Source organism: Rhinolophus sinicus, chromosome 4, assembly GCF_057876585.1.
Source record: "Rhinolophus sinicus isolate RSI-liver-muscle chromosome 4, RSI-T2T, whole genome shotgun sequence".
Classification (NCBI taxonomy): domain Eukaryota; kingdom Metazoa; phylum Chordata; class Mammalia; order Chiroptera; family Rhinolophidae; genus Rhinolophus; species Rhinolophus sinicus.
In genome coordinates, this window is record NC_142504.1 from 85,521,222 (window position 1) to 85,665,400 (window position 144,179).

The following is a 144,179-nucleotide window of genomic DNA, read 5'->3' on the forward strand; positions in this document are numbered from 1 at the left end:
GAACTTAGTGGAAATTTCAACAAAGAGACAGTAAACATATAAAAAAGACATAGAAACCATAAAACGAACAAAAAAACAAAAACCAGTCAGATGTGAAGAATACAATAACTTAAATATTATTTAAGAATGCACCAGAAGGAATCACCAGCAGACTGGATAAAGCAGAGGATTGAATCAATGATTTGGAAGACAAGGTAGCAGAAAACACCCAATTGGAACAGCAAAAAGAATCCAAAAAAATGAGGATAGTTTACGAGGCCTCTGCGACAATATGAAGTGTAATAACATTTGCATCATGGGGGTACCAGAAGAAGAGAGAAAGCAAGATATTGAGAACCTATTTAAAGAAATAATGACTGAAAACTTTCCTAACCTGGTGAAGGAAATAGACACACAAGTCCAGGAAGTGCAGAGTCCCAAACAGAATGAACCCAAATAGCCCCACACCTAGACACATTATAATTAAAATGGCAAAGGTTAAAGACAAAAAGAGAGTCCTAAAAGCAGAGAGAGAAAGGCAATTAGTAACTTATAAGGCCGCTCCGATAAGACTGTCAGCTGATTTCTCAGCAGAAACTTTGCAGGCCAGAAGGGATTAGCAGAAGATACTCAGTGTGATGAAAAGCAAGGACCTACAACCAAGATTACTCTATCCAGCAAGGCTATTATTTAAAATATAAGGACAGATAAAGACCTTTCCAGACAAGAAAAAGCTAAAGGATTTCATCAACACAAAACCAGTATTATAAGGAATGTTAGAAGGACTGTAAGATGGAAAAAAAAAATCAAAATTATGAATAATAAAACAGCAATAGCTACATTTCTATCAGTAATTACTTTCAATGTAAATAGATTAAATGCTCCAATCAAAGACATAGGAGGGCTGAATGGATAAGAAAATAAAACTCTTATATGCTGCCTAGAAGAGACTCACTTAAGCTTGAAAGACACAGACAGACAGAAAGTAAAGGGATGGAAAAAGATATTTTATTAAAATGTAAATGAAAAAAACACACACAAAAAAGCTGGGGTTTCAATACTTATACTACAGGGAATGGACTTTAAAACAAAGTCTATAAGAAGAGACAATGGATGACCCAGTAACCCCACTTTAGGATATTTATCTGAAGAAACCCAAATGCTACTTTGAGGGGACGTGTGCATATATATGTTCATTGTGGCATTGCTTACAATGGCCAAGATGTGGAGGCAGCCTGGGTGTCCATTGGTGGAAGAATGGATAAAGAAAAAGTGGTACACATATACGAGGAATAATGGAATAGTGGTTGGCCATGGAAGGAAATGGGTTCTTGCCATCTGTGGTGGCATGGATGGACTTGGAGGGTGTTTGTGCTGAGTAAAGTATGTCAGATGGAGAAAGACAGACGCAATGATTTTGCTTATATGTGGAATGTAAGAACAAAATTAACAAAAAAACAGAAAAAACTCATACAGAAAACAGTTTGATGGTTGCCAGATGGGAGGAGGGTTGGGGGTGTGAGTGAAAGAAGGGGAAGGGATTACAAAGTACATATTGGTTATTACAAATTAGTTATGGGTATGTAGGGTATAACATAAGGGATATAGTCCATAATATTGTAATAAGTATGTATGGTGCCAGATGGGTACTAGATTTGTTGGAGTGATAGGCGGCGGGGGTGGGGGTTAGAAGTAGGGTGAAGGGATTAAAAAGCACAAACTTGTAGTTACAAAATAGTCATTAGGATATAAAGTAAAGCACAGGGAATATAGTCAATAGTATGGTAATAACTATGTATAGTGTTGGGTGGGTACTAGATTAGTCAGGGGGATCACTTCTTAAACTATATAATTGTCTAACCATATGCTGTACACCTGAAATTAATATAAAATAATACTGAATGTCAACTGTAATTGATAAACTGAAAAACGGTAGGGAAAGGGGATGGGGAATAATAGGTCCAAATATCCAGGTATAAAATACATAAGTCACAGGGATGTAATGTACAGCGTGGTGAATATAGTCAATAATACTATGATAGTGTGGTACAGTGCCAGATGGCTGCTGGACTTATCATGGCAGTCACTTCATTAGGCTTATAAATGTTGAATAACTATGCTGCACCCCTGAAACTAATATAATATTGTATGTTATATTTTTAATAAAAATTAAAAAAAGGAGTAGAATAGAATAAGCCTCTTAAGCTTCAATTTGTAGGAGATTTTATCTCCTTATTCCTATACCACTGTGTTGTATTCTTGAAGCACATATTTCATATGCATCTCTCGAATTGCACCTTTTGTTATTGCACTAAGCCTGTAGAGTCAACAAGTGTAGGGTACCACCACGAAGGAACCCCATCCCATACTTGGTCTATACCTATTGCACTATCCAGAGCTGTGCTATTCAGCTACAGCTACACAAAGCAAACACACTATTTGGATATTTCCTTCTTATATTGGCCTTTCTGCTTCTCACTGCCATTTTGTTTTCTATCAAAGTTTCAATGTCCTCTAGGTCAGGCGCTTCTAGGAAGTCAGGCTTGATCAGTCATGATCTACCTTTTATCCTACGTATCTCTGGGAACTCAGTCTACCTATCACGATAACACCAATGTATATTAATTGGCTTTGGAATGTTTTACCAATCCTATTTTGGCCCATTTGCTCATTCATTTAAACAATATTTTGACGTAGAGAAACTAGTTTAATGAGAACTCTGGCATTTTTGGGATACCTTTTGGGATATGCTCAATAAATACTTGATACTTACGCTGTGGATAATGATGACAATTTGTTAAGTGATGTAAGGGTCAAGCAGCTGGGAAAATATAATTTTTGGCCTTAATAGGGGAGAACACATGCAAGTTTTAACTTTAAGTCTACAAATACAGTTTAATTAATTAAAAACTCTGGTCCCAATGTTCACTCTCCCAGCGTTAGACAGTCTAGTTATGGAGCTAAAATAGGTGGTTCCTTGAGATTAGGAAAAAGACAAGTATACGCACTAAACTGCTCATGGTATCAGGTCAGCACTAGAGATTTTGGGGATTCAGGGCATTTGGAAGAAGCCGTGCATCAAGCAGCCACTAGCTCTGGAGAAGGTGGTAATGGAAGCTGCCATAGAGAGGAGCCTTTTTCTAGTATGCTATGCTAGCATGGTGAGGTGAAGAGCCAATGGAAGACAGAAACCCCATTGCCTTTGCTTTCGTGGAATACTAGGGAGGATCAAACGAGCCTATAATTGTGAGTTTAATTGTCAACAATGGTAGATATGTCTGGGAAGCATTAAAGTAAATTCTTACTAGCTTGCAAGCTTCAGGAAGTAGCTTCTACCACCTCCTAGCTCTTTACTTGGAAGGTTGCCCAACTACTACCTCAGATACATGCCTCAGTTTCCCCTATTGTCTCCCACAGCCTCTTTACTTGCCCTGTACAACTTACTGTTCAGATTTTTAAAAAGAAAAAGAAATGAAATAGTATGTATTTAAAGAATTTATCTAATTAAATGTGTGGTCCACTTAGTCTTTAGAAAGTGTGCAAGTATTGCTTAATACATATGGGGCTTCTAATAATTTCTGTAAATATGGTATTATTAGATCTTGAATAGTTATGCGTTATTGTAACACTCTTAAGAGTGGAACAATCAAACTCAACTCATGATTTTTAACTCACAACATTTTCCCTGAAGCATTCCATAAATTTTAGCATTGTCCATACTGTATACATTTATAAATTGCCAGGAAACTAAGTAAACTTGTAAAGTACATCTGCAGAACAAATATATTTAAGCATTTACAAAGTATTACAAACCTTCAAACAATTCAATGTAGAGATTTATACATATGCTTTATAAGTAAGAATATGAAAGACAGATGAATTAGTACATAAAGTTTTTATTTAAAGTTTTCCCCTTCCAAGCAAGCTTCATTTACACATTCTAATACTGTACAAAATTTACATCATCTGTGACTTATTTATTCACTTTTCACTTTCTAATAGTTTGTGTCTTTCTGAAATACAGAAAGCTTTGCTTATAGTTCTCATAAATGTTTTTATTTATTTTGGTTAGAAATAAAAAATAAATGAAGAACAAGTCTAAGGAAAGCAAATATCCTTGTATAAACTGTGATGTTCGGATGAAATGGTGATAGTTGATGATAAAACGTTCTGAAGCAGACCTTGTTCTCTTTGTGATATCAGCTGGGATTTTCCCACAAAGCACTGTAGCTTTCTTTCTTTCTATATATTCATATGTTTTCAAGGAAAAAGAAATGAAAGTTGATTGCACTGGATATATATTTATATATATTTTTACAACGGATCCTTTGGATCTGAACATACAAATAAATACAAAAACAACAAAGATTGCACTGTACTGTAGAAACGGCATCGGATTCCATCTCGACATTCTCTGCAGTGAAAGCTTATCACGAGGCATTTTTAATCTGTGGCTTCCCCATGGTGTTGTTTTGAATGACACATTTGTTGAGGGAGTCAACATCTCTGGGTGATTGAAATAATATTTTAGGCTTTTATTTACTCCTAATGGATGTTTATCCAGCTCTGAAGAGCTTGAAAATCAAATTCGTGCCAGTTTTATTCTTTTGACTGGCCACACTGAGAGGATATCATACTCTGCTGACCTTCTGCTTCTGTTTCTTAGGCTCCTAAAGACAACATGGAATTGCTCATTTAACTGAACCCAGGCATCTCTGGTGATTACAAACACATATGATGAGTTCGGGGAATAGTCAGGGTAAGACATGTGTTTTTCTAGAGCCAAATCTAGAGCCAAGGTGAGGAAGAGAGGGAAATATTTGTTAGGAGCTATAATTTGCTCCTGTGGCTCTTTTAAGTTGTATGTTTTAGGGACATGGAGACAGCTGGGACTGTACTTAAACTATCCTTTCTTTTTGTCCCTAAATTCCTGAAAGCAATCTCTCAGTTTTCATTGTGTAAGTTTGGGTCAGAGGTGTTGTCCAATAGAATCTCTTCAATATTTTATGACTGTCTGTCAGTTCTAACATTTGAAACAAATAACAGGTGTGTTCTCTACTTATTTATATACTGCAAAAAATGAGAAAGCCTCCGTGAACTGAATAGTGACAAAGTGTATTTTGTTTTTAATCTTTCAGTAAAATTAAGGACACAGAAACGATAACTCTGCCTAACCTAGAGCCTACAGGGCAGAAAGCAATTGCTGCGAGAGCCAACACCTTTCTCTTCTCTGACCCCATAAGATGCTGTAAGGGGCAGAAGGTATATGAAATAAAGTTATATAGAAATAAAAATGTTTCTCTGTAATCTTACATGGTTTTCTCTAACTGTGTTGCCTATGGAGTCTGTGAAGTAGCCACAGGTTAGGAATATAGAATCAAGTGGCAATTTCTGTAATGCAGGTTAAGTATTTTAGTGGGTCCAATTTTGAATATTAATGAACACAATATCCCCAAAACTTCAACATAGCTCACATGCAGCTAGACGACAATGCACAATACTGATCTTCGGTCTCTCTGGGGGCACGCTTCTGTATTTTATCTTTCTCCTTTTGAAAGTTAAGATCCACGTGAGGAGTTTTTGTAAAGCTGGGACAAGTTAAAACCAGTTTGAAATGGGAGTCTGTCACCAAAGGAAGTTTGGCGTGATCCAAGTTACAGACATAGTATCTGTTCAAGAACAGGTCTTTTTTCTCTTGTAGTTACTTGGAAATCATCAGCAACCAAGGGTGAGTTTCGGCAGTTGTACCATTGGAATACATTGTTCCTAGAATAATAGTGATGTCACCTGTCCTTGTTTCCTAGAATGTGATACTGTTCATTCCAGGGCTTCCTGGTGTTATTTGTTGTAAGGTACACAGGCAGGCAGGATAACTGTTGCACAGGCTGGGCCTGCCAGTGGTTCTGCTACATCTCCTTCCAGTTCTGTCCAGGTGCCTTTTTCTGGACAATAGCATATTGTAGAGGACTTGTAGGCCCCCTGTAATGGCAAAGCAGGGTGCACTTAAGAAAGAACGTTTGGAGAAGTGCAACGACAACCTTATTTATCACATTTACAGTGGAAAGAAAATACCAGTTATCTGCTCTTGCTTAAAAACTCCAAATGAAAGCAGTGGATTTTAAACTGTTTTATTGCAAAGGAAAATTTGAGATCGACAAGATTTCAAAATCTGTTTGTGTGTGTGTGTGACATAGAAGTGAAGTACTTAGATCATCCTGGATGATCAACAAATTCCTTAAAATAATTGACCAAAAAATAGAAATTATCCACCTGGTTTAAGTTAAAAAAACACACAAAAAAACCTCACCTTAAATATTTGAATAATTGAAGTAAATTAGATTTTAGATTGTTGCCTCAACTTTTCCATTTTTATTTTATTACTGTAGAGAATTGGAGCTGGGGTGCAAAGCCAGTTTAAAATAAACTGGAAATGAAGGCTTGCCAACTTCTTCACACATTAATTTATTTATTTTTCCTCAAGAGGCCACATGAGAAATAAAAATGTCTTTAATCTTGTTTCTTTTGTCAACGTCTGGGGCTAGTGCTTGTATAACATTTCCATTCCCAAACAAAAGCAGCTTTGTTTTTATCATAGGCAAAAAACCAAAGAAAATTCCCAACCAATCTAACATTTTCTGAAAGTGTACTCCTATAGTCTGGTCCCAAACATATATACTCTTGTAGACAGCAATTTGCACCAATGAAAAAGCACATGTACAAATATCTAGTTACATATACCGCGGGTGCCAAAAAATGTATAGAAATTTTAAGAAAGGAAAAAACTGTATTAAAATTATGCTGATGGTAACCACTTTGAGCACCTCTTGTAATTGCAGAAGTGGTATTCATCTTTTGTTATCGGTGCATATTGAATATTACGGTTTAATGTAGTTTTCCTTTCCTTTCTTTTCTTACAATGTGTATACATTTTTTTTGGCACCCTCTCTCTATATTTGCCTCCACATAACTAAGAACTTTTTAAAGCTCCCCCCAAACTTTATATAACTACCTTGTTTGATGAAAAAGCAATAAAACTGATATTATTAAAACCCAAAATTAACCTTATAAACCAACAATATAAATAGTTAAAATATAATAAGTCGTCATTTAAAAGGTGAGTATGTAGACCACTAGACCCTAAGTGTCTCCTGATGTGATGCAGTTTGAAGTAGAGAGCCACCGCCTTAAGTGTTCTTGCCAAAAATAAATAGATAACAAAAGAAATTTTGAAAAAGAGAAGAGCTGAACTTAATTCTGGCCTTATCTCTAACTTCCAGTCTGTAGGAAATATGGAGACAGGACTATTTTAAGTGACAGCACAAGGAAGTAATTAGCTAATTTCAGAGTGTTGGATATTCTATATGGTAACTCACCTTACTTTTTCAACAAATCAAGGGTATGGAACAAGAAGTGGGGGAGGGGTAATTTTCCCACTTGCAGAAGATGTAAAAGAGATAACTAGTACAAGTCAGACTTGTTGGATCCTGTTTTGAACATGTCAATTTGAAAACGTTTTTTTTCAAGTGAATAGGAAAAATTTAAATATGGATATAAAAGAATTATCGTTAATTTTGTTGGTTCTGATGATGATAGTGTGTTTACCTACATGAATGATTTTTTTAAAGATAAATACTGACACATTTAGAGTGAAAAACTATGATGTCTAGAATTTGATTCAAATTACTTTAGTAAAAAAAATTTAAAGGAAGGATAACTGAAGTAAGTATGGCAAATGTTGATGGATGTTGAAGTTGGATGATGTATAAATGAGGGCCCACTGTACTCTCAATTTTGGTGTATGTTTGGAAATTTTAATGAAAAAGGGGTGGGCGGATGAAACACAATTGCAAATTACAATCCTAAATAAAATGGTGGGTATTTTACAATTAATTTCTATTTTTCATGTCTTACTGGTCAGAAACTTTTCAGACTTTCCTGTTTGATTTCTTTTTTTTCTTTTTCTTTTTTTAAAATTTTTTTATTGGGGAACAGTGTGTTTCTCCAGGGCCCATCAGCTCCAAGCTGTTGTCCTTCAATCTAGTTGTGGAGGGCGCAGCTCAGCTCCAAGTCCAGTCACTGTTTTTAATCTTTAGTTGCAGGGGGTGCAGCGCACCATCCCATGAGGGAATGGTTGAACCAGTAACCTTGTTGTTAAGAGCTTGTGCTCTAACCAACTGAGGCATCCGGCCTCTCCCTCTCCTTTTCGATTCCAACAGAACATTTGTAAAATCACTACAAGTCTGAGTTTTAGTTGGAAAGCCAGAATCACATAAGCATAGGGATGGAAAAGAAACAGAAACCTACCCCATTTTATGATACAGTTGCTCAGAGAGGAAATCAGTTCTACAGCAACCATACTGATTCTATTTTATTACTTAAAGTAATTTACTGCTTGCATATAAGCGTGGTGCCCTTAAAAGGTACATGTGTGGGTGATAACACATTTTGAGGGAAACAAAAAGCACAAACAGAAAGGAGCAGGAGAAGTTCAATGTGGGCACGTACCATACTCCAACTGTAGCCTCCCACAAGGTAAATGCTGTCATCAAGTACTGCACAGCCAGGACCACTTCGACCCTCCAAAATGGGAGTTTGGAGAATATTCCACTGGTCACCTTTTGGGTCATAGCACTCCACGAGCATTACATCAAGGTGGGAGAAACCTAAGTGACATATCAAAATGGAATCACAAAAGAATAAACTCTCAGGGTCCCAATTTAAGTCTAGAACTTCCTTTAAAAAAAGGTCTAGAGCCAAGAAGTAGATCACTATGTATTTGAAGACACATTTTCTGGTGAAATTAGGAAATACGTCAGGAAGACCTAAAACAAACAAAAAAATCCAACTCTAGTGTTTCAAATTAATTCTAAGCAAGAATACCTAACTAGATGTCATTGGTAAAGATATCATTGGTTGATTATACAGTGGTAGACCTTATTAAAAATGGTTTATTAATACCTTGTTTAAAAGGTTTAAAATAATCATAGTTAAAGCAAGCATTTTATGGAGTACTTTCAATAAGCTGTTTGTTTTCTACTAAATGCTTTATACAAATGAACTCATTTAATCCCCTCAATCATCCTATAAGATAGGTATACCATTTTATTCATTTTATAGATAAGGAAACTGAGGAACAGTGACAGTTAATGACTTGAGTAAGTCACATGGCCAGTAAGTAAATAAGCTGAGATTCGAATCCAAGTGAACAGGCTTCAAAGTTTACACTTTCACAGATTAAGCTATATTGCTTTTCTCAAACAAATATTTAACTCTCTCAAAGTGTTTTAACTAGTTAAAAATATGTTGTTCAGAATTTTTTACCTTTTTGACAGCCAACTATGTTTATAATCAGCTATGATTATATAAACAGTTTCCATATCTACTAAGGATCAGGTTTTGAGTAGGGGGTTAACGTTCACTGAAGGGCTTCTCCTCTAACTTCTGATAAAGTTATTCTTAGTGGCTGGAGCAGTCACTAGGTCACAGAGAACAGCTTAGGTTCCCAGACTCTATGGGATCCCTGCCTTTAATTTAGGGAATTCAAAATCCCTAGTGGGAGCTTCTTGGTCACTGAGTAAACCAAATTTGCTAGCTGACAATTAAAATGCATATACTAAATTAACCAACAGACTGGACTCTTCAAATTAATTGAAAAGGTAGACCAAAAAGTAGAATAATTTTCATTGTTAAAGAGGCAGACAGATTATTTCAGGCCACTAACTTTTTACATGAATCACATAGATTTGGGAACAATAGAGCAATGTATTTAATGCAACTCTGTGATATATTCCTTTCCTTAACATTAAGATAACTGATGAAATTTTTGAAGTATATATACTTGGAATGAAGATTTGGGCAAATTCTTGGTTCTAAGCTTCTAGTGGCATCATATGAGGATGTATGTGCATTCTCTGTATCAAGCACATATATTTGTTGACTGTAATCCTTACAACCACCTAGGAAAGAATCATTATTTTGATTTTATAGACATGAGGTTAAATGTCTTGAGTAAGACTACGCAACTGTAAGTAAATAACTGGGATTCAAACCGAAGCTTAGGTGCAAAGTCCATACCCTTCCCTCTATGCCACAATACCTCCCTGAACCAACCTAATTTTGATGTGTGTGTGCTATTTTTCATTTAAGTTGTCATTACCCATGTCTTTTCTGTCCAAGTGTAACCACAAATATAAAATTTTCTAAAATAATTAGGTACTCTTGTACAAAGAAATTAGTAGAAATCATATTTTAATGCAGAAAGCTACAAAGGTGATATAAAATATATTGATGTAAAGGAATGGTGTATGGATTGAAATGAAGGAGCACCAGTGAAAGAGAAAAAGAATAAAAAGAGAAGAATTGCAGCAGTAAATGTAATCCTCTTCCACTGGGGAGAACTCTAAGATGAGCATCTAGATGGGGAAAATGACATTCCTGACTGACTATGAACTTGGAAATATTTACATAAAAATTGCACTTGTCCAGTCTTTATTATATTTAAGGGTAAATATGTATTAGGAAAAATAGAAAAAGTGTCTATGTCTAACCGATTTCTTAAGAAGGATATCTAATTGAAAAATAAATGCACAGATGGGTCTTATCTACCATTCCCAGATGGTCTATTTCTCTTTTAGTTCAGTTTCAAAGTTCATGGAAGGTCAGAGCTTAAAGACATTTTAGAGACCAACTAGACCAGTTTCTTCATTTTCACATGAGGAAACTGAGGCCCAAAGCAACAACATTCTCAAAATCGTAGATCTCTCTGCTTTCCTGTCAAATTCAGTGTTACATACATGCACATACACTACAAAAAGTTGCAGTAACATACAAATATGGAGGAGAAAAGAAGCCAAAACATGGCTCTAAAAATACTATGCTTTAAAACAGTTTTTTATTTAAAAAAGCAAATAGAAAAACATTTTAGAATCATAGGTGGTTCTAAAAAGAGTTAATTCTAAATTTAGACATGAAATTCTCAGTGTTTTCTTTAAGAAAAATCATGTATTAGCTTCTTTGTGCAGCTATGACATTACTATAGAAAATAATTTTCTGGAAAAAATCCATTACTATAACTTTGGTGATAAGGAATAATTTATTTTACTGAATTCATTGTTACAACAAATTGTTTGTGCTTTTTCAGTTATTAATGCTTTCATTTTTAATTTTCTGTAGACATCATTATTCATATCCTTAATATGTGTGGTAACTTAAAATTAATACTATCGGCAGAGGAGCCAAAATAAATGCCTGCCCAAGGGTACTGGTAATTTACACAGAGTAGATTTTATTTGGTCAACATGTTTTTTACTTGGTTAACTATGATTATCTAATGAGAAACCCCCTTAGCAAGAAACACAAGATGCAAATGATATTGTGATTTTAAAAAAAAGACCTTTCAAATGATTTCCTCCAATCGCATACAAGCGATCATTCATTACAGCCAAAGTGTGGATGGCGCGTTTTGTGTTCATGTCTTGTTTTCGAGCCCAGACATCCATTACGGGGTCATAGCAATAGAGCCATGGGACATATTCTCCATTGTGTACACCCCCTGTGAATTAAACATATACATACAAGTCAAGAACGTGTCTTGGAACTGAACTTTGTAACAGAAAGTGGAGGAATGACTTGCCTGAAATGTATATTTTCCCATTGTGCACTGCTCCTGCATGAGCTGCCAGAGGCTGAGGCAAAGAGGACACGTATCGCCATTCGTTTGTTTCTAGGTTATAACACTCCACGCTGGACAAATAGCCGGTTTCATTCCTTCCACCAATAACGTATAAATGTTTGTCCAACCGACATGCATAGAAACTGGCTCTTCTACAATGAAAATAACCCACCGTAAGTCACAAAAGGAACCCAGTCAGTCAGGGGAAGGAGGTACATTCTGCTTCAGAAAGGGTTACAAACCTTTGGAAATTACACATATAGCTATCTTCTAAATGTGAGACCTTATATAGTAATAATATGCATTGCCCATTATGGTTAACATTTTTGATATTAAAGTAACAGTAGAGGAGAAATTCACCAACTCTGTTTCAGTTCTTTTTATCTTGCTTTTGATACACTGTTAAAGTGTTCACTAATGTTTGGGATATTTGGTACCCTGTAAAGATATCACAGCTCAGGAAGACAAAGTGAAAAATGAGGTAGATAATGTAACAATAATAAATTATCTTGACATTCACTTTCTTTATGGTCCTTCAAGGGTCATTGTTCCCAATTTATAAGAGAACTACATCATCAAAAATTTTCTTCAATTATCATTTTTTTTCCTCTCCTCCCCAGTACTACTGCAAATAGAGAAACTTTTGTGAACTGAATATAATGTTGAAATTTTGCTCTTATATAACCAATTATAGGAATTTTGTCTAGTAGCTTTTGGTGTTGATTCGTACAAAGCTATAGGATATATTTTAGTCTCTTTTCGAGAGAGGCTATTTATTAAATTATCCCACTATGCCATCAAAGGCAAAAGACACAAGGTGTGTCGAAAGGATTGGAGACATGGAGACCAATTCTGAGGTAGACCAAAATCTAGGAGTGGTTAATGAGGACCTAAAGTAGAGTTCTAGAGGAAGACATGGCAAGGGGTGGTGAAAACATATTTTAAAGGAAGATGTAAGACTTAATAACTAACAAGATATGAGACCTGAGGGAGAATAAACGTTTGAAGAAGACTCAAAAATTTGGAGTTAGGACGACTAGGTTGAAATCTTAAGCAAATCCTTGACCCTGTGCGTCTTTTTTTTCATTGATGCTACCAGAATTATATATTCATAAGTATAACATATGGTCAAATACTGAAAAAGTACAGCTGTTAAGTGCTAAGCCACTCAGAGAATATAATTTGTATTTGATGAATTAAGCGTCTTCATAAAAATTGATGACAATACTCTTGGTCAATGTCAATAGCAAGATGAGGAGTCCTATTAGTTCTTATCAGGTAAACCTATATGGTCTGCAGAGTTTCCAATTTGTGTTTACAAAGTGCTCAAACTTCTGGGAAGCAGCATAGAGCACCTTGATTAACAGTTTGGTCTCTGGAAACAGATTGCTTGGCTCTAAGATTTATTGGGTATGTGGCCCTTGACACATCATTGAACCCCTCTCACTCTTAGGTTACTCTTTGTAGCATGACAATGATGATGGTACCTTCCTCACAGGGTTATCTGCAACTACACAGGTAAAGTGCTTCTCATAGTGTCTAGCATTTTGTTCATGCTCGGGAACCATCAGTTAATATTACCTGTATAAGAAGTTTTTAAAAATCAGCCATCAAGATGTTTGCATATAAATTTTCCTAATAATAGTTAAGTGGTAACTAAATTCTTTAATTTGTATTTGGATGGTTTTTATTACCATCTAGGTATGGTATATGTTACAGATGGCGATGTATTCAGTTTTATTTTATTTTATTATTTACAGCTTTATTGAGGTACCATTGACAAATAAAATTGCAATATGTTTAAAGTGCACAATGTGATGATTTAATCTATGCATATATTGTGAAAGGATTCCCACCATGAAGTTAATTAACATGTCCATCGCCTGACATAATTCCCTCCACAGTTTTTTTTTTTTGAGAGAATGTTTAAGATCTATCTACTCTCAGCAAATTTCAAGCATACAATATAGTATTATTAACTATAGTCACTGTGCTGTACATCTTCAGAATTTATTCATCTTACTACTAAAATTTTGTACCCATTTGAACAACTATTCCCCATTTCCCCCACCTCTATCCCTTGGCAACTACTATTCTACTCTCTCTGTCTTTAAGTTCAATACTTTTTTTTTTTGATTCCATATATAAATGCTATCATACAGTGTCTGTCTTTCTCCATTTGGCTTACGTCACTTAGCATAATGATTTTTAGTGCCATCCATATTGTCACAAATGGCAGGATGTCCTTTAATTCTATGGCTGAATATTATTCTATTGTATATACACACTATGTTTTTTTTTTAATCCATTTATCTGTTGAGAGACACAAGTTGTTCTCACATCTTGGCTGTTGTAAATAATGTTACAATAAATATGGGAGCACAGACATCTCTCCAAGATACTGATTTTGGTTCCTTTGGACATATATACAGAAGTGGGATTGGTGGATTATATGGGTCAATTATTTTTTATAGTCCTGAAATTGTTAGCATTATTGATAATTTTAGAATAGTGTTTTGGCTATGTTTGCTTTTTCTATATTTTCTTGATGCTTTTGAAAAAAAAATACGTGCTGTGGAAAGTTCAGAAGGATGATGAAGAACAACAATGAGGAAAAAAGGAGGAAGAAAAAAAGTAGGAGGGAGAATAAAGAGCAGGAAAGACAGATTTCATAAAATAAGTGTTGATAACCTGGGTCTGTCTTCTGAGGGGTCCATGAAGTTCTTTGGAAATTGTAATAAAATGTGTGTATGTGTGTGTGTGTGTGTGTGTGTGTACACATATATATGTTTTGCAAGTGTGCATTTTTTGGAAGAATATGGAGAAAGGTTTGGAGGAAGATTTTAATCAGAATATCAAAAGAATGAAAACCTAAAAAAAAAATTGGGATTTCCTGGTGTAGAGGAGTAAAAACTCATTGAAATATAAAATTAGGTTTAAAAATAATTGCAAAAGTAAGTGCATATAGGTGGACTACTGGCTCCTTCCATTTCTCTAGCCAGATTTCAGTTGCTGTCTCATTGAATATAATAAGTCAAGGTTATTTTACTAGTACTTTTACCTTCTCAGTTAAAATGTTTTATTGAAAAGATTGACACATGTCTAGAAAAATCTGTACATAGAAATTTCTTTGTACCATTGACACAAGAGTAGGTCATTATCCCTTTTCCATAAGATTCTATGACAGGTCTTGGAGCCTCTGAAATAATTTATTAATTTCACTAAAAGGCCATTTTATAATAACTTGTACTATGTGAGTTATAAAGTGCTGAGTTCTTCTATGCATTATATATTAGTCTAGAAGAGAAAATGCCCATTAGTATGGGAATCTTCTATTTAAGTTTAGATAGTGGAGAATAAAAGAAATAGCTCTCTTTGGTAGTGTGAATTCCTTTTATCTAGTCTAAATTTCAATTTTCTCACTTTTCCTGATCTGGTGCCTTCCTTCCTCACTGTGACACTGAGTCAGCCTTGCTCTTTTTAGCTGAGGCGTTCTTAATTTGATGCTCTATGTGTACTCCTAGCTTTATCCACACAGTGTCACTGTTAGGATCTAAATTGAAAAAAAAAAAAAAAAAAAAAAAAAAAATCAGTAGGTTTCACTTCCTGACGAAAAGTCCTTTTTTAGGTAGAAAATTCTAGTAGTGAAGATTCCGAGTCTCTGACTTTATTCCCTTGCATTCCCAAAGTGAGAATTCATGAAATACATTATAGAAACACTGGTTAGTGGTCTGTCCGCAACTGTGAACATTTGCTCCAGGCTAAAATTTTTCCATACCAGATCTCTCTTGGGACTGCTCCCTGCCCTGCCTCCCCATGTGAACAGCGTACACCTGGTTTAGGCTATTCTTGGAAAAGTAACTTGATTACTATTAAAGATCCCTTAATGGAATTATACTATTTGTATTTTAACTTGTTCATCTCTTCTCCCTACAGCACCTACCTTACCCCACCACCAGAGGCAATATTCAGTACACTGACGTAAGTTAAAAAAACTACCAATACCTTCCACAAACATGCATTGAATCCTGCATATTGCCCAGGTTTTTACAAGTCCTTTCTTACCCTTAGGGTGGTCAGTTTACATCCTAAAGCATGAGATTAAATCATTATAGGCTTATCTCAGCTTGAATTTTTGAACTTTATTATCAGCTTAAAAACAACAAAAGATTTTTCAAACGGAATATTGTCTACATGTTTCTTGTAAGGCTTCTAGAAACATACTTGTTAAATTTGGAAACATTTCTGATGCATTTGCTAGCTTTTCACTTACTGTGTGAAATATATGCTTTGTGGTTGCTCTCCAAACTGCTTTTTCTTTTGCTTTTTTTCCCCTAGACTAGCTAGGGAGCAAAATTTCCATACTTAATAACTAAGATGTCTATTTCTATAAAAAATTTAGTCACTGAGTCATTTCTATTGATTTGAGTTTTCATTTTTGCCCTCTTCTTCTTACTGAAGAGTCAAATACTAAATCTGAAACCAAAATAACTCATCAACATGACATTTAAATTTATATTTTTTCTACTCATTTCCTTCAGTAAATTCACTGGTAGCAGGCATGCAATTCATGAGCTGACCCATGGTTGAGTAAGCCTAGAGGCTGTGTGCCCATTTTCCATCAGAAAAGGAAGGTATTCTTCACTTTTATTTACATTCTTTTAGAAGCTCTCATTAGGTAAGATATCCTAGCAATCTGTCCAGCCAGTTCTGTAAGAATGGGTTACCCCAGATATGGCTTATAGCGTGTTTCTGCTATTCTCAGTCACTGGTAACTTCTGAGCAGTTTGGTAGCAGCAAATGGAAGGGGTGAGTTTGATTCATCACCTATACAACGCAAAATTAACTCAATTAAATGTGTAACAATTTTTTTTTCAGTTCAGAAAAGTGTCTTTTAGTTTAGTTGTTTTTTTCTTTTTACTTTAATTACCAATTAGATCACACTGGTAACTGATCGTACTTGCTATTTTGAATGGAAGCTCAGCAATCACAGAAAAATTTCCTTTTAAGTTATGGATTGCTGCCTGGGTCAACCAACCCAAAGGAGATATGGAGCTAGAAGATTGACTGGGCATTTGTGAGATCTGCCTTTTCCCATTCTGCTCTGTTAGGAGCTCTTTATTTGGTCTATCGAGTTGATTGTTCTAAATCTAAAAAAAAAAACAAAAAAAACTTCTCTTGCTGGGGACCTGACATGATATACCATAATGACTTAGAAAGAAACGTTAAACAGTCCATCCTGTCAACGGTGGCTGCCGGGCGCCGACAGACCATGGCAGGTCTTTTTATCAGGTCAATGAGCTGCTAAAAATTGTCTAAGTAGGACCCTGCCATGATAGGCCATAGTGCCTCAGAGGAAGTCATTATAGAATATCAAGTAAACAATACACATTTTAAAAAAATTACTAATTAGGTTTTGCAGCAATACTTCTCATCCTTAGGGGCTCTACAGTGAGATAATTGACCGCAACATGAGTTATGCCTCCCAAACCCTAGGCATGAAGGTTAATTATCGCGGTGTACAGCCCCCAGCAAAGGGGACTGTGGAGATGAAGTGCTGACATTTCAAACATGTTATTGATGTTTCTTTTTAAAATACTTTTGAAGTCAAACTTTTTTGCATGGTTGTGATTAAAGGGTCAAGTGATGCAGCTACAATAACAGCTACTGGGAAATAACCTCAAAAAGAGAGGAATAAGGGGAAAGCCACCAGGAGTGTTTTGTGTATCCATGGCTACCAACAGGAAGATTGAGAAGTTTGTCAGGATATTAATTGACTTACAATAATTTCTTGAGGTACCTTTCAATTAGACATTCCTAAAAGTACCTGTGGTCCTTTTAATATATTGTGCCTCATCATTTTCAGTGTATAGCTTTTTGTCTCCTGAAAGAAAGCTTTAATGTATTTATGGGGAATAGAAAGTTAGTGAGTTTCTTTATAGCATAGATTCATATTGTCTTCCTGCAGTAATGTTCATTTTTGAATGAATGGTATGATTTGAAAATTTCTTATTAACTTGGAATTTATGATTAAGGGTCTAATTTGATCTCAGTGCAATCTGATTGAATATTTTAAAACAAGGAAACGTTAAGGTGAAGAAGGGTCACGAAGGAAATAAGAAAAATAATTATTTCTTAGATAATTCAATTGAGAAGAGAAAATAAGTTGTAGATGATTGTTACTATTAAACAGAAGAATTTGCTCAAGAGGACGTTGAGATATTATTTGAAAAGAACCAAGTATTCAAAATTTAGCATGTGAATTTGCATATGCATATTAAGATATGGCCTCATGCCTAAGTAACAGCCAGGAGAGCCAAATATGTATAAATGTAGTTGTCATCTTGTCCTTTGGTGCTAGGAGAATTGGATGAGATAAACACTGCATACATAAAAAATGAGAGGACACCTTGAAAGACCGTGTTTTTAAAAAAAGTTAACAAATGACTTGTTCTTGAATGTATGATGGAAAGATATTTGAGGAGGCAAATGTAAAGGGTTTGAGTCAGTGAGACTTGAAAACTTTAACATTGGAATTTCTGCATCAAAATGTACATCACTGTGAGAATGGTGTTTTATATTTCAATTGTAGGATTTAAATATATCATAACCAAGGACAATGCGATAGCTAGTGAGATTGTAGCTCTGCTTGCCAAAAACCAATACAATGTAATAAAGGAAGAAATGTCATATACATTTTTTCTTTCTGCATTAAGATAAAAATTGATTTATTTGATTATTTTTCTCCATTGAGTTCATAAGGCAATTCATCTATATTGGCCAGGCCAAGTTTTGTATTTTGCCTCATCTCTCTTTCATTGGCTCCATTCAGCATACCTTATCATGGAAAAACCATTCAGTATTTCATGCTTCCTGTAAAGCAGCCACAAATGTTTCAGACACAAGAAATAAACACTTACCTTTCTTGCATGGGTGGAAGTTGTATCCAGCTATTAAATCGGGGATCATATCGGCTGACAAAATTTGTACTGTGTTTTCCTGTAAAAATATATTTGAGACACTTAAAACTTAGATTCCTTTGTTGTGTTGCACATTTAATAGTCTTTTATCAGTTGCCTCTGTCTCAGGTTTAACGAACAGATGAATTAAGTAGAGGGACCATCTAACATGGTATGAGAAGTAATAAGTCAGTAGAAAAATAATGTGCCACTTCAAATGCTTTTCTTTTTTCTTCTCTTCTCTGCCTTTTTAAAATGAGTCAAAATAAAAATAAATCAACCTTAATAATAAAAGCAAGTATGTTTATCAAACCAGTTTTATCCCAAAGTGAGGGTAAAAATTTCTGGTTTTTTTTTTTTTAATGATCCAAGAATTCTAGCAGTGGTAGAGTTCACTCCCTGTCCATGGAAATAATAGCAATCGCTACCATAAGAATTTGAATTAGGAAATCAGTTTTAGTCTATGTAGTCATTATTTAGTCATGTAAGTTGTGTCTGCATACCAGGGAAAGCACAGTTCCTGTGAAGTATCACAGGAACGTGAGCTGAATGGGATACACAAGTCCTCGGAGCTGGTTAACCACCTTATCCTCTCTATTGAGCCTAAGAAGCACAGTAATGTCTCCAACTTATTGAAATGAATCTTACTTTAAATACAGATTGACAACAAAGCAAGAAATGGAAGGAAAAGAGTGTATTCTATTTTCTGGGTAGCACCTGAGATGACAATCATTTGAAACACTTGAGGTCTTAATTCTAAAAGTCTGCTATTGTTTATGTGCATGTAACTAAACATGGAAATACCGGTACCAAACTTCACCACAGGAATAAACAAAAGTGTGCGTGTGTGTGTGTGTGTGTGTGTGTGTGTGTGTGTAGACAATTATTAATTGCAGAAATATATACTGAGCGTCTACTATATGTCTTATGTGTTCTAGGTTCTGGAAATATACTGATAAATGAGGAAGGCAAAGTCCCTGTTCTTGTAAATAAATACACAAATATATAATGTATTATCAAGTAGAGATGAATTTTCTTTATTTTTATAAAGAAAAACAAAGCAGGGATTGACAGAGGGGAGGCCAGTTTAAGTAGAATGGCAGCAGATATCTTTTGCAAGCCATGCAGGTATCTGCAGAAGGAGCCTCCCAGGCAGTGGGGCAGGCGAGTGTAAAGTCTGGGGGCTGGTCATGAGTTCAAAACCAGCAAGAATGCTGGGCTGCTTTGGACAACAGTCAAATAGGTGTCATGGTCCAGAACACAGTGTGCCTTGGGGACTACTATAAGAGTGTGAATTTTGTCATAAAAACAACAGGAAGCCATGGGAGGGTTTGGAGCAAACAAGAAACATGGTCTAATTTATCTCTTACAACGATCACGCTAGGTGCTGTGCAAGGACTAGACTATAGAGGGGCCATTCTGGAAGCAAAGGGGCTATTAGGAGGCCATTATAATAGTCAAGGCAAGAGCTGATGGTGCCTTCAATGAAGGTGTAGGTGGTGAGATATAATCAGCTGTGGGGTGTATTGTATGGGAAGAGCCAATAAAATTTTCTGATGCATTGAATATTGGAATGACAAAAAAATAAGTAATTAAGATGGTTGCCAGGTTTTTAGCCTGAGTAACTGGATGGAAGTTCATTCGATTTGCTGAGGTGGGAAAGACCAGGCAGGAGTAGTTTGGGGGTTTGGGAGAGAAGTCATGAGTTCTGTTTTAGACTTAGCTTGGAGAGGCCCGAAGGATCTCAAAGCGGAAGTGTCTGGTAGGCCACTGGCTAAGTGAGGCTGCAGGTACCAATTCTGGAGTCATTATTCCAGAGATACTTAATATCATAGAACAGAATGAAAGTCTTTAGGAGTATGGAAGAGAAGGTATGGAATGCAAGATCATCAGTCCTGGGAATGATGCCTGGGGTAGCAGAAGAAAAATCAGCAAAGGAAAGCAACTATCAGAGATATGAGGAAAAGGGTGGTATTTTTGAAGGCACATCAAATAGTGTTTCAAAAAGAAGAGTGAACATCTGAGAACTAACCAAAAGATTTGACAACATGGAGGTTGGTGGTGGCCTTGACCAAGGTTGCTTCAGTAGATGAGTGAGGAATGAAAGCCTGAATGTGGACTCCTCAAGAGAGACTAAGATGTAAGAATACAGAGACAAGAGGATAGGGAATACTTAGGACTTCTGCCATTAAAAGAAGAAGATTATAGCTGGAGGATGCAGCATTGAGAAAAGGATTTTCTTTTGTTTTTTAAGTTTGGAAGTACTACAAAGTCCTTGAGCAGGCAAAAGGGAACGAAGACAAGGCCTAAGATTGGAGCAGAAACAGTAATATGAAAAAAGATAAAATATGTTAGTAGCCATGGATATAAGTGAATAGATTTGGTAGTAACAAGAAGAAAATTTTTATCTTATGATTGCTTTTATTTTCATTGAACTAAGAAGCAAGGCCAACCACTGAGAATGAGGAGGGAGGTTTAGGAGTAAGAGGTACTTGAAGAGAGAGAAGGTGTGAAATAGTTAACTTGGTGGGTGGGAGAGTGCATTGACCAAGGAAATTTACTGGAGTTGGCTAGTAGGCAGCATGGTTCATTCGTAGCCAATGTGACTGTGTGGTTTTCTATATACTGGTTCCCTGAAAATAAGACCTAGCAGGACAATCAGCTCTAATGAATCTTTTTTTTTTTTTTTTTTTTAAATTTTATTTTATTAAATTTATTGGGGTGACAATTGTTAGTAAAATTACATAGATTTCTAATGCATCTTTTGGAGTAAAAATTAATATAAGACCCAGTCTTATTTCACTATAAGACTGGGTCATAATATAATGTAACATAATATAATATAACATAACGTAACATAACATAACATAACATAACATAACATAACATAACATAACATAACATAACATAACATAACACAATACAATACAGGGTTTTATATTAATTTTTGCTCCAAAAGACTCATTAGAGCTGATTGTCTGACTAGGTCTTATTTTCGGGGAAACACGATATACATTTAGTTGTCCAGAGGCAGAGGAGAGTTGGATTTCATTAAGATCAGGGCTTTACCAGACAAATACAATAGAAAGAGAGATGGACAAATATAGTAGAAAGAGAGGTATATGCAGTGTGATTATAGGGATGGGCAATAGAATCTAAGCTCGGTAAGAAGGGAAGTAAAGACACAAGAGGATGATGGATAGTGAAAAAGTGGTAGGGTCAAGCCAAGGAGGTGACATTACTAGGAAAACCATGAATAACTGCCACAAAAGGGGGCAGCAGGTGTTGTAATCCAATAATGTGAAGAATGAGGAGTTGGAGAACCCAGTCCCCGTTAGAGGGAGTGGCTGGGAAAACAGTACTCTTAGACTATAGACAGGTTTTGATTAGGAAAGAGGTTGAGAAACCATTCAGAAGAGAGTTTAAGGGCTATAAGGATTTAAGGATTTTGTTGATGTGATATCATGATTTCCAAAGACCATTTGGGAGGGTTTGGATGGTCTGCAAAGGTAGCAAATTAAATTTTATTTGGGGATGTACAAGAAGAGTTAAGAGTTCTAGGAGTAAGAATGAGCCCAAAGACTTGGATTCCACAAAGGGAGGCTCCAACTCAAGGAATAATTATGTCTAGAGTTGGTTTATAAGGGAGTCTTCGCAGAATTTGCAATCATTTCCTTGTAAAAAAAATATCATTATTGATAGGTTCCAAGGTTAATTCCAAGATGTATCTGAAGATCAATGCTATTAATAGGAATATAGAACATGCCCACCTTGTATAAGAATGTTTCTCTATGAAATTTGGTTTAGAATTTCCATTTGGAAGAAGGCATCTGCCTCCTCTTGGCAACAGGGCAGAGAGTGCCTTCACATGCTGAGCATTGGTGGTAGAAGCTAGAATGTTTGCCTCTCGTTGTAATGGTAGTGGCATTCACTCAGAGAAAAGGCTACGCACTGGCTGGTGTGCTATGCATGTGAGATAAAGAAAGAGCTTCCAGAGGAAGGGTCAATGGTGCCAAAAAGGGGCAAGGAAGGAGGACTGGGGAGATAAAAATAAGGAAGCCATTCGGGAGTTAGTAAAGGATGTGTAGGAGGGATAATAAAGGAAGGAATTAGTGTGTTGAAGAGAGATAAAATTGAATTATTCACTCCATCCTTGTGACTTCTATTGAGACTGTTTAGCAGCTTGAGAGTGGTGGCCATATGCAAGGGAATTTTGGATAACATTTTACTCTAAGTTTCTTCTCATCTTTTCCATTTTATCCTAATTTTTCTTCCACTTTTCTTTTTGTGATGATGCCATTGCTGACTATCACTTAGGTGACAGGTGAAATGGAGCAAAGGGTGGCAATTTTCAGCCAGTGGTGGAAGGGAAGGAAGTGAGAAGAAAAGGAAATCCCCTGTAAGCAATTATTTTGGAAGTCAGTCATCAGTAAGTGACAATTGGCAATTGGTCCTCTGTAAATTGGGACACTGACAGAATATGTGCACATGTATTAGAATATTACAATGCATTCCTATCACTAATGACATAAAGGAAGTTAATAGCTATAGTTAAGCAGAAAAAAATGTTTTTTTTTGTATATGGAAATATGCTTATATTTGCAAATTTGTATTTCATTAAAGGACATGCATCTCAGGCACCATTTTCAGAACTAAGGGTTAACTTAAGAAGATTTCATCTTTGGAGCTGACATACACATGATATTTGAACCCATGGATTTTAATTTTTCCTCCTTGCCAGAAATCAAATTAAAGCATGCTATATATTATTACAGGATTATAATTCTTTATAAGTTTTGGTATCAATTGCTTATTTTTTGATTGAATGAGGTATTATAACATAAAAATCCCATATCTTTGAGATAATTATTCCCTTCATGGTTTTCTAAATGGGTAATGATGAAGAGTTTTCCTTGTTAGCGAGTGAAAGCCACGTTCCATTGAGATAAAATGCTGACCTAATTTCATAAGATCAATGGCAGAAACATGACTGTTATTTAATATCTAACCAAATACATATGTTTTTTCTGAGGAGGCAGTATATATAGTGGTTAAAGACTGAGGCTCTGGATTCACACAGACCTATATTGGGATCAGCTCAGCTTCTTGCAAGCTGTGTGTCCTAGCAAGTTATTTGACCTCTTCATGCTTTGTCTTCTCATAGTAGAACTACAGCCATCATGGAATAGGCCTCACAAGATACTTATGAGGGTTAAGTGAAGTGATGAAGTGAACACTTAGCACAGTTCCTGGAAAAAATGAGTACTCAATAAATACTACTGCTAATACCAAAAATGTCAGCTATGGTTGACCAGTGGATGGAATGTGAAGCTAGCTGGAAAACGCTGAAGGGATTGTGGTGAATGTATGTTTTTGTTCCGAGCCCAGGTCCCTTTACCAGACTGGTGCACCCGTTCCCTCCATGCTGTCGGTTGGGTGCTCATGGTCACAGCTGCTGGTTCTCTGGAGAACTGCCCTCCTGAACAGGCCACCTCATGGCCTGTCCTCACCCCAACCTGGGGGAAGGTCTCAGCTGATGATATGGGGGGACAGAAGACTGGCCTCCTTGTCTCACAGAGTAACAGTTCTTTATTTAGGAGAGCCAATCCTGAATAAGTGGTTCCTCAGCATTTCCCCAGATCTATACTAAATGCCTTCACATGCCAAACAAGTCAGGGACAGGATGACTCAGCTTTGCAGGTGGAACTCCCAAAGTTTTCAAAAGGGTCTTATAAAAAGAGAATAAACTGCCAGGCCCATATTGAGAATAAAAGTAAAATTAAAATACAGTAAATAAGGTCATACTAAAATTCAATTCTGAGCCTCCTAGTGACTAAAACAAAAGAGAAGAGACATATTAAATCAAGTTAATAATAATTTTCAAAAGCGCCTCAGTACTTTGGTTTGACAAGAATGTGTCATGTAGGTCTTCACATGTCGAATGTTGGATGGTGATGGTACAAGGTGTCCCTGCAGGAAATGCAGTGCTGTGTTTCTATGGCCTTTTCTTACAGCATATTCATTGAGGGCTTTCAACCAAATTGGTGTTCTTTTCTGGGGTGGGGGGAGGCAAATCAGTGAAGTACAATGGCACAGTTTTATGGGAGTCTGAATTAGCTCCAAGAAAATAAATCTTGATTCTCTAGACTAGAGGAAGGAATATGTCCTTTAAACTCTTTCCTTAATTCCCCTACCCAATTCTTTCAGTTGTGTGTTTGAAAGAAGTTGAACAGGAAGCAATTAGAGGTTATTTGGGGGGTGTTGATGAAGGTCTGTCTCATAGGAATGGGAGGTTCATAGTGCTTTGTGAAAACTGAGTTATGGCACCAAAACTGGTATTTTGACAGAGGCCTATTCCACCTGGGAAGAGAGGTGGGCTGAGAGAGCACCTCATCAGAAAGATGACTTTCTAGTCTTATTTTGTCATGTGTTAGTTTTAATCTGGCCTTCAACATGATGGTTCTGCAGATTCTTTTTTATAAATCTTTTTTTTTTTTTAGATTAAATCTATTCAGGTGACATTAGTTAATAAAATGATATAAGTTTCAAGAATGCAGATTCTTTGCTTAGATAAACTTGACTGTGCACTGCATGTATGTTTACTTACAAATGCTCTATTCAGTTGAAATCACGTCTAAGGAAGGACAGGTTAAACAGTAAATGGGTTATTTGCAGGGGATTGTATGCATGCCAGGGTTTTTTTTTTGTTTTTTTGTAACATATCAAATCCGCCATTGCACAGATAAGTTAGAGAAGAGGTATTAAACATCATTTTTGCTCTCATTCCGAATCTGTTTCTGGCAACCCCCAGGAACTGTCTCCTTTCCAACACTGAAAGATATAAACCAACAAAGCTGCAGGTCTTGAGAAAGAATGTCCCTCTCGCTTCAAAGAAATGTTCTTGGAGGGTGGCCTGGGTTGTTTTGCTTTAAGATTTTCTAGAGTGAACAGATGTAACAATTTTCTATAATTTGCCTTGGTACAGATGCTGAAAGAGACCATTCACAATAAAATATATGCAGTATATGTAATTTCAGCTGGATGTTCTGGGGTTTTAAAGTAAAAATGTGTACCTGCAAGCTGTTTTATAGTTTCTCAGTCATAATTATCTCTGTTACACAGAAGGCGACAACTGCAACTCCTCCTTCATGTACAAGCTTTCCAAAAATATCTTGATAATTTTGCGTACTCTGCAAGGCACAGTGTTCTCCCTGTGTTTTGGCTTGCGAAGTGTGTTAAAGTGTTTAATTTCTCTTTGCAATAAATTTATGCAGTAATCACATTAACAGGAAGGATGCTGGATGATCTGTGGAAGAAGCCCTTGCAAAAGGTGAGGCAACTAGAATGGGTCTCAAGAAAGAAATGCTGCAAAAGAACTTCAGCGAAGGTTATGTATAGTAGCGCCACAGCAGATAATGCTTATTTATGGAAACTGCCTTATTATACTGATAAAATGAGAGAAAAGTGGTGGAGAAGGTGGTAAGGATGCTTAATAGCTGCAGCTTGCCACCCTCTAGGGAGTCCGTGCATGTGTCTTGTGGCATTTCTCAGGGGATGGATAAGGAGAGGGGCTGGGGCATCACTGCGAAGCTAAATCCCCAGACAGTCGATGAATGAACGCTCTACTGCATAGTCCTCTGCTAGGTCAGTGATTGACCCTCCCTCCAATTGTCAGCCCAATTCACTGACTACTTCATGTGTCCCTACTCCGCAGAAATATACTTTCTACAGTAATTACAGAATGCATGGCCTTTCATTGCACGCGTACTTGTGGAGCAGCTACTATTACGTTGTTCAATAGTTACCATTAGGGTTCCATTGGTCCTCTCCGCCCAACACAAACAAGAAGTTCTCTACCTCCACAACGCAGTGGTGGGCACTGTTGTATGGCATAACTGGAATTAAGCAGAGAAAAAAAAAGAGGTATGACATTTTCCATCTTACGACTTGCTCCTTGGCTCACTAGTTAATTGCTTTCACCAAAGTGTATAAAAAGGTGAGACAAAGTCAGAAGGAAGAAGTGAGCCTAGGCAGCAGAGCGGGGCAACCACCAATCCACAGTGGCTTGGTGGTGTGTTCCCAGCTATTGCAAACCCAACCCCTTTTGATTAATTTTACATAATGTTATTCCACAAATTAGTCAAGAACAACCTGTCACGCTGCTTTTGATTCTTAAGTTCTTCTCACTTGCCTGATGGTGGGGATCTCATTCTAAAACAATGACTGACACTCCCAAATGGTCAGGGCTGGGGGGTTACTTCTTGGAAGAAATAACCCTGCATGCACTTGGAGCCAGTAAGATGCTCTGCCCAAACATGGTTTGCTGCCAATCTTTCCATAAACAGACTCAGGGCGTTTGGTAGCTTTCTATTCCACAGCAATGAGCAAGCTGAATTTCCATACAGTTTTAAGTTTTTAAATTAAGGTCCTGCTGATTTAATGCCTTCTCCAAATGTATACGCTTAATTTCCTGTACAATGTCATTAGAAGCACAATCACACATTTTCCATCTATCTGCTTAGGAGCTCTTCTGTAACAAAGATAAAAACTGCCAGAAACATCACAAATATTCATTTCCCTCGTCGCGCCCTTCGCTCTGCCCCAGTGTGGTGGCTGCAAGGAGGGGGTGTTCAGAAACCCACTAAAACCAAGTTCCTCTGTCTTTGTTCACATTTACATTTTCTCTTGGGAGCTACGCACAACCAGAATAGGACGTCTCCCTCACCTCGTGTGCAGTAGTACAGTGTTAGTCTCTGCTATTATAATATCATACGGTAAACGTAAACATACACAGCATTAGTTATGGCACATGCAGTGGTTTGGGCCCAGGGACACCAGTAGGAAAAATGATGTCCTTGTTCGGCTCATCATATGGGCACCTTAAATCTAGGTGAGGACAAATGGGGAGGTGATGTGCATGCTCAGGCAGGGAACTTATTGCTTGACACGGATCAACAGAGCACTTAAGAAACCAGTGCAGTGGGAAATCAATATGAGCCAGGGCCAGCTCTTACTCTGTGCTCTTTTTCCAATGGGGAGAGAGAGAGGCAAAGAGAGAGAGCGAGAGAGCACCTATCTTATATCCGACTCATTTTGAGGGATATATGCATCTCTCATTTCAGTTTTTAAATTATTATCTTTTTAAATTTTCCTCAGAATACACGTGTGCTGGCTAAGATATGTAAATAAAAATAATAAGAAACAGGCATAGCTTTGAAGCCTATAAGAGGTTTGAAACCTATAAGAGAACTATTTGCAGCTCCTGAAAGAGCAAATCAGATCATTGAAGCTTTTTACCAAAATATTTTAGAAGTTTTGATTATTTTATCGTATATTTTTACTGTCACTATTCATTGTTTTTGAACTTATATCCACAAGGGGAAAGGCACTCATATGTAAACGCCTGATTTGGGGGAGAATGCAGAAATTGGGTGTGTCGTGGATTTGTGAGATCCATTAATTAGGTCAATTGACTTAAGGAATCATCTTGGGAATGTCCTTTCTCCCTCAACCCTCAGGTATTCGCGTTGGGAAATGCTTTTAAACCATATAGATCCTGCAGGCTTCACTTCTCACTGTCCATTGGGGCAGAATATATGTTGGGTTCATTGAACAACTTAGGTCAGATGTGTTTTGAACACTTTTTTTTCTAATTAACTCATCATTGTTTGGATTATGATGATGGTCCCAAAATACCAAAACCAAAACTATGCCAGCAATATATTATGTGTTTCGGGAGCGGCCTGATGCTACTCCAGTTCATCATAATGTCATCTGGTCAGTGGAAACTTACAGCATTGATTGTCATCTGTACGCATCTATTCACATGAGATATGAGTGTAAGAACAGAGGCCATCGACTATAACCAACTTACTTTACGACTGCCATTCGTCCAGTATTTATTTTAAATTTTTGGTCCATTCAACACCCAAATTGATTAAATAATGAAAAATTGTATTAACTTCTTTCTAACTGGAAGTTCAGGTTTATAATAAAGCACAATCTCTGAAAATGTAACACTAGTGTTTTGTTCTTGCCATTTATTTGCTCCCATTCAGGCAAGCAAAAATTAAGTGAAGGAAATAATACACAATTTATTCTTAAGCCTCTTTTTCATTTGATTACTCCTATTGTTAGGCTTTATGCAAACAAATGAAACTATTGCATTGAGCTAACTATTGAAACCTTCAAAACAAGAAAGGTCTTTGCAGTTCTAATATAAAGGCTCCTTGAAGGGATTCTCATTCATCTACACATATTTCCTCTTCTTTTTAAACCTTGTCTGTTATATTTTTTGGCTGAGTATTGCAGTATTCTCATTCCTGAATTGTTGTCTTTTTTGAATTATTACCATGAATCAAGAGGCTATAAATACACACAAAAGCTCTTCGTAATTATTCTGAATGTAAAAGTCTCCTCATTTATTAGAAAAAAAAATCTATATAAAATCAATGTTTGAGTTTTGCAAAAGATCTAATTTCTTTGACTTCTGAAGGAAAATAGAATAAACAGGGCAGTGAGCAAGGGCAAACATCTGTTTAAAATGGAATTGGGTACTGCAGTTATTATCTTTTAAATAACAAAGAATCCATGCCTGACCCTTTCTAGCTTTCTCTGGAGGTGGACACCGGCTGCACCCTCCCAGCAGGTAGTGGAGGAGAAGTTTGTTCTCCACGTTCATATGCAGCCCAGTGTGAGTTTTTAGCGTGTCAGTCAGTGAGTTAGAGGGAAAGGGTAAAGAGAAGCTAATCAGGATGAAATGAGATTAAAGGCTGTCTAATTTTACAGCAACTGTGATCCATCAGCCACTGTGAAAGTGACAGTGGAAATGAATGATGGAGACAGACAGGTGGGGCTGTACATTTCACTGATTTATCCTCAAATGCACTGGGCCTTATTTTATTGAGTGAACATGACCGCATTTATCATGACTGTCATCTAAACCCACTTCCCTCCATTTAAAAAGGTCACTTTACTCAGAGGGAGCAGGAGAGAGGCACTTTCAAATCAGATTTAAAATCTAATAACACGTGTTTATAAGGCCCTTTGTGAGAATTCTCAACTTTACTAAACAAACTATAAGTGTTAGAAGAAAAGTGGGACAAAGCCAGAAAATTGAAAGCGAAGAAACATTTGGCCATCTGAGGGAATTCACTCATTTAGTCTCCAAGTTTGAAGCAATTTGTACCATTTTGCCTTTCCCACTCTAAACACCTAATATTCTCTTCTAGCTTGGGAAATTAAATAAAGCATTTAAATTAATATTTTTAATGAAGAAAGTAAGAAGCAGGTAATACTATAAAATAAACTTGGAGAAAATATGAAGTCACAGTATTTACTCTGTATGATGGCTAACCATCAAACACTTAATAGATGTTTGCAATTGTTACAAGTTGAATCTCTGCCACAATTCACTTATATACCTATTAATTATTTTCCCATAACTTTAAGGACATAAAAATCTTAGTTACACAGTCTTTTACTCCTCCTGTACCAGTGCAATAAAATGTCCTGGAATGTTATACACAAAATTAGTCTTTGTGGATAAAAAGAAACTCAAACGCTCAAAATATTTTGTGTTACTTTTGACAATATAGCCACCATTTACCAAATATTTACTATGTGTCAGGCACTGTGCATATAGGTACCTATATTATATCTCTGAAAATATATAATAACAGCATTTATGTTTTGTTCTTGCCATTCATTTGCTCCTATTCAGGCAAGCAGAAATGAAGTGAAAAAATAATATGTGATAGTGTAATACATGATAAAATATAACATATGATAAATATACCTATATTTACCTATATCTTTCATTTAATACACTAACTACAAGGGAGGTGTCAATCATTCATTTTATTTCTTTAAGAAATACTGAGGTTTTTAAGAGGTTAAGTTACTTGTTGAAGGTCATATTCAGCTAATGAACGGCACAGAGAATTCAAACACAGGGATATCTGGATCCCAACCCACGCTCTTATCCATTTCACTCTACTGATTTTCAATAGGTATGTTCATCCAACCAGCAAGTAATTACTGAGTACCTGTGTCTTCAATGATGGTGTTCCTGAAATTTCTGTATAATTTTTTTTGTATTAAATCACATTTTAAATGTTTATTATTTTCATATTTAAAGGAATCCTAGTTAAAGCAACTGGGTACACCTTTAAAGTTTTTTCTATAAATCTAGATATCCAGACAGTGAGTTTTCTTAAAGTAGGATACATTTGTTTGATGGAGCCAGAAAAACACCGAGCAAATCATCCAGTGAAGGATGGGTAAAGTCTATTGGCAGAGGGTTTTTACTTTATTTTTTTTAAAAACATGAAGGCATATTTCAACATTGCAAGCAGATTCAAATCTCTTGGGCACAGAGGCCCTTTTCTTGGCATATAGAATGTGCAGGGAGCTTACTGTATTTATGAAGGCCTTATTCTGCTAGAGATCCACGTTACTGCTTCCTCCCATATTTTATATCTAAGGAATGTATCCCTCTTCCATTGGAAAGTATAGATAGCCTTCATAATCACAAATTTTCATGAACATTCAAACAAGAGATTGCATAAAGCTATGCTAAGTTTGGAGAATTGCTAAATAAATGGTTATGAAGTGTTTATCATTTGGATGTAAGATTTACAAGGGCCTTGATTTCCTTTTGGCCTTAAATACATAAACTTGCAAAACCATCAATTAGGACATACTTCTTAATTTATCTGAAAAGGTATTTAACATCCATGGTAAAATGTATATTATAAAAAATAATGAGATACAGGACCAGTAAGCTTTCCTCCTATCCTGATGCTCAGCCTCAGAGCTCCGTACCACAGAGACCATCTCTGTCACAGTGTTCTTGGATTTTCCTTCCAGAGAGAATGCATATGTACAAGTCATTTTCTTTAGTACAGATGGCAGCGGTACTCCATGGGCACACTGTGTAGTACCTTGCTTTTCTGTACTCAAGAATACATTCATTTATTCATGCCCCACCAATCAAATGTTTGTTCAGCTGTAACTCTATGCCAGACAATGTTCTACCTGCTGGGGAGGTCTTGAAGAACAGCATCGAGGAACATTCTAGACAGGGGAAGCCCATAATAAACATACACAAATACACAAATAAATAGGCACCTTTGTTTCAAGTGACAAGTGCAATAAGAAAGCAAAACAAGGTCAGAGGAGAGGGAAGGACAGGGTGAGGCCTTTGTGCGTGATCAGGGAAGGCCTCTGTGAGTGGATGGCTTTTGAGGACAGGACTGGCTGAAATGAGCCATGCAAGGTGTAGCTGCAGGAACAGCAAGCACAAAGGGCACGAGTCACACATGTGGAGTGTATCAAGAACAGCAAGAAGACCAGGAACAGATCTGAGATAAGGTCTAGGAGGGAGACCCAGGGCAGATCGGGTGTGATGGTGCAGTCTTGGTCAGAGGACAACCCTTGGATTGTCTAGCACCTCATTCTTTTTTAACAGCCACACAGTGTTCACTTTGATGAGTATCCTATGATGTCTTCCATTCCCTTCTGAAGGCCACCTATTAATTCATTCAACAAAGTTTACTACACACTCATTAGGTACACTTTTCTGGTTGCTGATAAAACAGCAGGGAACTATGCTCTTGTAGTGCTTACATTCCAGGGGAAAGAAGAACATAGACAAATACTACATAATGCATAGGAACATAGCCAGATGGTGACAGATATATAAAGAGAAATAAAATGAGATGGTGTTTTAGAGAGAGAGTGCCTGGTTACTGCTCTAGTTGGGGTGGTCAGGGAAGGCCTCACTAGAGAATGACACTTAAGGTAGAATTTGAAATGTAAGAAAGAGCCATCTTTAGAAAACAAGGGGAAGGAATTCATGCAGAGACCTTGAAGCGTGAATGAGCTGGATGTGCCTGAGATGCTGAGAGAAAGACTCCGTGTCTGGAGCACCAAGAGGCACGAGAGGAAGTCAGGATGGGGACAGAGGCTGGGTAGGTAGGTCTTTATAAACTAGGATAAGCCGTGTGAATTTTATTCTTAGCTTGATGGAAAGACATTGGAGGGGTTTTAAGCAGCAGAATGACATCATCTGATTTATGTTTTAAAAATATTGCTCTGGCTACTATGGATGCTGTGGGAGTAGAAGAGGGAAGAGAAAGATCACATAGGGTGGTCTAGATGATGGAGGTTTGGCCACGAAGGGGTGCTAGGGATGGAGAGAAATAAACATGTGTTGACAGCTGCCCCCATTACAAAGCGTGCTCTGCTGAATATCCTTGTAGGTGCACAACACATAGACACAGGAGTTTATCTGCAGGATTAATTCCAAGTGAAATTTCCAGGCAAAAGGATGGGTGAATTTTACATTTTGATGGATATCATCACATTGTACTCCTTTTTGCATTTGTATCTTTGCCAATATGGTAGGTAAACAATTGGTATCTAGTTAAAATCGAAATCTGCATTTAATTATGGTAGAAGTTGAGCATCTTTTCATATGTTTAAAATCTATTTGCATTTTATACATTTTTCTGCTGGAGTTTGATGTCTTGGTATCATAATTTATGTTATCTACAATTATATAATTTCTGTTTTCAAAGTGTTCTTTTCTATGAAGTTATCCAAACTGGCAAAATAAATGATATTTTGGAAGCATGGTATAGCTAGAATATATATTTGTTTAATATTTATTCATTGGAGCAAATTCAAATAGCAATTACATGCTGTTGAAAACAAATATAACCTGAAAGAAAGAGGTGTCACTCTTGCCATGGGATTGGAAAGGTTTTTTTTTTTTTTTTTTTTTTTTTAAATTTTATAGTCAGTGTAACTGAAAAACTTAAATGTTTATAAATTTGCTAGTTAGTTTAATCTTACTATCCAGTCTTCCTGCAAAGATCTAGCAATTTGGCAAATGCCTCTCTGCAGATAGAAACAGACACATAGTAAAACATCTTACATGAAATAGTGCTTGATAAATATTATTGATAAATAATCCATAGACAAGTCTCTGGTTTTTTTTTGGTTATATTTGGACTATACGATCCCTGCAAACTACAAATAAATGGAAACGTTTTGTGTATTTGGGGATGATTTGATCATTACGGACAGTTAGTCTGGAAAATTAAATCCTGTTAGAAATTCATGTGGTCTGAATTCAGTGAGGAGTTGGTCGAGGTTCTGAGTTAACCAAAAGTTTGCCAACATTTTCTCCCTCACTCCCAACTTGTTCTATGCACACTGAGCCAGGTTCCCATAGTCCCACTGGAGACGAAGTTATTGAAGTGAGTTCAAAATGGGTAAATCTGGAAACAAAAGTGCACACGTGTTAGGTTTTGGAGGCCGTGCAAGAACCAAGAGAGTTTGTTCCTCAGTTACAGTTGAAAATCGTATCTAACGGAGAGTTGCCTGACAATGAGTATTGCTTTGTTACTCCCTCCTCTGTGCAGTTATTGTACTGAATGCATGCCTTTACTGTACACTTGCCAAGTCATGATACAGTATATTAAAATTTCCTGTTTTTTGTGTGCCACCCCTAATGGATCGCTGAGCTCATTGAGGTTAGATTGTGTCAGCTCTACAGCTTTATGCCTAGCGTAGTGTCCAGTACATAAGGCTGGGTCAGACTCAGGCATATGTTATAACTTTTAGTATCTAATACTTAAAAATATTAGTGAATCAATAAATGTTAGTACTGCGAATGAGTGAATGCTAGCTAAGGGAAACTGTAGAATTTACTTCTTTGGAATTTGTAAAAAATATGATAGAAATTTGAAGGAGGGAGGAAGTGAAAGAAGAAAGAGAGGACAATGTGCCTTAGATAGGATTCTATGGCTTCTAGGATAGATGTCACCTTAACATATGCAGTACACATGTTAGTTTTAAACAAAGGAGGTTTATAAGTTCTTCAAAGATTGTAACATATTTCTTTAGAAACTATCATAAACCTAACTGTGCCAAGGTAAAAAATTTTTAATAAATCCTTGTTGATTTACAGTTTTAGCTCTGAGTACTTATGTGGTGGGGTAAGGGGGGCACTAACAACCAGTGAGGCTAAAGGGACTTAAAATAGCACTCCTATAAGCTATTAAAGCAAAAACGACTTATTTTTATTTTAATTGGAATATTTTTACTAATATGTTCAGAAATTATGATTGTATTATTACGATATCAAGTATTTTACTTTGGATGCTTCCTGTCATGTTAGAAATTAAAAAGTTTTATTTTTACTTTTGGAAAGTAAAAGGATATTAGGGAGCGAAAGCTGCAATCTCGTCCAAAGATTTTTTTCCCTGTTTTATAAAGTGTTGTTACTGAGACACATTGATGAAACATGCTAGTGCTTTGACGTTTCCTTTTTCTAAGTGCCAACACCATGTCTTCCTGATGGTATCTACTGGGGGAGGGAGAAATTGCACTTTTCATTGTTCTACACCTAAAATGGCTCAATTTTAAAAAAGTCAACTCTGTAAGTGAATTAAAGTAGTAAAAAAAACCACACATATTATTTAAATTCGTGAAAATAAAAGCCTTGACAAAGGTCAAGGGAGCCAGTGCTATTTTAACTGTGGATGATATGGCAAGAGAATAGCAAAAATGATTGTGAAATAGTTTAAATGCTCTTAGAGGATAGCCCCATAGTTGTCCCAAGTTATTGCGGCAAGGAGAAAATGGGTGTGGTCTATATAATGAGGATTTATTAGGAAGCAGTTTCTGACGTAGATCACACATACTCCATACTGGAAAGTGAACTCTAGTGGTTCATTTTAAAACCCATTATATACCAAAAGGTACATTTAGGAATCATTTGTCCACCAACTCATTCATTCATTCATTTCATTCAAAAATATGCATTGAGGGACTATTAGTTATTCTGCTAAACTCTGAGCATATAAAGACTAATTGGACACTATTCCTGTATTCCAGAGCTCACAGTGAAGAAAGAAAGAGAACATGTAAACAGATAAAAAGAATACACAGTGCTCTAGGAGAAGAGCAACAGGAGCACCAGACAGGAAATGAATAAAACTTCAGAGAAAGAGAAGCTTAAGCTAAATCATAAGGCTAAAAAAAGATATTCTAAGGGTAACGTCTGCAAATTTACTTCCTATATTTAATAATGAGTGTCAACTATAATTATATATATATATATATATATATATCTCCACAGGATGTGGAGTACAGCATAAGGAATAGAGTCAGTGGAATTGTAACAGCTATATATGATGTCAGAGGGGTAGTAGATTGGGGGAAGGGGTTATCACTTTGTGAGGGGTATAAATGTCTAACTATTACATTGCTTTGTACACCTGAAACTAATTAAAAAAAAAGATATTCTAGTTTGCTACAGCAGCAAAAGTCATTATCAGTAAAAGGAACATGGATTCAATATTAATAGAGCTCCTACTATGTGCCAGACCTTGTGCTAGGCCCTAGCGATATTGTGTTTATTTTAATTAGATTGTTTTATAAAAATTGTTTCTTAAAATTACATCAATTTCCAAAATGTTCTTAATATTATGGTCATATTACAACAGCAACTATTTTGTTGAGGCCAGAGAAAATATGTTTGAGGAATGTGGGAGCAAATAAAACAGTGGGACAGTAGTCTACACTGTCCTTTTAGGCAGTTCTTCCCTCCCCAACTCAAATTCCCTCGGGAGCACTCTCTCCTTAGAATATCCAGAAGTAATGGCCTCTGCTCTAATTAAATCTCTCCCAACCTTTGCAGCCACCTGATAGTTCTGGAAACAGTTGGTAGGTTTATCAGAACTGTGAGCAATATTTGTGGTCCTTTCAGACTATCCCTCACTGCATTTGCTCTCAGGGTTTCAGGGTGTTACTGTGCTATTGAACTTACTTGACTGCAAAGGATATTTTGTTGTAAAGATTCAGAAAGATTCGTGACATATTTCTCACAAGGCCTTTTCATGGTGTGTGCCTTGTGTGTGTATGTTGACATGAACCTAGGTGTGTGTTACCTCTGGGAAGTACTCATCAGGCTGGGCTATCAAGATTAGAGTGACTCTACAGCTTGTAACACACATGGGAAATTAAAGTGCAGCCCATGATCTCAGGAGGTAAGCCCAAGGTGGGTGGTCTTGGTCATGATGAGACACCTAGAACAACCGCCTGAAAAAGTTCTGAAATATGTATTGCTGGGAAAAAGTGGAGAATTGGAGCTATGCAGTATGCAAAGAGAGAAACACGGCAATGTGATGAAAACTGAAGGTCCTTTTTCTCCTTTTTTGGCACCATTTTTACTGGCAAAACTAGATGTCATTGAATGTTAAGTGATATTTACCTATAAACATTTGGCATGTGTTTTAGAATTTGGGCTGAGACTCTAAGGCTGACGCTAATCTGAAGATATATGCCAGGCTTTCTATGCAGGACTTGCTATAAGTAGCTCTTAAAGTGGTTCTGACTGGTTGTACATATGCATGTACACACACACACACACACACACACACACACACACACACACACACATTTAGCTTATATAGAAACTGATGTGGAAGACTATTAGTCAGTAGGGATTTTTTTAACAGAGTGGGAGCACCGGGCATTTTTCATCCACAGGAGAAGAAAAGCATCCTCCTCCTACCCTCCACCCCAAAGACAAAGCAGAGACTGGTGGCACAGAGACTTGGGTCAGATGTTTCCATGCCTCCTGGGGCTTGTCAGGCATGGGTGAAGTGTGAAGACAAGAGGTTGGCAGGAGCTGTCTGTCATGGGACTGTGAGGAGAGCGAGCTGGGGCAGAAGTAGCTGCACTTCTGCCTTTGGTGGGACAATGCTCCCCAGTACCTTCTTGCAGGCTGAGCTGATACACAGGAAGTTTGCTTGGCTACAACCGTCATGAAAGGATCCTGCACCCAAGAAGATTAATTAGCAGGTCAGGTTGACCGTAACAGAAGCTGTGTGGTGGACAGCCCAAGGTGCAGCTTATCAAAACACACTCAGCTTTACAGCATTTGCCTCCTTAGAGGCAACACCAGGTAAATAAGAGCGCTTCTCCCTTTGCCTTCCCCACCTCCAGCTCTATCCCTGGTAGAGCCAGACTACTCAGGGTGGCTATTTCCTCCAGGGCGGGTCAGCCCCTCTCACCCTCATGTCAACATCAGTGTGTAGGAAAGGGTTAACAGAGCAGGCCTGAGACTGCTATCCTTAGAAAGCCCTGCTTGCAAGGTTGGCCTGTGGCTGACAGCTGGGAACTTAGATTTCAGGAGTGTTCCCACCACCTCAACTAAGAGTGGCTGGCCATGCCCAAATTGTACACAGAATGTGATTTATGCTGAACACCTGCTTTTCTTCTGGGAGTATGGAATTTTGGTATGTGCTAGGCAGGAGATGTCTATCTGACCAGCCCCCAGTAGAAACCTTGGGTACTGAGTCTAAAAAGCCTCCCTCGTAGACAACATTGCACAGGAGCTGTCATAATTCCACGCTGGAGGGAGTAAGTGTGTCCTGTGTGACCCCACTGGAAGAAGGCTCTTGGTCTTGCACCTGGTTTCCTCTGGATATTGCCCCACCCACCTTTTTCCTTTGCTGACTTTACGTGTTTTTGCTGTAATAAATTACAGCTGTGAGTACTACTATACTGATCCTGTTAGTTCTCCTAGTGAATCATGGAACCTGGGGGTTCTCTTGAGGATCCCGGCTACAATAGGAGAAAGAGAAACTTCAAATGTATTTAGAGAACAAGCTTTTGATTTAGCATCCTAATATACCTGGGGCTGCTTTAAGAACTTGCTGATGTATAGCCCACAGGGAGAGATGAGACATCCAGCAGAGAGGCTCTGAAGAATCAGTGGTTGGAAAAAATCAAGTTGTTTTCAGTTGGCTGTGTATGGGAAGCTTGTTTCATAAATGATTATCTGTGTATGCATTTATGACAAGACAGCTTCTGGAATCCTGAGGAATGTTTTTTAGGTAGGGAAGCACGGACTCCAGATTTCCTCTGGTTGGAATCAATGTGCAAACATCCTGAGAATCCGTTACTGGCCAACACTGTCCTGTCACAGGTACTAGAAAATTTGTCAGAGAACTTGACACTACGGCCCTTTTTATTTCTCAGAAAATGGGCAGTCAAGTTGAAACTAGTCTAGACACGTATCACACATGAGACCATTTAGAAGGATGAATACAGTGGTGTAGTAGCTTTGTGTCAAAGAAATCTAGAGAAGGGAGAAGTCCCTGGGGCTTGGCTTAGTCAGGTAGCGATGTGCCATCTTCAGTCTCTCCCCAGCCATTATATCCTTCTGCTGTTTGCACAGGGTGCTTTGCCTAGTCTTTAAAAAACAACAGAAGGTGCAAACTTCTTTCCTTCTGCTGCACCTTCCAACTGTCACTAGAGCACTCTGTTCCCTGGGCCAGAAAGCTGGGCTCAAAATCTCAGTGCTAGGCATAGTGAGTGATTGGTCTGGAGATGGTCCCATGACCCAGCCAGGCCCTTCAAAACAGTTTTCATACTGGACCTGACAAGAAAAAAAAACCTTTCCTTTCTGAGCATAGATCCTGGAGCTGCTTGTGACAATGAGAAGCAGGCCCGAGCAAAGAAGTAGCTCATGCAGTGAGGAGAAATGAGGCCTCCAAAGAAAGAATTCTGACAGGATTTTGAAATTCTGTTTCTGAGTCAACCCTAAGGCCTGTGTGCTGTCCTGCTCTCCTGGTTATGAGGCCCCATATATCCCCTTTCTTCCCCGGACTTTTCCAATAGCCTCCTAACAGCCCACTAGCTGTTGTTCTTGTCCGCTTTTGGTTTAATCTTCAGAGCCCTCAGAACGATACTGCGAAAGCCCAGGTCAGATGATGGCATTCACTTCTATTCAGGCTTTTTCTTACTTATCATTACCTTTAGAATAAGTTTTCAGAGTGGGCGATAAGCACCATGTGGCCTGGGTGCTGGCCACCTTGTCTACCCCCTTTCCTACCACTCGCCCTTCACGAGTGGTGCTCCAACCTCACTGGCTTCCTTGCAATCTCCCCAACACCCCAAACACATTCGTTTTTTGAGATTTTCTTCTTGCTGTTTTCTCTGCCTCATATGTTCTTCATTTGTGTATTTTCCTGGCTTGCTCCATCCCTGTATTCAGGTGTCTGCTAGAAAGAGAAAACTTATCTGACAATCCCATTTACAAAGGCTTCCCCTGTCATTCACTACTCTTTTACCCTTCTTTAGTGTTCTTAATAGCACTCCATAATGCCTATCATTATGCAGGGTTTTTGTTTGTTTATCAACTATTTTTATGTTAATAATATAGCTGCATAGGTAGGCAATATACTACTATGTTAGCTGCATAGCTGCATGACTGTCTTGGTTCACCACTGAATCTCTAGTACCTAGACAAATGTCTTGCACACAGTATGTACCTGATAAATAGTAATGGCAAAATTGTTTGTAATGGCAAAATTAACGTAATGGCAAAAATTGTTTGTTATATTCAATTGCATTTCTGTAACTTGCAACCAATACTTTTAAATTTCAGATGGAGAAAGTAAAGAAATTTGGTTAAGGTGAAACATTAATTTAAAATCATGTGGCTTTAGCTATTTGGTTCAATATCGGAGGCTTACGTGCAATTTGCCTTTTAAAACGGAAGATAGTACAGTGTCATACAGATCTAAGTATCATTCAAGTGCATGAGTTTAGGAGTCTCAATTTTCTTCATCAGTAAGATGAGGATTATAATATCTACCTCACAGGGCTACTGTGAGAGTTTAATTAAATTGGGTAGCTTATGTAAAGCACCATGCTTATCACAGAAAACTGTAGAGGTTAGTTCTTCTATTGTCCCCTTTCTTTAGCTCCTCCACCAAATATTGTTATATTGCTTAATTTTACAAAGGACAAAACATTTCCAAATTTCCTTCACTTGCAATATTAACTACTTAGTAAAAGCATGAAATTATTAAAGCATAGATTTGATATAGAACTAACTTAAAACACAATTTTGACTTATTGGAGTAGGAATTTATGGTTCCCAAAAGATGATCACATCTGGATATGTGGATAGGAGGAAGTGATACAGGTTCCCAAATTTTCAAGAGTTATGTTGGCAATGCTTAAAGTGGTTTAAACTCATATTCTAATAATACGCATTGCCCAAGAAGGATAAGAGATGCCATTTAGGTGTGTTTTTTTTTTATTAGTTTCAGGTGTACAAAACAACGTGTTGATTAGATATTTACCCACCTCACAAAGTGATAATGCCAACAAGTCTACTATCCATCTGACACTATACATAGCTATTATAATACCATTGACTATATTCCCTATGCCGAACTTTACATCCCGTGACTATATATATATTTTTAAATTATAGTTGGAGATGTCATTTAGTGTTTGTCTAATATGTATTAGATATCTACTATGTGCTGTGCATGAAACAGAGAAGAATATAAGCATGGTCCCTGACTATCAGGGGCTCACCTCCAATAGTGGAAAATTTTACATGCATATGAAAATAAAATGCAAAGTAGACTGTAGGTAATGATATGAAAGAAGTCCAACGTGCAGAGAAAAATGAGGCAAATGAAGAGTAATTTTTAAATTTGTCTTGGAGAATAATAGCTACAGGTAGATTTGTGTTGGGTCCTTGAAGGAAGGGGAGGACATGGACCGATGGAGAGTGGCTTGGGGAATTTTAGTCAATGCCATCTGTGTGCAAAAAGGCCTGGTGACTGGGGAACTGTTAGGCAGCTTTGTGGGGCTGGAGTGTAAAGATTTGAGGAGCAATGAGATGTAAAGTTGGAGAAGTAGCGAGAGACAAGGTCATGATGGTCCCTGAATACCACAGTGTCTGTTACTCTCAGTGGAGAGGACTTGAAGTTTTAAGGAGGGGAGGAAAGTATGAACACTGTGGACAGATCCTGTCCTTAGATCTTGCTAACATTCTTTCATCACCTGGATATGTTTCTGTTAAAATAAAAAAAGCCATCATTGTAAAGCTCAATATTCCAACCAAAGAGGAAAGGTCTATCGGGGAAGAACATAAAAAGTATAAACACCTCCAAAACTGTCGACTCAGAAAGTGTGAAACATGACCACACGTAAAGGCTAAGAGACAAAGAAAACGGGAGCATGACACATCAAAAGAAGAAAAGAAAGACCATTAACTAAAAATGACAGTGGGTACAGGTATTATTTGTGGAGAGGGAGTAGGCAAGAGCATTTTGATATAATAAAGGGGAAGAAGAGAGGGAATAATCCTAGTAAGTAAGAAACTAGATATTATGGTAAGACTCATTCAAACACCACTTCTAGCTCGGATTTGGATTCTCCTTCCCTTCATGTTGATAAAATGGGGAATAACATTACATCTACCCCACAGAATGATGACTACTCTATGCATTATCACCCACCAAGTTTGAATCACTATTTAGCTCTTACTCTTCAATAACATAACTAATGAATTGTCCTCTTTCCTCAGGAAAAGTATCAAAGGCTAGTAGCAAGGCCTACATCCATCAAGCCTACCTCCTTTTCACTGTCCCTCAGACCCCATGCCCCTCATGTCCTTATTTTCCTCCTGACTCAGCTTAGATTTCCCCGTTCATCTTTGTAATAATTTCCTGGCATGCACATACAACTCTCTTGTTCCTTTCTCCATTCTTCACACTTGCATAACAAAACCAAACCTTGGTTATATCCAGCCTCATGTCAGCACCCACACAGCTGAATGTGGCTGGAGATATTTATAGCAACCTGTGAATAGGCCTCGTTTAAAATTCATGTTATTGTTGCTTGAAGTTCCTACCGTGCTTCCCTATACCATTCATTAATCCTTTCTTCTAGGTTGAGGATTAACATATTATTAACAAACCTGGCCCAACACCTGTGTCTGTAAATAAAGTTTTATTGAAACACAGACACACCCATCAGTTTATGTAACATCTATGTGGCTGCTTTCTTGCTACAATGACCAAGTTGACTAGTTGTGACAGAGACTTAATGGCCTGTATAGGATAAAGTATTTACTCTCTAGCCCTTTACAGAAATGTTTTCTGATCTTGGTCCTAAATGACTGTTTCACATCTTGTTTCTTCTCAACTCTCTAACATCTGCTTTCTGATTTACTTTTAGCTGATAACCTTGTTTTCTATTTCACTAAGAAAATAGAAACATTTAGAAAAGAACTCCCACAGGCTCCCAGCATTGTATGCACCAAATTACCTTCATCAGCATATCTATACATACTTTGCCTTTCCTTTTGTTATTAAGGATAGATGGACCATCCATGCTGATTTCTAAAGTCAAGACTTCCATTTGTATGCTTGGTCCTTTTCCCTCTTAACTACTCAAGTATCCTTTTCCCAGCAATTTTTATCACATCCTGCATCATTAATTTTTTTCCCGTTATCAGATCTCTCAGCAGATAAACATGCTGTTATATTGCTACCTTAAAAAAAAATTCTTGCACATTAATATCCTCTTCTTCCTACCTATCCCATTTCTCTGTTTCCCTTTACATAAATAATCCCTGGAAGAGCTGTCTTTACTCTTTACTCCAAGTTTCCAATTTTCCTGTTCCATTTTCATTTAAACCCTTTCCAATTATACTTTCGGCTTCACCATTCCACTGAAACAGCTCTTGTTAACATCCATGTTGCTAAATAAGATGTAGCTTCTAGTGCTCATCTCATGTAATTGATCGTTGGACATAGTATCATTTGACGTAGTAGATGACTCTTTCCCTCACATGTTTCCTTCCGGGAGACCATTTTCTCTGGGCCCTCCTTCTACCTGATTGGCATTCCCTACTCTGAAAATTTGCTGGTTGTTTCTCACCAACTCAGTCTGTAAACATTGGCCTGCCTCAAGAGCTTGCTCTTTTCTCAGGAATATTTGTACTACTCTACCTTGCTGATCGTCCAGCCACATGACTTCATAGCTCCACTTGGGTATCAGATGGACTCTCCAACTTAACAGGCTCCTCCAGAAACCCCTGGTTTTCCCCTCCATTCTCTTTTCCATTTGTTTTCAATTCAATAAATACAGATCTTCATAAATAGCTTTTAATAGTGGTTTTCTACTTTTCTACTTTTTTTGGTATGGAGAAACTAAAACTTATTCAACAATACCTAATCATCAAACACAAGTCTGGTTCCAATTAATTGCTGTGATAAACAACACTGAAATGAATATCTTCAAAACATATGGATGATTATCTTTTTACAACAAATTTGTAGAAGTGGGACTGCTGAAATCAGGACCATTAGATGTGTATTTCTTAAAAATCTATGTTTTGTGTAATTTACATATGAATGTATAATATAAATAAATGCATTTTTTCCAGATAACAATGTGAGAGTGATATACTAATATTTATTGAAGAAAATTACATAACAAATAAACTATCAATAATTTAGTAATGCTCTTTTACTAATTACATATTAATTGCAATTATGAATCCAATATATGTAGAAGACGTCATAGAGATGTCTTTATATGCAACTTATAGAGAATGTGCCTTGTGACAGTGGATTCAAGGACCCTTTGTGAAAGTTCCATGGCTCTCCAGGAGTCTGCAACAACAGCTTTTGGTTGATGATGATTTAGAGAAGCAATTCACTTAGCATATGATCACAAATGGAACCTATTTCCTCTTTCATCGTAGTTGCTCACTCCATGATATAACAAAGGTTACAGTAGTAATATTAATTCTGGTACTAAGCAGGCAAGTAAAAAGTTCTCATTAAAGCTGAGTAATTATGGATACGTAGCCAGAATAAAGTAGGATTTTAACTGTGGGCTATTTAAATTAACTTCCTAGACTGAGTCTTTTTATGTGCTGTGAGGGCTTCCCTCTGGAATTCATGGCAACCACTTCAGCGATCCTCAGGCACTTGGAGAAATGCTGAGGGAAGAACTAAGTCTGTTAATTGCCACGGCTGCAGATGCCCCTTGCTGCATCCTGTTCAAACTCGACTCTCTCGGACAGCTGCAGTTTTAACCTGAGCCACTAGATGGTGTACATTGTTCTTTGCTTGTCTGCCCAGAAAAAGCATCCAGAACTATGCTTGGATATGGGGCTGTAAGGCCAACAAAAACAAAGAGGAAAATCGCAACAGTAAAGACAAAAATCAGGGGGATATCTTTAAAACTCTGGTATTTTACATGCTGAATTCATTTTTCTTTTCTTTGATGCAGATCACGCTGAGATGGAGAACATCAGTAGTATTTTCTTTACTGCATTCCCCCAAAATAATTCCAAATATTTGAGCTGGGCCAAAGCCTATGTCTGATTCTCTAGCTATTCCTGGTAACCTACTTTTGAACTTCATACTTCAGTGCTGAAGGCGATATAAATAGTTTTTTTTCTCTTTTAGAAACTCCTATGGATACTTCGCAGGGATAACGTATGCTAATATTGCTAAAGACAGATTTTTAAAACAGGCCAGATTTTCCAATAACTTGAAGGATCTGGAATTGCGTCCTGTGACAGAGATGTAATGAACTAGAATTCACTACTTTTCTTTCGTCTGTAAGCAACTTTGATCCATGCATCAATATAAACTTATGTATCATGTACACATGGTTGGGAAAATGATTTGGTTTTCTTTGCTTTTTAGGGGATAATTCCACACAGGAGTCAAACATTTTTTAAATGGCAAATGGCTTCAAGTTAAGAAGCAAACATTTTAGAGAAGTTGAGAAACTAAATAAAGAAGTTCTCTTCCTTACCTTAAATTTCTGTCTCAGGTTTTTACAAATACACAGGTATTTAACTATGAATAATGTTTTATGTATTAGCTTCAACATATCCTTTACTCTTTATTGAATTCACTTTGAAACTAGTACATTGCTTTCATGTAAGAAGCAAACATTTTAGTGAAGAAATTGAAAGACTAAAAATGGGCCCTCTTCCTTACCTTAAAGTACTCTCCCAGATTTTTACAAATAACACATGCATTTAAACTATGGATGCTCCTCTTTGATTAAGTCATTTCAATCATATCTTCTACTCTTTCTTGTCATATTAATCTAGTTCCTGTGTGAATTATAACTCCTCATCTCAAGTCGCAGTCTAACTTTCTGAATTCTTAGAAGTTAAAACGACTGCAGCAATCAGTGTGATCATCCTTTGGGGGGTGGGGGTGGGGTGGGGATATTCAGACCAATCAGAGTCTGTGCCGACAAGAGCTGCTCCAAGCTCATCTCCACTACGCAATAATGAGATGAAAATATGAAATATGACTATCGGTGGATCTTCAGTTGGAAAATCTAAAAAGTCAGTGAAATTACTAAAAGGCCTTAATGGTACTTCTGAAAACAGACAATTTTATGTTCGCATTTTTTGGATTACATTCATCTAACATTTAGAAGAAATTTTAATGGAAAATCTTTTTTTATTAACTGAGGAACAAGGTTTCTTGGACTATAATGATAAATGATGACTATATTTTAAAAGTATAGTTAACTTATGATTATTCAGTGACCAACGGCCTGGTTCGTATATTATTCCAATATTATTATTTATTTTGTTACCTCCTTTCAGCCTATCCTTTAGTTATTTAATTCTTCAGAGAGTGGGTACAGCCAAAGGGCAGTGGTAAATGCAAATAAATTGATTATGTAACAGCTATGAAAGAAACTTTGATTTTTTTTTTTTTTTTTTTTTTTGGGGGCATGTGGTGAGGGAATGGAGTGATAAGGTTGAAATTTTATAAATTATGAAATTTTATAAAATCCAAGTTTCCTTGGATTTTAACAATCAATTTGACCTCTTTACTTCATATAATTAATATCTAGAAATTGGTTGTTTTTTTCACATTATGTTTTGCAGCTAGTTTGTTTTTAATTTTTTTCAAATATTACTTTTGTAGACATGAACCTTTTACATTATGATTCCTGAAAGCTTTAGGTTTAATTTCTTATTATTTACGTATTCTTATTTGTGCTGCTGTTTTCATCTTCCAGTCTAGGTTGGGTTTATAAGAGCAAAGGCAATTCAGATTGAGACTGAAATGTCCTCTCTCCAAGTTGATCTTCCCCATGATGACCAAGGTCTTGCAGCAAAACTCGAAAATCTCTCATGCAACATGTTGTATTTAGGGGTCACAGTAAATCAAGTGAATGGACTGAACATTTTATTCTATTTGGCCCAATTTTAGTACATGAAAAAGTGTTATCAGTTCCTTTCATTGTAGTATGGGCAATTTTAAGGAAAGAATAATTTGTTATAACTGCAGTTTGATAATAGAGTTAAGTAAATCAATTGAATTTGAATCTATGGAAGTGAGAATTACAAGGGGAAGAAATTCCTCATGGTTGCCTTAAATTTAGGCTATATAATTCATGTTTCTTCATGGCAGCCAGGTGATGAATTGCAGAATTAGTCTATAATTCAGACAAAACATGTCAGAAAAAAAGGGGTGGGGGCTACTACAAGATGTCCAATTGTTCCTTCTTTATCTACTCCTGAAAAATTCATTCATGTATTCATCAAATATTGATTTATTAAACCCTACTCTGTCAGGCATTGGACATACATAATCTTATTCTGTTAGAGTTGAGTCATTAGTTCTATTTGTCTCCATCTCTTCTCCCTTAGATCTCAATGATGCTGTTTGCTTACATACTGACTTCAGAATTTGTGTTTCTAGCCTTTTCTCCTCTGTCATATAGACCAATATTTTCTAATCCTTTCTGGGTAATTTCCCTCAAATATCTCCCAGTCTTTAATTCATCCTTCCTTCATTGATACATTCACCAAGTATTTATTGAACACCTACAATGTGCCAGGCACAAGACTGGATGTGATGTATATAGACACCAATAACTCAACATGTTTAAGACTAAATTCATTTAATCCTCTTCTAAACTTGCATCTTCTTCTCCTTGGTTTCCTCTTTTGAGCAAAGGTATTAGCTCAAATTTGTCAACAAAGGCAGACTGTCTTTTACCTCCTACTGCACAATTACCAAATGGTGTTTAACTCTATTTATGAAATGAGTTTTAATTTTGCCATTCTTTCATTGTTTTCATAGCCACAGCTGTAAATCAGGCTCCTATTATCCCCTGCCTGGGTTGTGTAATAAATGGTTACTCTGTCTCCAATTTCTCCTTTTCCAATTCACCCTAGATTAACTTTTAAAACACAAATTTAATTATGTTATTTCCATGCTCAAAGATTTTTGGTGACTCCCCACTGACTATAGAATAAGATCTAAATGGTTTTCACCCGATCCTTTACACCTGATCTCAACCCACCTTTTAGCAGTTCCCAACTCTTCACAATTTCCTAAATTTAAAATGCAACGTTACACTCTGCTTTTCTACGTTGCTCTCTCTCTGCTTGGAATAATAATTCATCGCATTTGTATGTCACTTTCCAGTTTACAAGGGACTTCCTTATGCACCTTTTGTGAGGTAGGCAGAGATTATTTCCCAGAATTTAAAACTGAAATAACCAAGGGGCTGAACATGAAAATGATTTACTGAGGGTCTTATGATTAGCAAGAGAGCCCAGATACTAAACATCAATGAGCACTAGCACCCAAAAACAGATTAGATTGAGGGGTAGCATTTTTACTGAATTAAAGGAATTTGGAATATAGGTTTCTATCAGTATTCAGTGTCATATATTTTATCTAAGAGCTTCTTTTACACAGAGAGCCAATTCTTAAATTCCATATTTCTTCAGATTTATTACACTAATCAGAGTTTTAAAGAAATAATTTCAATATTTTATAGTCATTCTGATAAGCTCCACCCTATTTTTAATCTTTGTGGATCTTTATAGTGATACAGATACACTCACAATATTGGTACAGTTTACCTTTCATGAACATTTTGTAAACATAGAACCTGCTAGTTTCATCAAAATTTATAATAAACTGTGCTACAATTTAATGGAAACACTATTTCAACAGATATTTAGCTAGTGCCTGATTTGTGCAACTATAGTAGGTGATTAATAAAAATCCACAGGAGAGAATACATTTCAAAGTTTGCCCACAATTTTTGAACTTGAACTATAAATAAGTCCATATCCCATAAGCCCACTATTCAAAGATCAGAATAAATTAGATATTTCTCTCATATTAACAATTTTGGGGCCTCACTATATAACGTTATAGATCTATATCAAACAATTTGATGTAACACTCATCCAGATTGATCACTGTATAAATAAGATGTGAAGGTAAACTGACTTTGATGTCTGTTAGTTTACTGATTGCCTGAGTTGCTATTGTGTGTAAGCACTATTCATTCATTTTTTTCAATAATTATTACATGTGCTTGATACAGTGGCTGCAAAGATAAATAAGCCACAGCATTCTTGCTTTAAGTATAGGAAGGCAGACATTTAAACAACTACAGTACAAAATAATAAGTTTTCTAAGGTAAGTATGGGCAGGGCATTGTAACAACACAGAGGAGGCAATAATCATTTGTTAGAGGTGGGTGAGGACTTACCCTGGCATTTTATCAGGAAGTTCATGGCCAAATGGGTGTAACATCCTTAGCACCCTGTACCTATTTTTATCTTGGCCTATCACATATGGAACTGATTCATTTCTGTTTATTGTGAAAATTGTGGAGACCTTAATAATATGGGCCGTGTCTTCCTTGTATTCCAAATTCCTAGCACAAAGCTTGAAATAGAGCAAGTGTTTCACAGTGGTGTGTGGAACTAGACAGAGCTGAAGAGCATTCCATGCAGAAAAAAGGGCATGAGCAGTGGCCTAAGTGTCAGAAGGACTGCATTTCAGGGATCTGCATGTAGTTTGGAAAAGCTGGAGGGAAAGGTGTGGGATGGGAGAAACAGCATACAGCGAATTTAGAAGCCATGCAGAGGAGTTGGATTTCATCTTGTGTGTTTCGGGAATTCATTGAAGATTTTATGCCAGGGACTGACAGTCTGAATGGAGATGAAGAAATGATTGAAATGGATACAGAAGATAATAATGACAACACTTGTTGACAGGATGAAGAAGGGATTAGAGGACAGGTGCAAGTCCGGCATGACACTTAGGTTTTCAGGTTGGGGAGCTAAAGATGTCTACAGTAGAGAACAACAAAGACAATGGGTTTGAAGGCAAGATAATGATTTTAAGGCCAAATGGAGATGTTCAGGAGGCAGTTGGAAATACAGACGTGGCCGGTTTCAAGAAAGAGAGGTCTGGGAAGCAAACATAGATTAGCAGACCATCATCAACTATTATGGATGTCACAGCACAGGAAGGGGTTTAGGAGGAGAAGAGGGCTGTGGATGATCTTCAGCTGAATCCTAGTACTTAAACAGGCATCCAGGAAGGCACCTGAGAAAGCATGTTTTTTTGTAATACTCCATTTTCAGAGTAAAAGGTGACTTAGCCAGATAGATATGACTTTCATGGAGATGAAGCATGAATTAGGAGTACTCAACGTGCAGAATGGATTCTCTCTGGACCAGAATGCATTGCCAAATAAAACTCTCTGTGGTCTACATGATTTCACTACCTGGCCTACACAAGCTTCTGCACCTATATTATTAATTGTCATGCTACTTTTCCTCAAGGTCTTCCTCTTCTGCTCCCTTGGAAGCACGTGTATTTTATGATTATCCTCTTCACATTGCCCTTATCAAATGGAACTATGAGAGAACAGTGAGATGGTGCAGTGGTTAGATGAAAAGTGCAGTTGCAGAACAAAGTATGTTCTCCAAAGAGAAGGTGCTTTACTCCCACGTGGGCCAAGAGTATGCTCGTGCTCTGAGCTGGCAATGTTTGAGCCACTCGAACAATTATACCCTCAATTCCATATACTTAGATAACATTAGTAAGCAGGGGACAACAAAAGTGGCAAAGTCCACTCTAAAAATCCTGCCAAGAGGGAACCTGGACATTTCTTAGTCATCTGCAGAGTGATGTGCACCTTTGGGACGTTTTAGGAAGGCGGAGGGGTACAGCAGTTTTCTGCCGGCCTGGTGCCCTGGTGCCACACGTCACAGGAACATGCAGAGGTAAAAGATAAGCTCTTCCTAATGGGAGCCATCTATTTAAGGGATAAAAGATAGGGAAAAAAATAACTGTCAAACTAGATTTTTATTGAAATTAATAATGCTCATTAAAAATGATTCGTTATTGACATCTACATTCATGGAGCATTTGTGTGGGCTTGATTCCCATGAAATTTGCATTTTTACCTGTTTTCTGTTCACTCGTGGGAAGGTTTCCTTTCTCCCAACCTTGACACATTCCTTTAACATGGCTAATTAATCCAACTTCTTTTTCACATGACTGGCCTTCCTCAGTTACCAATGTGAAAATTTTTATTTGGTGAAAAATGTTAGAACACTTAATTCTCCAGGGTACACACGTTTGGAGGAGCTTTCTCTAGTAGTCTCAAGCACAATGAATCTACTTGCTTAACTCACCCATTTAAATCCACACATACCCATCTGACTTTGAGAAATAGGTAGTGTGAGTCGCCTATAGGTCCCTCCTAGCAACGGCTTTTCCTTCAGCTATAGTGACAATCTGGAAACCCCAGCACAAACCTACAGTATCCCTTAGACATGTAATGCCTTTTCTTTATCAGAAATGGAGCTTCAAGTGTAATGTGATATGAACAACAATGAGAGAGAGAGAGAAAGAGAGAGAGAGAGAGGAGAGGAGAGGAGAGGAGAGGAGAGGAGAGGAGAGGAGAGGAGAGGAGAGGAGAGGAGAGGAGAGGAGAGGAGAGGAGAGACTGGGAAAATGGTGAGCGGCAATACCGTAGCAGAGCTGTGTTCTGTAAATAAGGAACCCACAGAACCCAACAGGGATGTACACTATTGATAGCAGTCTCGGTTCTCACCACAAACCCCACTTGTGCTTTCTGATAAAGCTGAGTCTAACCACTAATTTGTACTGTGTGACACTGATGTGTGCAAAGCATAATGCTATACCATGGAGACTGTCTTCAACTGGCCAAGAGAATCACGGGGAAGAAGAAAAGTAATCCATCTTTTAAAAGTCAAACAAACACTCCTGCTCATCCTTACTGTGGGGGATGGGCCTAGGGTTATACTGGCTACAGGCTTGATCTATAACTAGGTGACAGGTTTGGTGGTATTACATCATGTCACTGTGATGGAGGCAGGTAGCAAGAACTCCACTCCAATTTGTTAACTTGGTAGTGGGCCAGTTAAACCCAGTAGAAAATATAAAACAGCTCAGGTATTAAGGAACTCGGGTAAGCGAAACTAGATATTAAAGTTCCCAAGATCTGAAAATGTAACTGTATTTTGACATCTTTAATCATAGATTTTGAATTCTAATAAAAGGCGGTTTCATGAATGGTGAATGCGGGGCATCTTCTGATAGCTCCTGCAGATCCACTCTCCACCCCCAATGGCCCTGCTTAGTTCTTCTGGGTACCACTGGTACTAATCACATCTTGGGCCCCCTTTCTTCTGGCTTCGGGCTGGATTTGGTTTCAGAAGATTGAGGGAGAAAGGAGAGGAAATTCAGGGTATTTCTTCCCCTGGTTTCCTTCTTTTGAGTCAGTGTGGGTTGCCTTTCTTATTTGAATGAAGGTCCTATTAAGTGGTCCTCTCAGCACAGCCTTTTCTGTCTCTGGGTCTGGTAACTTCCCCCTCCTCTTGCCTTTCAGGTCTAGGGGTGATAATAGTGTCCCACTATTAACCCTGGGGGACAGGGAAGTGGGTTCACTACTCCTTGAGGTGTTCTCAGCCCTTGCCCACATCTCTAAGTAGCTCTCTCATTATTAATCGATATCATCTGTTTCATGTTGGAATCCTGTGCTGCTCACTAAGTATGCTTCAGCTGTAATATGGCACCTTGTGAGTGCTTACCTCTGCATTATTTGCAACCAAGAAGCTAATTATTTTCCGTTCAAAATGGCTTGAGTGAATTGAAAACTTCTGATACATACTTTTCTAAATAACCCAGTTGGAAAAAAAAATACCATATTAGAAAGAGATCAAATAATGTCAGTTACAGGTCAAAGAACTCCTAATAAGGTTTCATAGAACATGGTTTAATAGAGAGAACACTGAACTAAGTTAGGTCAGAAGCCACCGGTTTGAGCCACAAATTCATCAATTATTGCATGACCTTGACAAGTCACTTAACTGCTCTGAACTTCAGTTTCCTCATATGTCAAACAGTGATAATAATGCCTGACCTGTTTGTCTCGCAGGGTTATTATGGGGGACCCAGTGAATGACAGACTTGAAAGTGCTTTTCAATGGCAAGGACTAGATAGGCATATTATCCAGGGTGGTTATGAGGATAACATTCATCCAATAAATAAACATGGAACGTCCCATTATCCTAGAGAGCCCTCAATACATGTCTACTCTTCTCTTTAAAATTATAGCAACAAGCCGAAAGCAGTGCAGTATTTGGTTTAAGAGGTAGGCCCTGAAGCCAACCGCTTGGGTTCATAGTCTGGCTCCACTACAGATTAGCTTGGGCACTCTCCTTGACCTTGGTTTCCAAACCAACAAAATGGGGATAACAAGGATTTCCACCACATTGCTACTCTGAGTATTTAATGAGATAATCCACGTATGGCTCACAACACAATGTCTAGCATGTAGAAGTTCTCCACCTGTGTCGGCTTCAAGCCATAGAGGCAGAGAGAGAGGACCTCAATGAAGGTTGTGTGACACGGTGGTCAGCCTCCAGGTTGTGGAGTCAAAAATTCATGCATTGGAACATTAACTCATATATTTACTAACTGCAAATTTGAACAAGTTATTTAGTCTTCATAAGTCTTGTTTTTATAAGTCCTTATTAGGGTAGTTACATCTGCCTTAAAATGGCTTCTTGTGAGCATTGAATACGATGATGGCTGGAACGTGCTAAACACAATGCTGGGCACATAATAAGTGCTCATTACCATTTTGGGGTTGCTAACATCAAAACTCCCCTTCTTTGTCTTTTTAGCCCTTACTTGTTGTGCCTGTGTAGTCTGCAAAGAGGCTGCTTCATGTAACAGGTATTTGTAAGTTCAAAGATAGAATTAAGATAAGCAGAAAAATCTAACTACACACGTGTAAGGGCTGGACATATATTTGAAAGACTGACATTGTCTCAGCACGAGCACTATTTAACCTCCTGGAGGATCCCCTGGCTAATGAGGCAATGTTTAGCTACTGTTGGTACTTGCCTGTGGCCCTGGCAAGCGTGAGAATTAATGCCCTGACTCAACATTTGCACAGTGTCCGTGGAGTATGTACTGTGAGCCAGGCAGGTGAGTGGAATTACTCAGCAAGGTAGATGTAGCATCTGACCCCATGTTGCTGGCAGAGAAGGTGTTTCATTTAATGTTCAGCATAGAGTCTGCCTCTGAAGTTAAAGAGGAAGGTCACAAAACATTCCCCGAGAGTCAGTATCGCTTGTGACTTAAGAGCGTGATCTCTGGAGTGACACTACCTGAGTTTGAATCGTGGCTTCGCTTCTTACTCATGGCATTGGACCAGTTATTTTACCTCTTTATGCCTTGGCTCCTCCTCTATAAAATGGGAGTCCTAGAAGAACTTGCATCAGAGGATTGTTGTGACGATTAGATAAGCTAACACCTGTAAAGGGCTTAGTCAGTCTAATAAATGTTAGTGATGATTGGCGATACCATGATGAAGATTGTTTTACTACTAAGGGGTGTGATGTGTGAATAAAATAGGTATGTCCTTAGATTGGAGTGTAATGGTTGGCAAACTACAGCCTGCAGGTCACATCCAGCCGTCTACTTAATTGTATAAGTCAAGTTTTATTGGAATGTGGCCATTTTTATTCATTTATATTGTCTATGGCTGCTTCCATGCTATGATGGTAGAGATGAATAGTTGTGATGATCTTGAGGCTGCAAAGCCCAAAATATTCACTATCTGGCCCTTTATAGAAAAAGTTGGCTGACTCCTGGAAAGACAACAATACTTACAGATTTTTCTCAAAAGGAAAAGTCTTTTTTTTATGCTCTTTATTCATTTACTCTGGGAAACAGGTTTACATTCACGTGTTTGCATTCTGTCAAGTGACATATTATATACTGCAAACAAGTGAAACTCAGAAGACCTCAGAAAGTATTGCTTTGAGTTCTCCCTGCCCCCATCAGTTCTGCTTAAGGAAGCAACGTGCATGAGGGTGATGCTACTAACCTTTCGGCAAAAATAAATGTCCTATTATTTTCCAGTAGCATTAATGGATTTGCACTGTTCCATCCTCTCTTACAGTGGGCTTCCATTATCAATAGTCACATACCCTTATATGGAACTGGTTGGGATATAGCTTGTGTGTGGCTTGGAAAAAGAATTCTCTCTATGAGTATATGAAGCTAGCTGAGCTGTGAAAAGAACTGAACTCTCATCCTTGGTTTTCCGCAGAGCATGACAGAATCAGGCATTGGCTATCATATTTGTAAATGACTAAACTTTATTTGGTAAAAGAAACAAAAGCTGCTTCTTAAAGAAATGTGTATTTTATCTTTCTGTTTTCTTCTTTTTTTTTTAAACAGAATATGGGAAATTTAAAATTTCTCCAAAGGTCAAGGAAGGTTATTTCATCTAGTGAAAGTGCTTGGTAGTACCACCCTTCTGGTTTCACCTTGAACCCAAGCTCTTCAGTTCAAGGCTGACACTGGAGTAAGGCATAGGGAATGAAACCCCAATGCTGAGATCAGCAAATTAACCGGACATCAGAGATACATGTAAATTATGATAACCATTATGGATTGTTTTCTGAATTAGGTCTAGAAACTTATTTACATGCATTTGTGACAAACACAATATAGGATATCAAACCTTGCAAATTTAACAACAAGATTGAAAGCAAATAAGCACTGCACTTCTCCTTAATTCATTGGCACATTTGTCTTTTGATTATCACTCAGGTGAGGAAAATGACTTGGGTTTTTGACAAGAGTAAAGACAAAAAAGGATGCTTTATCGTTTTGTTAAAAAATGAAAGCTCTAAAGTGGAAGAAATAATTTAATCCTAGGAAATGTTTATGCACACACAAGAGCAGCTACTGATATTTGGCAAAGTTAATGATTCTGGTCATGAAAATCTTCAAACAAATTTGCGAATGAACAGGAAACGAAGGTCTGAGGTTCACCAATATACCACCGACCGAGGAATATCAGACAAAACAGACAACCAGGAGAACATAAAAGCACAGATTTTTCCCTCTCTATAAAAATCATGTCCTGGCACACAAATCTCACAGTTATGATTTTTGTAAGTGAGGAGGTACACAGAGAGCAGAGGCAGGATTTGCAAGTCCCATGGAAGGGAAGATCGCCTCATTCGAAGATAATTTTCACCCATAAATAACCGAATACAATACTCTTCCTTCAATCCTCAATTAATTACACAGGGGATAGCAGAAGGTTCAACAAATAAACATGCACATTTAAGATATTAATATATTCCATTTGTGTAGAGAATATTCCACTTTAGTCTGCATAACATGCTGAAGTAGCCTATCTAGTCTTGCTTCACCTTTAATTATTTTTACAATATGCACTCTGTTATTATTACAGTAATGTGAAACAGTAAAGAGTGAAGGCTCTGGAACTTAATTTGGGTACACATTTTGGCTGTGTCATTTACCATCTGTGTGACCTTGAGCAAATTACTTCATGTTTCTGTGCCACCATTTCTTCATCTGCATGAGAATCATAGTTCCTAATACCATAGACTTGTTGAAGAACGAAATGAATAAAGGCAAGTGAAGTACTTAGATTGTGTGCCTCACAGGCAGCGTCTAATAGCTGTTTGTTTTGTTATGTTTCTTCCTTACGTGTGTCATTTGCTAGGTGTACTACGTTGAATTGTGTCCCCAAAAAACATATGTTTAAATCCTAGCCCCCAGGACCTGTGAAGGTGAATTTATTTGGAAATAGGGTATTTGCAGATGTGATCGAGTTAAGATGGGGTCATATTGGATGAGGGTGGGCTCTAAGGTCAATGACAAATGTCTTTATAAGAGAAACGAGAGGAAGATTTAGACACAGAGACACAGAGGAGTGACACAGGGAAGAAGGCCACGTGAAGACAAGGCAGAGATTAGAATCTTAAAGTTACAAACCAAGGGATACCAAGGATTTCCAGGAGCCACTAGAAAGAAAAAGAAAAAGGGAGAAGAGAGAAAGCATTCTCCCCTAGGGTCTTGGTCTCGGGAAGGCTCACGGTCCTGCTGACACTTTGATTTTGGACTTCTAGCCTCTAGAACTGTGAGAGAATAAATGTTTGTTGTTTGAAGCCATCCAGTTTTTTGGTACTTTGATACGGCAGCCCCGGGAAATGAATATACCAGGTAACCCAGAGGAAAAAGTGGGGATTTGTGGAAGGAGAGAATGAGAAAGCAAAAGGTGAAACCCTGGTATCTAGAAGAGGGCTCACATTGTGGGTCAGTTGGTGTTCTTTGGATTTGGTTATTTTATAGGGTCACCTATTTTTTTTCTTGCTTAGAGGGGACTAGATTTGGGCCAGCAGGATTGTGGTAGCAAGCAGTTCTCCTAAGTGCATACGAATATATCACACAACTTTCTGCCGTGGAGAGCTGTGCTGTCCATACAGAAAACACTTGTCGCAGGGGTTATTGAAATGCAAATCTATTCAAATGAAATAAAATTAGAAATTCAGTTTCTCCCCTGGTAGCCACATTGAAAGTACTCATTAGCCACATACAGCGAGTTGTGGCCCCATTGGACTGTGCAGATACAGTTGCATAAAGTTCTACTGGACAGTGCTAGATGATATTTTTATTATAATACGATTTAGTTAGAAGGCAAGTAAAACAAGCAGACAGGTTGGGTAGAAAAAAGGAAGTTCTCATAAGGGCAAGTAACTATTACTTATTTTTTTTTAAAAAGTGAACATGGTAGAATTATACTTTGATAGCTGCCACAAAGCAGGTCTCACTTGTTGAATGGTCTATTGTTTTCTTAATGTCATTTACAACACTGCTTTTCTGTAATTTGGACAAAGGATATTGTATTTGATTCTTTTAGTTTGAAAATTAGTACAGCCAAAAACTAGCTTATATCCAATTGCAGGCATCACGATGGGGAAATATGGTTGGCTGTACCCTTGATCTGGTCAAAACATACCTCGTATTGAACTGGTTAATATTTTGGTCCCTTAATACTGTGAAGGAGGTAAACGCTATAAAGCGACAAATGAGATCAAGAAATCCGTGAGCTACAATCTCTCCTCCTCTTCAGATCTAATCATACAGATGAATAAATTGCTATAAAAAATACCAAAAATAAAACTAAAAACAATGACTGAATCTTTTTTTCTAAATCTCATGTACTCTGTGTTCAGGTAGCAAGAAATTTAATTCCAGTCGGACCAGTCTCCTGTGATTTTTTCTTCCCTTTTCATCTAAGATATTTTTAATGCTCAGAGGCATTATAATAGAAAAGCATGTATTTTTGCCTGGTTTATACCCATCATCCTTACCATTACAACAAGACAAAAGCATTAAAGTAAAATTAATCATGTCAAAAGATTTTAGCAAAAACAAGTGAGACCATGCATAAAGTATCGCTTTGTCTAGTGTGAAGTCACGCTCTGATTAAAAACATATAATGAAAGTGAAAGTGATACATCATTGCCTTAGCAGTAGGGTTTTCTGAAAGTGCTCTGTGTTCTCAACATAAAAATGTGGAAGATTTCAGTCTTTGAAACTCACAATGATTATTGTTCTAGCTAAATACCTGGAATTCAATGTTTTAAAAAGAAATTAAGACTTAATGACCAAACAAGGCATGTCGGTAGGATTAATAATTAGCACACACTGTAAGGAGCAGTAGTTTGCCTTGACATCCAGACAGGGAGGTAAGAAAGTGTCTGCTCAGCACTCCCCTTTCACAAAACCATCTTTAATGCCAGCTGAATGTGGCTAGGCTCTTAAGGCATCTTCTATGAAGCACAACTGTTATCTCCATCAAAAGCAATATCTCTAATAACTAGAAAGGTGTGGCCATAGAGTGATCATTCCTCAGTAATGGAGTCATTTTATGTATGATATACAAAACCAAAATTTCTAACTGGCTAGATAGTCAACAAATACACATATGGTTCCTACCTCCACCAAAGAGTCATCTCATGGATCTGAAAAGAAACAGTGTGCTTATTTGCACTTAGCCTTCGTTATTCCTTTATTTTGATGGAGAGATCTGCATATAATAGTCACTCACCACAATGATCTTTTCAAATTTTTTTTGTTGTAATTTTGAAAGTCATTTCAATTCTTTTTAAAATGAGGTGTCTCTAAATGACGAAATCCATTCTGTTCTATGGGAGTTATATGCAGCTATATAATTTATATCTGTATACATATTTGTACAACTATGTTATAGACACATAATTGTTTACTTGTAATAAACAGTAAGAATGAATGTTATATAACCTAAGACCTATTTAAACTAATTGAGGGGAGTCAAAATTTGAGAAATTCCACCCCAAATGCATTATAATATTTGGAATGTATTTTTAAACTTTTCCTTTAATATAGAGACATCTAATCTTCTTTGACTAAAGACCAGTCCTGACAATAACGTCATACTGATACAGGAAGAGGTAGAAAGATGCATGGAGCAGCTATCTCTTCTGACTAACAAATGCTCAGAGGAGAAGCAAGAATATTTTGAATGTGACAAGAAGAGTGAACCAAATATTTGTTGAACATAAGGGTGCACTGTTGCAATGATTAGGATTATTAAACAATTATTTTGATTATCCTCCTTCTGAGAGCTTGGAAAGATTGCACTTCTCTACCCATTATGAGGCTAGGTGTGGCCAAGTTATTTGTTTTTGACAATAAAATATGTTAATTCAGGGCAGAAGTTTAATGAGTCAGTGTCCTCTCCCCTGCCAGGGCAATATTGACATGCCATATCATGGAGCTGCCATGAATCTGCGTATTGGAAGGAGAAGGTGTGGAACAGAGACCCCAGCCAACCTACCATAGACATGTGACATAGAAAGAAAGAAATCTTTACTTATATTGGCCAATAAGAATTGGGGATTGTTGTTAAGACCACCTATCCTAGCCTAATCGGACTGATTTAGGCATTGATACCAAGAGCACTCAGTGGCTGGTAACAAAGAAATTGATAATGGAGAGAGTGGACAGATGGAAATGCACATTATGGTATGGAAAACAACTTGATAAAACTGTGGTTTGCTCTTACTTGGATGGCTAATCAGTTACTTAATGAACTACCACCTCCAAAGGAAGAGGTTGGAAAACAGAATGTTGATAGTGTATATTCGTCACTGTTGGCTGCACTTGGCATGATCTACCAAAAAAAAAAAAGAAAAGATGATCTCACAAAAAAATTGGCTCATTTATAAGCAGGATTGAAAGGAAATAGAGTCCAGAAACTAGAAGTGTGCAGCATCAGAAGAAACATTTTTCAGTCTCACTGTATAAAAGATTTTGGTTTTGTGTATCATACACAAAATGAAAAGAATTTTGAGCAAAAAATGTAAATTAAAACTTGGCTACTGACAAAGACAAAATGAAAGGTATGGCTTTCAGAGTAATATCACCATGTTAGAACATCTTAGAAGAAAGTTGCAATGGAGGTTGAGATACCCAGTAAACTCTTTGAACTTGGGGGAAGAGTTAAAAGGGAGCTATTCTATTAAAGCCTGGTAGGTATATGAACGTATAGAAAAAGTATTAGAGAGAAGTTGGGGAATGGGGACAAGAAAGCAAAGGAAAAAGCAATCTAAGAAGTATGTTAGAAAAGAGCTGTAGACATGATCACCGGCCGTGGAGTGGATGGAAACATAAGAAGACATAATGTTATTGTAATAGCTATGTATGGTGTCAGATGGAGTAGACATGTTGGGGTTATCGCTTTGTGAGGAGTGTAAATGTCTAACCACTATGTTGTTTTATACATCTGAAACTAATAATAATGACAATAATAATAATAATAATAATGAGAAGAAGAAGAAGAAGAAGAAGAAGAAGAAGAAGAAGAAGAAGAAGAAGAAGAAGAAGAAGAAGAAGAAGAAGAAGAAGAAGGGGAAGAAGGAGAAGAAGAAACATAAGACAGCTAAGTTTTTCAGAGGGTTAATTGCCAAAAGACCCACCAGTTGGGACTAAAAGAGGCTGTGACAATTAGAGATTTAAAATAACCATTGTTCTCTAAATGTACTTAGAAATGAAATGTACTTAGAAATGAAATGTACAGAATGAAATGTACTTAGAAAACTCTTCCACTCCCAGGAAGAGCATATTGTCAGGTTCACTTCAGGTGTGGTCAAGGAAGATAACAGTTAAAGAAGAATCTCCCATAAGGTGGAGCAAGGGGCCGTGCAGGACCAAAGACAATGAGCAGAATTAGGGAGGGCCCCAATCAAGGAACACAACCTTAGCTAGGCACTCTTCAAAATGTCGATTTGGTGGGATTGCTAAATGGCTAGGCTCTTTCCAAATTAAAGTGTTTATTGTGCTGATCCTGTCCCTAATCCATCACTGTGCATTATGTGTGAGGGGACCAGATCATTTGCTTTTTAGTTTGTTTCCAGGTCAAGAGGAGTCTCAAAGGAACCTGATACTGGGAGGATTGTCCCTTCCCCAGAGATCGACACTGACCCTGATGATTTGGGTGATCTCCCCTTGGCAAGAGGAGTGAAGGTACTTTGAGCATGGCAAAGAGAGTACATGGAATATCTGATGTCCAGTAGAACAGATGGGCACATTGTGTTGTTCACCAAATACTTGGATTTTCCTCCACCTGAACCCTGGTAAGGTTACCCTTCTGTGCTGCCTTGAAATGGGGTGTTGTTCTGTGAGCAGAAATGATAAATGTCACTTTTAATAGGCAATACAAGATGCTCCAGCACTGTCTTCCCCTTGCTGCACCAACGGTAGAAATACATGTTAAGATGGAGCCCCACATGCCTGGATCCCTCCCCGAATGACTCTGATGAGCAGACACCCCCTGCCAAACCATGCTGGACACGTAGCATGAGTGAGAAATACATTTTGTGTTTGGTTTAAGCTCCTGATATTTTGGAGTTGTTTGTTACCCACAGCATAATTTACCCCATCCTGACTGATACATATAAGGTTCATGCTAGAAATAAATAGAAATTTCATTCTGAATCAAAGGTATGTCTTCTTTCTCAAACCCTTGACAATAAGAGCAGAACACAGGATTCAATCTTTTGGTTTTCTCTGTTTGTTTATAAAAGAATGTAAAATAGACTAAAATAAAGTGAAAGTTTATTGAGGAACAACTATGTTCCAGATACTGAGCCTAGAACTTTATATTATTTAATTCTCACAACAAGCTAAGAGGAACTATGCTCACTTTGCAAATGAGAAAGATCAGAGAGAAAGCAGCCTGCTCAAAGTCTCATAATCAACAAATGCCAGGGGCTGTATTTCAATTTAGATCTATCTGGCCCAAAAGATGTTGCTGTGTGTGTGTGTGTGTGTGTGTGTGTGTGTGTGTGTGTGTGTGTGTGCTGTTTCATTCTTGACACTGCTTTAAAGACAGAGTTAAAATGTCAAGAAATGTGCATTGAATTCTGGCTTGTCAATAATCTTAAATGCAAATTTTATCACTTACACATCATAATTTGCAGTTTAGCCCATAAACCAAGATTATATTCTTGACCTTTAAGGGTAGAATATTCATTCAATTAATCTATACTAGTCCTATTCTATGAATATGGTACTATGCCAAGTACATTGGATCCATTTATATTTTCATTAAATCCCATTCATCTGCTTGGATTCTCAACGTATGGTACTTGTTGGTGAGATGGATTGTTGTGCGTGAAGCAGCACTGTTTGATGGAAATACAGCGACTAGAGCTCTGTTCCTCATTCTGCCACTAAATCATCGTGTGACTCTGCATATGACACAGCCTTTCTTTCAGTCACTTAAAGTAAAAGCCAAAATTGTGAACTTGCCATAAAAAGTGTCTACATGGTCTGGTTTGTGCTAAAGTCTTTGTCCATATGTCATATCTTTCTCCCCATCACTCAGAGTTCAGCCAGGCACCTTTTTTTCTGCAGGGTCTTGGCACCTTACTGTTAACTGACCTGGAGCAATCTTCTCTCACATCTTTACCTGGGCACCTGGCTGAAGCCTTCTCAACCTTAAGTTCTCAGCTCAAATACCTTTTCATTGGTGATATTTGCCATGACTCCTAAACTAGATCAGTTCTCTCCATTATAAGATCTTATATATTTGATACCCTTCCTTCAGAGCACTGTCGCATTTTGTCATTATATATTGCTACCCGGGATTATTTATTCATGCTGTTTCACCCACTAAACTCTAAGCTTAGAGAAGGTATGACGGTATCTGCTTTGACTCAACATTGTATTCTCTATATTTAGAACGATTCCTGCTACCTAGAAGATATCAATTATATCTGTTGAATGAATGAAATGAATGTTTAAAAAGAGAGGGCTGGGCAAGGAGATCATTTAATCTTTCAGTACTTTTAATGGTTTGCCAGACTTAATCTGTAATTTGTCTAAGAATAACATGGAGCAAATTTAAGCTGCTCATGTGACTCATACCGCCTTCATGCCAGACTCAGTAGCAAATAACACAGCTTGTGTGTAAAAAAAAAAGCATAAAAAATATTTGTAAACATGTTATTCTCTAGAGAAAAAGCAGTTGCTATATTCAAGGGAGGTATGAACCAGAAATAAAGTCAACTGGTTTTACTAGGCAACAACTTACTTGGAATACAGTATTTGAAGTGACCACCACACATATTTAAAAAAAAAAAAAATCTATGAAAAATCCGCTAATGCACTGGTGCATGAATACACAGTAGCAAATAATTCAAGATATATAGCAATGTGCAGCCATGTATCTCAAATTAGAATTGAGCTCATTGAAGGTAAAATTAGATGCTAACATATTTAAAAAGTCCAAACACAATTCTCTGCCCTTCTTCTTTGTCGAAAGTCATGGAAGCAATTACTCCATGAAATAAAAATAAAAACTTCCAAGGTAAGAGAGAGCAACTACCATGCTATTGTATATATAAAAAATCTTTAAATCACTGTGTTTTTACTAACATTGAAAACAAAAATTAGAGGGGTAATCTCTACTTTCAATTCTTAATTCTTGAACCTATCTTAACAAATCCTTGAAATAGTTCCATATAATATGGTTCTTGGTTAACTCTCCAGGCCTACCACATACTTCCCCAACCTCAGACTCTCCTACAGATACACAAATTCAGTTTCTAGAAGGCACCAACTCCTCTTGCCTTTTGGCATTTCCAGTATCGGACTCTGTTACTAAAATACTTTTTTGACCACCTCTTTGCCTCGATAATTCCTACACATTTTTCAAGTTTTACAGAAGATCACTTCTAGGAAAGCGTCCCTGACATCCCATGTTTAAATTGAGGCCCCTTTCTGTATTCCTATAGTGCCCTGAGTTTCCCCTATCTATCCCTTAGCACACTGTATTGTAGTTGCCGCCTTAGGTTCTTGAGCAGAGAAATGATCTTATTTATGTTCTTCTATCCAATACAGAGTGGGTGTTCAAGAAAACCCATGGGTATAAAACTCTCAACTGAATTCCTTTTTATTTCCTTCAATCAGATAATCATAAGAAATGATTATTATATTTTGATGAATTTGACTTTCCCCCAATACACCCTCAAAGAAGAGCAATAAACTGAAATCAAGAAACAGAAGGACCAACAAAAGAAGTCCAATGGAACGTATCCATGTGTAGGTTTATTTTTTCCCAAATAATCAGCAATTGAACCATTTTCCATTGCTTAGATATTGAATATGATCAAACCTATATTTATCTTTTGGAACTGAAGTTCACTGTCTTCTATTATTTTGTTTTCTCAGTACTATTACTTCAACATTTATGGAGAGTATATTTTCAGAAAAGTATGAAGAATCCACCAGCTTCTGACCTTCGTGACTCCTAAATGAAATCAGTGACACCCAGCCCCCGTACCATTCCAGTGGGGATGGGAGCAAGTTAAATGTTTTCCATGGACCAGAGGAGACAACCCAGGAAACCTTTGCACAAGAGTTTATTTTCTATGACTGAAAAATACAAGTCCCCAAATCCTTGCACTACCAAGTAGAGGACAGCGTTATAAATCAACTGAAAGGAAGAGGAAACAAAGTCATTTCCCCTACCTTTAACAAAGGGAACTTAAGAGTGGCCAAAAAAAGGAACAAGCCTTTCTGACTTAGCCCTCCTCATTTTCATTCTAACATGATTAGTGGGAAGTCATCATTGGCACATGGAAGGATAAATCTATATTTTGAAAACCTTTTCCTGTCACTGCTTATAAAAAGCAATAAGAAGCACCCATTTATCTGAAATGCAACACAAAGGAAGTCAGATCCTGGGAAACACCTTTACCCACCAGTAAAAAACATGGTCAATGGGGAACACAAATAGAAATGACAGCTCCTCAGCGCTGTCTCTTGGGGAGGAATGTAAGCTGCTTCCACACGTCGGCCCCATAAAAACTTTGATATGTAAGAAATGTGTTACAAAACATACACGGTAGCCATGGGAATTGTTTTGTTTAATCTTTGCACCAAGGATTTAGGGCCTGCAACATGCAGGAGGCCTGTTTTTTTTTTTTTTTTACATCATCCATTTTAGTATTCATGTCTCCCGTACTGCTTTCTAATAAGTTAAGAATGAAATGGGAGACCGTGCAGGAGTGAGAAATGCAAGGAAAGCGATACTATAAAATAAAAATGAATCAAAGTGAATTTCAACTTTCCTTTTAGTATTAACAGTCAAAAGAACAACAATGCCAGTTTCATTGCTATTACTGTCATTTTTGCATGTTATTTCTCAATACGTTTGCTGCAAGAGACTGGGGAGCTCTGTCACTATTTTTAACATTAATTTTCTAATGTGATATTAAATGCTTTTTCCAAAGAGGAGGATAAAAAGGTAGTCTGTGCCAGCATATTATCAAAACAGTCTTTCCAGTGAGAATAATTGTTCCCATGCTGTTTGGGTAGATGAAACCACTGGTTGGCTGACTATTGAATTTTGTTTTCTTTTTGTTGTATAGACACACTTTTTCACTTTTAGTCACTTCCACTCTATTCAATTTATTATTGAAGTGATTATTATTATTATTATGTTTCTAAAATGTAAATAGCATAACAGGATAGAATCTAAGGAAAATTATGACTGACTTTCCTTTTAATTGTATAATGTGTGTGAATAGTTTGGCTCCTGCCTCTTTCTAAAAAAAAGCATGTCTGTGAGACAGCCTGAGAAATGTTTGCTCAAGCCAAGTGGGCAAAGGTTTCTAAGATTCAGAACCTCTAGCTACCCTGGGTTTTGGGTTTTTGTTCATTAGCTTGTTTGCTACTTTATATGGAGACAGCCATTCAATACAAAGGCGGACCCTACATCAGGAATTGTCTCCTGGCATTAGTTGTCATTCTCACCTCCCTGCCAATTAGCTCAACCGTCTTTCTGGGTCAAAAGAATGGCACTGGGAAGCAACACTATCTCTAATGTTTCATTGCGGGGGTGGGGGGGATTTAGATATTTTCTTATTCCAATGAGAAACATTTCTTCGTTTATAATTAGATGATCTAAATAGCAAGGAAATCATTCAGTTACCTAATTTATTTAGTCAGTTTAGCTAAATAAAATGCCTTAATTAAAAAACATACAAACCAATAGCAGAAATATCCAGACAAACTGTCGATACTTCTCCAACAAACCTGAAAAATATGCCTTCACTTGGGATCATGTAGTCACAGCCCAGCTGGTAACAAACTCTATTTTTAAAGTACTAGTCCCAGTGAAATGAAGAACATGAGTAGACATTTTAAAACCACAAGTATGCCTGAGTATAGAAAAAAAGTTCAAGATCTTTGAATATGTTAACATTATAAGAACGTTCCTATACATGAATGTCTTTATTTCCTTCAATTTCAAATGTGAGTGGAGTCAACAGATACACATTTGTCTTTACTTTTTAGTCTGTAGATTATTACATCCAACATATAAAAACGACAGAAAATAGGCTCCCTGCTCTGGAGCAATAGGTTGTAGTGTTGTGTCTTTGTAGTATAATTTGTCTTCCTTCTGCGATGGAGAGCTTGAGTTGACTGATGCCTCTAAAGTTTAAAAGTCTGTACAGTCCTTGTGTTAATATTGGTAGGGATGTTTCAATAATAGCAACAGTACCTGCAATTTGTTGAGTTCATACTATGTGCTAGATGATGCATAAACACATTTTATCTTAGTATACTCAAATGACGATCACTAAATGAAGTATACATGACTTAGAGCATTTATATGACTGGCTCAAGGTGATAGACATGGGTTTGAACCCATGTCTGCTTGATTCAAGTTCGTATTTTCCTACTACATCCCTCTAAGTAAAGAATTATATCAGACAACGTGAAAAATTTGAGTCAGGTGACCATATGTTCCAGTCTATACCTGCTGCCCCAGCGTAATTAATAGATCCCCATTTCATGCTCTAAAGTGTCCCAGTTTGGGACATCCAGTTATAAGCTGGATGATCACCCCATCTCAGAACATGGTTTACAATAAACGTAAGACTTTTCTTAGATATATTGTTTATACTGCTTTAATTAATTTTTTTTTGCCTTAATGAAGGACTTCAAACAAGTAGCACATTAGACCTGGCCTGATGTACTTGGGAAAACAGATGGATTTGTAAATGAATATCATGTATTGCTAGGGTCCCTGAGCCTCTATTTCTCTGTCATCTCTCTTTGAGAATCTTTCGTTCTTCCTCTTTACTCTCCTCCTCGTAGTATCTGCGTTTCATTGGATGTAGGCTTTCTCTATTGATCAGGTATCAGAAAATTAATTCATTAGTTTGATTTTAGCTTTAGTTTCTGATGAATCTTTAACCTACAGCTTGGTCATGCATTTAGATGTTTAAGGCACTGTTTTTGTCAAAAAGAGAATAAAAATCATTTGAAGGCATCTCTAACTTATTTTTCTTTCTTCCTTCCCCTTAATCTCACTGTTACTATTCCACCAATTCTTTACTACAACCATAGTGGATAGGTGTCCAGGGAGCTTTCTCGTTTCAGTTCCTGGACAATGCTACTGCAGGTTTCGCTGGGGTAAGCCAACTCCAAAATGTATTATTTCAAGCACCACCTCACATATCTTTGCTCCTCTTCTGCTGTTATGGGCAAACTATTGTCCTGTTTCTATTATTTTAAAGGGCTTTCAGTAAAAGGAAAGGAAATGATTTTTTTTTAAAATCTGATACAATATATAACTGCTTAAAAGACACATGCAATAAGAAAATCTAACTTTCACTTTTGTTGGTTTTAAATGTATGGCTTTGATTTATGGATCAAAATTGCTCATTTATTATTTTATCTATAGAGCTCTGGGCAATTTTGACAGTTAAAATTTAGTTTTATTGACCAGTGCGGCCACTGTATCCACGAGGAGACTGGTGCACACAGCCTGCTGCACTCAAGGAACGATGATTTTTGATTCCATGACTGAGTCAGATTGGGAATCATAACCGATATAACAATAAGTTCCAAATCTCAGTGCCCAAGGCAAGAGGTTTGCTATAAAACACAATCACCCTTTAAGGAGGGGAAGAGGGGGATCTTGGATAGAAGTTTTCAAGCACAATTTAATGCAGCTGGGTAGGCCACGGATATTTCTGTGCATCCAAACTGTGGAGCAACAGAAGGGGGTGTTTCTCTAAAGACCCAATTCCAGACTAGAGATTAATGAGCAAGAATGCCTAAAAATCAAAAGGCGTGTTAGTTACTGAGACAATGAACTAAACAACTATTTTGATGTGAGAAAATGTACTAGCGCTGTTAGCCAACTTTTCACTTTTCAATGAACAAAAATATAACTAAAGAATTTCTTTTGGAAGATCTAAGTCGCTGTCCCCCTCTGTCTTAAGCACACACAGAAACATAAACTCGTGCAGTGATTTTAGGCCAGTTTTAATTTAGGCCTGTTCGACTATCAAATTGGCCACCTTTGCAATGTTAATTTAGTCTTTTACTCTAAATCCCCTGTGCTACAGAAACAGACCTCCAAAGGGTAACAAATCAATAAAATGTCTAATTTGATTAGCCATGTTTTCAAATTCCTCAAGACAGCTCTAACCTGAAATAAATAGGTTGGTAAATAAATAAAGAGGGGCACTCACTTGTGAGTATTTTCCATGTCTTCTTTTCATCATCGTAGTACTGAACCAAATTGCTGGGAAGGCGGTCCGGCCCAGGAGGCAATCCTCCAACCAATAACAGCATTTTCTTGTTAGAGCGAATTCTTCACCCAAAACAAAAGAGGAGATGAATAACCACATTATTGTAGAGCCTTTTTAGTGGCAACGAAATCATAACCATCAAAAGAATGTTCCTTGCTTGCAGATTTCTATTTCATTTTTTCCTGTTTCTTCTCCCATTCATGTCTCAACAATTTTTTTGAACCAAGCAGAAAAATGATCAGAAGAGCGGCATATCCCCATACTCCTGGAATAATAAGCTTCCTTTATGCAATTTGTTAGAGGTTCATTCTAGAACGACCTTTTTCTTACATTATCCCTTTAAATCATCACTCTTTACAGCTGAGTACACATGAAATGCTCTGGAGTTGTACTAAGGTTAAGCATTAAAGTTGCATGTCAAAAATCGTATTAGTCAAAATCATTATTATAAGCCATTCTCCACTCAAAGAACCTTGAAAAAATTAAGGTTATGCAGAGAGTTTGTGAGCCAACTCTTTAATCACCCAGGGAACTTCAAATACCAGCTTAATACAATTAGTAGCACAGGCTAACTGGAGTGGGTTAACCCGTATGAACAGGACTTTTTGTTTGTTTAATTTAGCGGAGACTTCTGCCATCATCCCCTTCCCAGTTCCCGCTCTTCCCTCACTCCCCCACCTGCCACCCCATCCCCAGGCACCACTGGTGACACAGCAGCACCAATTGGTAAAAATGAGACTGTGAGGTTGTTTTGAGCCTCCCCAGAGTGGAGCCCTGCCAATGCTTGCCACTGATCCAGCGGCATGAACCTGCTCAACTGTGCAAAGTCACTCTAATTCCCTCCCTCTGTTTTTCTACCTTCTCCCCCAGGGGGCAACCACTGAAAGGAGTGACTACCCACCCATCAAGAGCTGGCAATTCGTTGCTATTAACCGTGACTGTGATTCCCAGTCTGCCCGGCAGTTCCTGAGAACAGGCCTGCAATGTCTCATATGCAGTAAAAGCTGTGAGATGCACCCTGGCCGGCACACTCGACCTGATGTATGTACATCCTCAGGAACAGTAATAGATTGAGCACACTTGCGATTGGAAGAGGGAGGGGAGGCCCAGACCCCTACAAAGGGCCTGCTGATTTAACGGTCGCTTTACATATAATTGAACTTTTCATTTACTTGAAAGGCTGAAGGTGGTGGTGAAAGAAACGAAACAACAATGATTGAAGGAAAAAGTCAATAAATACAAAAGGTTTCCTCTTAAATATGATCACAATGCACAGTGTGGCTCTGAATCTATTATTACATATTGAGCCCGTCGTTCAGATTCAAGGACGCTTGGCGAAGTATGCCCTTGTGGAGAAGCACTGTTTGTTGGTTAAGAACCTAACATTCGGAGAGTTAACTTAATACAGTTAATGGCATTTCCATGTGAAGGAAGGGAACAAGAGAATTCCTTTAATGAAACTCTGGTGCCTTTGAATGCATTGTGTATGCCTCAGTAGGAAAAGTACCTTCCGAAGAAACTCCAATTAGGGACTCATGGATAGGAGGAGCTGCATTTATACGCCTAATGTAATATCAGCTTGCAATATTAATTTTGCCACAAAAAAACCCTCAACTTCTTTAAATTTAAATAATAAAACATTCTGTAAGCCTAAGAGAAGTCAACATGAGAGCAAATATTCTTTTTAGGTTGCTGTCAGTGACCACGTGTAGAAAGACCTGTTCAACTGGAAGTCATGATTCAGTGACTACTGTGACATATTTACATGCTGCCAGACTGCAGGTGGGGGCAGGTAGAAAATATCTACTGGGGAGACACAGAAGAAAGGACTCACTGAAGTGGTGGTGTGACCAAAGCAATATAATTAAATCTCTGTTTTAATATTTAAATAAATGTACTGCTTTTAAAATGTGTTTCATGAGTTTCAAAAGGAGATAAATGTATGGTTCAAATATGTTTGTAAGATCGTTTTATTAATTGAGAAGGCCACCTTCCCTGGACCAATCCCATTGGTGATTTTCAACACCGACTTTGATGGACCATCTCTACAGATGAGGAGAGAATCTAGTCTTTATCTTATCTGCCCAAAGAGCCAGTCATTGCCATCTGTCCTCTAAGAACTGGACTGAGACTACCAATACGTAAGCCACCAAATAGTTGTTGGCAAATGGTAACAACTTCCACCCCTGTCAATTAATGACATGATTCAAAGGACCAGCTAGCATAGCAGCAATGAAAGACTCCACACAAACTAAGATAAAATCTCTAAACCACCTCAGGAATTGTGATCCTCAGGAAGAATTACACAGAAGTAAAGAAAATCCCACTTACCCTCATTGGCTGTGTGTTGTCTGTGAAGAAGCAGTGTTTTGAATTCATTACATATGGACTTCTTAGTGAGTGAAGACAAATTCTAAATCTTTTGCATTTTTCGTAGCATCATTCATTCAATTTGTTATGGAATTTTTCTCAGAGTATTTTGTTTTTAAAGCTTGTTACTCAATTTCCCAACACAGTATTGATACTATTTAACTCTAAATAAAGTTTAAAACTCTACATTGTGAAAGTGAATCACATAGAAACCAAAATAGGATAAAACATGTGAGAAGCAGCATAGTACAGAAGAAAGAACACATAAAATAAAACACATTTGAGTGTTTTTCTCACCATCTTCTCCATTGACTCTCAAAACAGCCCTGGGTCGTAGGTATAATAATTCCATTCTACAGAGAGGTGAAAAAATTCCCATATTCAAAGTGGCAAAATCAGTGTTCAGACACAGGCTTTCTCACTCTACCAGGTCCATGATCTTTTTCAATTTTTTAAAATATTTATTTCACTATAGCTTCTGATTTAGACTCAGATGACCCAGATTCTAGTGTTAATTTTGCTATTCATCAGAGTGACTTTGTATAAGTTACTTGGCTTCTTAGAGATTATGCTGACCTGCTTCTTAAAAAGATTGTCATGAGGATTATATAAAACAATGAAGCAAAAAGTTCTACATAAACTATAAGGTAAATTACTACGAATCATTCTTTAGATATTGACAATGACAATATAATGCAGGCTTTATTTCAACATGCCAAATCTTATTCAATAGTTAAAAGAGAAAAGTAACTAAGATTCTTATGGTGTTCACGTATATAACCATAAGCTAATTAAGAGAACTTCACTACCCAGTTGTTATCTTATAATTATTTGTTCTTAGATAATATCACTTTAATTATAATGGCTATGTTTGGAGCGTTTATTAACAAAAAAATATACATTTGGAGGAGATTTCTGGTCAAGATGACAGAGTGGGTAAATCCTGTGCTTGCCTCCTATCATGACCACATCAAAATTACAACTAAACTACAGAAAAACCATCATTGAAAATTGCCTGAAGTCTAGCTGAACAGAAGTCCTATAACTAAGGACATACAGAAGAAACCACATGGAGACTGGTAGGAGGGGTGGAGATGTAGAACAGCCTGGTCCCACACTCATGTGTGGCAATTTAAAATCAGGAGGGATATCTCAGCTGAAGAGGTCCCCACTGGGGAGTGAGGGGTCACAGCCCCACAACAGACTCCCCAGCCCAGGGTTCCAGTGATAGAAGAGAAGTCCCCATAAGTTCTGGCTATGAAAACCAGCAGAGATTGTGGCTGAGTGAGATGGAGGGATGCTGGAGTCACAGGTGTTCCTTTTAAAGGGCCAATGCATGGACTTACTCACTGCTGGACTCAGTCTTTCTGAGTTCCAGTGCTGGGGCAGCAGCTCAAAAGGCACCAGTGACATACAAGGAGGAACTGAATTGTCTAGCTGCAGGGCGAGGGCTGGAGGGGCAGCTTTCTTCCAGATGGAAGTGCTGGCAGAAGACATTGTTCCTTTGTTGAGTCCCCCTCCTTCCAGCCTGCAGATGCAGGCAACTACCATATCTGAGTCTCCATAAACCTGGCTGACACTGTTCAGCTCACCCTGATGATTCTCTGAGATGCTACCCCACCCTACTTGTAGATCCACCTGAGCTGCTTCCAGAGGCTTTTCCATGCAAACAGCCTGTCCTGGCTCATGCTTTGGACTTTCCTAAAATCTTTCAAAGGTTCACAAAATCCAAACAAGAAGCATCAGGCCTCTGCATATCCCATTGCTAAGCAGCCTCAAGCCTGACACTAGCAGCAACTGGCCTGGATTTACAGCTTAGCCTCTCCTAGCCGTCTTCAAGACCAGTGTGGGTAGCAGTCATGTGCAGATTGCTTTGTGGCTCATTCCAGGTGGTCCTGACTGAACTTGGCCTGTGGCGTGGCCCCTCCCAGGAGGACCCTGGCATTGGACTGAGCAGGAGCACCACCTGGCTGCCTCTGCAGATGACATATCCAAAGGGCAGACTGGGCAGGCACCAGAACCCTGCTAAAGTGTATCCTACTCCATAGAGTCAGCCTCTGCACAACAGCTCCTCCACTGTAGTCATGGCCAGTCCTTACAACCAATCAGTTCAAGGGTCAATCCCTCCCATTGATGTGCAAACAGTAACCAAGGCTCAACTACAATAGGAGAACACACACAACCCACACAAAGGACACACCTGCAGCACCCAGCTCAGGTGACCAGGGAGACTGAGCCATCAGATCCCACAGGACACTTGCTACATAAGGCCACTCTACTAAGACTTGGAGACATTACAGCCCAACAAACACAGGAAGGCAGCAAAAATGGGGAGACAAAGAAATATGTCCCAAATGAAAGAACAGAACAAAGCTCCAGAAAAATAACTAAACAAAATGGAGACAAGCAATCTCCTAGATGCAGAGTTAAAAAAACTGGTTATAATGATGCTCAATGATCTCAGGGAGAACTTCAACAAAGAGATAGGAAAAATAAAAATTGACATAGAAAACATAAAAAAAGAACCAGTCAGAAATAAAGAATACAATAACTGAAATTAAGAATACATTAGAAGGAATCAACAATAGATTAGGTGAAGCAGAAGTTCAAATCAACGATTTAGAAGATAAGGTAGCAGAAAACACCGAATCAAAAAGCAAAAAGAAAAAAAGAATGATAAAAAAAATGAGGATAGTTTAAGTGGCCTTTAGGACAACATCAAGTGTACCAACATTTGTGTCAGAGGGTTACCAGAAGGTGAAGAGAGAGAGCAAGCAAAGAATTGAAAATGTACTTGAAGAAATAATGACTGAAAACTTCACTAACTGGTGAAGAAAACAGACATACAAGCCCACGAGGTGCAGAGTTCCAAACAGGATGAACCCAGATAGGCCCAGACCTAGACACATGATAATTAAAATGACAAAGGTTAAAGACAAAGAGAGAATCTTAAAAGCAGCAAGAGAAAAGCAGTTAGTTACCTACAAAGGAGCTCCCATAAAATTGTCAGCTGATTTTTTTAACAGAAACTTTGTAGACCAGAAGGGATTGACATAAAATATTCAAAGTAATGGAAACAAGGACCTACAACCAAGATTACTCTACCCTGCAAAGCTGTCATTTAAAATTGAAGGACAGATAAAGAGCTCCCCATACAAGAAAAAGCTAAAGGAGTTTATCACCAGCAAACCAGTATTACAAGAAACGTTAAAGGGACTTCTTTAAGAAGAAGAAGAAAAAAAGATTTAAAAATATGAACAATAAAATGGCAAGAACTATATATCTATCAACAATTACTTTCAATGCAAATGGATTAAATGCTTCAATCAAAAGATATAGGATGGCTGAATGGATAAGAAAACCAAACCCATACATATGCTGCCTATAAGAGACACACTTCAGACTGAAAGACACACACAGACTGAAAGTAAAGGTATGGAAAAGATATTTCACGAAAATAGAAATAAAAAAAAAATTAAAAATCTAGAATAGCAATACTTATACCAGACAAAATAGGCTTTGAAACAAAAATTCTGACAAGAGACAAAAGACCCAATAATCCTACTTCTGGGTATTTATCTGAAGAAATCCAAAACACTACTTCAAAGGGACATGTGCATCCATATGTTCATCGCAGAATTATTTACAATAGACAAGATATGGAGGCAACTTGTGTGTCCATCAATGGATGAATGAAGAAAGAAGAGGTGATACATATATACAATGGAATATTACTCAGTCATAACAAAGAATGAAATCTTGCCATCTATAACAACATGGATGAACCTAGAAGGTATTATCCTGAGTAGAGTAAGTCAGACAGAGAAAGACAAATATCATATGATTTCACTTACATGTGGAATCTAAAGAACAAGATAAATGAAGAAACAAAACAGAAACAACTTCATAGATATAGAAAACATTTTGAGGGTTGCCAGATGGGAGGGGACTTGGGTGAATGGGTGAGAAGAGGAAGAGATGAAGAAATACAAATTGGTAGTTACAAAATAGTCATGGGGATGTAAAGTATAGTATAAGAAATAAAGTCAATAATATGGTAATAACTATGAATGGTATCAGGTGGGGACTACATTTATCAGGGTGATTATCTCATAAGTTATATAAATGTCTAATCACTATGTTGTACCCCTGAAACTAATATAGTATTGTATGTCAACTGTAATTGAAAAATTAAAAAAAAAATATTTAAAAAAGAAAAATATACATTTAGGCACTGCATATAACTGTGAACCTTTCTCGATCCAAATAGAGGGGCCTAATATAGATTACATTTCTTATTTTTTAAGAACAAATGAGAAAAACCATCACATATTTTACTTTGATATAAATGCAATGTCAACTATTCAATTACTCCTAGAAAGTAATACACGTGAATAATTCCTTTAGAAAAGCTTCCATTCTTTTTACAATGTGGAATTATAATAGTGACAATGACAATAATGACAGATAATAATGATGTGTATTGGATACTGAAAATTCTGATTATTGTGCTATTTGTTTGATGTCTGTGAGCCTCATTTAAAAATATCATGAAAAACGCTGTGAACTAGAAAAGTAAAATTAGGAGACTCTGAATTAACTTGCTAAAGTTGGTTTCAATTATTCTTTTCTAAATTCTAGCAGAGCCTTACAGGTTTAATTTCAGATCAGGCAAAATCTACAATGTAGCCCTGCTGCAATAATCAGAGTTCCTTCATATGCAAAACGGTATACTTTTAGAAGATCTTTACATAGGGAACCATTTAGCCAAAATTAATGTTCTCTTCAAATCTGTTAATATTTTTAAAATATTTCTTTTTACTTCTCATCTTAGCACCACTTTGCCCGAAGTAATGTATTTAAAAGATAAGGAAATAGAGAAATTTAAATGAAGAGCTGAGTATGTCATGATTAATATTATTTGGATGCCTTTGATTTTAGTTCCTAGATTCTCGTATAGAAAAGTATAAGGTTGAAAAGGAGATGGAATTTGAAGTTTTCCTTTGTTCCATCTCAGTAATTGCCCAACATTTAGCATGTGTCACATTTGTGCGTGTATGTGCGTATATATGCATGTGTGCTCATGCGCATACGTATTTTGGTTCCGGGGATGAATGATTGAAGGATGACCTAAAACCTCCTGGCGTAAACAAATTTTTCATCATACTGGTTTTCTAAGTATGGTAGTCTCATTTATTTTTATTTCAGTGATTTGGAAATTTAATAATTGGGAACCAAGCCAGATAAAGTTTTTCTTTCCATGATACATAAAGAAAAGTTTTCATTAACTAGATTGAAAGAAAAGTTTTAACCTGTTTAAGAAATCAGGTGAACTTTATTAAAAAAAAAAGAAATAGAAACAGCACTCACAAAATCCCCTTTGTACTCTCTGTCAGTCACTTTGCCCTCCCTTACCTTCCTATACAAAAAAATAAGGGGGACTACTATCATTTTTTAAAATCATAGATCAGTAATGCCTAATTTTAAAGTTTATAAGGATTTTAAACTTTATATAAATGGAAATATGACAGGGGTACTTTTTTACTTTAGGCATCTTTTAAAAAATGATATTTATGATATCCATGTTGTTATGTGTAGCTATAGTTCTTTCAATGCTACTGATAAATATTCAATGTTTTGAATACTACATATGTATGTATTCCAGTGCTGAGAGACATTTATGTTTTTTCCAGTTTTTGCATAAATAGCATTGCTCTGATTACTCATGCACAGGCATTGTGGAGAACACATGTATGCACTTATTTTGGATACATACTTAAGAATGGAATTGTTGAAACAAATTATGCATATTTTCAGCTTTAGTAGATATTGCCAAATAGTTTCCCAAAATGATTGGACCAGCTTACATATCCATCAGCTGTGAATAAAAGCAATGATCACTCTATATTTTTATGAAAGTGAATATCTAAGTATCTATTCGTGCATGCATGTATGCATGTATGTGTCTGCCATTTTTCAGTTTAGCCATTTTGATGAGTATGTAGTAGTCTTGAATTGTGGTTTTAATTCACACTTCTCTGATGACTAATGGTTATTGACAAATTTATGTCATCATTTGTAAAGTGCCTTGGAATGTAAATTGGTGTAGTCACTATGGAAAAGAGTATGGAGGCTTCTCAAAAAATTAAAAAGTAAATACAAAAATATGATACAGTAATCCCACCTCTGGGTATATACTGAAAATAATTGAAATAGGGATATGGAAGAAATATGTGTACTCCCATGTTCATTGCAGCATTATTTACATTAGCAAAGACATGGAAATAATCTAAATATACACTGACAAATGCATGGATAAAGAAAATATTGTATGTGAATATAGTAGAATATCAATCAGCCTCAAAAAAGGAGGAAATCGTACCATTTGCTACAACATGAATGAATTTAGAAGACATTAAACTAAGTGAAATAAACCAGACATAGAACAAATACTAAGGATTCCACTTATATAAGAATCTAAAATAGTTGAACTCAGTAGAGAGGAGATTGGTGGTTACCAGGGGCTGGGAGAAAGGGGAATCAGGGAGGTGCTGATCAAAGAGTACATAGTTTCATTTACACAAGATGTGTACTCCTAAAGATCTACTATATAGCATAGTACACATAATAATACTGTATTGTATACTTTAAAATTTACTAAGATAATAGCTCTTATGTTAAATGTTCTTATACAAGTTACTTAAATGTTCTTATAAAATATACTTAAAAATTTACTAATAGGTCTTACGTTAAATATTCTTATAAAAAAGAAAAAGAGAGGAAACCTCTAGAGGTGGTGATAAATTTGATATTCTATATGGTGATAGTTTCATGGGAGTATACTTATCTTCAAACTCATCAAAGTGTATACATTAAATGTATACAGCTGTTTTGTATGTCAATCATACCTCAATAAAAAAATTAAAAATATTTTCACTAAAAAAAAGAAATCAGGTGGTTCACCAGCACTTTAGAGCTACCAATGTGCATTTAGACTAAATTCATTTTACAAATTATAATGGATTCTCATTTATTTATTAAAGAGAATATTCTGCAGTGTACTAAGAATTGTTAAATCAGAAAATTAGAAGAGAACTTTGAAGTAATCTAGTTCAGTGATTCCCAGGTCTGGTAAGTCACCAGGATCACGTGAGGGGATTACAACATTTATTGATATAAATTCTCAGGTCCCAACTCCCAGATTATGATTCAATGATATGAGGTCTTAAAAATCAATAATTTCAGAGTCTTCCAGTTGATTCTAACACAGAGCCAGGCTTGAGTCTACTGATTTGGTCCGGTTCCCTACATAATGTAGAAATCCTTTTAATGTTTTTTTTTTATAAGCAATTATTCTTATCAATTTGAAAATTTATAATGAAATGGACCTTAGTTTTTCAAATCCACTCTATTATAGAAAGTTGTTGGACAGTTATATTTGATACATTTTTTTCTGCTTATTCCAAGTTGGAAATCTACCTAACAGAAAAAGAGCAAGTTCCTGTCTGTGTCATGGCAGCACTTCAAATATCGGAAGATGGTTGCCATATGTCTCCCATTTCCCACGTTGAAAATCCCCGCTTCCTTCTGAAAATGTTTCTTTTCTTTCTTTCTTTTTTTTTTTAAATTTATTGGGGTGACAATTGTTAGTAAAATTACATAGATTTCAGGTGTACAATTCTGTATTACATCATCTATAAATCCCATGGTGTGAAAACGTTTCCATTGTCCTTACCATCCTGTTCACCTCCTTTGAGTATCTCTAGACTATCATTGTTCCTTTTAAAAATGTAAAGGTCAGAATTGCACAGAACTTAACAAATGTGATATGTGATACGATGTACATAATTTTTTAAGGCTTTCTAAAATCACAATAGCCTTGTAACAGTTCAGCTTCCAGCTGAGTACAAATATAGATTTTTTTTAAACCAAGTATTTTCAAGCCAGGTTTCCCTATCCTATATTTCTTCCAGTTAAATATTTTAAACATCAAACACGTGACTATTTTTAATGGCACTTACTACCATGCTAATGGGAGCATCTGTTGAAAACATCACCATACTTGAAGCAGGACAGCCTGGTTATCAGGGTGGAAGCCTCACAGCTAGGGTGAGACACTTGGCTTCAGCTTTTCTGAGACGAGTGACCTTGGGATAGCTTCTTTGCTCTCTTTAAACTTATTTGTAAAATAGAAATAATAATAGACCTAAGGCACAGTTTTGTTTTTTTGATTTTCAGGATTAAAAGGAAGAATACATGTAAAGCACTTGTAACGGTGCTAAATAAAGGCTAACTCTCCTCTTCCTCCTCCCTCTCCTTTCTCACCAGCAGCATCAGTATTAGCTATTCCACTGTGTAATTTACAGGTTTGACAAGTGGCCTATGTCCCCATCTAAATCTTATTAGTTAAAAATAATAGAGTTGCATTTCCATTGTTTAGATATTTTAATTATCCTCTTTCTCTCTGAAATGATTTCTCTCTGAAATCCCAAATCATTGGGACTTTTACTCTGCAATTCCCTGTATATGGTCTTTAGGAGAGTATGGCTTTTATAAATTTATTTTTATTTTTTTATTTTTATTTTTTTAATTTTAATTTTTATTTTTTAACTTAGAGATTTGATTAAAAAAACTAAACAGTTTTGAAATGGCAAAATAAACTTGGGTAGATAATCATTTATCTCATCCTTCAAAAGCTGAGTTAACATTAAGAGTCAGCCAGACCTGGATTTAAATTCTCTATCACTTCGTACATTTATATCCTTGGGCTGGTATTCAACCTCTTTAAGCCTCAGTTGTCTTATCTGTAAAGTGGGAATGTTTTGAGGGTTAAATAAAGTCATCTAAGTATAATCGTTGCTACTTGTAAACAAAACTACCTTCTTCAACAAATAAAAGCACTTTGTGCTGCTGATTACTTGAAAGATGAATGGCTTTGCAGAATGAAGGGACAGAAAAATTGCTGTTTCCAACATAATCCAGTAAGCAGAGGCTGGAGAAGATTGGAAGAAGTTATGACTCTTTCCCATGACTTTCCAATTTCAGTGGACTTTATTAAACCTATGTTGGCTTAGTATTTTATACAAGCAATGAGTGGAAGGGCAATTTCACATCTGATGGTGCAGCAGTGATGTATGGTAGTGATCTAGGAGGCAGGAAAAGCCAGGAATATGCAAACCCCTAGGGATTCACAGACAACAGCATTGGTTTTGGATTCCTATTGGATAAGAGATTGCAGGGATTGCAAAGTGAAAACTCTGCTAGATCTTTACCAGATGTGGGAAGCCATCAGCTGACATCTGGGTTGCACATGGAAAATATTATGTAGATACTATAGTAAATTAATTGATAAATGATAACTATTATTATTCATAATTATTAATCTTATAAATCACTCATTTGAAAATCAATCTTTGGAATTTTGGCATTTTCTTTTATTGCTTAGAAGCCTTTCAGATACCATAGGTTGCGCTGTTTATAAATGGCAAGAATATTTACTGCATAAACAAGTTTCATGAAAATATAAAACCACTAGGCTTCCTACAATGATATTGACCCAGATCTCATTTACAAATTCAATGTATTCACTCTATTGGCTGCCATCTCTCTTTGTTAAGGAAGTCACCAAATCTTATGATATTCAAGTTATCAAATTTTATGCTAATCTTGACTTTTCTCCCATTTTCTTGCTATATCCAATGTGTTGCCAAGATTCTAGAGCTATCATGTTTCTTCGACCTATCTCGTTATTCCAACCACATGGCCATTAGCCTGATTTAGCTGGTTTGACTCTCTCCTGAGCGCTCATAGCAGTGGAGTCCTTGCCTTCTGTCCTCCTGCTCCCATCTTATCCACCCTACATACTTTGTCAAATGAATTTCAGCAAAGCCTGACTTTAATGATCGATTATTTCAATCCCCTTTTTCAGAACTATTAAAGAACTCCCTATCATCAACCATTAAAGAACTTCCTATCATCTCTATAAAAATGTACATTTCCCCCACATTATAACCTCCCTTCTCTCTCTGCCTCAGTCTCCCTCTCTCTTCCTCTCTCACAGGTAAATGTGTTGCTTAAGATTCTTTTCAGGGATTTCTGAGTTAAGATCTGAAAAAAACTTGAAAGAGGATCTTCAGATGGAAACTGCTTAGACCATGGGGAAAAAGTAAGCAAAGGAAGATCCTGAGTGATCAGCCAGGAGGAGACTTTGAAAAGCACCTAGTCTTCCCTAAACTTCCAGCTGGAATGGTATCCAAAAGTCCCCAGAGTATAGCTGCTACTTTTTTCTTCAATTTTTCCAGAGAAGTAAACTCCCTTGAGAATTTGTTCTAGCTGATTTGCTGCTGTATTTAGGTTTCTTTATCATAGCTGTTCTTGGTAATTACACAGCAGCTTTCATGGGAAGAGCCTTTAAATAGACCTGATAATGCCTCTCTGAGGTAGGTAAACACAAAGTATCATTATCCCCATTTAACAGATTAAAGAATAGAGGAAAAAGGGCTTGGGCATCTCTTCCACTGCCTCAGGATGAGTTTTATTGCCTCCATTTCACAGACAAAATATCTCTAGGACTTTTCCACACAACCCCCCTGTGATTCTCAGATGTGGCTGAAAATGCCTTAACTCTCTGTCTTCTGACATTGGAGCCACCCCTCTTCCTCCCACCTTGAGTCTCACTGTCTTGTGACTAGAGTGATCAGTTACATACATTATTTAGTGTTTCTAAAATGGAAGTAACTTTTAAGATTGTTTTGATCATATTATAAAAACAATACATGTTCACTAAGAAAAATTCTGACTATACTTTAAAGCAATATACGTAGCAGGTGCTCAATAAATGCTTCTGTATGAATGAAGAAATGGTGAATAAAAAAAAATGAGTGAAAAGAGTCAAAGTCACTAGTAATCCCACTACCCAGGAACATATCATTATAGAGTCTTTATCATCCTTCTTTTTTATCATCTGTCTTAAGGTCCAGTCAGTGAGTGTGGTGGTGGGAGTGTCAGAAGGCAGAAGGGAACAAAGAAAAGACATATTTCTGAACAGAAGGTAGAAGAGTCAGAGGGTAATATATTGGGGAACAGATAGTCTTATTGACTAACACCCATATCTAACCTGCTATCTTAATCCTCTGCCTTGCCCCAAACCCCTCTGTCTTTTAAGCCTACTTGAGCATGCCCAAATAAGCAGTCTTGCTATTGTCACATCATCACCTCCTCTGTTTGTATTGGATAACTCTGGTTTTCTCTTTGTTCTTTAGGATCAGTGTTGTCCCATGATAGAGGGAAGTTGACCAAATTTCAGTTATTAGCATGATACAGGACCTTCATGATATTTGCCATATCTACATACTATATTATTTACTTAATATTTTATAAAACTGTTCACTTAAAAAAAATGCTTAATCCCAGTGTATCCTAGTGTTTCCCAATGCTGGCTGCTCTTTAGAGTCTCCTGGGAGAGCTTTTATAAAATATATCTAGGATGAGGGCACTTCTCAGAGATTCTGATTTAATGATCTAGGGTGAGACCCACCACTGATTTCTTTTTAAAGCTTTCTGTGTGATTCTAATGTGCAACCAGTATTGAGAATCATGGTCCTAAGCACTTATATTTATGAATCATACATGTTAAATATAGTAACAGAGTAAAATATGGTAGTACCTAACCTAACTATTAAAATAAATTTAAAAATGGTGTCTCATGTACTATCTGAAATTGTCTCACATACAATCAGTAGTAGGTAAACCATAGTTGAGGACACACTATACTAAATGGAAGAAACCAAGACTTTAAAATCTGAACCTCTGAAAACCTAGCTACATTCCAATTCTGCCACTTATGTGTTTGACTCTGAGAAGATCAGCATCTTTTCTGACTGTAGCTTTGCACTTGGCAGTTGTAATTAGCCATCTTCCCAACCCTTCAGTCCTCGCCCCAGCCCTTGTAGCACACGTGGGTTTTCTACAATCCTTCCCTGACATGTACTAATCCCAGAATGCTACTGTGTCCTCCAGCATGTGAGGGAGCCGATAGACTGGATAATGATGGCAGATGCAGGAATGACAAAAAAGCCTGAAGGTTTTCATCGGAACCCATGAAATGCAGGCCTCCCCAGGACTTAGCTTGTAAGTCTCAAGGGCCAGAACTGGTTTATCTTTATATTGTACATATCTCTTCACACTCCATTCTTGGTCCTTTGCTTCACGAGAGACAATGGCTTCCAGCCAACTTTATACTCACTGCATTTTCCTCCTTCCCCACCTCCCAGTTAAAGCTTCCTTTAGTAACTAGAAGCAGTTGAATATCTTCTTTGCTTGATTACCTATATAATCCCTAATTCTAATACCTTGTACTTAGTGCTTTTCTTCTGAAGAGCATAAATTGCAATGGAAATAACATCTCATTAATCCTCCACACATCCCTGGGAGGAAGTTGTGTGGCAAGTATTCCCTTTTAGACTAATCCTCCTGCCTGCAAGTGGGATGCAGGGTCTCGCTGCTCAATAGAACATGTGCTTGTCACTGAATGAGCCGGGGGGTACAAGCAATGTCTGTGTGATAGGAGCACGTACTTCTCATTGCTCAAGAGACAAGTGGTTCTATGCAACCTGTCACAATGGAGCCACTCCAGCTCTGGATAGCCTAGCGACAAAAAGGGATAAAGCATCACTCTCATGATGGTGATGAACTCATAAGTAATGCCTGCATTAAAACTCCAAATAAAGCACAATGATTAGATGAAAGCCTTCTGAGAACCAATCTCATTCTTGAGACTCTTCTCTCTCTCTTCCACCTGGCCAGCCTTTTCAAGACATGAGTGACTTCCTGACCCGAGGAAACTTAGTACCTGCTGCACAAGAGAAAAATGCAGAAAGACACAAGAACACAGAATAATATTGAAAATTCAAGCTTAGGATGTAACATATCCAGCTAACATTACTTGTCTCTGAGTGACTAGGATATAATAGTGAAAAGAAATATTGTAACAAAAATCCCATCCCAAAGAAAGAAGTTCAGCCATTCAGCATGAGGCGGATCATGCCCCCAGACCCCACCTGATGATCCAGAGCCCGATTTTATCCATTACTCTAAATCCAGGGAGAGATTTCTGGTGGGGAAACTAGGAAGCTTGTTCTGAAGAACTGGAGGCAGCCTCCTGCCAAGCAGGCTGTTTCCAGTTGGAGAGTCACTGCAGGAGTGGCCATGCAGGGAGACAGTGAGAAAAGTTAGTTAGTAACTGAATATATTACTCCAGGCTTCTCTTGGAATATTCATGGCAACAAATAGGTGTCCATCTTCAAAGAAGGGAATTTTAGTTGACTGTTTCTAAGCAGGTCAGAGTTTATTTTTAGGGGAAGAATAATTCTATGAAATCATCGTGGGGGGTTAAGAGAAATGAAGAGGGGTACCCTTATTTGGGGGTAGCTGAGCAATGAGGGACTGAGGCAGGCATGGTGTGTGTGTGTGTGTGTGTGTGTGTGTGTGTGTGATGTGGGGACAATGAGGTGTGGCTTGTGGGATCCAGCTTAGGGACACCCTGCTGCTGTGGGTGAAATAGGAATCTCTTATCCTCCTCCTCTTTTCCTCTCCCTCCCAGTGGGGAGCTGGTTCTTTCTGTTCTTTGCTGCTTCACCAACCCTGGAGGGGCTAAGTGCTAAAGTAAACCTTAGCTCTAGGGCTCTGCAGGGTCTAGGACAACCTCCGATGTCCCCCACACCCACCCCAGAAAGAGCATTTGAAGAAGCCTCCAAGACCCACCCAGTCAGCCAATCCATAATAATATCATTTTCTATCATCAGATATTTGACAGGCAGAAACAAATTATTCTGCGAAACTTAACCACATTGTCTGAGGCTGAATTGTGGACACTATACTGTGGGGTTTGAATTATTCTGAAAATTCTCCAGTGCACTAGGTACCCACATTTTACCATCAGGAAAAAAAAATCTCTAGAGCCTGGTAATTCCAACAAATTTCCCTATGATTCATTTCTCTTTTTCTCATGTCAGTTAGTCAGATTTCTTTTAATTTTGCAACAAATTTTCTTCAAACTTATCTCTCAGTAAGGTACTATCAGTACTTTCTCCCACCGTTTATAGAGATACAGCAAACTGGAAACAAGCAGTTATTTGTCTTTGTCCCATGATTTTGAAAGTGGTTTCAAAACCACCAGTAGCAAAACCTCTTGGGCTATTGCTAAATATGCAGGTTCCTGGGACCACATTCCAGATTTATTTAGAATTTATTTAGAATCTCTAGGGAAGGGCTGGGGGAGATATATTTCATTGAAAAAGCTCTGTGGTTGATTATTAAGAGAACTACTGATTTAGGTAAGATTTTCTGGGGCCAACAATGGAGGACCTGTCTTTTATATCTTTTTTTTTTTTTTTTTTTTTTTTCTGGCTGTGTATTACTAGAAGAGCTTTTAACATATTACTGATCTGGATAATTGCTCAAATACCTACATAACTTTGCCTGTATAAATCTAGTTGCAAAGTAACATTTCAGTTAGTTTCCTTAAACTGTTTTCAAATTCCTTGTATCCTGTTCTTGGCCCTTGTTATGAACTGAATTGTGTCTCCCCAAAATTCATATGTTGAAGCCCTAACCCCCAGAATGGGGCCGTTTGGATGGTAATTAAGGTTAAATGAGGTCATAAAGGTGGGGCCCTAATCCTATAGCACTGGGGTCCTTATAAGAAGAGGAGGAAGAAACACCAGATCTCTCTCTCTCTCTCTCTCTCTCTCTCTCTCTCTCTCTCTCTCTCCGTCTCCCTGTGCACAACAGAGGAAAGGCCATATGAGAATACCGGGAGAAGGTGACTGTCTGCCAGCCAGGAAGAGAGGCATCACCAGAAACCGTCCCTGCTGGCACTTTGATCTTGGACTTCCAGCCTCCAGAACTGTGACCAAACAAATTTCTGTTGCTTAAGCCACCAGGATGTGTTATTCTGCTCAAGCAGACTAATACAGCCCTCCGTAACAGGGCTGTCCAGCCAACAAAAACATGGGGCAGAAAAAGACACTCACTTATGGGAATTGACACTTGAGACTGAGCTTTCTATGGTAAAACTTGCATGACTGCTTTGAGAGAAGAGCTTCTTACTTTTCACCACACAACAGCTACGCTTTATAGCAGCCTAACCAACTACCCTGTGTGTGGAGAATTTGCAATATGCAGGGGCAGGCTCCTGATCCACTTCTCTGTTTGGTGCTCGGCTACTGTACAGAAGCAGTGAATGTTAATGGATAACAATGTACCAATGGAGGAAGGGTGGCGAAGAGGGGTAAGAACAGATACAGACAAAGGAGAGAAGTGTTCTGCGTGCGCTTTCATGGCAGACTCTAATGAGTGTCTCTGAATCTATAGATATGCATTTCTTTGTGCTTTTAGACATTTTCAATGTTTCTTATGCTCTGAGACTCTAAAGTTTCCTTGCCATAGAAAAATGTGAAGCATTCTCCACAAACATCTTTCTGAGGTGTGATTATTCTTTCTAGGTCAAAAACACTCTTGTTTTCTGGAACTTGGGCTCTCAGTTTGACTAGGCTGATGGAAGGCTTCAGGGGCTTCTGCCTGTACAGGGGGTACCCCTTCCTTGGAATGAATTTTTACTTAGACTACGTGCTGTGGTTTAGTTGGCTGCTTCCTAACTCGGGAGAAATTGCAAACCTTGAATTTATTTGAGTGCGTGAGAGTGATGTTTAAATATTTCAGTTTTGCTTTGTCTGCTTTCCCTCTATCCAAATTTTGAATATAAGAATGTGTGACAGTTGGAGTTTTTTAGGCCTACATGGGCTCTGAAGTGACTGCCTATAATGAGGTACCTTCTCTATGTGACCAAGACTTCCACTGAGGAAAGATGCCTGCTACATACATAAGACTAATTCAGAGAGGTTATCTGCTTTCTTTGGATCTGTTGGTAGTGCATACTAAAAACTATAAAATTATCACACATTTTTGATCACATTTTGACCCCTTGAACATCCAGAAAAGAAATCCACGTTAAAATTTCTACCATTTTGCACTCACGTCTTTGATGGTGGCCCAGAGTCGTCTTTGTTATATAATAGAGAAGTAAATCTTTTAACAGAAAGCAACAATGTGATTATTCAGAGATTCATTAAAAAAAAAAAGAAATGGTCCCATCCAGAAGCATGAACATTAAGCTTACAAAATGATTTGCTAAACATTTTTCCATATCCACACACTCAAGTTAGTAAAGTAACAGTACTTAACCTACTAAGAGTAGTAAAAGTAATTTCTTATCAAGAGCCGCAGATTTTTTTTATCCCTAAGAAAAATTGCAAGGAGACTGTAACAAAGGACATGAAACCAGACAAGTTATTCTGATGATGAATTTAGCTTTCCACGTCGGAAACTGCCTTGCGATCTATGTAGTGAAGCCCTCAGTAGACTCTCATCCATGACTGAAAATCCTGGGCTGGGCTGTTTCCTGCTGATCCCCCATAAGGAAGGCTTTGCATTCCCCTTCAAATGAGAGTGTCTGTATTTCAGGTTTGTTTTCTTTTCACATATTCTTCTTCTTCTGCAGTAATTCTTATGAGTTATCACTGTCTTGGCAGTCAAAGAATCTCACCTCATCTCCCTAAAATAATTGTATTTACATAGTTTGAATAAAAATTCTGTATGTGCCTTCAAGGAAATTTAAGTGAATAACTTGAGTAATGAATATTTTGTTTCTTTGAGTAAAAGATTTATTAAACAATGTCCAGACTATCATTTAAGAAATATAATGTCTAAGTTAACAGAAAGCCTAAATAATCACATGAAGAAGAAAACAACACAAAACTCAACCACAGATATTTTCTTGTGCCTCACCAAACACCAAGATTTTTAATGATATACATGTGATGAAAGTATCTAGATAATTTTCCACTGTACATCTGTATGGATTTTCTTTTCATTTTGTTAAATAGAATCCCCAATTCCTGTCAGAAGGTGGCCCCAGCTGTGATCTAGGAACCATAGGAAACCCTACTAAAAATGCTTGAAAGACTCTCACAACTCAGTAAGACACACACCCCAAAAAACTAAAAATTGTCAAAGGATTTGAATAGACATTTTTCCAAAACAAAATACACACACACACACACACACACACACACACACACACACACATACAAACACACAGGGTGCCAAAAAATGTATACAAGTGGACACTTTGGTCAACGTTGCTCAAGCAGTAGTTCACCATAATTAGAAGTGTCTGGATGCTGATGGTAACCTCTTTGAGCACCTCTTATAATTGCAGAAGTCAAATGTGACTTGTGTTCATCTTTTGTTATTGGTACATATTGAGTATTACAATTTAAATAGTTTTTTTTCCTTTCTTAAAATGTGTGTACATTTTTTTGGGGATATATATGTATCCACATATTGTACACACACACACACACACACACACACACACACGGCCAACAAGCACATGAAAAGATGCTCAACATCATTAGCTATTAATGAAATGCAAACCACAATGAAATAGCACTTCATATCCATTGGGATAGCTATAGTAAAAAAGACTGATAATAAGTGTTGGAGAGGATGTGGAGAAATCAGAACCTTTATACGCAGAGTGAGAGTGCAATATGGTACAACTGCTTTGGAAAACAATCTGACAGTTTCTCAAAACATTAAACATTTGTTCAATGTTAACTGAATGCCACATGACCCAGCAATTCCACTGTTAGATATATAACCAAGAGAAATGAAAACATATGCCCATACAAAATCTTGTACATGAGTGTGCATAGCAGCGTTATGCATAATAGCAAGAAGTGGAAACAACGCAAATGTTCATCAACTGATAAATAAAGTGGTATATCCATACAATGGAATACTATTACGTCATGAAAAGGAATGTAGTACTACATGCTACACTGTGGATGGACTTTGAAACATTATGCTACATGAAAGAAGTCTGTCAAAAAGACCACATATTGTATGATTCTATTTATATGAAATGTCCAGGATAAGCAAATCTATGGATCTATGGAGACAGAAAGTAGATCAGAGGTTGCCTAAGGCTGTGGGGGTTGGACAGGGTATGTGGTCTTTTGTGAGGGTGATAAATATGGGCTAAAATTAATTGTGGTGATGGCTGCACAACTCTGTGAATATACTAAAAAGCATTGGATTATACATTTTTTATGGGTGAATTGAATGGCATGTAAATTACATCTCAAGAAAGCTGTTTAATGTGAATCCACCATGGTTTTTCCTAACTTTTCTAATTGCTGACATGGATAGATCAAGAGTCTGGAACAGACTTCATGATTGGTCTAAGCTCTGTAGTTCACTCAGTGGTGGATAAAACGGACACTCAGCAGAAACATTATCACTGTCAGAGCAGCACTTGAGACTCAGGCTGTGAGAACCCAGTTCTAGAATGAACATATTGTGTGGAGTTAGGAGTCCTAACAAATTAACAGAAAGGCAAATTAGTTATAAATAGAACTATTCCTATAAAAAGAAAAGTTATCGATTATTAAGTATTCACAGCCAGCCACTATGTTAAGTGTTGTACATGTATTCATCCAACACTCAGAATTGCCCTAATGATGCAGGCATTATTACATACATTTTATAGGTAAACAATCTGAAAATAGGTTAAGTACATTACCCAAGGAAAGCCAGCTTGCAAGCAAGTGGTCAAGGTGGGATTTGACCCACCTCTGTCTGACTTTTAGGTCTTAATTACTATGCAATAGAACTGTTTAAGATATTTGCATCATAACATAACCTTTCTATTTGAACCTCCTATTATACCATATTCTCTCTTTCATTCGCATATCTCTCTCTCTTTGTCTCTGTGTATCTTAGCTTTACAGTGTAGTCCCTTCTGACAAATGTAATTTTGGAGTGAATACTTGTGAAAACCTAAGACAGGGAGAGTACAGGAATTGCCACTGACAGTAGTGGTACAGTTGTCATAGTAACCAATCCACCAAATTGTTCTGTGCTATGAGGCACATACTTCTGCCTCTGTAATACACCAGTATTGGCTGGGATCCCTCACAGTATCAGTGAAACCCTGTTAATGCATATGAGGAAGAAAATGCTGAGGTCCTAGTGTGCATCTTTAAGGCATTAAAGTTTTTCCTTCAAAGTTTCCCTCTCAAACTCACAGATTTTACATTCTTCTTCTCATCCTTTCCATTTGCCCAGGATGTTCTGATGTGGTAAGTTTTGAGGGGTGCTAAATAAAAACGAGGGCCAGACACTGGTCTGCTGCTTTGTTCTAGGATTCACAAATATAACTATTTTCTTTTTGATGAAAAATTGACCCTCCCAACCCAGTAAGTCCTCACTCAGTGACAGGCTGTGTGAATTGCTGACTATCCCGCCTCTACCCCGACATACAAAATAGACCTTTAGCTGATGAAAACACATCTCAGAAGTCACTGTACAGAAAATTCAAAGCTGGCACCCAACAATATGCACTGTGGATACACACACAGACACACACACACACCCATCTATCCACATTTTTCGACAACAGCCCTATATTTTCAGGAACTCTTTCTCTCTAGTACTGGTGCTTTCTCTCTTCCTCCTCCACTCCGTTTCACTGGCCTCGTCTGTCTTCAGAGGCACCTGAAGGCACATAAGGCAGGGAAGTGAAACCGACTGTAATTCTTCAGTTCACTTCTCTGCAGCCTCCAGTGAGCCAGTCTCCATACGGTGGCCCAGCTGAGCTGAGGAAGTTCAGCGTCCCTGCGCAGGTGCAATGTACCAACCCGCTCCCAGGCGCACTGGGAGCAGAGAAACAGACATATGTATGGGAGAGGCTCTGGGAGCGGCAGAAAACGAAGCCTCCAAGCTTGAGTTTATGAGATGAAAATGAAGAGGAACTCTTCTCTATGAAAGGAAGAACAGCAAGACTTTTACAGCTAACCAGGCCATCATTTTCCCTTTGAAGAATTACATATAAATGGCTGAGAGCAATCAGAAACTCTAATTTTCCCACTTCCTTTTCGATGCCCTTCGGTTCACCTTTGGGTCACTTCAACTTTCTTCTTCTGGTTTTAAAAGTCCCTGACAAATTCTGTGCTGTCAGTGAAATCCCAGACATATTCGAGAGTTTTCTTTGTAGGCAAACATGTATTCAGGTACATTTTGCTTAATGTATCTTTTTTTAATAAATTAATTTTAAAGAGCATTTCTGTTTACGTAGTTTTTTTTATTATCTCAGCTGATTCTGACCAAAATGCTAGCAAGAAGAACTCTAATTATTAACCCATTATATTGATGTAGGACTCAGCTAAAGTAGAGCTAAAAACACACATTTAGGCTTATGACTTCAAAGGCAGCAGTGTTTCCACCAGTAATACCAAAGTATTACTTATTTTCTCAGTTCAAATAAAAAGCATGCTGATTTTTTTCACTATGGAATTCATTCATGTAGTGGATAATCCTTAGCAGAGCCTACAATTTCTTCGAAAACTTGGACAACCCTTCCTGCGTAATCTCTAGCCATACATACCTTCTTTCAGTTCCTAGAAGGTACCAAACTCTGTTCTGTCTAGATGCTCCTGCATGTACTGGTCTCTGAGCTTGTTCTTACCCCAACTGCCTACCCTGCCTTCTGCCCAGACTCATTACTTGGATAGCTCATCTTTCAAGGCTCATCTTAAACCTCTTTTGTAAAGAAAGTCTTCTTTGGCCACTCTGACAAGGTTACAGAACTCTTTTATACGGTCTCCTAGCAAATGGCACTTTTCTAATCTCTAGCATGTATTACCAGTCTGATTCACGTTAACTCTTTTTTTCTTAGACTGTAAACTACATGAAGTCAAGAATGTGTCTGTCTTGTTCAACTCTATATCTCAGAACCTAGCACAGAGCTGGGAGCATTGCATATGTTCAGTACAAATCTGGGGGATATTCCACAGCAGAATTTCTTGTTAGTGGTAAACTGCAATGCATCACCCCAAGTTTGCATTGTGGGCCTGGCATGGTCATGATTATGGGTTTAGAAAAGCTGCTCAAGGTTGTGAAGATCCCGTTGGTTCTCAGGTGGCTGCCAGCTCCAATTATACTAGGAATTAAGATGATTTTATAAAGAATGCAGTAATATTTACATCTCCTTTTGTTGACATAATAGGCCGTCCCCTATGAACCCTGATATTTGTGAAAATAATGCATTTAGCACAAGAACAAAGATGTTTTATAAAACATCTTGATTAACTCAAATTACAACTATATAATTATTGAACTGAATCGAATTATAGGAGTGAAGTTACCACAAGTGACTTTTTTTTCTTGTGGAAAAACTATATATATATATTTTTTTGAGGACGATTTTTCTTTTTAATGGAACTCGACCTTTAACTCTGTAAATTATAGAAGTTGGGTATATAGTGATTTAAATGCTTCTAAATTTGTAATTATTTGTCCAACAGATATTGACACCTCCTCTCAAAGCTCCAGAATTTCCTTGTCCATCCTCTTTTACTGCTATTTCTTTTTCAGATGGCTTATCTCTTAATAATTTATTTGATTTCCCATATTCCCTTGCATTTTCCTTACTGCTTGTTTTTCTTCTCTTTTCACTTCCCTGTGATTTGCTTTCTTTCTTCACATCATAAATATTTGCTATTTTCATTTCTTCAATGTGGTAGGCTTTCTCTAGTACCTTTCTGCTTCTAATGTTGCGAATAGTTCTAACCCCATTTTCATTGATATTATTTGTGACTATATAAGCCCTTCTGATATTTACAGTAAAATGGACATATTTACTGTATTATCTATGTGACAATTGAGAGTCCTTTCCCTGGTTAACTCACTTCCCTGCCCCTATCATAATAGGGTTTATTTGTTTTGCTTTAAAGCCATCATCAGTAGTAATTCATGCATCATAAATTATCTTGGAAGTTAATGGAAAGGACATGACGATAAATATATTTTCTGAAATTCTAAATGAATGACAGAAGGCATAAACATTTATGGCATAACAGTTGTTAAAATGGTTTTCTTGAAACAAAATATAAACAGAATAAATTTCCAATTAGAGTAATCTTATTTTATGTTATTAAAATATACAGGCATTTTGGTAATTCAGGCTGCTACCTGTTGTATTTATCACTTGTAAGTATCACTCACACGAATAGCTTTCTATTGTCCTCACAGAAACGAGGCTGATACCACTATAGTGCTCCTTTGCACAGAAATCTGGGGGGAAAAAAACCTCTTGGTTCGAATCCAGGCTTCAAGGCTTTGTTTTGGTTTGTTTTATTTTCACAATAATTTTTTCATGGCTAAACTGAAAGTTCTTATTTTTATTGATGTATTTAAAATAGACTGACTCATTCTGTTTGTTTGTTTTTTAGTAAATTAATATCATAAGGACAAATCTCAACAACCTCGTTATTTAGCCCTTTAATGTCAGAACTAATAACTAAGTATGGTAGACCAGTAGGAAATAATTTTGGCTTTCCTCTCACACTAAACTGAGCCAGATCCTAAGTGTCGACCTCAATTGTATTTAAGACCAATACCAATTCACATTGAATTCACATTTCTGGATCAAGGTCAGGCAATGAGTTAAGTGCTTTGATTACAAATATTCACAGAAGTCACTGTCTGATGGGGAAGGGGGTGGAGAGAGAGAGATAAACACATAGGCCAAACCTACAACAGCATGAGGTTACTCCAGAGGTTACTGACTTTGGAGGAGGCAGGGAGCTTCTGTAGATATACTGTACTCAATCCATCTGATTTACTCAGAAGTCAGGCATGCTGACAACACATGCCCTTTGATCAAAACAGCTAGAGATACAGGTTGGCGTTTAGAAAAATAACTGTTCACAAATTCATTTGTATCCCTAGATTAATTTGCTGCATATATGCACGTCAAGCTCAGGAAGTAGTGGGGGTAAATCTACCTACCTAACTACTCTAGTTTCCAACTGGAAATTATTAAAATACCATAGAAAAGACATTTAACCCTCATCTGAATAATGACCGATCTATGGTAGTTGATTCTATATCCAAGCATCTATATGCTTGAAAAAATGAGCAACTCATTCCCTGTTTTAATGAACCATTATTTACCTCCCTGGGATCATTATTTAAATTCTTAAGTCTTATTATGGAACGTTGAAATTCTAATTTGGCTTGGTAGAATTATTTAGACTTGAATTCTTTCCAAGTGGAAAGAGAAAGACCAATGGGATACTTTCCACTAGAATAAGGAGAAAATTTTGTGTCCATCTTGTTTATTGATGTCTCCCAAGTGCCAAGAATGGGGGTTGACAAACTGTGACTCACAGAACAAATCCAGCCTGCCTCCTTTTTTTAAATACAGCCTATATACACAGGATGGTTTTTACATTCTTAAGTGGTTGAAAAAAATCAAAAGGAGAATAATATCTTATGATGTGAAACTTACATGAAATTTCAGTGTCTACAAATGACGTTTTCCTTTCACAGAGCTATGCCCATTTATTTACATATTGTCTGTAGCTGCTTTTGTGCCACAAGGGAAGAACGGAGTAGTTTCAACAGAGAATGTGTGATTCCACCACTCCCCAAAGCCTAAAATAATTACTACTTCGCCTTTTACTGGGGGGGGGAGGGGGGGAATAAAAAGCCAATCCCAGGCCTAGAAGAATACCTCTCCTAACTTCTTTTAAAGTCAGATACATTCATATTTAACCATCACAAGTTTCTTTCCAAAAGGAAAGTCTAAAATTTGTATATAACTCTAAGAACAATCACCAGATTATATCCTGGCATAGAAGAGCTCACAGCAAGAAGCGAAACACTGTGGATGAGAACACAGACTCAAGAGTCTTGACTCAGACTTTGGCTCCACCACTTACCAGCTTTGCAACCATAGGTAGAATGCTTAACTTCTCTGTGCAGCAGTCTTCCTATCTATAAAATGAGGCTAATGATTGTACCCATCACTTAGGGCTATTATGAACATGAAGTAAATTAACATAACATTTGTAAAATGCTTGGAACTTCACCTGGTATGAAGTAAAGTAACATATTTTTGACTGCAATTTTGTGTTAAGAAAATTGAGATACTTAGAAATTAGCTAAGATAATGAGTAAACCTCAACATGTTCCTAAATATGGAAAAAACACTATAAGTATGACTTAAAATTTGAATATGTCCACTTTTGTCAGTAAGCACTTTAAGCCAATACAAAGAATTAATATCTATTCTAATTTCCTTCTGATTGTAGAATATAACAATTTGTCTCCCAAACCCGTGATATAATTTGTAATCAATGGTCCTGTTTCAGACAATAAACAAATTGTATTTTGAATGGTTGAGTAACTTCTGATACAAAATTTAACTGCCTAACAACTTCTAATCTGAGGATATGAAATTGGTATAAAGGGAAGGAACAATTTAGAGAATGCATGGATACAATTAGTTTGTTTTGTTAAGGTTATTATTCAGTTCTCAGAAAGAGAACCAATAGGAAATATTGTCTTCCATTTAAAGAAACACTTTCTGAACACCAAAGCCAGGAATCGAAAGTGTGTACCGGTATTAGAAAATCTAACAGCTTTTTAATCATTGCAAGTTGTTTTAGCAAATAGATAATTAGTATTCCTGATGTCTAAATAGATTTTTACGTTAATTTATGTGACATCTTTAAATAGATTATGTTTTGTAGAAGGTGAAATCTTTATAAGGTCATCTTCTATGTTCTATAAAATATAATATCTTGAAAATATACTTTCATACTGAACTGTACATGAGACTGTAACAGCTGGTGGTTAAATGTTTTAAAAATGTAATCATTTTCATGATAGCATTTCTGCTACAGGTGTTTTCCTTGTTCAATGGAATTTTGTCATGTACAATGGTAACGTGTATTTAGAAAGATATTGGTGAAATGCAATGCTGAAGATTTTTTATTTTAGAATCTTAATTCCTTCAACTTTCAGTAAGCATTTATCTAACTGTTACATTGTGTGAGGTGCAATGAAAAGGTAAAAGAGGAATTAATTAATCCAGTTCAATTTGATTTATTTGGGACAATTACTAAATTATGCATTAAAATTTTAAAAATACAAATAAAGAAACTTTTGGGTTTACTTAAGATAAACTTAGACTATAAGTCTTCTGATGTTTACTTCTTGATATTCCAAACATTGCAAGTCATGTTACTTTATTAAACTAAATTTTCATGCTTTAGAAGCCTTTAATAATGACTTTTCCAGAAACTTTTCCAATAACTTATATCTGAAGTTTTGTATTTCTTACAATAATAAAGAAAAAAGAAACAAGACTTCAAAATATTTTAATTTTTGTCTACTCAAGTTCTGTTGTTTTAAATTAGTTATGTATACATTTGAATATAAGATAATAAGTCTCTTATTTTTAATTTATTATCCTTAATGCTTAAATAAGAATAATAAAATAAAATATGAATCTGAGCATAAATGACATGCTTAGAAAAACTAAGCAACTAGAGCACAAATTAAAAATTAATTTGAGTATTTATAAAGTGTTTATGCTTGGATTACTTTATCTTTCTAGACTTAATAAATATTCAAAATTACTTAACAATATTTACAAAACTGTTTAAATTTGTTATATTAATAGACCTACTTTCTATAGATAACATATATTCTTAATAAGTAAATTCTCTTTGAAGTTATTTCATTTGCTTATATTTTGTTCTAATTCCAACAAACTTGTCAATTTTAATTTTCCAACTCCTTTTCTGAATTTGAGGAACTCTTTCATATTTGGACTTTAAGCACTACAGGTAGATAAAAAGTAATAAATACAATGGCTTTCCATTCAATTGTCTTCAATAAAAGTGATGCAATTGCAAAACCAATTGTTTAACACATTTATCTCTTTTAAAACTATATGTAAGGCTGAAGGAATGTTTTTATATTATGCTGATGCTATATATAATAAATGGGCCAATATAGTGCTATTGATTACAACTTATACCATTTTTGTCTACATTAAAGTTAAGAACTTGATGATTATTCTTGCATCCTTTCTATGAATTAAAATTAGAAAGTCACTAGTCCCTAAAAATCAAAATGCTGTAGTTACCAATAATCTAAATTATGTTAGATCAATAAATTATGTTGAGATCAATAATAGGTTCACATGAACTATTTTCTGTATCTTCTGCTTTTAAAGGAAAATACAATTTCTTCCTATGCAGAAGAATCAGATTCTTGCAGCATCCATGACACTTGTAAGCATTCAGTGGTCAGACACCACTACATATCCTTCAAATGATGTGGCCCAGTGAAGCTGGAAGGTGTCGTCACGGAGCCAGGCAGCCTGGTATCTCAACCATCCACCAGGACAGAGCCAGCAGGTCCCAGCTGGTGTACTGAATCCAGACTAAGGTGGGAAAAGGATTTTGCATTTTGAAAGTCAACTCTCTAACATTTAACCCTAGAACATACTTATTAGACAAAAGTGCATGGAGGGCTTCAGAAATTATTTATTGGATCAAATTTATAATGCTCATTTCCCCAAATTACTCTTAGAACAAGCTAAATATTAATTTTACTGTCCTTCTGGGTTTATGAATTTATACTAGATTGTACATATTTTTAAAAAAGTGAACAAATGTATGTTCAGGACTATAACGGTGTTGTCTGAACCTTGAATGTGTATGATATATACTAAATTGATGACACATATGAAGTTAAGTATGTTTATAGGTCACTTAAAGTTATAAAAGTTAAAATAACAGAATATTAATCACCAATGCCCATGGTATGATGACATTTGCCCATCACACTAAGCTTACTATTTTGATCTTTAGACAAATGAAAAACTCTTACAAAATAAAAATATATTCTGCTTTCTTGTTCTCACTTGGATTCCGGTGTTCACTATTCAAGCACACAGGGGTTTGAATTCTTGCTTGTGCTATTGTCTTGCTGTCATCTTTTGACACCACAATTGATTAACTCATCTCTCACAAATATTTGAAGAATCAACTTACAAGATTTCTAAGTTCGAGGTTTCCTATGCCTCCTGTGGGCCTCACCTGAACACTAGTGCTGCGTAAACAACTACAGAGAATAGCTCCCATTTCTTAAAACTTCAGTTACCTAGGTCTGGCAGAAACATCATCATGGAAAAAAATTAACATTTAGTTCCATAAGGCTGTGCAAAGTGAACCCCATCCTCCTGAATGGGAAAATGCCATGATGGATTTTTAAACCATGCACCTGCTAATGCAACATTCTGGATTAGACTGAGGTAGGCTGGCATCTGGAATCATGATGTTTTGTCATGAGAAATTGAGAAGAGACTGCTTTTCTAAAAGGAGAAAGCAACCCTCTGCTATATCATTAAAAAGGGTTTTAAAATTGGAGCCAATAAAATGATTGTCCAGTCCTAACACCCCCCCCTTTTGAAAAATCTCAACAGCATTTTTAAAAGGCATTGTTTCTCCCCTTTGACATGAAATCCTGTTTACAATACACACACACACACACACACACACACACACACACACACACACACACGACAGATTCCAAATAGCAGCAACAGCCACAACTCTCCAATTTCTTTGTGACTTCTCAGCAGACACACAGACCTAACTGTGGTCAGATGACTCCCCTCCTCCCAATTTTCAACTGAGCTCCCTTTTGACATGAGAGCCACTAGGCATTTTCACTCTGACACTCTGAAATCTCTTGCTTTGCTCTCCTTTAAAAGTGAAGAGGAAAGGCTTTCCACAAGATAGAAAAGTTTGTCTGGGTATGTGATGCAGGAATTTCGACCCTGCTAGACAAAGCATGTTGGAGCTCAAACCTCCAAAGGGAGCAGACCCCAACCACAAACAAACAAACAAACAAACAACCACTTGAGCATCTGACAGAAAGAATGAAAGCTTTCCTTTCTGGCCATCGACAGGCTCCTCTGCTCACGTCCAAGGCAGGACAGAGGTGAAGTAGGGTGGGAACTTCTCAAGGCAGAATTCTCTTCCTTAAGCAAGCTCATTTTGAGATTTGGAGGGTGGATTGGATAGAGAGGGTCCCAGAGCTGCACTTCCAACTGCCCTGGCCTTTGGTTCACCTACTTGTCAATTGTGGTCCACAGTTCCCACATTTCTCACTCTGGGGATATTGAGAACATGGGCTTTCTAGTGCTCAGGGATGCTCTCAGGCCAGTTTCCTGTTGACCTTTCAGCGACTATGAAATCAACTTTCCCCACACTGTCTGAATTGTTTGTTTGCGTTGTTTTCAGCCTGCCAGAGCCTCCCGCCGAGCCCACCCCTTTCCCCCCTCCTTCCTGCCCCCTCCCCTCCCTCCGGCCTCTTGGGCTCCCCCCGTCCCCCAGCTCTCCTCTTTGTTGTCTCTTACCTGCTGGCCAGGCTCTGCCTGCAGTGCTGCCTGAAGGGCATCAGGTGGTAGTTCATGGCGTCCAGCAGCAGCTTCTGACAGACCGGGTCGGTGCGCATGAAATCCACTGACTGGACCCGCTCCACCAGCTCCGGGGCCGGGATGAGCGCGAAGCGAAGGCGCTTCATGAGGTCGGGCGCGTACTGCATGCGGGTCTCGCGGTCGTGCTCCAGCCACAGCACGGACATCTGGAAGAGTGCCAGCTCTGACTCCACGGGGGGCGGCAGCGAGTCCAGCAGGGCGCGCATCTCCTCGAAGTTGAGCAGCAGCACATCCTCTACCAGGTACTTGTTGGCCAGCTTCTTGGTCTCCTCCAGGCCGTGCAACGCTGCGATCTTGCACACCTGCTTGTAGTTCTGCACCGAGATCTGGTCGTTGAGGAACTGCACGCAGAGCTTGGTGACCTGGGGGATGTGCAAGATCTTACTGACCGACAGCACCTCCTCCACTGTGTCCAGGGAGAGGGTCACATTGGCCGTGTAGAGGTACTCGAGCACCAGTCGCAGCCCAATGGACGAGCAGCCCTGCAGCACCAGGTTGTTGATGGCCCGGGGACTGGTCAGCAGCTTGTCGTCGGGGGAGGAGGAAGGAGTCCCGGGCTCCTCCTGTGGCGGTGGCGGCTGTTGCTGTGGCGGCTGCTGCTGAGGCTGCTGCTGCTGGTCCTTGGGGGCTCCCAGGCCGTCCTGGCCGCCGACCCCTCCCCCGAGAGGGGGATGGCTGGAGAAGAGCGATCGGAAGTACTGCGAGCAGGAGGCCAGCACGGCCTTGTGGCAGTGGAATTGCTGGCCCTGGGCCGTCAGGGTCACGTCGCAAAACAGCTGCTTCCTCCACAGCAGGTTGAGGCCGTGCAGCAGGTTGTCGCTGTGGCTGGGGTCGAAGGTGGAGGTCCTGTCCCCGGATCTGGACATGGCGAGCTGACTCTGCGCACCTGGCTTTAAACCCTCCTCCAGCCTGGCAGACAGGGGTGGGGGATGGGAGGGAGGGGAGAAGGGTAGTGGAGGGGGTGGGGTGTGGCCGGGGTGGGGAAGGGTGTGGAGGGGAGGGGAGGGCGAAGAACAACAGTCAGTGCTCAGCTTGGCTTCGGCTGGGCGTGCGTCTGGACCCCGACCCTAGGGGGAAGGTCTGAAGGCGCTGGATCCGTGAGTGCCACCAGAAGGACCCTGTCTGGGGTCCGGGCTCCCGTTCTGCAACCTGCTACTCCTCTTGCCACCGCCCACACACTTCGTCCCTCACTTTCCTAAAACCACCCGGGCTAGGTTCTTGGCAGCGACTGCGGTGGCAGCAGCGACGGCAAAGTGGCGGCTGAGGCCAAGACACCTCGTGGGCTTGTGTCCATGCCGGGCCGGATGAAGGGAAAGGCCGGGGAATGGGGACCCAGGGGTGCGCCGAGAGCGCAGAGGCGACCGACAGCGGAGGTTCCAGGTCAACTTGTGCCGGAAGCTTTGGGTGTCGCACGCAGTTGTTCCAGTTTGGGTGGGTGGGTAGGAAAGGGGGCCTGACAAGCGTGCGGGTGGGCGATTCTTAGCCCTCCAAAAGGTGGGAACCCCTTCGATTATCCGTGTTGTCCCGAGAAACTCTTCGGCTAATAGTATGTGGGAGCAGATAAAGCCCTTTCTTCTCCCGGGAAAGTGCAGCGGAGCGCGGTGAGGACCAGCTCAGTGGACTCGGCAGAGGAGGGAGCTGTCCTTATCAATTCTACCTCATTTCCCTCACCCGGGCCCTGCCTGCTTCCCCGCTTCGCAAACTGTTGGCTTCCCCGTCACCACTCAGTTTTGCTAATTTTCCCGAGACGCTTTTAAACCTGGCAGGAGAATCCCTCCAGCCCCTCACCCCGGTCCCCTCTCCCCCGCCCTCTGCATTTTAAGGCGCGGAAGTTCAGACTTGTATCTCCCCTTCCCTCGCGGGGCAGCACTGAGGAAGATGAGGAAGGAGGAAGTGGGGCTACCGGGGTGGATTTACAGCACGAGCCAGAGGGATTCCTGTAGACGGTCCTTCCTCCGGGGCACCATGCGCAGTGGCTTTAACTCCAGTAACTGAGAAGTTCAAGTTAACAGGCAGGTGTGGGGGGAGGGGTGGGGGCTGTCCAATGTGGCGTGGGGGGGGGGTAGGGGTGCAGTTCCTTAGGGGGTTTCTGCATCCCACCCAGCTTCGTCGCCCACAACAGAAGCTTCCCTCCAAGCCACTCGGTACAGCCCCCAGCAAGCCCCCCATTCGGACACCCCCACTCCCTTGGCCCTGTAACTACTTCTCTAAAAAGTCTGAGCCGCCCATATCTAGGTGGCGGAACGCAGGATAGGCGAAGGCTAGGCGAAATCGATATGGCAGGTCCTTAACCTGTAATTGCACCTTCTAGGGCTGAGCAGAAAGAGACCCTCTGCCCACATCCCGACTGCGCGCCCGCCAGCAGGGAATAGCCGCTGCCGCCACCTCCGCCGCCACCCGGCTCAGAGGGATCCCGCTGGACCTGCCCCTTCCACTGCGGTTCACTCTGCCCTGCCTGGCGCCGGTCCTGGATCGCCGGCTTCCTATTTATACCGGACTGGGCTCCTCTCGACTCACTTTACCATCCCGTTTCAGGTGGACCCTAACCTCCCTCGAGCTCCCTCCCCCGGCAGCATCCCCCTACACTCGCCCCCCAAGCTTAGGCTTTCCTGAAACATCTCCCAGAGTCTCTCCCTTTAAGTGGACCGGGTCATACCTCGCTCTCGCTCTCCCCGCTTCGTTGTCTCTCCCCCCCACCCCATCTCTTCCTGTTCCCTTCCTTCTTGTTCTCCTTTGCCTTTCCCCCTTATCTGCTTATTTCTTGCAATAGTTTTATTCTTTACGAGCGTTTGCCACACAACTAACCCCCCCACAAGATTCCCTCCCCGTCCCTCCCCCACCCCAACAACCCAAAAGACAGAACAAAATACACAGAAGGCAGACACAAGGCCAGAAACTTACCTGCTTTCAACCAGCTGCAAAGTCAAGGCTCACTTAAGCTCCCCCCCAAAAATCAATTGTCCTTCCTTTTTTAAAGGTTTGCTCTCTCCTTGGGAGGGGGAAAACACCTTCTGGTTCCCAACTCCAGGCAGTCACTCTTTACAATTTATTTTGTCGTACATCATTTGATCACCATGAATTAGCAACAGCAAGAAAATGTAGGAGAGGGAGAAAAGAGAGAAAGAGAGAGGGAGAGAGAGAGGGAGAGAGAGGGAGAGAGAGAGAGGGAGCAGAGCTTTCTGCAAGAGAAGAAGAAGAAAAAATGTACGTGTGACAAATTATGCTACCAAGAAACAACACATCATTATCCTTGGGCCTGGGGCTCAGTGAGTCGTAACGAGAGTAATAGGAAATCCACGGTTGGGGAGAGAAACGGTCGTGCTTGGCCAGTAGAGAGAGACCATACAGGGGGATGGATGCTGGAGAGACTCGCAAAATTATGGCTCAAGGCTATTGTAAAAATTGTCGAGCGTAAATGACTGCGATTTCAAACATCTTTGGAAGAAAGAAGGGGAAAAAGCGTGCCCCCCCTCCCTCCCTCTCCCTCTCTCTCCCTCTCTCTTCTCTCTCTCTATAAAGAACCGTCAAGTTTTAGTGCGCATTGCTAATTAGTCAATTTCTCTCTGCCTTCACAGGCTGGCGACTTCGCTGCTGAGCTGAAACTGCTAATTTCTGTGACCAGCTTTTTTCTTAGCTGTGATCTGGATGAATGAGTAGCTGTCTCACAGAGATGACAAAAATAAACTCTAATCCCCCCCAAAATTTCCACTACATCTTTCTCATGCATAGATTTATGATCTTCAAGCGCTCTGTGCAATATGCAAACTTTTTTTTTGTCTGTATATATACTGTTGTTTCCAGATTTCACTACATTGGTATGCTGCTTTTCCCTTTCACCCCCCACCCCACTATGAAATGCAGAAACCGTCTGATTGCAAAGTATGCCAAGATGCTACTTTACACTGTCCTGGTATTTGAGGAGTGAGTCTGACTTGGAAGACACTAGCCCTTGCCTAAGAGGTGAGTGGCTGAGTGTATGAACTGGGGGTGGGGGAAGCAGAGATGGTAGACAGAATAGAGAACAGCCTTTTGCTTTACATGTGTTTCCCTGCACTATTCAAGCTTTACGCTCTTGTTGGAAAACATATTTTCTCTATCATTTTGTCTGGTTAAACAACCATCTCTGAACTTCTCTGTCAGCTCTTCAACAGATAAGGGTTCAGAAGTCACAGCTTCTTTTTTGGGGGGAGATTATCATATTGTCAGATTTGTCTTTCAATTAGGAGTCTTTGATTTGCAGGAGCTAGAATCAAATGCTAGGAAACCCAGCTGCAATTTCGCAAATGTAACCTTTCAACTTTGGAGATTGTCTGATAGATAAGGACCACCACATAGAACTCACATTTTTGACCCTGCTAAGCATGCACAACAAACCCTAACATGATTCCAAAATTTTAGCTGTACCAGAGATTCATGTGCATTTTGGTAGAGGACATGTTCTCTAGACTTATCTCATGATGTATTGTACCCTTACATTTATAGCCCTGCATTTTGGTTGTCAATGGAGGTTGCAGGTGTCCAAGAAAGAAAGAAAGAAAAAAAAAAAAAGGAAGCAAAAAAAGGAAGGTATGCCCTTGAATAAAATGAACATGAAAGAAAGCTGTACATGAGTTAAATTGAGTTTTGTTTGCTACTAAATATATGAACATGATTCATTCTAATTTATATGTGCTCTGATTAGTAGTAAACTTATTGAAACACACATCAGGGCACCCCTGAAAGCCTGTCTTTTTACCTTCCCTTTTGATTTGTGAGAGATGGAAAGACACCTGCTTAAGGGAGGAGGGAAAACTGAAATTCTTTGCTGGAGAAATTGGGATTTCCCCATTTAGAATGGTAAACATTAACATGCATATGGGATATTTTCTCTTAAATAAATGAAGAAGGATAGATCTGAAGCATTTATCCCTCAAAAAGGCCCTTCTCTATTGAGGTCCTAGATTATCTGAGAGTAAGACTACTTCATTCCGATCTTGCTAAGATGCTGCATTCTCATATCATATTTATAATAGAAAAATAAAAATATATGGTAAAATAATAAAAAAGGATTTTGTTGTTGTTGTTTAGAGCAGAAAAAAAGAGAACAGATTGTCCAAATCTTTGGGGCCCTATAATTCATTTTGATGTTTTATCTTTTTTGAATTTCCCTTATTTAGGTCTTGAACAGGAAGATTGTGTGATTATAGTATAGCGCCTTTTGGGGTTCTGTTTCTTTAGGAATTAGAACTATCAAACATGTAGAGTGTCACCAGAATCTCATACATGCAAGGTACAATTTGTATTGTACGCTTTGATGTTGATCTTTTATGAGCTTTCAATGAAGTGTTTGAAACTAAATCCAAAGGTGGATTAAGAGTATCGATCACTTAAATTATTGCCATCTTTCCATTATATCATAAAGGAATTAAGGTATGCTTTATAGACTTCAAAATATCTCAGTTTTGAGTTTCTATTTTTTTTCTGATAAGATATATTGATCACTAATTATGATTACTAGGATCTTTGTTGCTTCCAAACAATATAAAAGCTACATTTCAAAAATTTTGATTAGCTATAATTTTAATGTGTATTAAACAACTAGAATGGAAGGGGAAGTAAGGGGGTTTGGGGGATTGCAATTCTAAAACAACTGCTAAAATGAAGTGGTTAGGTTGTTTTCTTTTGGACTTTGAAGATACACTATTTGAGATTCTTTAAAATTCCAGAGGAAAAAAATTACAATTAGGGCTATTCTGAAAGCAATTAAAAAAAGAATATTGATAATATAAAAGATCCCTTCATAATCTGTGTGTAAACTACCATATACATCATGTATATCTCACACCTCCAACATCTTGCACTGGCTTTCGCTGAAATTATTGTAGAACTCACAAATGATATGACACTATTTACAATAAATCCTGTTATGAAAGATTCAATTTGCAGCAATCAGATGCTAGCTACTAAGCGATTGCAAGTATTTGAATTTTATCCTACTTCACTGTTCAACGTACAGAAATTGCATCTCTGTGTTTGATCTGTCCTGCTGAGCACTATCAGCGGCTTGCATCTCTGCCACTATTGTTTTTAAAATGGCAGGAAGGACGTGACTAGTCAAGAGCACTCAGCAGGATGGCTTTCACATGGCATAAGAGAAGCCAGAACCGTTTTATAAAAAAAATTAAATATGATCATGGAGTCATCTAATTCAAGCAGTCTTCATACTTGGACAGAATTATCAAAATTATTCATCAGTGAATCTGCATTTAAACTATGTACAGTGGAAAGATTTGGAAACAGGTACTGCTGAGCAGTCGACTTAGAGCTGCCCCAGCTCTGGGCAGTTTGGTCAGCCTTCAGGGTGGCAGGGACCCAGGTGGATCAATGGCTCCAATAGCTCAGGACCAACCCACTGGACTAGATGAACTCAAGTTTATCTTCAGGGAAGTTCTAGAAGTGTTTTGCAGCCTAACATGAAGGCACAGCCACATGATATTTTCCCTATTTTTGCCTTGTGTGCTTAAGATCTGTGAGTTATCATCAGATTGTATAAACATCAGAGCGTAGTGTCCCCAGTGTTTCTTTTCATGAGTAAATACTTCCTGCGGCCTGATCTTTAAAATTGCTACCATTGGGCGGCCGGATGGCTCAGTTGGTTAGAGCCCGAGCTCTGAACAACAGGGTTGCCGGTTTGATTCCCACATGAGCCAGTGAGCTGTGTGCTCTACTACTAGATTGAAGACAATGAGCTGCCTCTGAGCTGCCAGAGGGGCAGCTGGATGGCTTAGTTGGTTACAGCACGAGCTTTTAACAAGGTTACTGATGGGCCCTGGAGAAACACACTGTTCCCCAATATTCCCCAACGAAAAAAAAAAAAGAAAAGATTGCTGCCATTTTAAAATGGGTCGATAAAGAGAGAAATGGTCCCATTTGACTGATGGAATAAAATTGAATAAAGGACTTCACAGTTCCTTCAAAGCGAGGAAGTGGAAAAAACCAGTTATAAAATTCATAAATTTCTAGTTTTTTATTTTAAATCATGGGTGGATATGGCTAGAGATATCACTAAGCCATCAGCATCAAGAAGCTTACTGAAGAAAAAAAGTCTGAAATAACAATAAAAGATAAGATATGGTGCTATTGCTCATTTGGTCAAAAGCCAATGATTTACTATTGCCCCAGGGTCAAGCCCCAATTCCATGGCAAACATTCTGGGTTCCCAGGATCTAGTTCTAATTCTTCTGGGAAGTCTGTTAGCTGTTTTCTGAACACACTCCACTTTCACATGACTTAGGTTGTGTTCTTACCAGAGGGCTTGGTTCTCTCTCTATGTAGCAATCCCACCCATTTCTCAAGGTAAAACTCAAATTTCTTCTCGTGTCCGTTGTGAAACTTTTCCTGTCAACCTCGAGTAAAATAATAATAGTTAATACTTATTTAGCTCATTGCTTGTGTGGTAGACACTAATCTAAACCCTTTAGACGTTTTCTTAATCCTCTTGCTGATCGTATGAGCGAGTATGGCAGATTGTAAAAATGACCCTAATCTTCATCCTTCTTGGTATAAACACCCCATTATAATGTGGGTTTGCTGCTCTTTCCCAACAAGAGTGGAGTCTATTTCCCCACCCATCGAATGTGAGCTGGCCGTGTGACGTGTTTTGACCAATAGAATGCCGAAAGTGTCTGTGCCGTCTCTAAGTCTGAGCCTCAAGAGGCCTTGTATACTTTAACTCTCCCTCTTCAAACCCTGCCAGCTGCCATGTGAAAAAAGCCCAGGTTAGCCTGGTGGTAGCTGAGATACCATATTGACCAGCCATTCCCCAGCTAACCTGATAACTGAACTCAGATGTATGAATTAGTCCAGCCAAGACAGAGGAACCACCATAGTCTGAAGTACTGACCTGCAGTAAGTACTCTGAGCTAAATAATTGCTGCTATTTCAAGCCATCTGTTTTTGGGATGATTTGTTCCATAGCAAAATCAGCTGATAAAGAAAGACACTATTATTACAATTTTACCAATGAGCAAAATGAAGTGCAGAGAAGGCAAATACATTTTTCAGGGTCACACAGCTTTTCAAAGGTAGAGCTGAGATTGAAACCAGTGACATCTTGACTCCAGAGATTAAACATTCTGCTACACAAAAGAAACGCCTGCCTCCTGTGAACTTCATTCATTCATTGATTCATTCATTCATCAAGCATATGTTAAGTGTTTGTTATATAACAGAGAAAGTGCTAAACATTGTAGATATGATGATGAATAAAACTGCATCCTTGCCCTCAAGGGGCTAACATTCTAATAGAGGAGATAGGCAGGTATATTATATCCATCAAGTAAATAATTACAATGTGATATTTGTTCTAATAAGGATATGTATGATGAACTACTGGAGCAGAAAGAAGTAGGCCCCTCACTTCCTTATAGAACTTATTATCTATCATACTATTTTATATTTATTATTTACTGCTTTATATCATGAGTTGCTTATTTAGAGAAATATATTTTATGACCTCAATTAGAATATAAGCTTCTGGGGAGAAAAAGCCTTGTGTCTGGCAAACCTCCCCTGGTACACAGCTCTGTACCTGCCCATAGTCGTTATTCAATAAATATGTTGATGGACTATTAAAGGTGAATTTTCAAATTTATAAGGGTAACAGCAGAAGGAACAACGGGGCATTTGACTAAAGTGCAGTTACTCAGTCTCTTGATTATGCTGTTCTACTGTCTAAAAATTAATAAATGTCACATTGTGAAATAAACAACTTATTGTTCCTACCACATACCTAGAAAAGAGCTTGATGGGAGCTTAGTGAGTGCTTAGTTCAAATCCTTCACGGGTGGCAACCATCACTCAGCAAAATGCTTTAAACATTTGAAATTTGAAGAGTAGTTACTTTTATGGAAATAGTAATTAAACTGCTAAACAGGTAGCACAGTGTCGTGATTCTAAGCATGGATTCTGAAAGCAGAACCACCTGCATTTGAATCTTAGCTCTGCCATTTTCCATCTGTGTGACCTTGAGCAAATAACCCCTCTCTCTCTCAGTTTCCTTATCTGAGAATGGGGATAATTATAGCATCTACCTCCTTGGGTTTTGTGATACTTACATTATTGTAAATATTTGTAAAAGTGCTTAGAACAATGCCAGATGCATAGTGAGTGCCATGTCAATGTTTGTTAAATAAAAAATAAACATGTAGCTAGAGTCATCTCTTAGTGTTTCTTTTATTTATTTTTTATTTTCTGCACATTATGTCTAACGCTCAACAAATGTTGGATGGAGGAAGAAATAAAGAAATCACTTTTCTCAGGGTTGCAGTGATTCATGATTCTATTCAAGAGACAACCGGTCACTTTAACAAAAGTACTATTATTTTTGACTTTGCTTTTTTTTGGTATTTTGTGTTTGTTTACATACAGTTTTAAAAATCAAAATTATTTTATCTTTGGGTACATTGGCATTTCATGTACATGTCTTGGGTAATCGATATGCTAGAAGAGTAAAGATGTTTATTGTTAATGACAGTTTCAAGACTATATATACTCCTGACTCTGAAAAGTAGCTTTTGGGCAATAGGCCTTCACACGAATGACTGAGATAAGAGGGGATGCTGTTTTTGACATTACCTGTGACTCTGGACAAATCACTTTTCTCCTCCAGGTCTCAGTTTTCCTATATTCAGAGAGGGATAGAATTTCCTTTATTTAACTACTGTGTAGTATTGCATTGAGGAGAAGTGACTAGAATGAATATTCCCCAAAGAACAATTGGGAACTTTCCTAGTGACTTGTGAAATAAAATGAAGGTTTAAACAATAAAAGAAGAAAAAATTCTTCTCCCCCTGAAAAATGTTCCAAGGTTTATAGCCAGAAGTCTTTACCCAGACATCTTTGTGGAAATGGTCAGATACAAACAACAAATCAAAAATTGAAAGTACTTTGAGTGTATGACCAATTATATTATGTACATTCACAAATAAGTTATTTTACATGCGTTAAAAGTTTTTGAAGAGTTTCAGTTTATGTGAAGTTATTTGTTTTACTTTAGAAATGTCATATTCTGAATGTTTATTAAAGAAAGGCATGGAACCCTTTCCCTATAAGCCAGACAATGCATCTTGATCATAGTTATCATTTAAATTTGCAAAATATTCTCATAGTCTTCTCCATCCTCACATTTTTCTTTTATTTGTGACAATATTTTTTCTCTTACTAATTCTCAAAAAATGAAGTTATGCATTGCTGTGTTGGAATATTCACCAGCCCATTGCAGTTTTTTTATAGTTATTAGAGAGAAATGATATAAGTTTTAGTCAAATACCTATATGGTTAATCCTTAACTATTGTTGTATCATTATAAGGATATACCATCTTCATTGAGGTCATTTCCCTTACAGATGACCTGTTTATACCTTGAAGTATATTTATTTTTGCTTTCAGTTTCTTTTATATTAGTGAAAATTTCTCCAATTTTCCATTTTTAGAATAATCTTTCTCTGTTCTTCTGTCTTATCCCTTTCACTATTTCTTCCTTATTCCTCCATTTCACCCTAGTACACACAATCCTATTTCTATTAGGTTGGTGCAAACATAATTGTGGTTTTTGCAATTATTTTTGACCTTTAAAATGCAATTACATTTGCACCAACCTAATACTTATTTTATGTTAATTTAATAATACAAAGTTCCATAGTAGTTCAGTGAAGTTTTCCAAATTGTTCAAATTTCCTTATATTGTTATATTGTTGAACTATTGTCTGACAGTTTGGGTAAACTTTGAGAGTTTATCGGCTGAGGTGACAAATAAAAAGTTCTGTGGGCCGTTTTATTTTTTTAAAGGCAATTGACTAACTAAAGGACATATTTTCCTCAAAATCCTATAGTAACATGCAGCCATTGCTAATACAACATGATAAATCTGAATTAGAATCTTTGCATTTTTGTCGTTGCATCTTTTTGAGGTCAACAAGAGAGTAAAATGTGGGTCAAGAGAAGGACTCATTTAAGTTCTCTGTGGAGATCCCATCTGCAAGAATATTTGGCCAGTTTTATCTCATTTTATGTATATTAATTTTCCTGGCTTTTAAACAGTTGTTAAAGGAAATCAAATGCTTCAAGGGAAAACGTCAAGAACACTCTTACTCTATAAGATGGAGATCTTTAGAGATCTCGTCTTTAAGAAAGGCTTTTAATTGTTCACTGCCTGCATAAACCTGAAATGAATGTACTATTGACACAAAATTCTACAGCATTTTTAAAGTGGGTAAAACCTATCAGTTGGATCTTATATATAAATGTTTATTTGCCCATTAATGAACATGTACTATATATGTTTGGGGGGAAAACTCAAGTATAATAATTTCAGGTAATATGTACAGTATTTAATTTTGAACGTGAAATTTTGTACGTGTGTATGTATTTGTTACTGTTCTCCGGAGTTAGTATTCCTCAGCAGGGATAGCAGTCAGTATTTGCCAAGTTTATTTTCTTTTGAAACTATTATTAATATACCATTTTATTCCGTTTTTTTTCTAAGATATCGAGGTACTTTTAAAAATAAACTTTTTATCTTAGAATGGATTTAGATTTACAGAAAAATTGAGGAGGTAGTACAGAGGGTTCCCCTATACCTACCACCCGGGTGTCCTTATTATTACCATCTTACATTAGTATGGTGCATTTGTTATAATTAATAAACAATACTGTTGCATTATTAATATTATAATTACAATTATTATCTAAACTCCATAGTTCATGCAAAGTTTCTTAGTTTTTACCTAATGTCACTTTTCAGGATCTCATCCAGGATACCCCATTACATTTAGCTGTCATGTTTCCTCAGGCTCCTTTTGGCTATACAGTTTCTCACACTTTCTTTGCTTTTGATGACCTTGATTGTTTTAGGAATACTGAGCAGATAATTTGTAGAATGTCTCTCAATTGGGAATTGTATGATGTTTTTCTTATGATTAGATTGGGGTTATGGGTTTTTGGGAGGAGGACCACAAAGGTAAAGTCCCATTTTAATCACATAATATCAAGGGTACACGCAATCAACATTACTTATCACTGCTGATGTTAAACTTGATCATTTGGCTGAGGTAGTGTTTGCCAGGTTTTTGCACAGTAAAGGTACTCTTTTTATCCCCCCCTTCCAAACTGTATCATTTGGAAAGAAGTCCTTTTTCACAGTTCACCCTTAAGGAGTGGAGCTTACTGAGGGTGGAGTATCTACTAAAGTATTTGGAATTTGTCTGCAAGGGAGATTGTCTATTTTCATTTATTTATTTATTTATTTATTTATTTATTTATTTATTTATTTATATTTATTTAGTCATTGATTTATATTAGTGTGGATCCATGGGTATTTATTTTGTACTTTGGGTTGTAATTCAATATCACTTTATGTTGCTGCTCAAACTGTTTTATCTTTGGTCATTGGGAGGTTTTTCAGTTGGCTCCTATATTTCTTGACATACTCTCATTATTATTTTCCTTCCTTCCTTCCTTCCTTCCTTCCTTCCTTCCTTCCTTCCTTCCTTCCCTCCCTCCCTCTCTCCCTCTCTCCCTCCTTCCCTCCCTCCTTCCCTCCCTCCCTCCTTCCTTCCTTTCTTCTTGGCATGGCAAGATACTACATGCTCATTGTATATTTCATGCCCCAGTCCTAGAATCAACTACTTCTCCAAGGAATCTGGCTTCCTTTTATTGGAGAATGGTATTAGAAATGAAGGTCTGGGCATTAAGTGTGCTAATTGATACTAGGGTGTTTCTTTTAAACCCTCTCAACTGACAGAGCAAAAAAAATCTATATGCATACTAACCTGTATATACAAGTATCTATACATGTTTCTATATGTAATCAGCTGTATCTATATTAAGCTAAACATGATTTCATACTTATGTCTCCAACTGTAATCCATTACCAGCCAACTTTATGTTAACTTAAATCATTTACATGGGGGAAAAAACATACGGAGAAGAAAGAACAGGCAAAACAGTGTCCCAACTTTGGGACTGATGAAACCACATACTATACTGAGATCTCACAGAGTGTAAACAATTGCTGTTATGGAGGAATAAACTTCATACTTTAGTAACAATGTTCAAAATTTAATGTTTAATAGGGTTATACTTCAAATGCTTTTAGTGTAACATGTGGAAAATGAATACTTCGTAATTGAAGTCCAATATCTTTTCAAAAGGAGAGGCGTCAGGAGTCTGTAACCTTAGAGAGAGATCTCAAATGCAGGCTTATTGGGAGGAAACTATAAGGTAAAAGCATCTCAGCCTAGCCTGATCTTGCTTCTACAGGCCATTGATCCTGTGACCACTGGAAGTGCCTATGACATTGGTTGTTGTAGCTACAGTTCATCTAATAGTTCAATGTCCAGTAAGAGTAGGAAGAACGAACATGGGATTTGGGATAGAAAGATTTGAGGACCACCTCCACATTTATTAAGGTAAATGGTAACATAAATAACCTCATGTCTCTAAAGCTTAGTTTTGTCATTTGTAAAATGTGATGATGATAATTCCTATAACACTTACTTTTAGGGGCAGTGTAACGACCAAGAAAGCTAATTTATGTGAAAGTAATTTATCAACTGATGAAACAATGCCTAAAATATTATTATTTATATTGTCTTAGTGGAGGAGATTATACTTATGTAGGTAGTTGGCGGTAATATACCATAGTGGTCAAGAATGGAGACTCTGGAAAGAAATTGCTTGGATTAAATTTTAATGTGTAATATTAGGCAAGAAACTTAGCTTCTCTGAGATTCAGTTTTCTCATAGGTGAAATGGGATTCATTTAACCCATAAGCTTATTGTGAGAATTCAGTGAGAATTCATGCCTTGTCCATAGAAAAATACTTAATATTTGTTTGGTGAACAGATAATTGATTCACAAGAAAATTGAGAAAAAAATGTATCCTTATATTAACTTTCCTTTGATTTCAGTTTAAGCATCTATGCAATTGGGTGGGGGATTGTATGTGGTAACGTACGTTTTACCTTTAATTCTCAAATTCTGAATCTCTGTTTAAGGAAATGGGGTAGGGGCTCCCAGTTCATGCAGAGCCTAGCTAAATTCTTTTGAAGTAAGCAGAGGCATTGGGCCTCCCAAATTAGCTATGAGGGGCTACAGATAAATTACACCTCAATTCAGTGATCAGAGGAGGCTGTACCCTGGGAAGACCCCGCAGTTTCATGGCCCCCTTCCAAAGCTCTGGGAGGGGAGCTAGCAATGTGTAAAATTCCAAAAAATAAGACATTTTAATTGCAATCAATGAAGATTGATTGCTTTGTATTTTCACTTTCACTTTCCCTTATGTCAGATAGTGTTGGGGGGCCATGAACATTTCTGAGACATGGCAAAAGGGAAGTTGAATTTGGGAATTTAGTGTGGATTGGGATAGTAGTATGCATCTGTGTCACAATTACTTCCATGTGGAGTTAATTTGTTGTTGCCGTCCCAGTGAAGGAATGACTATCTGGAATATTCTGATTCCTACTGTGCAGACTCACACAGCATCAAGACAAGAAAGTATAGGTTTGGAAGATGTATTATGATATGAATGTATACAGTCCTTGAAGAATATTAGAGTATTTAAGATGGTTCCCTGCACACGAAAACTTGAAATCTTGCAGCTCATATATGAAAGAAACGTACAGAGTTTTCTCCAAATACATCATATTACCAACACATGCAAGTTAAGCTGGAAGAAATTTTCTACACTGACAATAACAAAAAACAAATTTTAATAAAACATATTAGAAGACTAGAAAAACTAAGTGATCTATTGTTTTTCCTCTAGAAAATATTACAAAACCTTTGCCATCATGCAATTGAAGACCATAAAGTCAAAATTTCTGGGAAAAGAGTATTATAGAGGTGTGTATTAGGCATTTAGTTAAAATTATGCTATTTTGTTAACTTTGCAATGTTTGTGGTGTTGCTAGCTTTTTTTTTTTTTTTTTTAACAAGACTTTATTGGGGAACAGTGTGTACTTTCAGGCCTTTTTTCCAAGTCAAGTTGCTGTCCTTTCAATCTTAGTTGTGGATGGTGCCTTTCAGCTTCAAGTTGTTGTCCTTTCAGTCTTAGTTGTGGAGGGTGCAGCTCAGCTCCAGGTCCAGTTGCTGTTTTTTCTAGTTGCAGGGGGCACAGCCCACCATCCCTTGCAGGACTCGAGGAGTTGAACCTGCAACCTTGTGGTTGAGAGCCCACTGGCCCATGTGGGAATTGAACTGGCAGCCTTCGGAGTTAGGAGCATGGAGCTCTAACCGCCTGAGCCACCAGGCCGGCCCAGCTAGCTTTTTAAAATTTATAATTTGGGGCACTAAAGAATGTGAATCTGTCCTTCTGTACCCCACATTTGCTTCTTAGAGAATCCTGGCAAGTCTATAACAAGCAGCCATGGAAGTAGATGGTTTTTTTCTGATGCACAAAGATGAAGGACTGAATAAAAATTTCCTGTTAGATTCTTTGTGTTTTAGGAATCTTCTCCTGTGAAGTGAGTTGAGACTCTTAGAGCTTTCTTCTGTTTGTATAGCCCCCTTCCCTACTGTCCTAGAAGAATCTTGCGGCTCCGATGGACTCAGCTTGCTATTTGGAGTTACTCAGGCAATTGACTTATCACAAATGGGGATAGGAGACTTGGACCAGTTGCTTGTTCCAGTTGTGCTGATATGTAGAAGGATTCCACTATGCATTCATCATTCATTCATTCATTCATTCATTCATTCATTCAACAAAATATTTACTGCTATGTGTAAGATAACTTCTGTGCTAACATGTTGTTTCTGAAAACAAATGCTTTGAGATTTTTGCAATGGAAGAACTGGGTCTGTATGAAAATTTGATCATTTAAACACACTGTCACTTATCAATATGGTTTTGATATCTGTAGAAAACTTAGAAACTCTTTTGGTGTCATAACTGCCGCTAACCTAGATTTTCTTGAAATCATACAGATTTATGATCAATTCACCCCAAATTTCTTTATTCCAATGGCCACATGTCAGAATCTGAGAGTGTATGTGTGCTAAGTGAATCTCCTAATAAAAGTCTAATTTATTAAAGTGATTTAAAAATTATCGAATTATTTTTTGGAAAATAATTTATGACTGATCAAGACATCTGGACAACAATTTAAGTGTCAAGTTCTCTATTCCAGAGTAGATGTGGTGATTTTGTATGTAGGCCTGCATGTATGTATATGTGTGCACACATATATGTATGTGTGTGCACACATGAATTGTGTTTATATACATACACATCTACTTACATAAATGTACACATATAGCATATCTAATTACTGTATATGTGCTCTTTGTAAAACTTAAGAATTACTTTACCCATCCTTAGAGGGTATGATCTATTAAAATATTGCTTTAGGACCTATGAAATAGCTTTAGTGGCATAAGAAATATTGCCTGTCTCCTATCACCCATGTGGATTCTACTATTTAAGAATATATATGTGTTTGCTCAATAGCTTTGTATATTTCCCAAGAGTGGGGCACCAGGTGGCAGATGCCACCATTAAACAACTGAAAAAAATTTCACTCTACTCTGTAAATATTTCAAAGAGGGCAACATCAGTTCCCAGAATCTGAATTCTTGGACAGTTCTACCCTGCAGCATGGAGTGAGTGGGAGGAAAATGCTTTAAGCAAATGGGCTTTCAGTGCCCATCTCTGGCATTCAGGCAGCCAATGGTGGCAAATGAATCTAAACTGCACATCAATTAGACAGAGCTGGTCATTCGACCCTCTAACAACTGCAGAAGTATTGTAGTTAACAGATGATGCACATAACACCAATCTGTTATCTATCACAATAGCCTAGTCAGAAATTAACTGGAGGCTGTGCCTGTCTTCCCTTTCATGTTGGCGATGCTTTCCTATTCGCTCTCCTACATACTCTACTGAGAAGATACGCACTTCTACTATGAGGGCCCAAGGGTAGCTTAAATAATTTCTGAAGTTATAGCTTACTATAAGCTTTCATGCACTTACTCTGCTGAAGAAAATGAATTTACTACATGGAATCACACTCTTCCTGAAATATCCCTGGGTCTCCACAACCTACAGATATATAACAAGCAAAGGAGAACTTACAGACACTGATCTATTAAACCATTTTCCTAAAATACCTACATTCTTTTCATACGAAACAGAAAAAAACAACAACAAAAAACATTAAAGCTATGGTTTGCCAGACAGTTACTTTGTCAAATCTCAAGAAATTGCATAATAAATTGTATACATGCATCAAACATGAACACCAGAGGAGTATAACAAGCTACATATTTCCAAGCCACTTGTTCTTTCATCCCAACAGTAGCTTTCATTTTCAAGAACAATTCTATATCCCTTTTTGAAGACTTTCATAAAATATGGCTATAAATTTATCTATCAATCTATTGAAACACTTAATATGCACAGTCATAGGGAAATGCATGAAAAACTTCATTATTAATGTCTATTGATTATTTATGTTTTCAAACAGGCAAATATAGCTGCTAGTATTTTTATCATGTAAATCTATATGTATATTTTAGTTTTACCTGTTTATTGGCAAATTTACAATCCATATTATGGACACTTTTATTGCTTTACACACTTTGATATGTGCATGACCAAGGTCAGTTTACAAAGTGACTAGTGTTTACTCAATTTGATTACTATGTTACATTTATGAGCTTATTTTCCCTTTGGAAAATTAACTGTACAAGGAAACCCAGTAAATCTTTACTTAAAAATTCCAAACTTTAGATTGATTTCAGCAGTGAGTTTGTATTGATCTCCAAAGCTTTGCGTTCCTAACTAAAAACTAATCTGTATTTCACCCTTTAGTGACTGCAGTCATAAATATGCTCACTCCTACCAGTGTAGAGTGGATTAATGGTTATTGGAGATTGGGGCTTCCAACTGACTCTGGGAAACCTTCACCTTTGGAGGACAACACAAAGGCATTTACCCCTTGTCAGCTATAATCCCTAGGTCCATTTTCGACATTTACCTGACTGTTAAAGAGGGAGCAGACCAGGGACTGGGGAATAAAGCTCCAGAGAGTCTGCTTGGCTATTAATCACTCCCAGTTAGATTGACTGCCATGCCTGATCCGGCTGCTTCTGGCCAGCAGAGTCACCAAAAGGCATGGCCTTGCTGCTTCCCTCTGGAACCCAAGTTAACTCCTCCTGGGGAAGACCTTTACCACCTGCCCTCAAGGAGGGACTTAATGTGTTGCTATCACTCATCTGTCATTATCGTTCTGACTTTGCTGTACTGAGGGAACAAACATTTTGGGGAGTGTGTCCAACCCATTTGCAAGATCTCATTATAGAGAGTAATAGAATAAAAAAAGAACAGAACAGAATCTGTTATTAAGGGATGATCAACAGCATTCCAGACAGCAGCAGATAGATGACTGACAAATGGTGATGAATCTATCAAGCAGTGTTTCTCAAAGCATGGTCCCTGGTACCTCCTGAACCACAAAAACCACAGCTGCGTGCTAACGTTGAATTTCTTAGGAGCCAGCATTCTGAACTCCAACAAACACTGCAAGGAGCCTCTTATTTTCCCCAAAGTGGGAGACCCATAGTTGTAATGTTGGTGTATTTTACCCTTGTTGGTGCAAGTGTTTCTATGGCAGAAAGTAAGATTTTTAAATTTCTCAGATGTGACGACAGCAATTACTATGAGCTAACCCAACATCCATAGTTTTCTTTTCTTTAATAATAAAACCTTTTCACCTGAGCTCCTTGCTGCCCAGTTATCATTTCCCAGCCCTCCTGACATCTAGATACATGGAGGCCTTTTGTGTAGGATTTATAAAACGTCTCCCTCAAAGGGCGGGAATATGCCCTTTTCCCTCCTTTTCTTTATTCTGCTGCCTGGAATGTACCTACGTTAGCTGATGCCTCAGCAGCACATTGGGGACCAGGCTGATACCTGGGAAAGGGAGGTCAGAGAGCTTGAAGGGGCCTGGGTCCCTGATGATTTTGTGAAACCACCACACTGGTTCTGGATGGCCTAGGGCTGGGTCTCTTTTACATGAGAGAATAAAACCTATGACTTTCACCCTTAATGGGGGAGAGGAGTCACTGTAATTCATAGCTGAAGGAGATTATTAATTGGTACAGACCCCATTTAAAATTATGGGTTAACTTCAGGCAAAATCCTCCCACTGTGGATGATCCCAACTTTTCCCAGGCATTATTATGGACTGTGAGTGTGAGAGTTGTGTCTGAATATAAATAGTGGCTTTGTTGTTCTTCTGTGAATCCAACAGTCAGGGAGGAAATCCTGGTTTTGCTTAGATTTCAGAAAGGTATGTATGCTGCTGGCTGTTGTCTACAGGAAGGTGATAGGTGTGCAGTGACTAGGTGGCCACAGGGGTTCTAGGGAGAGCGGCAGCCCCAAGGACAGATGTGCATGCAAGAATCTAGATTGCATGTGAAAGCAATCGATCACTTAGTGACGCCCTCCATGCTCCATGAAGTTAACCTTTATCCGACTTAAGGCTAGGACTGTTACATATGGATGAAAGGCAGTGTCTTAAAGACAGGTGAAGCTTACCTAAAGTGTTCTTCCTACATTGAGGAAGAAAAATTATAGTTCTTTCCTCCTATTAATATTTTCATGTCTTCTGTTTCCACATCTAAAGCTGTCAAGTCATTAACTTTGTATAGGGGTCGCGCTTCCAACCCTTACTGTCATGTCCCTGAAGGTAACGTGCAAATATAATAAGCAAAGTAAGATTCTCTATTTCCTTCACTGATATTAGTTCAAGTATTGAAGTTATTTATTAGAGGCCCCCCCGCCCCCGTTTTCTCCCTCATTTTGCTATAAATGCAGTTACAACCTTTAACATGATTACCTTTATTGGTACGTTGATTCATGGGATGGCTATAGATTCACTTGCACAAATTACTTGTTATTAAATTTCACTTCCAACATCGAGTATGATCCTGGTTATGTTAGAACAGGAGTTCTCAAAGTGGGGCTCCTGAACCAGCAGCAGCAGCATCACCTGAGAACTTACTAGAAATGCAGATTTACGGACCCACCCCAGAGTCACTGAACCAGGAACTCTGGCAGTGAGGCTCAACAATTTGTGATTTTTCGTCTTCTAGGGGATTCTGATGCCCATTCAAGTTTGAGAACCAGTGTTTCAGAGTGAGGCTTGTTATATTTTCAAATCAATCCACCAAAAATGCTTAAAAGTTAATACTCTTTAATGTTTCTACACAAGTAAAATCTGAGACTCCTAGGGGTTGGCTACTGAATATTTAAGAATATTGCTTTTATCTCATCCATCTTCAGTCTACAGATCGCTGGGACAGGCAATAAGATTACTCAATTTGTGCTAAAATAGCACTAATAATAGTAACAGCTTACATTGTGAAGTATTTTTTCAGTCTTTAAGGTGTCGACCCAGTTAACATTTCACTTGATTATGCAGTGGATTCAAATGTACCATCTGAGTCAATGCAATTTAATTGCAGGAGAAGTAAACACAAACTGTTGCAGGATCATGTTTTATTCTTTCCTTTGTCTTTATAGCTCTGGTTCTCCGGCAGTAGAAACTATATTTGGTAATATTATTTAATGAATGAACACCTAAATAAATAATATTGAAGTGAGATTTCATAATTAATTAGGGGGAAAAATCTATGGTGTTTTAGGCCAGAGTCATTTCGGTGGAGAGAGAACTTTATGAAAAATATTTCAATTTTCTAATTATGTATTTGACACTAATATTCACTGAGTTACAGAGATACATCCTAGAGATTGACTTATTGTCTTCATTTCAATTGAAAACATGAACCCAATATAGCCATTGGGTCGCACTCATGAAGCCAATATTTTTCCTGTGTTATTATTAAATTGTATTATATGGGAGAATATAAGTTTTCAAGAACATAAATATAATACTTAAGAATTGATTGAAATGATCTTTAAATCATTTTAAATCATACTTACAACATAAATTGGAGTATTATCCTACATTAGTTTACTAAATATAACTTAAATAGTATTTTAAAAAAATGTATTAAAATAAAAATTAAAATTGTCTTAGAAAATGGGGGGAAATAAAGGAAAAAAAAAAAAACCTCTTAAAAAACAGCCCCTGGCTAAGTGCTAAGTTTATTAAAGGTATTAATTAAGTATTATTACTAATATTCCGGGATTGTCATCCTAACCAATTATTTCAGGGTTTGATAATATTCTTTCTTAGCTTAAGACACTTAAAAAATAACATCAATCATAAGACTTAATCTTTTCGTAAGCTTTCCAGAAACAGCAAATCCTATTCTACAGTGTTTTGAAGCAAACTTCTGATAAAGAATTTGGAGTATTTTAATAAGAATGACTTAAAATTAAATTTCCAGGAGTGTGCTTTAGTGGAAGAGACTCAAGCTTTGCAGTTAGAAAACTGGGCTCAAGACCCATGTGTGCAATTTACCAGCTATAAAATCAAGTTATTTACCCTACTGAGCCTCAGTTTCCTCATCTGAATATTGGGAGTGATAATATACCTGCCTCATAGAGTATTTGTTAACATGAATCAGAACTGTGTATGTTGATTTTCCAGCCTAGAGATTGGCAAATGGAATAGTAAGTCCTTGATATAAAATAGCTCTTGTTATTGTGAAAGAAAATGAGAATGCACATGAAATAATTTGTAAAACATAAAAGGATGCATCAATATTGGTTGATATATTAGCTTCTGCCAGATACAAAGTGAAACAGTTATAGAGGGGGGATCATTCTTCCTAAGCATACACTTGGAAAATTCAAACCGGTTTGGCTACATAACATTCTTCAGTTAGTGAACTAAAGACTCATACAAAATCTGAGGAAATATCAAGTTCTCCTATCAATTTGTATGAGGGACAGACATACACAATTTCCTACTGATTCAAAAGAAAGCTGCTCTTGAATTCTGGTATGCTCAGAGACAAGGAACTAGACAGGCACATTCAGACAGCCTGCGTGTCTTTTAGCAACACGAATGTGGCACTGAGTCTTTCAAAATAAAAATAATGATGGTAAAGAAAGAGTGCGACAGTGTCTAAAAACAATCCTGCCTTAGGTAATTTCCACATTGCCATCTACCACTTACCTTAAATGAACAATAATAAAACAAGGATGAACCACTATCATCCTGGAAGACAACTACCCTGTCATCCTTTAATTCATCGAATGCCACCTTTCCTCAGTGCTTATGAAGAGTCATGTGCTAGGAATTTGAAGACGAATTAAGACTCAGTACCTGCACTGGAACAGTTAAGTAATCCAACTCTGCAGGACGTAAGAGAAGGACAGCTATCTATAAGAACCTGAATAACTTGAATATGGGGCTAAAATGAGACGAGTGAAAGTAGCCAGCAGACAAAGCACTAACTAACACATATTCACCTTGAAGAACTTTCAGGCTAACCCTTACACAGTTATGCACACCTTATAAACAATACCACAGATAAACCAGTCAGAGAAGGCTTACAGGCAAGGATGCAGAACTTCTAATAGCTCTGTTTGCTCAAGTTTCTTGTAGTTATAAGCAAAAAATGTTACTTATACAGAACAGTAGCACTTAAAGTGTGGTCCACGGGCCGGTGGAGGGTGGGGTGCCTAAAATCCTTTCAGAGGATCCATAAGGTCAAAACTACTTTTATAATAAACAAAGGTGTTGTCTGCATTTTTTTTTTTTTTTTTACTATGCTGATATTTGTACTGATGGTGGAAAAGCAATTGTGGGTAAAACTGCTGGTGCCTTAGTAAGAATCCAGTAGTAGTCTGAACTAGTAGTCAGTGTATTCTTAAATGCTATGCACTTCTAGTTTAAACAATTTACCCGTTTCACTTAAGAACATCTTTGATGAAGCAAAAGAAATATTAATTTTTTACAACTTAACCTTAAATGCATATCTGTTTAATATTCTGTGTGACAAAATCGGAAAGCCTCCTCTACACCAAAGTATGATAGTTGTCTTACAGAAAAGTTCTTGTGCAACTGCTTGAGTTGCAAACTAAACTAGCTGTTTTTCAGTGGACCACAACTTCACTTGAAAGAATAACTGACAGTTATTTCTGGACTGGGATATTTGGTAGAAAATTTCCAGACAACAAGCAAAGTGAACCAGTCACTTCAAGAAAAACAACTGATAATATTAATTACCAAGAATAAAACTTGAGCTTTCTAGTGAAAAGCAGAATTTTGGAAAACTTGTATTCACCACCAGGAACCTGATTTAAACAATCTAATGAGATTGGTAGTACTATTAACAGATGATTTTTAAAAAATGTTATATAATGATAATGTGTCACATAGCTTTGCATAATTCAGTGAAACAATATTTTCCAAATACTAATACTTAATGATATAAAATCATACATGGGTAAAGGATGCATGAAAAATACAAGGTAAACCAATGGATTTTAATATAACAGAGTACGGAAAGTTAATTAATATAATTTCATATTCCATATTGCAACCAAAATAAAGGAAACTACCTCTTGTTTTATGCAATATCGGTTTTGCAATATCAAATACCAGTTTTAATGAAATATCAAAAAAGAATATCCAAAGTTGCCTAAAATGACTACAAAAAATGCCCACCTTTTCTAACTACATGTCTATGTGAGTCTGGATTTTCTAAATATGCTTCTACCACAGCAGCACATTGTAACAAATTGAACACAGAATCAGACACAAGAATAGTTTTCATCTATTAAGCCAGACATTAAAATGATTTGCAAACATATTTTTTAAATGCCACTAATTTTTGTTTATTTCAGATAATATAGTTACTTTTCATAAAACTGTGATTTATTTTAACATGTAACAGCTTTGTCATTTTAAAATAAATTAATACGTATATTTTTAAAGTTATCTGCCTTTTTATTTCTAGTAAGGTAAATATCAGTAGGTATAATCGATGTAACTAAAATTTCTTTGGCGTACTCAGCATTTTTTAAGAGTGTAAAAGTTTCCTGAAGGAAAAAGTATGAGAATCACTAATGTGGAGTATAAGAAAATAACTGTTGGTAACATCTTGTTTTCCTAATGGCACTCTCTTAGGAAGATGTCAACAATCTTGGTCAAATGTTACATTTGAGCAGGAAAGGACAAGGTTAAAATTACTATGTTGAGTGACATAGGGGACCCTGGGGGTAGTGGTGGGGATCTGAAGATTCACAGGAAGTGACTCTCTCTTATAAAGCAAGTCCTTCTGGCAAATTCCTTAGGGCATTTATTCTCTGAAGGCCAAAATACTAGCACTGGAGCATAAGGTACTTTGATTTTGTGATACCCCAGGATGTAAAAAAATGTATCAAGGGATGATTATAAAAAAAAAAAAACAACAACAAAAAAAACCCGAAACAAAATTTAGTGACAAATTTTCATTTGTTTTAATTTTAAAAAGTTTATGAGTATTAAATTATGATTGCTTTTTAGAGGTGTGTGTGTGTGTGTACATATGTGTGTATGCATTAAATATGGTGTCTAAAATGTGCTAGCTGAGGGGTATGGACATTAAAATGTTAAAAGGCATCCTATGGCTGTAGGAACAATTCTCATGATATGAACTAATATAACCATTACTGAAGCTCACCTGTTACACTTTTCCTTCAACTCTAGCCACTTTATTCTTTTGTTTTTCCTCTTCCTTCCCAGCAAGGTTCTAGCTCAGTACCCTTATTGTAATTGACTCCCCCAGGCTCTGTCCATTTATATTAAGCACCAAAATGTCAGCTAGTTAGCCAAAAGATGCTGCTGAACTCTACACGGTGCATTGCACACACTCATATTTAAAGATGTACATGAGCGAGGGAGGTCTTGTGCAGAGCCAGGAGTAAGTTACAAAGAGTTGAAAAGCCTCTCCTCTCATCATCCCCTACAGATGTCAGAATTTCCTCTTAGAACAAAATCCCTTCAGGTTAAGGCTGAAAACATTGGCAAAATCCAAATACAGCCAATATGGTAATAGAGCGTTTGTACCTTATTGTGAATGAAGAAATCCAGAATCTGTTCAGTGGGGAATCTGGAAGGAGAGGCTGGCAGAGGCCCTTCCCCTGAGGAAGGAGAGCTGAAGGATGCAGGGGCCAGAGACACCAACATTAGTTGCCCCTGGAGTCTGTGTGGTGTAGTGGTGAGACCGGGAGGATTAGTGACAGCTAGACCTGAGTTTGAATCCCTGTTCCCCCACTCACTTACCAACTGGATGACTTGAGGCCATCTACTTAATCTCGTGGAGCATCAACCTTCTCATGTAGTAAATGAGAACAATTGTATCTACCTTGCAGGGCTCAGTGAAGATTCAATGAGAGCAAGGGTGTGACATGCCTGGAACACAGTAGGTGTCCAATAAGTGCCTATTTTCTTTCTCTATTTTAGAAGTTTTCACATGCAGTTTGACATTTGTTACCTTTTGAATGGGCAAATGGACACATTTTTCAGGGAACAACTTTCTAGCTTCTTCCCCATGCCCTAATGAGTTTACCTGTTTTAAAACTTTTCATAGTATCTAACACAGACCACTATTAAAAGCTTTCTTTTTTTTTTTTTTTTAAATGCAAAGAATAGAGTGTTCATTCTATTCTTCCAGTCTTCACGGTCAGTTGTGTCTTCCAGAAATTCCAAGAAGTTAGTGAGGCCTGACCTTCCTCTTTTTCTTCTTTTCTTTTTATAAAGCACACCAGCAATCTTTAATCATGCTGCGTTTTTCTAAATGCCACCCAGGTTAGCTTCTGAAACAGTTTCAAACAAAGATTGAACCTACAAACGCACACATAGTTGATCTGTACTTTCTAGAGCGTACTCAGAAGCACCTTATTTTTCTAAAAAGATATATATTTGTTTTCTCCTTTTATTTCCATATTCATTTCTAGAGAGAAGCATTTCCTTTTGTTATAGATTTTAATAAAAATTCAGGCCTAACTACAGAGATTTTTTGTGTGCTTACTCTTTGTTGGGGTGCTTAACATGCAAAGCATTTTATAGCATCTTTTTCTCTTCAAAGAAAGAAAAGTGGATAAGTAAAGTGAACAGAGTTAACCTATTAGCTGCTTCTTAGGTCACCTAGTTTTTACCTGATAAAAACTAACTTACTCGACACAGTTCACCATTGGAAATGAGAAGATGTGGAAAGAAAGAATGCTAAAGAGAAAATAAGCTGAGAGGAGTTCAGACCAAGAATATCAAATGCTCTAAATATTAATAGAGATCATGCTATTGATCTATCTTACCCCATGCTGAAAATGAGGCATCCAATCTCTCTGATGGAAGATGAGGACAGTTAAGAGAGTTAGAGTCTGAGACAAATGCAAATGGACAGAGCCAAGACCAAACCACCTGACATTCAACAGCCAAAGGTCTAGAGGAAGAAATTTCATCAGAAATATGAGTAGACCTTAGAAAACCAAAGCTCACATCAGATTGTTTCTTTGCAGTAAACACTTCTTTGTCCTACCTGCTTTGATGTGTCGATGACAATACCTGAAGTAATGGTGAAGGAAGACAAGAGCACAGTTCAAAGGGAAAGTCTTAGGATAAGTAATATGGTATCCTGAGCTGCAAAATAAAGACCCCCCAGGGATGTATAAGAGGTAAAACGTGCCCAAAATATCACTTCAACGAGCTCTCTCTTTTATGAATTATTTTCTATCCTTTGTTGGCAAAAAGAAAAAAAAAATCAGGATCCTTTTATTTGCTGAAATGGTATTTCCCAGTGGGTAGCTAGCTCTCTTGTTGTTGAGACTCAGGGATAGCTCATCTGTTTTTTTGTTACATGTCCCTCCTTTACTGAGCAATGATCAGATGAAGATGCTGGAACTAGTGTTTGGAGTAAACTGAAGTATATGCTGCATGATAAGACAAAAACATCAGTGGCAGTCAAGGATGAAGACATAATCAACCGGACTTGGTGCCTGATGTGGTCAGCCTTTATGTATTTCCTTCTGCCTTAGATTTCTGTTTTAGAGATTCACTTCCATTCCTTTTAGATCTCCAGTGCATGCAGTGGAAATCCTCCTTAAGCATTCCTCTCTCTATTTTTTCCTTTTCTCCCAAAAGGTTGCATGCTTCCTTCACCTTGTGAGAAAGAAGTCTGGCAGCTTTGAGGCGGGTTTCTCCAAGGGCAGATGGAATGTCTTCTGTTATTTGTTGAACTTCTTACAAGGGTTGTTCATCATGCCCCATGAGCAAAATATACTACAAATAACCATGCATCACTTTATGTCATTGTATCATTGCACTACTTTATTTCTTCTCCTCTAGGTAAGTGAAAAGATGATCTGAGATCATAGTCATTGCTGATCAGTACGTGGCCTCCTGCAAAGGTCTATGCAAGCACACAGACTGTTTGTAAGACACCACTGAACAGATATCAGATGGATCACCCTCCCCCATCACCTTCTCACTACTGAAAAACTTAATAACCTGGTATTGTGCAGCGAGTCATTCAAGCGAGCAGAGTGGAATTCTACCTGTTCTTCAAGGTAGAGTATCTGTGAAGCTGCAGCAAAGACTGTTAGGCATTCGTAGCTCTTTCTACGTGGTTAGGTGACTGCAAACCTTGAGTGAAAGCTTTGTAACTTCCTGTGTTTATCTGAAATCATGCACAGATTAAGCCAGTGTGCAAAACAGAGTTCAACAAATATATTCCTGTTTCTCAGTGTCATTTATTTTATATATGTATTTCTTCTTCTTTTTTTTTTTTCACCAGGGGAGAGATGCTATGGAAACAGACCAGAAACACAAGGAGCTGAAAACTTTATGAAAGTAAACTTTCATAAATGCCACAGTTTCATAAATGATCATGTAAAGGGTTTTTAAAACATTGGTTGTAATTTCTACTAGGTGTCACAACCCAGTGAACCATTAAAAGTGAACCGGCTCACTGAACTGAACTGAACTGAACAGATGGAATTCCACCCTTGCTATGCTTGAAAGACTCCATGAACAATACAAACTCTTCTTTTAAGTCCCCTCCTCGCAGTCGCTTACCTCACTAATGCAAACGTGGGGAATTTTGGCTAGAACATGGCCCCTCAGCTCTTTGTTTCGTTGTATGGTGCCGTTGTTCAGGCAGAAGAGAAGGCAGTCAGTCCATTTTGAAATTCTCAGGATTACCCTCCCCACTTTCAAAGTCCTAGTGTTATTTTCCATTTGTTCCCAAATGTATATTGGTAGTGGAGTGTTTCAGTCTCTTTGAATTTTGCCCTGTGTTGTATTTCACTTTAATCCATTCAGATACAGATGTACCTTGAAAGTTGTTTTCTTTTTCTCTTTTTGTAAATAGGCCTGAACAACATGATTAGTGTTATTTTCTTTGCCTGTCTTTGTTATTTAATCTTCCTTTCTTTTCAGGAAGTGTAGATCAGTACCAGACCAAAGGACAGACAATTTCAGTCTTTTCTTGGCTGACAGCCTAGGGAGAGTAAACAGCCTAGGGAGAGTAAACCCTCACAGCCTAGGGAGAGTAAACTGATAAAAGGGGTTATAGATATGTGTTATTTACTTGTTTATCCAGGTGCTAAAGAGAATCTTAGAGGACCAAGAGATCAAAAGACTGTTTGTAGTGAATTCATTAAGCATTAGTCAATCAATAATTAATTCAATATATATTTATGAGGGCTGACCAGTGTCAAGCATTATACTGAACATTACGTGGGATTTAAAATGGAATGAAATTCAAGTCTCTGCTTTCAAAGAGATTGTAATTTAGGACAGATAAGCTAGACACAGACAATTATGCATTTGAAAATACAAACCATTCACGTGGCTTCTTGATTTCTCCTATATTCCCTCCTGCTCATCTTCTGTCTTCTGACTCATGACTGGTGCCATGGTGGGTTGACATGTGATAAACATGCCAACAACTTCAGTTTGGGGGTTTTGTAGATATGTTTATTTTCAAGGCTCATGTTCTGTAATTTTTCTAAATGATTTTGCTTCTTGGAAAATCAGACTATGCATTGCAAGCATACTCTAACAGGATTTGGAAGATAATGGACCAAAGATAAAGCCAGAGGGGCCAGAACTGGTAATTTGGTTGGGCACAAGAGATACTGGCAGGTGGATCATGGAGTAATGCCGGATAGGTCAGCTGAGGAAGAGATTAGCAACTAAGAGGTCCAGAATCCAGGGAGACAGGCATTAGGGATCAGATACTGGGGTTAAGATTCCAGAACACACAAGGTCAAGGGGTGAGAAAAGTTTCTGGCAACATGAGGTCACAAATTCAGGTGAAAACCCCTCAACAACAAGAGATGAGGTGGTCTAATAATAACACAGGACAGAAACAGAAAGCGAGAGTTTTATGCGAAATGATCCTGTGGCTTTTTAGCCCTTTGCATGGCTCTGAACTAAGGCCAGAGGTGGTTACAGGGATATGCATGTCTGTCTGAGTCTGCAAGAAGATAGATGAAGGACAGGGCAAAGAATAAAACATTTCATGAGAGCATTAAAATATAGTATTTGGAAGCTATTTGTGAATCTAGATTTCTGAGTTTATATATTCTGTAGGGATTAAATCTGCTATTTAATTTTTAGGCAGTAAAATACAGTATTGAAATTCAGTCTTCAGCACACGTAGAGTTGAGTTTGAGGCCATGTTATAGCTATGTGAACTTGTGTAAGGTACTTAACCTCATAAACACATGGCTTCTTCAAGTGTAAAATAAGAATGACACCTATCGCAGAGTGCAAAATACTCAACATTTACAAATAATAGATGCAAAGTTGTTAGTTGTAGATATTATTATGATCATAATCTTCCTTATTATAAACCTAGATTTTTTTAATTCAGGAATTTGATCCTTTTCCCTTTCAGAATGCAAGTGTTATAGTCTACAAAGTTAATAGTTTAGCAATTCTCATTATTTTTTCCTGTAACTCAATCTTCTTTCAAAAAGTCTTTGTTTGGTTTATTAAGCAGGAATAAGACAAGATTATAAGGAAATGTATTCAAAAACTGTATGTAAAATGTTTACAAGCTTTTACTCAGAGGTGCCCATCTAGTAACATGAATTGAAACACCAGGAGGTGGACTAGAAGTCTAGGGATAGCAAATGTAAATCCTTCTTTCTCTTGTTCTAAGTAGAGGTCATCATAGGGCAAACATTTCACATTGTCACTACCCTAAAACCACCCAAGAATGAGTTCCTATATGATTCTTTGGATTTCCTATATGGAAATCAAGTTAATAAGGTTTTTTTTTTTCTTTTCTTTTTCGTATGCATGGTCAGGACTTAAACCAAATGGATATCCAACTGTGGAATAGTTCAAAACATATTTTAATTTAAATCCTATTTTGACTACTCTCTATGAGTTGTTATGGAAAAATATCTGTAAGTGGAAGACTCTTGAAGCAGAAATCGATGGATGCCATTATGTTAAAAAAAAAAAAATTAGTTTTATTCCTTCACATTGGGCTTCTATAACACTTTATTTAAAATATTAAAATAATGTCAAATAAATGGCAAGATCCTTGCTTTCTAGCCTAGATCTGAGACTGGATTATCATAGGCTTTTGAGAAATATTTTTGAATGGAATTTTCTCTTTTTCCATCATGTCTGCTTCATTCTTATTCTTGCTACTTACGCCCTCCCATTGACTTATCTTCAATAGCATTATTCACACCCTTTTTTGAACCCTAACTCATTTGTGTCACCTATATGTTGGTATCACATACAGTGTGGGATCAACTTGGATGTTGGGAGCAAGGAGGCCATTATCCTATCAGCTGCCATGAGTTTGCGGCTGGCTCCACAATCAGACAAATTTCATTCATTTATAGACTAACTAAGGATATCTCAGAATTTCATGCTTTTACTTGGGGGACAGTGGGGCTGGTTGTGTGGGCATTTTCTCAGTGCTTGATGTGGAGTTGGCAATATCTTTGCAGTTGTAGATTCTCCCTATGCCATCCATGGGCTTTGGGCAGGAGGGCAGAGTAGTGAGAAGTCTTATGTCTATATTCAGGTTCAGTGCAGCCATTGAAAGACCTCCAAGTGGCTGGACATCTGGGAAGGAAGGAGCCAATTCCACTATGCTCAAGCTACACTCGACTACTCAGAGTTCCTTCCCCAATACATTTTACACGTTTACAGTATCTTAGCCCCATGCTATTGCCTCTGGAAGGCCTATATTTAATCCCTCATTTGCTTCCTGCAAGGTCATATGTTGTTTCCTTTGCAACACTTTCTTTCATACCCATTTGCTCCAACCCTAAACAAATTTAATCACACATTTCTCTGTACTTCCATGGCAGTTATTCATGAATCTTTCTTTTGCATTCATCCGTGAACCGCTTCACAGGAGGTTCTATCTAATCTTATTCATCTTTGGAAGGCAGAGCATTTTAGTGGTTAAGAATATGTACTCTGGAGTTGGAAGGTTGGGGTCAAATTTCCACTTCCTCCACTTACGAGTTATGTGATCTTGGAAAAGATGTTTAATGACTCTGAGCCTTAGTTGTATCATCTGTAAAATGGCTATTTGTTACCCTACAGGGGTTGCTTTGATAATTAGAAGAAAAACGCACACAAAGCAGTTGGCATATGGTAAGCCCTCAACAACTATGAGCCATGATTGATCATATTGTTTTGTACACTTAGTGCCCAGCCGTGTCAGGCTCAAAACAGGGCCTCAGTACATGTTGGTTTCACTTAGCTCGTGGTAAAAACATATGGCTTCAAGAGGCAGCTCACATATTTCTTTCACTGAAGGGTGAGAAAGAGAGAAGATAGAAACTTTCTGTGAAAGATAGTAGAAAGGAAATGGAAACTGATCTACTGAAACCTGAATTCATAATTGACATTGCCAAAAATATTACCAAGATAAGAGATTGGGAGTTACAGATCCTCAGTTTCAACTTTTGGATGGCTTCTCATTCATTATATGAATACAGAAACATTTTTTATTTTATTTTATTTTATTTTTTTGTAGCTCAGTTTCAATGTATATAAAACAGGTATTGTAGTGTTAACTTGCGTTCTCTACACATAAAGGAAACAGAGCACAACAACAGTCAACAAATTTCCTGCTCTTATAGCAGGGAAACTGAGATACAAGTCTGGGGACTTGATCAAGGTCATAGTCAGTGGCAGAACCAAATTAAAATTCATGTTCTCAGAGTCCTTTCCATGCCAGTGCTTCACCTACTGACCCATGGTACTCCACCAAGAAGTACTTCTGATTAAGTGAACTTTCAGGTTTCAATAACACAAAACCTTGGCAAGGACTTCAGGTAACAATCTCGTATCATATACTCCAGTTACTTTTTGGCAAAAACTGTCTGTCTCGTATATATGTCAACTTCATTGCCGCATACAGGCTGACATTGAAGAAAGTGGTATGTTTTCTAAGCTGAACCAAGAGGACAAGAGCTTAATAAAGTCTCTATTTGAAAAATAAGGAAGGAAAACAAAAAACTTGGGACAGATGTCTTCCTTATAGACTGTACAGTCCATTACCGGGGTCTTGACCCTTTGTGCTCACTATTGTGGTTGTAGAACAGTGTCTGCAAATGATATATATTCAATTAATATTAAATGAATGAATAGAATGAATACATGGAAGCCTCAATATTTCAGGTGTAGTTGAGTAGCTTCCCATACTTTGGTGTCATATTCCCCTAATACTAGAATGGTAGATATTTTTCTTTATCTAGTGTTTGCTTTTTAAATTTGATATGTATATAGGTAATAGGATGTTAAAATTTGTTTTGAGCAAAGTTTCACAATACAATAGATGTTGCACACCAAAGTGAGATGCTGAATCAAAATGTGCATATTTAAAGCAAGCGATTAAGAGGTGTTTTCAAAAATTTAGAGCTTGACGCTAGAGGAACACTGACCCAAATGGAGGATGTGAAAATGTTGAGAGAGGAAAAGGAGAACATTTTGAGGACAATTTATTAGGGAAAGCTGTATTGATAGCCTCCTCTTACCCTAAGAGAGGAGGGCTGGAGACATACCTGCCCTCATCCAAACAGAGTAAGGGAGAACTTCAAGGATAGCTCAGAGAGCTTGTTATCCCTCCTCTGGGTTTGAGCCCAGAGTGGACTGGGTCTGACTTCTGCCCAGGAAATTGAAGAGCAGAGGAGAAGTGATAGAGAGGTGGTTTGGCAGCTGAATGGAGGTAAGTCTCTATTGCATCCTGAAAGTAACTTCTCTTGCCAGAAGTTCAAAGAGGGACGAGAGAGGGACCTGATGTAGAAATGGCCTGAAGTCATTTTATGTCCTGACAAAGAAGCTGGCCTGGAAGAGGCAATGGGACTCCATCCAGCAAAGAAAAATCCCAGTATAATGGACCATCCTCCAGGGCCAAGGTGGGGGATGGTAAAAGGAGGGGCAGTTCAAGGAGTAGCATAAACTAGAGATATAGTTGGAAGGGACCATCAGGGGACTTGCCAAATTTAGCTGCTATATCATCCATGAGAGAAAGAGTCAGCTTAAACATCTTCCAGGCCAAGAAAGCTTAAAGTCAGCTTAAAGCAACACCAATTCATGTAGGAAACTTCTCTACTCACTTTTTTTGCTTCTAGCTCCCTATGTAGCAACCCAGGAGGGGTAAGAAACCGTAGCTAATGATTAGCGTAAGACGATCAGAAGAGTCAGACTGGACAAAGAAGACAAATGTCTTGCCCTACAGGTGGCAGGCAGCTCTCCTGAAACTGGACCAGCTGGTGGATGGGAGAGGATTTAACTCTAAATCAAGTTCAGAATTTAACTAATTACCAGCAGTGGGCATCTCTATTGATGTGAGACTGTTTTGAAGTTAAAGCGAATCTAGAACCATCTTTTACTAAACAGTAAAAACAAAGTAAAGGTGTATGTTGAAAGGGATATTTAATGGCAGGGACAACTTCCCCAATGAGTACATTTTAAAGGGAGAGGAGAGACCAAAATACAACTACATTTTGATTATATCTCAGAAGCTGAACTTGGTAAAAATAACATAGATAGATTACTCTTGATTTTATTTTATATGTCCTTTTGTAAGCTTGAACAGAGCTCTCATATTAAACATTTACAATTTTGGAAGCTTTTGAGAACCACCTCTGTGTACCCAAGAATATGCTGCCTACCTTGTAGGGGGCACAGATCTGAGGAGGCCGCCATGGTTCACCAACCCTACTCCCTGGAGGTCAGATTTATAAGAACATGTCAGTTGTACTTGAATCAGACGAAAGGGGTTGAAAGAGAATTAGAAATCATTTGGTCTTCAATCACCCCTCTAATTCTGCACTATCTCCATTATACACTGAAAAAAATATCAACCCACTGCTGATCTTATTCTGTATTTTAGAGTTACCTTAAACTGGATCAATGTTTGCCAGCTAGGGAAAAGCACTTCCTATAATGTACTTCATTTGTATATTTTATTCTTTCAAAATTTCTTAAGACCCACTGGCTCATCAGACTTTAAAAGTTGACCTGGCGTACATCAAGGGAACTAAAATGGAGCCGGGAGGTCACAGTGAGGTCTGCCTCCTGCAAGTCCCACCCATGAACTTTTGAACTTTTAAGCTAACCATGACTTTGCTTGCTCCTTAGCATGGCAACCAAGTCATTTGCATTCTGCACTTTGAAAGGAGCCAATCCATTTCACTGACCAACATTCTCATTAGCATAATGGGCCTAACCAATCCCTGTTAACCTAGCCAGCATTCTTCATTTGCATGGAGGACCTGAATGGGAACAACACTTGTGGTTTACAACTTTATAGACCGTGCCTGCCTTTCTTTATTCTCTTCAGAACACATTTTATTTGCTACCTGATTATGTACCTCCCAGATTGCAATCCTTTGCTAAAATAAATCTTTATCATAGCCTACCAAAAAAAGGAAAAAAAAAAAAAAGAGTTGACCTGGCAATGGGGATACTACATGAGAAGGGAGAACTACTGTCTGGTACACTGTAGACCATGGAAAGGAAGACGGATAAAGGGAGTGGAGGTGATGTTGATTGAGCACCTACCCAGTGCCATCCACCATGCAAATGCTTTCACATGACTGATCTGACTTATTGTGGACGATAGTTCCATTAAAGTAGGTATTCCTGTGCTCTTTGTTTAGAGGAGGAAATGGGAGAGGTGACTTGTTTAGCGTCATGAAATTAGGCCATTCAGACTCCAAAATCCCTGTTCTTTCTGCAATTCCATATGGTGTCTTTTGAAATTACACTTTAAATACATTTTTGAAGTTTGCTTTGTGACTTCTCTCATTCTTTTTAATCTCTAGAATCTAATCCCATATCAAAGCTGGTAGCATTTTTAAATAAGGAAATTGTTTTTGATTTCCATTACTACATTTTTATGAGACTACAATGACTTCTGTTATTAGAATTGAATTCCAGATAGCAAATGACATATGTTCTTTCTCAGCACTGTATACCTTTCCATTATAGTGCACAACAGTTGATTCCAATCAACTTTTTTTTTAACTCATTCCCCATTTCCAATATTTTTATACTTCTATTACCATTCACAAATATTCTCAGAAGTGTGTTCCAATCTGGTGATATTATGATAACTTTCCCCTAGGGGTTTATTAGCTTCCATGCTACAGTATTCATTTCACCTACTTTCATTTCCTTGGCCTAAGTCCAGAATAGCCCCTGGTCTTGTTGATTGTTTCACAAGCTGTGTGAGGGAACATTTTTGCAATGAACTCAGAGACAGGCATCCATCTGATTCCATTCCTGTGATCTATCAGTCATTGTCAGAGGATTGAAATTGCATGACATTGACTACTTTTGTTTCTCTAATGCCTCCATTTTTTTTTTCTGTTCATTGCCTAACTGTTATATGAAAACATGTCTCCTCACATTAATATTTATTTTTATGAATTTGATTCTTTTGGAAAAAAGTGGTCTTTCCGTGTGAAATTGCCTTTTTCTTTTTTTTTTTTTTTTTAAAGCCACTGGGTAAGAAATCCCACCTTGAGCCCATGTTGCATTTACCAAGATTTTGACATTCCTCTCCAGGTAGCTCTGCCAAAAGTGGGCTACTGTCCTTTAGGATAAAGTAACCTCTTAGGAAAGACCTCCTCCTAAGGAGGTTTAAGGGGAAAATGTAAATTTCAAGTCAGCAGGGAGATTCTAAGTATGGCGTGGTGCTTGTCATGTGAAGGATCCAGTAGGCTAGTTATCAGGACATAAACTTGAGCTCTTAGGGTGAGAGACATAGAGAAAGAAAACCAAATAAAAATAAAATAAGCAATTTCTCCACCTTTGATGGATAATAAGAACACAAGATATAAGCAGCATTGACATCAATGGCCGTGATGCTGACAGCTATATGGGGAAGGAAGAGAAGTTGTGCTGTCCTAGAAGCAGCAGTGCTGGAGACACCTGGGTTTGGCCATGGTGGCACTGATAATGGCACGACTGTCTACAGTATTCTTTAGGAGCGCTCAAAATTGGATATTGCAAACATTATTACACACACAGGCATGAATGATGGCAGAGCTTCTGATGGGCAGCAGTGAAGCCTGAGGTAATGCCATTATAAGCCTTTGCAAAAGGAAGAGGATTGGATACCCTAATAGATCAATGAGACATTACCTAGTGGTTTTCAGAATTATTTGGCAGTTTGAGGGCGAAGGTTGAAATTCTTAAAAAGCAGGTGGCGATGTACCTTTTAAGACCATTTTCTTAGCCCCAGACTAATATGGCCCAAGAAACACAAGAAATAATAAGAATTAGAATATCCTCAACAACAACTAGCACTGCATGCCAGGTGCTGTTTTATTCCTCACAACGATCCTACAAGGTGGTACTGTGATGGCCTCATCTTATAGTTGATGAAATTGAGGTACTGAGAAATCAAGAAAAATTTCCAAGGTCACATAAGGAGTAGTGCTGAGCTTTGCTACAACGTAGGAAGTCTAGCTCCAGAGACCATGCTTTTAGATTTCTTACTACATGGTGCAACCTCATTCCTTTAGTCTCAAGATTTAAGTAAAATCTTAAATATAATTTTTGGAAGAATTTTTTGAGGACTGGTAAAATTCCATTAACAAAAACTGACTGAATACATGAATTCAAGATTGGAAAAGGAGTATTAACCATACTTGAAGAAGAAATTTTGCTATTAATAACTAAAATACCTTTATTGTAAAATAAAACTCTTCCTCCTCAAGTTTTTCCCAATTCTCTCAGTCTTCTATTTATCTTGCATTTCCCCCCCTTGTATTTCTCTTATATTTTTCTTTCTATTACTGTTAACATTGCCTTAGACGAGACTGTCATCATATCATGCCTGGACAAAACAATGGCACCCCAATGAGATACCCTGACTTTTTTCTTTCACTTATCCCATTCACTTAATATACTGCATTACACAAATGTTAGTAACATACCAATCACTTGTAACCCGTTTAAAAACATTTACTGGCTCTAAATAGCTATAAATTAAATCCTATATATTTTAGCCTGAAGTATGAGCTTATTCACATATACATACATTATACAACATCTTCCTCATGTTTCGTTATCTTGAAATACTCCCCTTCTAAACACTTTCCTCTCCCCACCCCAGTGGCCCCCAAACATACTGGTGGTACTTTTCATCTGTTGGAATGACAGCAGATTACACCAGTACTCCAAAATATTGTTCAAATCTTACACCTTTCAGAAAATTCCACTCAATCAGGGTCTCCTGGCACATACTATATCTTTGTGTGAATTAGAAAAAGGCCTCTCCTCTTTGGTTTGAAGCAGTTTCATCAGGCCGAAGGACTTGGTTAATGGAGCAGGGGTTGGATTTCAGCTACCCCACCCCCAACCCACCTGAGTTTTTCATGCAAAACATAAATGTTCTTCTACAAATGGCAGCCCTGTCCACTGCCTCCCCAGGAAGCCCTTACCCTGCAGCCAATTCCTTAAGCAATGATTGCCTGCACAAGTCATTAGGCAATTAATCATGTATTGGTTGATGATAACCCTTCAGTTGTGATTTAAAAATTCTTTTATCAATATTTTTATTTTTAATGTGTTACTGTCTTAACTCCTCAGAATGTTCCCTCTTGAGGGCAGGATTAATATATTATACTTCTTTGTGGTTCTCAGAATACACAACACAGTGTCTTGTATTACAGAAACTCAAACAATATGTTTGTTGATTTTAGTTGAATTGTTTTTATGCAAATAAACCTAGATAATTACAAATGAAGCATGAATTTGTCAGAATTAATGATCAACAATTGGCTGTCCATCATTAACTGGAAAGGATGTTTCTACCAACACACACACACACACACACACACACACTCACACACACTCACACACACACACTCTCTGCAATTGTAGTGCGATTATATTTCATCTCTACTTTTATTTTATATTTTTTATATTTTGGTATATTGAACTACCCACAACTACAAGTCTCATTGACATCAGAGACTGAGATGTTTTCATTTTTGTGTCCCCTGAAATGCTTTGTGTTTATAAATAGTTGTTGGCAAAATAGCCCTTCGTTATAGTTAGGCTTCTCAACATACTTATTTTGCCAACAACTACTTATAAACACTAAGCATTTCAGGGCACAAAAAATGAAAACATTTCAGTCTCTGATGTCAATGAGAATTAATTCTAAGTGGGAGAAAACACTCATTAACAAATACAATGTTAGTAAGTTCCATAAAAGCAGTACAGGAAATGTGAATTAGGTCTTCAGAGCAGCCAAGAAACTCTAGCATTTGCATTTGAGCTGGATCTTGCAATAGGGTCAATAGGGTATGCAGACATGTTGATGTGAAGGGAGTAAGTATTCCACGCAGAGCAAAGGTGTGGGAAAAGGAAAGTTGAAGAGCCATCCTTGAAATCACACATTTTTTTGTTCGGTGCAAAGTATCCTTGTGTACCACATTCACAATACCATGTTTATATACCCCTCAATCACTGAATTTCTAAGTTATGAGACCCGCCTGAAGTGGATTATCACAGCATTACCTATTTTAGTCCTCAGCAATAATATCTGTTAAATTAGAGGCATTATGTGCTAGTTATATGTTTTATAATACTCATTATGCTCCAGAAAGAAAATCTCTAGATGGAAAGAGAGGGCTGTAACATTGACATTTAAGTTTCCCTTAAGATTTTCCTTTTAGGGTTTTTTCCACTAGAATCAAATGTATCATCACTTTAGCCAGACTTGGGAGTATTCTGCAATACTACAGAAACAAGCAAACAAACAAACAAATAAACCAAAAAAAACCAAAATAGGTACAATCTTTTTGTATTTTCCATTCTCCTTAGCACAGCTAAGGGACACTGGAATTTTCTAAAGTAATGCAATTTCAGAAGTATGTGAGCGGTGTTTCTGCCTCTGACACTACCTATTAAAATAGCCCTCTTGCTAAGTACAAGTAGAAAAACTGGAAGACGCTTTAAAAAATCTCTGATTGGAGGGTTAGAATTAGGGTTGCCTACTAAGGCTGTCAACACATGAGGGACTATGAATTCAGGGAGAAGGAGGTGTATCAAGGTTACCCCAATATTTTGTGCTACATTTCCCCTCTATGCATATGCCAATTCATAGGTGGAGTAGGCTTGAAAGCTGAGAAACCGAGCAAAGGTTTTGGCAGTTTTACAATACTGGGAAAATGAAAACTGGAGTTCAGAGCTATGCGGGCAGCCAGAAATTGAGGAGTCAAAGTCCTGCAGAGCGGTGATATTTGCTAATTTATAAGCATCAACTAAGATGTTAAAAAGTTAAGAGGAAACCATCAGTTAAGAGAATGGGAAGCCACATAATATTTCAGCAGTCTTATGGTCCTGGGGAAACAAAGTTAAAATTCAGGGCATACCAAGAAAACAGGACCTAGGAAATTTTTCATTGAGACCCCTACGTTCTATACTTTATCAGTAGAGGTGAAAAAAAATAGCTCTCACAAAAATGGAAATTCAGCTTCAATTCAGCTCCATACAAACTTGGATTAGTATAAACTACCCCTATTCTGACTGCTTGCTAGAAGCAAAAGTAAATCATCTCTCCAGGAGGATGACATCATTCAGAGCTTCAAATTATCATGCACAATATCTGGTACTCAACAACAACAAATTACCAGGAAGGACAATACCAGGAGAAAACACCAAGTTGCATAAAACCAAGAGAAAACAATAAACAGCATAGAAAGAAATGGACAGGTGAGTCAGATAATAGAAACACAAGACACGTACTTTCAAACAACTGTGATTATAATACTGTGCCAGTGTTAAGCAAAAAGAAATAAAAGCTGGAGTGTGTATAACGATATCAGAGAAAGTGGACTTTAAGATAAAAATACTAGCTTCATGATCAGAGTGTCAAGTCACCAGGAAGAAATGAGAGTTCCAAATTTGTATGCACCAGACAGCAAAGCCTCAAGCTATATAAATCGAATTTGACAGAATTAAACGGAGAAATTGGCATGCTTATAGTCATAGTGATAGATTCAAACACAGTCCTTTATAATGTGTTTGAATAACTAAGAGAGCAAGCATGAAGAAGACTTCGTAAAAATATAGAAAGTTTGACTAATACTCTTAATACTCTTAACCTGGTTAACTTATATAGAACAATGCACAAAGCAACTAGAAAATATATATTCTTTTAAGTGCATGTGGAACATTTACAAAAATTGAACATATGTTGTACCATAAAGTAAAATATTTAAAATATCAAGTATTTGAATACATAAAAAAATCAGCTGTATTCCTGTATACCAGAAACCAACTATTAGAAAACAATTTTAAAGAAAAGAGATTAGATCTTTTGGTCAAGGTGGTGGAGAAGGTAAACACTGTGCTTATCTCCTCTCAGGAAAATGTCAGAATTACAACTAAACTACAGAAAAACCATCACTGAGAATCTCCTGAAGTCTAGCTGAACAGAAGTCCTACCTCTAAGGACAACAGAAGAAGCCACCTCGAGATAGGTAGGAGGGGGAGAGACACAAATCGGGCTGGTCCCACACCCATGCATGATGCTTAAAAATTGGGAGGGTTATTTCAGTTGCAGAGGACCCCCTATCCCTGGAAGAGTGAGGGGTCCCAGCCTCAAATCAGGCTCCCAAACTCAGGGTTCCAGTGCTGGGGAGAGAGGTCCCTATAACTTCTGGTTGTGAAAAACATTGGGGATTGTGGCTAAGTGAGACAGAAGGTGGCTACAGTCACTTAAAGCCTGCACACAGCCTTACACATGGACAGACTCATTCGCTCTGAGCTCCAGCACTGGGGCAGCAGCTCAAAAGGTACCAGGGACATACAGGGAGGAACTGAGTTGTCTGGCTTCAGGTTGAGGGCTGGAAGGGGCAGCTTTCTCCCAGACATAAGTTCTAGTACAAACCATTGTTTCTTTGTTGAGCCCTCCCTGCCCTCTGCATGGATACATGGGCAGCTGCCATATCTGAGTCCCCATCAACCTCGTCAACACTGTTCATCTGCCTCACCCTGGTGATCATTCCCTGTGATCCTGACCCACCCAACTTGAAGGTCTACCCAAGCCACTTCCAGTGGCTTTTCCATACAAATGTCCTGTCTTGGCTCATGCTGCACTTTCCTAAAATCTTTCAAAAGCTCACAAAACCCAAACAAGCAGTACCTGGTTTTAGCATGTCCTGTACATCTTACTGAGCAACCCCAAGCCTGGCACTAGTGGTAGCCAGCCTCGGTTTGAGGGTTGGGGCCTCAAGGCACCTCCAAGCCCAGCGCAGGTGATGGCCATGTGTGGATTGCTCGTGCTAGGTGGCCCTGGGAACGGCATAGGCCGTGGATGAACTTGGACTTCAGTGAAGTCCTTCCTAGGAGGCCCTGGGGCTAACACGCCCAGTGGCCAGCTTCAAACTGAGCTGGAACATCACCTGGCCAGCTCCAAGTGTGACACACCCAAAGGGCAGACTGGGCAGGCACCAGAGCCCTGCTAAAGTGAATCCTGCTCCATAGGGTCAGCCCCAGCACAACAATTCCTCCACTGTAGTAACAGCTAGTCCTCATAGCTAATCAGCCCCAGGGTGAAACCCTCTAACTGAGGTATAAACAGTATCCAAGGCTCAAATACAACAGGAAGGCACACACAATCCACACAAGGGATACACCTGGAGCATCCATCTCAAATGACCAGGGAGACTGCACCACTGGGCCCCACAACACACCTAATATATAAAACCACTCTACTAAGAACAGGAGAAATACATAGAAACAAACACAGGGAGGCAGAAAAAATGGGGAGACAAAGAAATACGTTCCAAGTGAAAGAACAGAAGAAAGCTCCAGAAGAAGGACTAAAGAAAAGGACTAAAGAAAATGGAGACAAGCAATCTACCAGATGCAGAGTTCCAAACACTGGTTATAAGGATGCTCAATGATCTTAGGGAGAATTTCAACGCAGACATAGGAAACATAAAAATAGAGATAGAAAACATAAAAAAGAACCAGTCAGAAATAAAGAATACAATAACTGAAATGAAGAATACATTAGAGGAACTCAACAGTAGATTAGATGCAGCAGAAGACTGAATCAGTGATGTAGAAGATAAGTAGCAGAAAACACCCAAGCAGAATAGCAAAAAGAAAAAAAAAAAAAAGAGGATCGTTTAAGGAGATTCTAGGACAATATCAAGGGAATCAAAATTCACATCATAGGAGTACCAAAAGGAGAAGAAAGAGAGCAAGGAATTGAAAACCTATTTGTAGAAATAATGTCAGAAAACTTCCCTAACCTGGCAAAGGAAATAGACCTACAAGCCCATGAAGCACAGAGAGTCCCAAAACAAGATGAGCCCAAAGAGGTCTACACAAGACACATCATAATCAAAATGCCAAAGTTTAAAGAAAAAGAAAGAATCCTAAATGCAGCAAGAGAAAAGCAGTTAGTTACCTACAAAGGAGCTCCCATTAGTTTGTCAGCTGATTTCTCAAGAGAAACTTTGCAGGCCAGAAGGATTGGCAAAGAATATTCAAAGTGATGAAAAGCAGGGACAGGCAACAAGATTACTCTACCCAGCAAAGCTATCATTTAGAATCGAAGGACAGATAAAGAGCTTACCAGACAAGGAAAAGCCAAAAGAAGTCCTCACCACCAAACCAGTATTACGAGAAATGTTAGAGGGACTTCTTTAAGATGAAAAAAAAAGATCAAAATTATGAATAATAAAATGGCAATAACTCCATATCTATCAACAATTACTTTCAATGTAAATGGATTAAATGCTCCAATCAAAAGATAGGGTGGCTGAATGGGTAAGAAAACAAAACCCATATATATGCTGTCTACAAGAGACTCATTTCAGATTGAAAGACACACTGAAAGTTAAGGGATGGAAAAAGATTTTTCATAAAAATGGAAATGGAAAAACAAAAACAAAAACTGGGTAGCAATACTTATACAGACAAAATAGACTTTAAAACAAAGGCTATAACAAGAAACAAAGAAGGACCCATATGAAGAAACCCAAAACACTACTTTGAGGGTACATGGGTATCTGTATGTTCTTTGCAGCATTGTTTACAATGACCAAGATATGGAGGCAGCCTGAGTATCTGTCAATGCATAAAGAGGAAGTGGTACATATATGAGGCCTGACAATTAAGTTCATGAACTCATCCTAGAAACTCATCCTCATTGCTGAATATCACTATGGTCACCTTTGAAGTACTCCCCTTGGGAAGCTATGCACCAACCCCAGCGCCTAGTCTACCCTTCAAAGCAATTTTGTAACTCTCTTTCTGGAATGGCCATCAGAACTGTCCTCATATTGCCCTTGATGTCTTGAATGTCATCAAAATGTCTTCCTTTCAATATTTCCTCTTTCTTCGGGTAAAGAAAGAAGTCATTGGGGGCCAGATCAGGTAAGTAGGGAGGGTGTTCCAATACAGTTATTCGTTTACTGGGTAAAACGTCCCTCACAGACAGTGTCTTGTAAACTGGTGCATGATTGTGATGCAAGAGCTATGAATTTTTGGCGAAAAGTTCAGGTTGTCTAACTTTTTCATGCAATCTTTTCAGCACTTACAAATAGTAAACTTGGTTAACGGTTTGTGCAGTTGGTACAAATTCATAACAAATAATCCCTCTGATATCAAAAAAGGCTAGCAATATTGTTGCAACAAATTTACAGAGTTAATTGTCAGACCTCGTATGCATGGAATATTGCTCAGCCAGGGAAGGGAATGGGTTCTTACCATCTGTGGCAGCATGGATGGACCTGGGGGGTGTTGTGCTGAGTGCAGTATGTCAGGCAGAGAAAGACAGATGCAATGTGATTTCACTTACATATGGAACCTAAAGAACAAAATAAACAAAACAGAAACAAACATAGATACAGAGAACATTTTGATGGTTGTCAGATGAGAAGGGGGTTGAGGGAATGGGTGAAAAAAGGGAGGGGACTAAGAAGTACAAATTCGTAGTTACAAAGTAGTCATAAGGATGTAGGATATAGCATACGGAATATAGTAAATGATATTGTAATAACTGTATAGTGTCAGATGGGTACTAGATTTGTTGGGATGATAGATGGGAGGAGGTTTAGAGGGCAAGGTGAAAAAGGTGAAGGGATTAAGAAATACAAACTGATAGACACAAAATAATC

At 37.8% G+C, this 144,179-nt stretch overlaps 1 protein-coding gene and 2 long non-coding RNA genes across 4 annotated transcripts; 2 read left to right on the forward strand and 1 right to left on the reverse strand.

Moving 5' to 3' along the window:
- Window positions 1–3,861: 3,861 nt before the first annotated feature.
- On the reverse strand, window positions 3,862–100,454 carry KLHL14 (kelch like family member 14). Its single transcript, XM_019740783.3, has 8 exons — window positions 99,508–100,454; window positions 68,730–68,851; window positions 26,415–26,504; window positions 18,571–18,649; window positions 11,612–11,802; window positions 11,372–11,530; window positions 8,485–8,642; window positions 3,862–5,958 (listed from the first exon to the last, which is right to left on the reverse strand). Exons 1-8 carry the CDS (start codon window positions 100,452–100,454, stop codon window positions 5,818–5,820), a joined length of 1,887 nt encoding a protein of 628 aa, XP_019596342.1. The 3' UTR covers window positions 3,862–5,817.
- On the forward strand, window positions 37,364–68,089 carry LOC141573069 (uncharacterized). Of its 2 annotated transcripts, XR_012498638.2 has the most exons (4): window positions 37,364–37,591; window positions 61,078–61,307; window positions 64,147–64,278; window positions 64,408–68,089. It is a non-coding gene; the product is annotated as an uncharacterized LOC141573069 (long non-coding RNA). The 2 variants fall into 2 exon arrangements; XR_016021158.1 differs by lacking the exon at window positions 64,147–64,278.
- A 39-nt stretch (window positions 100,455–100,493) lies between the features above and the next one.
- Window positions 100,494–103,290, forward strand: LOC141573150 (uncharacterized). The gene is made up of 2 exons (XR_016021159.1): window positions 100,494–102,123; window positions 103,164–103,290. It is a non-coding gene; the product is annotated as an uncharacterized LOC141573150 (long non-coding RNA).
- Window positions 103,291–144,179: the final 40,889 nt, after the last annotated feature.

What these genes read in the sequence shown, in the direction of transcription:
- KLHL14 (XM_019740783.3), bottom strand. Translation starts at nt 100,454, where the DNA reads ATGTCCAGATCCGGGGACAGGACCTCCACCTTCGACCCCAGCCACAGC. An exon ending in GGACCAATGGAACCCTAATG is followed by an intron (nt 18,650 to 26,414) that starts GTAACTATTGAA and finishes ATATTTTTACAG; the next exon opens with GAAAACACAGTACAAATTTT. An exon ending in GAGGCTACAGTTGGAGTATG is followed by an intron (nt 5,959 to 8,484) that starts GTACGTGCCCAC and finishes TTGCCATTACAG; the next exon opens with GGGGCCTACAAGTCCTCTAC.